This window comes from Hemitrygon akajei, chromosome 14 (genome assembly GCF_048418815.1).
Source record: "Hemitrygon akajei chromosome 14, sHemAka1.3, whole genome shotgun sequence".
NCBI classification, from domain to species: domain Eukaryota; kingdom Metazoa; phylum Chordata; class Chondrichthyes; order Myliobatiformes; family Dasyatidae; genus Hemitrygon; species Hemitrygon akajei.
The window spans coordinates 3,615,477-3,759,655 of NC_133137.1; the positions used below are offsets into that span (position 1 = coordinate 3,615,477).

General features: G+C 44.7%; 1 long non-coding RNA gene across 1 annotated transcript; it reads left to right on the forward strand.

Annotated features, from left to right (window-relative positions):
• Positions 1–16,513: 16,513 nt before the first annotated feature.
• Positions 16,514–74,885, forward strand: LOC140738953 (uncharacterized). Its single transcript, XR_012101484.1, has 3 exons — positions 16,514–17,152; positions 63,411–63,541; positions 74,675–74,885. It is a non-coding gene; the product is annotated as an uncharacterized lncRNA (long non-coding RNA).
• Positions 74,886–144,179: the final 69,294 nt, after the last annotated feature.

Sequence of the window (144,179 nt, forward strand, 5' to 3'; positions counted from 1 at the left end):
CGCACCGTGTAGAAGCAGGCCCATTACTAAATAATCGTCATCATGGCTATCCCTCGCGGTCGAGAATGATGGTCTTCATTCCGTCGATCCATTTATGGGCTCTCAAGTGAATTATGAGTCCAATCTTAGCTTTGAAAGTTCTTCCGCATTCAGGACAGGTAATTCCAGATGGCAGATCGAGCTTTGGTTGTTGCTGCCTCTGTTTCCATTTTCTTCTAATTCTGCACATCTGTTGGCTTCGAAAGTTGCTGTTCCGTCTTGGAAGGTGGTTTGCCAGAGTTTCCTGTCCTTAGCATTGGTTTCCCAATTGTTGATGTTGATGTTACATTTCTTCATGTTGGCTTTTAAGACATCTTTGAATCTCTTCTGTTGTCCGCCTCTTTTACGTTTGCCTTCTTTAAGCTGGGAGTAGAAGATTTGTTTCAGCAGATGTTCGTCTTTCATCCAAACAACATGACCACTCCATCTTAGTCAGTTCTTGATGAGGTAGGCTTCAGTGCTTGTTGTTTTTGCTTCATTTAGCACGCTGACGTTGGTTCTTCTATCATCCCAGCTGGTATTTAAGGTCTTTTGAAGACAGCATGCTAAATAATACGCAACGATGTACGGCCAGCAATGACTATCTGCAGTGTGCGGTGTGTAACATTATTAACCTATATTTGGGAGACAGCAAAAGAATGGCTTGTTATCAAGCCAGCCTCCATGTGTTGGTCTGGCCACCACTGACAAGCCTCTTTCATAGGTATCTGACACCCTCCAGCTCATATCCACTGTCACCTTTCAGATGTTTCAAAAGTTCAAAGTTTAACGTAAGTTTACCAAAGTATGTACAGTACTTGCTACCATATACTACACTGAGATTCATTTTCTCACAGGCATTCATAGTAGAACCAAGAAATACGATAAAGTCATTGAAAGACTACACACAAAGACTGACGAACAACCAATGTGCAAAAGAAAGCAAAGTATGCAAATATAAAATAAGTAAGTAAATAATACTGTGAACACAAGTCGCAGATTCCATAGGTTGTAGAATCAGCTCAGAGTTGAGATGAGTGGAGTTATCCATACTGGTTCAGGACACTGACAGTCGAAGGGTGATTGCTGTTCCTGAACCTGGAGGTGTGGGACCTAATGGTCCTATAGCTCTTTCCCACTGGCAGCGGTGAGAAGAGAGCATGGCCTGGATGGTGGAACCTGCTTCCTTGTGGCATTGCTCCTTATAGATGTGCTCAGTGACGGGGAGGGCTTTGCCTGTGATGGACGGGACTGTATCCACTGCTTTTTGTAGGTTTTTCTGATCTTGGGCATTGGTATTTCCATGCCAAACCATGATACAACCAGTCAGGGCATAGTGCCATGACAAGAACTTTTCGCTCAGTGTTAATAAAACAAAAGAGTTGGTCACTGTGCATCTATGGAAGTCTGTCCAAAACTTAAATAACATACTGAATCCAGTCGGCAGCGACGAACTCAGAAAAAGCTAAGGTATTAAGGGGAGAATAAATCGTTGGAAAAATTATTCTCTGATCCATTCAGGTGCCTAAAAGTAGTCAATTGCAACACTTAAGAGAGATTGGCATGGACTAGATGGGCTGAAGGGCCTGTTCCTGTGCTGTGGTGTTCTGAGAGCTCCCATGTACGTGTTGCCTGCAGAGATGGTTTAGGTCAAGCAGTGCACGTGTCAGGTCCGAGCCAGTCCAGCTCCCGCTTGGAAACAATATTGAGTTCGCACTAACTGCTCAGCCAGCAGGCCCGTCAAGGTACTCAACCTTCTCTGAATATTCAACAGCTACAAAGCAGCTAATCGTCTATGTTCGACTATTGTTCATTGACTACAGCTCTGCTTCAGTACTATAGTTCCAAGCAAACTCATCTCCAAACATCAACATCTGGGACCCTACACCTCCCCTCACAACTGTATCCCTGAACAGAGTGCTATCAGTAAGGGCAGGTAGCGACACCTCCACCACCATTATCCTCAACACAGATATCTCACAAGGCTGCATCCTCAGCCCCCTACTCTACTCCCTGTGCAGTCACAACTGTGTGGCAAGATTTGCCTCTAGCTCGATCTACAAGTTTGCAGATGATACTACCACAGTGTGCTGTATCTAAATAATGATGAGCTAGAGTAGAGAGTTTAGTGACATGGTGTCATGACAAGAACCTTTCGCTCAACATCAATGAAACAAGAGTCAGTCATTCACTTTGGGGGGGGGGGGGGTTGGTGTATATGCTCCTGTCAACATCAACGGTGTTGAGGTTGAGAGGATTAAGAAGTTCATTCAACATCTCCAGTAGCCTGTCCTCATCCAAACAGCTCACTACAGCCTCTGCTTCCTCAGGAGACAAAAGACGTTTGGCCTGTTCCCTTTGACGCATCATAGGAAGCATCCCACCCAGATGCAGCAGGCTCGGTACGGCAGCTGCTCTGCCCAAGACCAGAAGAAAGTGCAGAGCTGTGGACACAGCTCAGCACCTCGCCAGAACCAGCCTCCCCTGCATCTCGCTGCCTCGGTAAAGCAGCCGGTGTGAAGTGTCAACCCATCCCAGACAGTCTCTCTTCTCCTTCCTCCCATCTGGCATAAAAGCCTGCTTTTATAGGACTACTGAATGGTTCATTACACCTCCCTGTCTCTTGCACCTTATTGTCTGTCTACACTGCACTTCCTCTATAACTGTAATACCTTATTCTGCCTTGTTTTACCTTGTGTTACCTCAAAGCATTACGTAATGAAGAAAGTGAACGCAGGAGGCACGGGTAGGGATGCGAGTTGTAATGCCTGGAGTCTGAGACCCCGTCACTGGATAGTCTCAGGGTCGATACCAAAGATCAAAGCCCAAAGGTCGACTGAAAGCTCATTAATCAAAGCCTGGAGACTGGAGGACTTTCTGTGTATGTAGGTGGGTGGAAAGGAGGTGAGGGATTGTATTGGCTTTTCACACAAATGACTCATTTCACTGTACATGGGATAAATAAATCTCAATCTGAAGAAAGGGACTTGTATGCTGCACTTTTACACCTCTTTCAGAATGTTGAATGCACTTTCCAGCCAATAAATTACCCCAAAATCCAGTCATATCTGTATTCAACTCACTTCTCACTTTTTGGACACATCAGTTTTATAAAATATCTTAAATTCTTTTCACTTTTCTCCTGACCTTTGCAAGCAGCAGAAACTGTGGAAAACCTGCTCTAGGATTGCAAGGTTTGGCAAGTTAGTAAAGCACATCTTGAAACTGTAAGGCTTCCCCTGTCAAGGCTGTGGGGAGGGAGAGGTGTGGTCAACAATGAAGGCAGGGAGGGAGATGTGATTCGACAGTGAGGGAGGTGGCATAGCAAGATGGGGAAGATCAATCCAATAGCAGGAGAGCAGAGGTCGCTTTCAGAGTGAAGTGACAGTGGGAAAGGGAGAGATGGAAAAATCACTACAAAAGGAGAGAGGGGAGTTCAGTGTGGCATGTTGGGGGGAGAGCAGGGATCCATCTGACAGTGGCTGGTCTGAGAAGGAGAGTGGGATACCTACTACGTATCTGAAGCAACATAAAGAGTCATGTTCCGAAATCATAGACCCCAGTCTGAGCCCAGATGCTGCATACCAGAGTAGAGATCAGACAGGTTACTGCCTTGCTCCCTTTTTGACCCCTTCGAAATATTCATGCAGTAGATTTTACGCTATTACCAAGCGTTGGTCATATTTAAGTGTCTAAAACAGTCCAAGACAAAATATAATGATGCACCCAGTCACTTATGGGCACAGATGTCCCACCATTGACAGTAGGCATTGTGTCAAGAAGGTGGCATCCATCATAAAGGATCCCCACTGTCTGGGTCTTGCCCTCTTCTCCCTGCTACCATCCGAAAGGAGGTACAGAATCCTGGAGTCCCACAACAGCTATATTTCATATAGTTGTGGGGCTATATTTCATATAGGTGTGGGGCAATATTTCATATAGGTGTGGGGCTATATTTCATATAGGTGCAGGGCAATATTTCATATAGGTGTGGGGCAATATTTCATATAGGTGTGGGGCTATATTTCATATAGGTGCAGGGCAATATTTCATATAGGTGTGGGGCCATATTTCATATAGGTGTGGGGCCATATTTCATATAGGTGTGGGGCAATATTTCATATAGGTGTGGGGCTATATTTCATATAGGTGCAGGGCAATATTTCATATAGGTGTGGGGCCATATTTCATATAGGTGTGGGGCAATATTTCATATAGGTGCAGGGCCATATTTCATATAGGTGTGGGGCAATATTTCATATAGGTGTGGGGCAATATTTCATATAGGTGTGGGGCCATATTTCATATAGGTGTGGGGCAATATTTCATATAGGTGTGGGGCTATATTTCATATAGGTGTGGGGCAATATTTCATATAGGTGTGGGGCTATATTTCATATAGGTGTGGGGCAATATTTCATATAGGTGTGGGGCTATATTTCATATAGGTGCAGGGCAATATTTCATATAGGTGTGGGGCCATATTTCATATAGGTGTGGGGCAATATTTCATATAGGTGTGGGGCAATATTTCATATAGGTGCAGGGCCATATTTCATATAGGTGTGGGGCAATATTTCATATAGGTGCAGGGCAATATTTCATATAGGTGTGGGGCTATATTTCATATAGGTGTGGGGCAATATTTCATATAGGTGCAGGGCCATATTTCATATAGGTGTGGGGCAATATTTCATATAGGTGCAGGGCAATATTTCATATAGGTGTGGGGCTATATTTCATATAGGTGTGGGGCAATATTTCATATAGGTGCAGGGCCATATTTCATATAGGTGTGGGGCAATATTTCATATAGGTGCAGGGCCATATTTCATATAGGTGTGGGGCAATATTTCATATAGGTGTGGGGCTATATTTCATATAGGTGCGGGGCAATATTTCATATAGGTGTGGGGCTATATTTCATATAGGTGCAGGGCCATATTTCATATAGGTGTGGGGCAATATTTCATATAGGTGCAGGGCCATATTTCATATAGGTGTGGGGCAATATTTCATATAGGTGCAGGGCCATATTTCATATAGGTGTGGGGCAATATTTCATATAGGTGCAGGGCCATATTTCATATAGGTGTGGGGCAATATTTCATATAGGTGCAGGGCCATATTTCATATAGGTGTGGGGCAATATTTCATATAGGTGCAGGGCCATATTTCATATAGGTGTGGGGCAATATTTCATATAGGTGCAGGGCCATATTTCATATAGGTGTGGGGCAATATTTCATATAGGTGCAGGGCCATATTTCATATAGGTGTGGGGCAATATTTCATATAGGTGCAGGGCCATATTTCATATAGGTGTGGGGCAATATTTCATATAGGTGCAGGGCCATATTTCATATAGGTGTGGGGCAATATTTCATATAGGTGCAGGGCCATATTTCATATAGGTGTGGGGCAATATTTCATATAGGTGTGGGGCTATATTTCATATAGGTGCAGGGCAATATTTCATATAGGTGTGGGGCTATATTTCATATAGGTGTGGGGCAATATTTCATATAGGTGCAGGGCCATATTTCATATAGGTGTGGGGCAATATTTCATATAGGTGCAGGGCAATATTTCATATAGGTGCAGGGCCATATTTCATATAGGTGTGGGGCAATATTTCATATACATGTAGGGCCATATCTCATATATGTGTGGGCCATATTTCATATAGGTGTGGGCCATATTTCGTATAGGTGCAGGGCTATATTTCATATAGGTGTGGGGCAATATTTCATATAGGTGCAGGGCCATATTTCATATAGGTGTGGGGCAATATTTCATATAGGTGCAGGGCAATATCTCATATAGGTGCAGGGCCATATTTCATATAGGTGTGGGCCATATTTCATATAGGTGTGGGGCAATATTTCATATAGGTGCAGGGCCATATTTCATATAGGTGTGGGGCAATATTTCATATAGGTGTGGGGCTATATTTCATATAGGTGTGGGGCAATATTTCATATAGGTGTGGGGCTATATTTCATATAGGTGCAGGGCAATATTTCATATAGGTGTGGGGCTATATTTCATATAGGTGTGGGGCTATATTTCATATAGGTGCAGGGCAATATTTCATATAGGTGTGGGGCAATATTTCATATAGGTGCAGGACCATATTTCATATAGGTGTGGGGCAATATTTCATATAGGTGTGGGGCAATATTTCATATAGGTGTGGGGCAATATTTCATATAGGTGCAGGACCATATTTCATATAGGTGTGGGGCAATATTTCATATAGGTGTGGGGCTATATTTCATTTAGGTGTGGGGCAATATTTCATATAGGTGTGGGCCATATTTCATATAGGTGTGGGGCAATATTTCATATAGGTGCAGGACCATATTTCATATAGGTGTGGGGCAATATTTCATATAGGTGTGGGGCAATATTTCATATAGGTGTGGGGCAATATTTCATATAGGTGCAGGACCATATTTCATATAGGTGTGGGGCAATATTTCATATAGGTGTGGGGCTATATTTCATTTAGGTGTGGGGCAATATTTCATATAGGTGTGGGGCAATATTTCATATAGGTGCAGGACCATATTTCATATAGGTGTGGGGCAATATTTCATATAGGTGTGGGGCTATATTTCATTTAGGTGTGGGGCAATATTTCATATAGGTGTGGGGCTATATTTCATATAGGTGTGGGGCTATATTTCATATAGGTGTGGGCCATATTTCATTAGGAGTTGAGGAGATTTGGTATGCCACCAAAAAATACTCGCAAATGCCTACAGATATACCGTGGAGACCATCTGGTGTAGGGGGAAAGGAGGTACGGAAGGCTGAAGACACACACTCAGCGATTCAGGAACAGCTTCTTCCCCTCTGCCATCTGATTTTTGAATGGATGTTGAACCCATGAACTCTACCTCATTACTTTTTTTATTTTCTGTTTTTGCACTACTTAATATATATTAATATATATTGCATTGTACTGCTGCCATCATGTTAACAAATGACCCGGCATATCCTGGTGATGTTAGACCTGATTCTGATTCACTAGGCTCAGGAACAGCATTGCTTCCTACAACCATCAGGTACCTGAACTGACCTGAACAACCCTAACCCTACCTCAGCATCCGAACACTATGGACCATCTCTTGCACTACTTGTCTCTGATCGCAAGTTTTCTTGTACTTGTCTGGACAGACCTCTTTTTTCTTCATTGCCTTGTATAATTTATGTTTCCTGTTGTTACCTGAATCTATGTGCTTGTGATGCTGCTGCAAGCAAGTTTTTCTTCGTGCACATGACAATCAACTCGACTTTTGAATCTTGGTTAAATTTTGTTGAAACAGCGTTTCGTTGAATGGATTGGAGAACAAACATAAGACCACAAGACATAGGAGCAGAATTAGGTCATTCAACCCATCAGATCTGCTCTGCTGTTTAATCATGCTCCATTAACCCTCTCAACCCCATTCTCCTGCCTTCTCCCTGTAACCGTTCATGCCCTTACTAATTAAGAACATATCAATCTCTGCTGTAAATATAGCCAATGATTTGGAGTTACAAAGTTGCCAATCTTTCTACACCTTGAATAGTATCAATTATTATTTGGTGGATGTGTGACTCTATTCAGAGTCAAAAATCCCAGTAGAATTGTTTCTTCAAGTGTTGTGGTAGACTTGCACTTCTAATGGACAATTATGATGGCCAATCTGTTTCTCCTGAGCCCTACCTAACTTCTTTTTTCCCAGAACATACAGCATTTGGGTGGTCACAAATTCATGTGTCGGAACTTCTCTTTGGACCAGCAGAGAAAAGGAAATGAAAGGGGTCCGTGACATCAGCTGGAAATTCTGCTCATGAACAGGACGGCTTGCAGAAGTGATTTCATGTAGTTTTCTGCAGACAAGGAACTATTTCAATAAGGTGGCTTTTGACAATGTATTTGAACTACTCAGCTCACATGAAGAATTGGTTCTGCAAATGCCTCATCACCAGTCTACAATTGTAAGAACCACAGTACACACATTTCATATGTTTATACTTCAAGCTTAACTGTAATGCAGCAACTGCACATGACATATGACTGGAGTCTTTGCAATCAGCAAAGCAAAATCCCAGTCTACATTTGGTCTCCCTTGATGTAGAGCAAGACATATTATTGGCATCACACCAATATACTAAATTGAATGAACCATACTTCTTTGGCTATCCCTTGGGATTGAGAATGACCTGCCATGGGCTGATGAGGTTGTTGTAGAAACCACAGGTGGGGGGACAGGTAGGGTTTGACAAGACAGGCAGAGCAATGGTTTCAGATGCTCTGTGCTGCTTCCATCATTTACATAGTTCCCAGTTGTCCTTCTCCACTCTGAGGAGTCATAGGCCACCGATTCCCTTGAGTTAGTGGGGATGGCGTATGTTCTCAAGAAATCTTTCAGGACATCCTAGTACTACTTCCTCGAACAGTGTGATCATTTCTCCCAACAACAGTGTCTGTTTTGGGATTCTGATGTGGGACATGCACACGTTATGTGGACTGTCTATTGGAGCTAACTTAGCTCCAACAGCTGCTGATTTGGAGGAAGATAATGATTTTCTTTTGCTTTGCTAGTAGATTTGGAGGATTTGTGGAGGCAGTGTTGATACTATGAGATGGAGGTCTGCACCTCAGAAACATATGTGAGGGCAGAGATCTCATCTGCCCAGCAGACCGGGAACTTTATGCCAGGTATGAGGTCTTGACCTTCAAGCACTCTTTTCCTCGGATAAGCACTGCGTAGGAGCACTGAACCTAATATGAATTTGATTATTGGGTTCCACCGTTGTTGCAAGGCTTGGCCCTCAATATATAAGAACCAGCCCTGATGAAGGGCTTTGGTCAGAACTGTGACTGTTTATTCATTCCATAGATTCTGTCTGACATGCTGAGTTCCACCAGCATTTTATGTGTGTTATGTAAGAAACGGTGCAAGTTTTCTATGGACTTTATTGAGGGCAAGCAGAAGGGGGACCTTTGTGCAAATGTTAAATGTAACATTCACTCCCTTGTGTGCTACTTTAAATGAGTGGACAGTGGTTTAAAATTGTCCTCCAAACACGTTCAAAGTTCAAAGTACATTTATTATCAAAGTACATATGTTATCCTGAAATTCATTTTTTTCCTGTGGAGATTCAAAGTAGGAAAAAATAAATACAATAAAATCAATGAAAAACTCGACACAAAACCTGACAACCTACGTGCAGAAGAAGACAAGCCATGCAAATACTAAAAATAATAATAATACGTGAATAAGAGCATAAATAAAAAAAATTGAGAGCATGAGTTGTAGAGCCCTTGAGAGTGAGTCCATAGTATATGGAATCAGTTCAGTGTTGAGGTGAGTAAAGTTATCCACACTGGTTCAGGTGCAAATCTATTCTCTGCACTGCATCCTAATGACAGTCGTCGGGGGTGACCTGGCATATGTATAGAAGTAAATTGCTGACTCATAAGGAAGGAATGTTTTCCGGTATGGGGTGGTGAGAAAAGAAGAGCTAAAATGGCAGGTGTTGTATTTCTAAGCTTTTGAGTCTTTTAATATCCTTGTGTGTATTTGAATGGCTGAGGTTCTTACAGCTTCCCCATGGATCAGTTCCAACATCAAAAAGTGTGGAAGAATCAAAGGATCAAAACTGTTCTCCCATCTGCTGTTAAAACAATGACTACTGTCAAAATTATGATTGTTAATTTATACTCAGTGTTTCAATTAATAACCCCCTCCATCTTGCTAATTGTTGTTCACCACGGCTATAAACATTTATGATAAATGTCATTCAATCTCTTTCAGAATTATCCCCTGTAAATTATACACACATACTTACTACACTCCAACATTGCTTTTAGATTATTAATGAAGGGTAGGGGCCAGGACCTGTCCTTGGGATACACATCTATTTCCATATCTCTAAACTAATCCTCATCTACTAGTTACCATGATCTACTTCTGGGTTTGGATTCCTCAGCCAGTTTTTCGCATTTCTACTCATATCACAAAACTTCACTTGGAGAACAAACTTAATACATGGACACACGAGATTGTGCAGACGTTGGAAATCCAGAGCAACCCATACAAAATGCTGGAGGAACTCAGCAGGACAGACAGCATCTGTGGAAATGAATAACCAGTCACCTTTCAGGACGAGACCCTTCTTCAGGACTGGAAAGGAAAGGGGGAGATACCAGAATAAAAAGGTGAATGGAGGGAAAGGAGGACTAGTCAGAAGGTGATAAGTGAGGCCAGGTGGGTGGGAAAGGTAAAGGGCTGGAGGAGAAGGAATCTGATAGGAAAGCATAGTGGACCATTGTAGGAGGGGCACCAGGGGGAGGTGATAGGCAAATGGGAAGAAGAGGTATGATGCCAGAGTGGAGAATAGATGAAGAGGGAAGAGGGAGGGACTTTTATTTCTAACAGAAGGAGAAGTCAATGTTTATGCCATCAGGTTTGAGGTTACCTAGACTGAATATGAGATGTTGCTCCTCTACCCTGAGAGTGGCCCCATTGTGGCAAAAGAGGAGGGCAATGAACCAACATGTCGAAATGGGAATGGGGATAGGAATTAAAATGACTGGCCTCCGGGAACTTCTGCTTTTGGCAGATATAGCGGAGGAGCTTGACAAAGCAGTCCCCCAGTTTATATCAGGTAGAGAAGGTCTATCAGATTTTATTCATCACTGACTCTGTTAATTTTTCCAAAGGTCTACTTTTTGGAGCTGTCTGTGAATTTCTGAAAAGAACACAAGACAACACAGCATGTATAAGCCAGTTTAGCTCCTTCAGCAATCGCTGCATTAAAAAATCTTGGCCTCATCATCACTTTCTCAATCTATATCTAGACTCATCAAATAACGCACATCTGCCTTGAACACACTCAATGACAGTGCCTCCATTCCATCTGCAGTGGAGAAATCCAAAGATTCTCAACCATCTGAGTGATGAAATTCGTCCTCACTCCATCTAAAATGGATGACCACTTACTCTGAAATGATGCCCTCTGGTGAAATACGCCCAATAGGGAAACATCCGCTCTGTCCTAAGAATCTCACCAACACTGCAACTCATTCTTCTACATCCCAGTGAATGCAGGACCAATGTGCTCAAAGTCTTTTCAATCATCATCCCAGGAATCCATCAGGTGAACCTTCTCTGCACTATTTGCAGTGCAAGCAGATCCTTAATTAAGCACTAAGGTCAAAACTGCACACAGGACTCTCGATGCAGTCTTACCAGCTCCCCGTAAAGTCCTGTTGAAACTTCCCAACTTGTACATACTGTACCTTGCAATAATGAGCAACATCACCTTAGCCTTGCTAATTACTTACTCCTTAGATCCCTTCATACAGCAACATTGTGTAGTCTTACTCCATTTAAATAGATTTACTTTTACATTCCTCCTTCCAAATTGGACAACTTTACATTTTGCCACATTATACTTTCTCTGCCAATGTCTGTCCTATTTGTATCCCTTTGTGGGTTCAATTTGTTAATCACACCTATTTTTAAAATGACCCCTTCTTATCTCCGTGGTGCAAAAGAGCTTCCCTTATAATTCTTTCTCAAAGTTCAAAGTAAACATATCAAAGTACATATTGTATATGTCACCATGTGCTACCTTGAGATTAATGTTCTTACAGTACATATAAATAAATATGTACTCACAGTAGATATAAATAAATACAATTAAATCAATAAAAAACTACAAACAAGCAAAGACAGGCAATCAACCAATGGTCATGAGAAGACACACTGTGCAATTACATATAGATAGATAGATAGATAGATCCTGCACTGTGCTGTAATGTTCTGTGTTCTATTACCATCACCATCACACCTTCGGTTCACCAATGACCAGAAATTCAACTCACCAGTTGCATTAAGCACTGTGCAAGTCAGAGACCATGCCTTCCAAGGCCGTTGACTCATTTCCTGACACCCCAATTCCATTCTACAAGGCACAAGTCAGAACTGTGATCAAATACTCTATGCTCATCTGCAGCTCCAACAGCATTCAAAAAACGTGACTCCAGCTGGGGCAAAGCAGCCCATCTACCTGCCTAAATCATCATTCTCTTGACCAGCTGTGAACAATGGCCACGAGGCGTACCACCTACGAAATACATTGCATGAACTCACCATCGGGAGCCTTAGGTCCCACACCACTAGGTTCAGGAAAAGTCATTACCCTTCAAGCGCCAGGCTCGGGAATCAGCGTGGATAACTTCACTTGCCTCAGCACTGAACTGATTACACAACCTACAGGCTCACTTTCAGGGACTCTAGAACTTATGTTCTCAGTATTATTTATTTGTTTTATTTGCACTTTAGTTGTTTGCCAATCTTTGTAACATATAGTTTTTTGATAAATTCTCATTTTTTAAACATTTTCCTGTATATGCCTGCAAGAAAATGAATCTCATGGTGACATATATGTACTTTGGTAATACATTTACCTGGACTTTTATTACCCTAGTCACTAAGCATCTCTCAAACTTGGGAACACTGTCACCAGTAAGGACAATGGCTGCAGTTGCTTGGTAACCCCAGCAAGTATGGATCGTCCTCCAGGTCACATATGCACTGATTTGAAAATATATCATTATTCCTTTATCTTATCTGGGTCCAAACCCTGGAACTCGCTTGCCAACAGTATGTGTACCTTCACCAGAAGAGCAGAAGCAGTCCATGAGTATGCCCCACTGCCACATTCTCCAAGGCACTTAGGAACAGTAACAAAACTGGAGTTTGCTGGTCAAAGACCCTAAGTAATCATTTTATACTGTTGAGTCAAAAAGTCATCAAGCACTACAGTAAGGAAACTCAGAACAGGCCCTTCAGTGCTGAACTATTATCATGCTCCTCCTCCCATCAACCTGCACCTGCACCAAAGCTCTCCACACCTCTCCCATTCATTACCTTCTACAAATTTCTCTTACTGTTGAAATCGAACCTGCATCTGCTACTTATGCTGACTCATTTCACACTGGCAACACCCACTGAGTGAAGAAGTTCCTCCTCACATTCCCCTTAAATATTTCACCTTTCACCCTTAAACTATGACCTCTAATTCTAGTGTCACCCACCTTTTGTGGAAAAACCTGAATTGCATTTACCCTATCTATAACTTCATAATTTTGTATTCCTCTATTAACTCTCCCCTCATTCTCCTAACCTACTCAACCCTTCCCTCTATCTCAGGTCTTCAAGTTCTGGCAACATTCCTGCTGATTATCTTTGCACTCTTTCAATCTACAGTTTTAACGTAAGATGCGGCCTTTTGGGTTTTGGACAGTATAACAATAAAGGAGCTGCTGCAGATTTCCAAGCCGTAATGTTCCAAGACTTGGAGAGGATCCGGAACTGGTGGTGTTGGCGGGTGGATGCCATTCCTATCCTTTGTGCTCGTGGAATAACATTGGCGTATTTGCTGTAGCTAATGCTGGAGGGAAGGAATGTTTAAGGTGATGTTTGGGATACAGTCAAGTGAGTTGCTTTATCCTTAGGTCCCACACCACCAGGTTCAGAAACAGTTGTTGCCTGTCAACCCCGGATGCCCGAACCAGCGTGGACAACTTCACTCACCTCAACTCTGAACGGATTCCGTAACCTCGGACTCACTCTCAAGGTGCAATGCATGTTCTTGGTACTATGTATTTCTTATTGTTTGCTATTTTTATTTTTGCATTTGGACAGTTTGTCTATCTTTGTGTGTACTCTTTCATTAATCCTATTGTATTTCTTTGTACCTATTGTGAATGCCTGCAGGAAAATTAATCTCAGGGTGACGTACAGCATAGGTATAATAAATTTACTTTGAACTTTGATCAATGCTGAGCACTTTTCACCAAGAAAACAAAGATGATTTGAGCAAGATCACAGACTAATGCAACATAAGCATTCATCTGCTCAGATAAGCATGATACAGCCTGGCCTGCTGAGTTCCTCCAGCGTTTTGTGTATGCTGCATCTGCAGATCTTCTCTTGTTAGTGATTCATCTGCTCTACCATAACCTGAGAATCTGCCTGAGAACTGGCATCCTTTGGTGTCCCTCACTGATCTCTTTCTGGATTTTAACTGCAATCACATCTGTAAAAAGTTTTTGCAATTACTGCCACCATTTTACTGCCCCTCTTTGCCAATATTACCGTTACTTTAATTCACTACTTCTTATTTCTGGTATTTTGAACTACCTATTTAAAATAAACAATGTAATAGACATATATATACTAACGTTACTTAGTTTTTTCTTTATATTTATTTATCATGTATTGCATTGTACTGCTGCCGTTAACAAATTTCACGACATGTGCCGATGATATTAATTCTGATTCTCAACACTTCTCCCTGTTGCTTTGAGAGTTAAATCCCCTGTATCACCAAGTTCCTACAAATGGTATATATGAGACAATGAAACGCTACCCAGAGTAGCAGTTACTCACTGTAAACTCTTAAATTCTATACAGAGTCACTCTATATATTGTACAACGAGAGATGAATGTTACAGGGAGTCAGTCTCTTTCTACCTACTGTGAATGCAGGATGAAATCCTCACCAGGGAATCACTCTCTCCATTAGCGTGCAACGCAAGGTGAATGTCCACTGGCAGTGCGACTAGAGGCGTCAACACGTTGCAATCCATTGAAATAACCTAATCTTGATCCTGCAAACCAACAGTTTGGACACGACAAAGATGTTCAACATCTGATGTTTGAATCTCTCTTTAACCAATGGTCTTGCTATCTCTGACTTTGTTTAATTTGGAGGCTGGATTCCTGTTACTTACAATCAGTTGTTAGGCTTTTTGTAACAGTATTGCAGGTTTGCACTGATCAACAATTGTGGGGACACATCAAAGATTACAACTTCAGAACAAAATCCCACAACTTTCTTCTTTGCCTCAGAGCTATTCAGCGACATACTTGCTGAAACCTTGCACCGCTCCAGCGTCGAAGGTATTTCATTTTTTGTTAAACGGAGAGTTTTGTTTTAAATCGAGTTCTTAAAGCGGCGACATGTTTAATTGTATCGGGGGCAATCTGTTGAATTTCGCCCCCCCCCAGCACAATAAATTGAGATCCAAGGGGATGGAATGTCGAAATCGCGTTGGGAAATAGGCTCCTCCACGAAGGAAAATAAACGTTCTGTTGACTCTCTTAAAAAGTTATCTGAATTGGCCCAATGGCCTGAGATGGTAAACGAAACTTCTTTTAACGTAGAATCCAGCTGTCTCGTCACAAATACTCCGGTCACCTCACAAGGTTGTGTTAAACACAAGACTCGTGAAAGAAATGTGAAAACACGGCGGGCGCACGTGGTGTAGGAAAATGCACCCAAGCAAACTGGTGTTTTTTGTGTATCTTTTTAGAATTTACTTTCTTACTCAATTGACTCCTGCGACGTTTAAAAACGATTGAAAATCTTGACTTTTGTGGGGAACTTTTTTGAATTTAGTTTTAACCACAGTAATTCGAGACGTTACTTTACAAACCCCTATTTTCCCCTCTACAAATGCGGAAATGATTTTTAATCATTGCAGAAATATTCATTTTAAAGGGTAAATTTCGAAGACAAATCAATTCCCTTGGCATTAACTAAGGGGAGTAAATTTCGTTTTAGAGAAAAAATCGACAGTGAATTGTCATTTTCATCTTGCACTGAAATATTCTGAGTACAAATTTTGATAAGTCGTGTAAAATGCATCATTTGAAGTGTTGAGGAAAAATTCGTTTTATAGGTTAATTCACGTTTTTCCTAATCAGTTCAAATAAATGTAAATAAACATGCAAGGGTTCTATGCAACCGAGAATTCCATTTGGTAGCTTTACAAAGATAAGGAGTGGAAACTGCAAGTGGGGGGGGGGGGGGTGGGGGTGGGGAGGAGAGCAACCTGGGCTCAGAGATTGAGACACGAAGTGAGGAAAGAGAGTGCAAGATTAAAAGGAGGAAGAAAGAATATAGAGATATTTTAAAAAATGCGGGTCCTTTTTCTGTTCTACAACACCATTAATTCAGCTCCATCGGACAGGAATGCTGGATTTCACAGCTCACTGGTTCTTCTCCTGCTTCAGAAAGGGAGCAAGGGAATGGGGAGCTGCATCCTCCTCCCCGAGCTGCTAAATTTTAAGAAAAAGTCGGGGATGGGGGGGGGGGTGGAATCACAGGAAGAAATGCGAGCGAAAAAAAACAAAAGAGGCTGGAGGAGGGGAGGGAGAGCGCGTCCTGGGATTTTTTTGTGAATGGACGGCTCTCCCCCAGTTACTGTGCGTGGAACGTTTGCGGGCAACTCGCGCCGTGTACCTGGAATGTGGAACCCAGACCCCAGCCAATCGGCGATACGCCGCTGACATCGACGTCCCCGGCAGCCAGCCAATAGGGAGAGGGGTCAGGTGGGCGGGCGGTAGCGGCAACCAATGGAGTGACCGGGATGGCGCAGGGGAGGGGGCGGGGCGCCGGACGGAAGGTGCTGAAGATGGAGGCGGCGGAGCTGCGGCGGCAGCACGCGCGCGCGCCGTCCGACCGAGCCGACTTCTCGCCTCCTTCCTCCCCTCTGGTCTTCCCCCTCCTCTGCAAAGGGGAGCCGTCGGCAGCACGCTCTTCCCGTCCGCCCGGGAGGATGCAGCGGGCGGAGTCGGCCGAGCAAAGTTTGGGAATATGTTGCAACGACTGCCTCCATTTTTTTGCAACTTTGAGCTGCGTTTATTTATTTGATTTTTGTGTTTTTAAGATTTGTGCTTGCAGGTACCATTCAGCATTTTTGTTGGGGGTTTGTGAGTATCATCCGGGTGATTGCATGGAAATGGCGGGAGCTTAGGGCTACAGAGAAAAAAAGAAAGGAAAGAGAAGGGGGGCTTTAAACGGACCCCGAGCCTCTCAACAGAGCTGGGAGAGAGACGAGGAGGGGGAGGGGACGTTATGCAATGGCTTGTCTTTTAAAAAAAACGTTTCAAAGTACTCCGCCCCTCACACTGGGAATATTAGTCGTTTTAAAATAGATGAACGTACGGATAAGTAGAGTAGGGTTCACCTCCGCAACCGGGAGTGTCACCAGCTGCGCTGACAACTTGGCTGGACAAGGCGATATAACTGCACACGGGGCGATCTTATTTTCAGAGTGAGTCAAATTTTAAATGCTTTTGTTTTGGATTGCATTTATTTTATTGAGGCTGGCAGCCGAGTGTAAGGCGCCCAGGCCACCCGCTGTGGCTTTTAACCCTCGCTATAAAGAGGGCGCCGCTTTTATTTTTAAAGGGACGGCAAGCCGTTGCTTCCATCGAAGCCTCGGGCTGCGAAAGAGTGACAAGAGCCGTTTCCCGGATTGGACTGCGATCTCCGAGCCATCGAGGCTGCAAATCCGGGGGTCCACGTGTTTTTCAACAAGTTATTGGTGATTTTTTTTCTCTTTCCACCGCCAACACCCTATTTACAGTTCCTGCTTTTATAGTTTCGTGAATGGTTGTTTACGGCGTGAGTTACAGAGGCATTGGTAACGTTAAGTAATCAGATTTCGCAACTTTTGTGCGGCGCAGTAAAGGGACTGCTTAGGACGTTTTCAGTAGACCAGGAGGCTGTTGTGATTTCACCGTGCTAAGCTGTTTATATTTCATTTCTATTGATTAACTTGTATTAAACTATTGATTGTATCAGGGTTTAATTTAAAACCTAAATCGGTAAGAACTTGTGGTTTATCTGATGTGATTATCTGTTTCAGGTTGCTTTGCTTTTTTTTCTCTCCTGAAAGTCGGGGTGCCAGGCAAACCCCCTTGTTCCTCCTTCCGGGCATGTTATGAGCTTTTCTGTTGGTGTTGGCTGGAGAGCCCCGCTTCTATTTTTGTTGTTGGCGGATTTTTGACGTTGTTCGTTGAGGTCTGTTGTCCGGGGCCCTTTTCATGTTGTACTACTGAGATGAGATAGCAGTGCAATATTAAAAGGGCATTGGCTTGCAGGATATCCTCCAGAAAGAATGAAACATTCCTACGACGAGCACGCGAAGTGTACAACTAAATCTCTTGTGCGTTTTCTTTTTGGCCAAACTTCTTGATCAGTTTGGGATACAATTTCTCGCCTGTAATACAAATATGTCGTCAGAATTAGCCTGCCTGAGGATTTTGTATGAAATATTACCATTTTGACACTTGCTGTGTAAATTTGTTTTGCTGGAAGCTACCGCAGATCAGACCTCTTCCCTGGCAGTCGCATAGTTTGTTGATGCAGGGATTGGAGTTGGGTTTAACCCACAGTGCATTTAGCCCTGGGTCAGGATTGACTGCTGTCGGGCGCTCTGACCATATTGCACTACTGTTCGCACAGTTAAGCAGTGCAATAGTATTGTCAAAGCGTCAGGCACCAGAGAGCGATCTCCCACGTCCGCGGAAATCCCGAGACACAATGGAGGAATAAGGATCGCTGAATGGTCACAGTATGGCTTCCTATGACTAAATATGGGGCTACTAAATACTGGAAGGTGCAACGGCACTCCCGGTTGAGATTCACGATCATCTTGTGTATGTCTTGTTTAATTGCATGTATTGAATGGTTGTAAACTTGTTAAGTATTCCGTTATTTCTATTCCGATTATTTATTTCATTTTGCAAAGTTGAATGAAATGGGATGTTTATGCACAACAGGTTGAACTTCCCTCGTGCTATTTGATATAATTAGCGCCATTCGAACTTTTCTCAAGTGCCCTTTCATCGCTTTTGTATCACCCAGCCACAGGAATTATCAGTGATTTCAACCCCAAATGTGTCCATACTCGGAACTCGCGCTGCCCTTTCTATTTATTTTCTATCACAACTGCCCATATTAATGATATTGAAACATACCATTGTTGAATCGTATTCTAATAATTGGGTTTTAACTAATGGTTGGATTTGCTACTCTTGACCCATACATGAATAATGGAAACCAGCGGTAGGGATAATCGAAAGCCTTGCGTGTGACGTGACAAGTGGAATTCATCCATCTGTGTGGATGCTGAACAAAAATATACGTCGTTAAAACAAAGTCAGAAGCTTTGTTTTAGACAGCTGCCATTTAAAAACGGATTTGTTGCACTTTGTTTTCGTGTAGCGATAGGTTCATCCTGGATCCCCGTTAAAATGTTTGGTATGCCTACCGTGTGGATTTCCCAAGGTGGCGGCGGGGGGGGGGGGGGGGGGAACAATACTGGGCCTGGGTGAGCTGGTGCTGGAGGGTGCAGCGATCCAGTTATTTTTCTGTAGACCTAATTGGGGTTGAATTCTCTCGAGAGCCCCTCTTCGCTGCTGCTGTTCGGTGTTGGTCGAGTTGGTGGGGGTAGATTAATACAGACCGAAACTGCCGTTTTGGTGGGGCCTCGTGGCCCTCTCTGGGAGTGGGTGGAAAATGGTTCTGAGGAAGGGGGGAGGGGTTATTTTTAAAGTGTATCGGATGGCAGGTCACGCTGTTTGTCGGGCGGGGGAGGGTAAGCTCTTGTGGTGGAGATGATTAAAAACAAATACGATTTCTTCTTAAGGCAAATCCTGGTCAGAATTGTCCCGGGATGTTTGTACCAGGACGGACAAGTAATGTGCCTGGCCGCGGTGAGCTGGCAGCTTGCTGGCGGTCGGTCTGTATGTCTGCTTCAGTGAGACAGAAACATACGTAGTTCCCTGCCGTCCGTTTACAGGTCGCAGCTCGCCTGCTGAGTGTTTTTTTTAAAAAAAAAGTTGCATGTTGAAGATTTCGTGTAAGAGCTTGCTTGAGTGTTTTTGAAGTGGATGGTTTGGAATGCACCGCACAGCCCCGCGGCGAGCACGGAGTCGCTCTCAGTACAGTACTGGCTTGTACGCATCAGCTCGGCCCCGCGCGACGCATTTGGGCTTGTAGCTATTTGATCTCATTTTTGAAATGATCTTTCTTTCCTATCTCTCTTCTCCCCCCCCCCCCCCACCCCAACCCCGAAAAAAAAAACCCACTGGAATCTGTCGTGGTTGTAAACGAGCGCCAGCCGCAGGTTTTGTTTAAATCGGTTGGCCCTCTCTTGTAGTCAGTACATAATATACTTTATTCGCTGACAGGTTTTGAGTTTTACTTTGGGGTTAGGGAGCGCAGAGAGATCTAAACGATCTCTAACTTTTAAGTTTTGGTCAGATTATTTAAACGTGCAGTTTAGAAACCCTAGGTGTGGGGGAATTATCCCGGGATTCCATGCTCACTGCACGCGAGGTAAAACATACGTGCAGGTATGTTTGAAAACATTTAACTTGTATATTCTGCTACAGCTGCGGTGAACTACTTCTGATGCAGCCGTTAGCAAAATCTAAAAGTCATCGAAGCTGTTTTGTAAAGTTCGGAGACGGATTTTCCCCTGTTGTGCTACCAAAGAATAATCGCAGGAAAGGAGACGTTCCCTTGGCTCTGCTTTTGGCCTGAACTCTTGGTTGCATTTGACTGTACTGTATGGTGGAACTGCCTTGCTCTACAGTGGTGAGGTGTTTACCTTCAACTTGGCGGCAATCTGATGCCATTTCAAACCGTAACTGTGTTAGAATTGGGCATATCGTTGATAGAACTCTTAACCTAATTTTACGAGTTAGTGCGATGCTAACTTTTTTGTTACACGCATTTGTGGGTGACAGAGGTAAAGGCTATGATGTAAAAGGTCAAACGGGGCATCTAGTAGTGGTGTTATGTGAAGGTATTGTTTGTAAACAGCCAGGTGTAAATTCTGCACTGCTGTGTTGAGGAAACGTAACATTGGGTTGACGCTTTTTCTTGTTCAAACCACGCCCGCTTACGTCTAAGAGCCACACAATTTCCCACAAAAATTGTGGCCAGGAAGTGATACGGGGGTACACCAGTATTTGAACATGAGAATGTAGTAAACTGAGCCAAGTGGAAGGTAGGTTCCAGTGATTGGATACCACGTCGTTTCATGCCAACGGGCTTTGGGGCCTCTCCGTTCTAAACAGCAGTTGCTACTCAGACCCTCGCTCCAGTCGGTTAAACATTTTGCTCATTCCGATCCTGTGACGAACCCATTTGCCACATCATCTGATTCTTCCCTGGAACAACTTTCACGCAAACAGTCACCAGTTCTTGGTTTTTTTGGCCTCAGTTTTACTTTTGAGTGTTAAGTGCTCATTTGGTGTTTGGGGATATTTCTGTATTTTGTCGAGTGGCACAGACCGCGCTGGTCTTTCCAGACCCTGTGTCGTTTCCGGTGTGTACTGCCGAATTCCGACGGCAGATGACTAAATACAGCGAGAGACGGGATATGTTCAATGTTCGACACTCGCCAGGGCCACCGCCTCCATCTTCTCGCAGTTCAGAACTCGATTTCCCGTGCTTCTCGGGTTTGTGTAGGCCGCGGTCAGACTTTGATTTGGAAGCACTCTGTTCTGCACCTAGCTGGGGTTCGCTGCACCGACTGGAGCAGGCTGTGCGAGGTTTTAAAATTGCCGCAGGCATGCTGGCCTTGGGAGCAGCGGCTCAGCGAGCCGTTATTCTCCTCGCCTTGGCTCACCAAGTAAAATGGCAACTTGAGTTTGCCTCTTTAACGCGGTCAAATTGAAACATTTTTTATGGTATATTCGCGATTTAATAGCTCACTGCACTTGGATAATGATTGGCTGGTGTGGGTGTCAGTCATCGGGTTTGGGACGGGGCCGGCTCCGTGCGCGCTACGCTCCTGCCCTTGTCGCTTGTCCGCCAGGACTTTTGTCCTCTCTGCCACTTCCTAATTCACTGGGTTTGACAAAAGGAGCCAGTTCAAACACCCCGAAACTAGGTAATTGTTTCCATTCCCCTGTACTAGTAATAGTAAAACTGGCCCCTGGAGTAGGTAGTTATTTGCCTTAATTGGACCCCCGCTTTTCTCGACGCTGTAACTGATTTCAATTCATACTGAAGGTAGATTTCTGAAGTTCAGCGCTGAGAGACGCTGTAAAGCAAACCTTTCCCACTTTTGGACGTTTTAGAACTTGTTACCATTGTTCCCCCAATTCCATCACGTACAAGCGCCGAGATTTTTCCCTCCTGTTTGCGTCTAACACTGGGAACACCTGTCCATTCTAATGATAAATGAAGTTTTAAAAAAAACATTTGTTCAGCATACCAATCGTTCAGCAGAAATCGTTTGTAGATGAAATTGCCCCCCCCCCCCCCCCATCATCTACGTTTCGTTGCGAGGGGTTTTGTGTACCTCACTCCATAGATCCCAATGTCTCAGCATCTAAATCAATTGAGTCCTGGACGCATTAGGATTTTTAACAAAAAAGATTTCTTGTCGCACCCAATGATCCATTTTTAGAGCTTTAACACAGCATTAATACCCGTGGGTTTGGGCTCTGTGTAGTCAAACTATGTCGATTTTCGAAGGAAATGATCAGGGGATGGACATGTGCGGGGGGCGGGGGGCGGCGGGGGAGAGATCCAGTTCTGCGCAGGTAACCCGCCCTAATCCCCTACATAAGGGTAGTCCCCATTTGGGAGATTAGAAGTGCCATGGAATGCTTTCTAACTCGAACCGTTGTCTATCTACAGTGAAATGCTTCCACTAGGTCCAATCTGTTAGATGAGCCCATCTCACCTGAACAAACCAGTGGGGGAAGCCGCTCTGTACTTCATGTTGCCTTTGGCTGAGGTCTGAATGGCGGGATCCTCCCGACGGGAGTCGATCTTGTGTGTTCCCGCTTAAAATCAGAAGGCATTGGCGAGCGCAAATTGGTCAAATGATCTAAGAATTGTTCATTAAAATGAATGAGCTCCCTACTGCCATCTTGCTCGCTGTACTTGGGTGCATAATAAGCGCACATTCTCCATTAGATTTCGCCGAGTGGACTCTGCAATCTTGGTTTCGCTGATAATGATCAAAGTAAAGGCGCCTTTTGACAGTGCCTTGTGGAACGTGAGGAATCTTTATGACCCATGAATGTAAAGCACAGGGAGGGCCCTGGGAGACCCCATGAATCACTCGGGCATCCTTGAATTAAAGGCGCCCCCCCCCCGGCCACTCGACCTACCCCAACTCTAATCTGGCATAATGTATCAAGTTAACAATTGATATCAGGCGTAAGGAAAACATTTCAGCTTGGGGGCTATCGCGGAAGATGAAAGTATTGCGATAAACAGCCCATTTAGGCCGTCAGTAGTTTTATTAAAGATGCGCTTGGAATGGGAAGGAATTAGGCTGTTTAATAAACCTGGGATGTTGCTTTTGTGTTGGAAGGTCCTCTTTGTACTGAAGGTAGACGCCCCAAGTGAGACGCATTCGATGCGGAAGGAGAGATGAGAAGAATCGGTTCTCGGAGCCGGGACCCTATCTATATTGCGTCTGCTTTGAATTTCTCGCTTAAGTAGTGCAATATCGCTTATAGGGTTTCGGCTCTGTGTTCTATCGCCACCCACCAGCATTAAACACAAACACGAAACCCGGACTGAGTAACCTCACACGTGACGCTTCGCGCCGTTTGCGTTCTGTATCACTTGCTGTGGAACAGAGCCTGCGATAGGTTAAATCTCCCGCGCTGCAATGTGGTATCTACGGCCAGTAGGGGGCAGGTTAGAGCCTCGCGTTTGCCGGAGTGGGACTCGGAGTCGGAGCGGGGGCTGGCTGGGTGGGTGGGCTCGGCTCTTGATTTGAGGTGGTCTGCTGCTTCTGTTCGACTCGGAGGCCCCGCTGGGCTGGTGCGGGAGGGACTGGATTTTTAACATTCCCCGAGTTTCATTGAAGTCATTCGCTAATCTAGACTTTTACCACCCCCTTTCTTACCCACCCCCACGTTAAGCGTGCTTGAATGAACACCGCATCGAGTGAGTGTGCACTTTAACCCCCTTTCTCCCCCCCTCCCGTACGCGAAAGCGAAAAATGACCGGAAAAGCTTTGGGCTCGGCAGCAGCTAAAACTTCCGAGTCCGCAGTGAGGGCGAATATAATTATTCCGATAATGTGGGTGGTGGACAAATTGAGAGCGTAAATACACGGACTGTGAGTGAACCTAAGGGTTTCTGTTTCTAGTTTCGACTTTTTTTTTTTAAAAAAAGCCTATGGTCATGTTTAGTAACGAATCGCTAGGGCGTGGACAAACTGGGTAACCGGGACTGGTTGCCTGCCCAGGCGCCTGCGGCTCTGTCAGTATTGCGCTACTGTGTACCTGGCGCAAGCAGTGCAATATTGAAAGAGCGGCAGTCGCTTGATGCAAGCCCCGCTCGCCGGATTAAAGGTCACCAGCGAAACGGGGCCGGTCTACGTGAAAAGCCGAGCGGCAGCTGAATCCCCCCATGAGGGGTTAGGTGACCTGGTAACGGTTTGAAGTGACGGAGCAGAAGGATATTTGATAGGAGCCATCATTTTTGCTCCGCTCGTATCTCATTGTACGAATGTTCTGGTTGCTAGTGCTTCAATGAAACGCCCTACATTCACAGCAGCTGTTTAATCGATGCCTCTTCCCCCCCCCCCCCCCGGGTTTTCGGGCCTGCTCACGTCTTGTCCAGAAGCGGCTAAGCCGCTTTTGAGGCCGTGAGCACATGCTTTAAATTTCGCGGCAAACCGGCCGCGCCCTCCTGATGTGCTCCCCCGCGAGTCTTTGGGGCGTGTAGCGGTGCAATAAATATAGCTGCTGCACGGTAGCCCGAAGACGCGGGGTCAATCCCGATCCCCAGTACCGCCTGGTGTTTGCGCTCCAAAGGAAAGGGTTATGGCGTTTGGTGGTGACAGATGTGGCAGCAACAGCGAATGGTCGCCGCTGCCGGGCGACCGGATCAGTTACAATCCGGGCTCTGCTGGTGCCACCCCCACCCCCTACCTGACGGATCGTGCGCTTGGAGTTGCCGAGGGTCCGCGGAAGGCTATGCAACGGGCTCCGGGCAAGTGGGAGAGCGGCAGTGGCACAAGAAGGCGCGTTTGGGGGGAGGGTGAAGTTAAGGAAAAGGGACTATGGCTTTTTTTTAAATAAATAGCCTCCCGGGAGTTAGTGGTCAGCCAGCTGCCGGAATGTGGTAGCGGCTTTTGAAATTCGGGCGGGGTCAGGACCCGGAGTCCTGGGAGCAGCGCGGGGGCCGGCCCTCTATCCTCAACGGGCAATCACACCCCGTGGCCGGCTCACAATGTGGGCTTTGCAATGGCTCGTTTTTTTTTTCATTTTCAGAATTGGAGAGGGTTGGGATGGCCAATCAGGCGTAAAGTAATAGCCAAGAATTTACGGTGCTGCTTTTTTTTGGGGGGGGGGGGGTAGAGAAAGGGGACCGTGATCGCCCCATGATCCATTTAAACCCATTCTGTTCACTCGCTCTGCGAGTGGCTTTACCCTTGCAGCCAGTGAGCAGGTTAGTGGGGTGCATTGTGCCAACTGTGTGTGTGTGTGTGAGAGAGAGACGATGCCCATTGAAGCCGGGAAGCTATCACGTTACAACACCGCAAATGGGGAGTCCTTCCCGAGAAGGACAGTACTTGGCATCGGTCTAGCCGGTTCACTGAGGGACCCCCTTCTTTGTCTCCGATAATTGTTGCGCTTCGTTTCGGCGAGAAGGAGCAGGCTCTGGAAGTAGAGCTGCAGAGCCTCGCACAGTCTCCTCGACGCCCCTCAACCTGCGCGGGCTCCACCATTCCCAATCCATCACTTTCAGCCACCCCACCCCCCTCCCCCAGCTGGCTGCGGGCCGGTTCGACACCCCACTCTCAAATCCGTCCCCCGCAGTCCTAAACTCACAACGGGTAGATAATTCTAGGGGGTGTTGGGGCAAGGCGCATACAACTCACTCCCCCCCAGCCAAAACACGAGGTAGGAATAGATCGAGCCCTTGGGGATGCTGTGCGCAAGGCGACAGGATGTTGGCTGAACAAAGTTTGTCAATCGTTTCCGAAATTCTCAATACCCATCCAGCCAAGTTGTAAGTCTCAATCTCATTCCTTGCAGTGTAGGCCCCACCCCCTCAACCATGGGAGCCTATTCGGTCCGTCTCTCACCTGCCTCGGCTACTTGAAGGAACCTCGCGAGTTAACTTAAATCAATACTCATCCATACTAGCCCCAGACGCAGTACATGAAACCGGCTCTGAAAGACACTTCTGGGTCATGACCGAATGTGATTACTAGCCACCCTCACTTACTGAATAGCCGCCTTGATTTCGTATCAAATTCAAGAAAACTGGCCAATTGGGCAATGTACTCGGGGCGGTCTGATCTTTCGCACCCGATTTGAAAAATTACGTTCCATTTCCTTCAAAGCTTTCTAAAATAAGGCACCCAGTGCAAAATGCATTTATTAATCAAGTTCATATATCTCGCAAACATTCATGTAGAACTGTGAAATACAACAGAACCAATAAAAATCTACACACAAAGGCTCGCCGGCAAATCAGCGTTCAAAAGGCGATAAAATGGGAATAATACAAAAATAAGTCAATCAATAATAGAGAACGCGAGTCCATAAGTTGCGGAATCAGTTCAGCGTTGCAGTGGGTGACGTTATGCGGGCTGCTGGTCCTCTCCAAAGAGAGCAAGCCCCCTTTAACGGCCACTCTCGTTGGGGGCTGACCAAAGACATGTAAATACAGCATTAGTGGGAGCGCGCGCGCGCTAATTAATAAACATGTTTTAAGCAGATTTGCAATGCTGTCTTCTAACGTTTGCACGGTCTCCCGAAATGCACATTAAAGGAAGTGATTGTGCTCCTGGAAACTTTGACAGCTCTAAATCCCTTTTGTTCTGACCATCAATCAGGACCAGAAAATGGACCTCGGACATTGAACAATGCGCATTAGGGACGAGCCATTCGACCTCTCAATCTTGTTCAGCCATTCGAGGCTGATCCTGCCCAACATCAGCTCCGCTTTCCCGCCCACCGGCTGTAACCTTTCACCCCAGTACTTAAACCGTTAGCTACATCTGCTTCAAAATACTCAGCCGCATTTTCGGAAAGGAGAATTCCAAAGAACGCGACCATGAGGTAAAAACAACTCTGCCCTTCTCTGACTTTATTTTTTTGTGAGCAGAATCATCGGCCAATTCAAGTCACTCAGTCACTCGCGTTATACGTGTGATGGCCACGTAAATTCCAGGCGTCCTAGGCCACGTTGTACAGAACTCTTATACCCACGAATATCGACATTAAATTGAATGTAGTTGGTATCAAGCACACATTGTATTTTTTTTGCTTTATCTGGACCTTCCATCTGCGCAGTTAATTTGCATTGTTTGCTGCGCTTTTTCACGTTGCTTTTGGTTTTTATTATACTTGGGTATTAACTTGGAACCCTGGACAGTCTCTGCACAGCTGATGTCCGATTTCTTGCTGAATGTTACCACCTGGAAAGGGGGGGGGGGGTAACATCGACCCAAGTCAAGAAGACGTTGTGACATTTCGTTATGTCTCCAGTATTTGGTCAGCAGTGCTGGGAACCACTCGCAGCAATACAAATAAAAGGATAAATATCGCAGTTTTCTATCATTTTGCTAATTCCTTTGAGAAACCGCACGGAAGAGCTACATTGAGGTGGTACAGGACGCGTTCTCATCATTACACTACGCAGTTTCCCCATTAAAGAGAGTACAGTACCAGTAGATTAAAAAGCACGTTCTCAGTACAGATCACAACACTGGCAGTCCCCGTAACTTGTTTGTTGGCCACCTGGGTGGGAGGCGAGGCGAAACTTTAAATTGCATCGAGAAGGATGACGCTTGGGATTGATTCTTTCTCGCCCGTCGAAGAACATTTGATTCACACTGATTTCGGCCAGCTCCGCAGTAAGGTTTTAAACTTAATTTCAAATGAAGCCTTCCCCAATCAGGAGGGCAAACTGAGCGGGCCTGATCTCCAGGCTGAATTTTTGACTGACGGGAACTAGGAATACAAGCATTCCGATTAAATAAAATTACAAGTGTTACCTTTCTAAATTGGCTAGATTGTATACGCTCGAGAACTCAACGATAGCGGATTTCCCCATCTTGGTAACGCCACCCACCATGATCTTCAAATGTAAAGGGGGGGGGGGGTTAAAGGAGGTAATATGGTCACAGTTACATAGCAGACCCCAGCCAAGCCGCGGAGATAATCTGAAAGGGTTCAGCAGCTTTCTTTGTGTCGGTCTGGATTAGGGCCGTAGTGTGGGTGATGCTGCCGTGCGTTTTTGAAAGGTTTAACCACGAGGCCGAGTTACTTGATGTAGATCACAAGCAAGACAAAATCTGCAGATGCTGGAAATCCAAGCACACACGAAATGCTGGGGGATCTCAGCAGGCCAGGCAGCATCTATGGAAAAGAGTACAGTTGACGTTTCGGGCCGAGACCTTTCATCAGGACTGGTCTCGGGCCGAAACGTCGACTTTAATCTTTTACATAGATGCTGCCTGGCCTGCTGAGTTACTCCAGCATTTTGTGTGTGCTACTTGATGTAGATTATGTCTTTGCAACGCTGCCCTTTAAAGTATGCCATCTTTCGCTTTTCTCTTCACGACGTAGGCCTATCCTGTGCATTACCATCAATTGGTAAATTCTTTAGCTGAATAAGACCTGATTTTAATTGGTGACACCCGTTAGACCCCAAAGCATCGACCGCGGTAACCGTTGTATGTAGAAATCAAAGCGACCATAAATAAAAATCACTATTTTAATTGGCACCTAATTTCATAAGGTAATCGAACCACACTTGTCAGGATGATATGATTTTATCACGGATTATCTTTATTGGCCATATGCATCTACATATATCAGGAATTTGCTGTGGTATACTGGCGCGACAAACAACATTCAACAATTATAAGAACAAAGCATTATATAAAACCTTAGCGATTAAAGTTGGTAAATGGAGTAAATATTCATATATTTACAATGTAAACCAGCATTATAAAGTAGAGCAGTGGCTAAGGTAATAGGGGCGGGGACGACGACGACGATATTACCTTATTCTGTTGTACATTTTGTATTATCCTGGATCTCCAATGTATCTTACAATAATGTAGTTTTCTCTATAACAATGAAATGACAACAAACAACATAAAACTGTTTCAGTGTGATTATTGGATAGTGCGGCACTTTAGCAACGGGGGTCAACAGAAGTTATTTGGATTGTGGTTATGCAGAACCTGGGATGTTGCTTAAATTCCACTCTGACCGTCAGGAAACAGGTCAAAACAATTAAATGCAGGTAAAACATTTTTAAAGCTAGCATTAGAAACTACTGGATAGTGAAAACAAAATATGTTTCATTAATTCCCTCGGGAAGAAAGTCCGCTAACTTGCCCGGACTGGACAATATTTGATTCCATTATGCTTTTCTGTCGGATGCCACTGAAAACCTTCAGAAACTGGTCCACGAATTGGCTGAGTGAACGACTTAATTCACAGGACGAATAAACGCGATAGTTTGACAGAGCCAAATATGCTTAAAGAACAAAATACAGTTTAATGATCGGAAACCAGAACTGCAGGTACTAAAAATCCGAAATTAAAAAAAAACTAAACGCGGGAAACACTCAAATGGTCGGGCAGCATATGTGGAGAGATAAAAATGTCAGAGGTCGCTAGACCTTTCTGTGCTATGTAGCTGCCAAGGTTCTGTAGGTCCCCTTTGGAGAACAATTTTAGCAATTTATTGAGCTTATTTCAAACTTAGGCAATTACACGTTGAAATATACAACGTGACTGCCAGTTCCACGCAAAACAAATTTGATTGGTTTTAAAATCTGGAAAATTAAAAATGATGTAATTTTAAAAGCGCGAAGCCATGGGCTGTAAAACAAGAGTTGATTGATTGACACCCGAGAGGAAAGTAAACTAGCTGTTCCTACCTATCCTGCCCCATGTCTGACCCCAATCCCACACACTGATTGACAGGAACCCCTTCTTTCATGTGGCCGATCTTAAAACGGAACGGCGATGAATGGGCAGTTAAACGACGATCAGCAGACACCACTTCCTCAGTAATGAATCTAAAAACACACCTCTAGATGATTTCAGCCTGACTCTAGAGACACCGGAGATAATTATCGGCCCGTAACCCGATCTGCAGCTCAAACGTTAACAGCCAATGAAAATAAAGTACTTCAACGTCAACGTGTCTTTAATTTGTCTAAATATCGCCCAATAACTTTGCTCTAGCTGTCAGGCTTCAAACGGATTGTCAGGAGATGCACGTTTGTGGAAGGAGGGGACCACACGAAGCCCCACTTCTCAAGTTACACGCCGGATCTTGTCAATTTTAGACCCCCGAGTTAGTCACGGGCATCTGCAGTTGCTGGAATCCGGAGCAACACACAAAGAGCTGGGCCACGCAGCATGTGCGGACGTAAATGGCTCTCCCGAAACGTCGGTTGCCCCTTTCCCCTCCTTAGATGGTGACTGACCTGCCGAGTTCCTCCAGCGTTTTGTTTTGCTGGAACCCAGGACGCCAGTCGTTTTCCCTCCTCCGGGAAGTAGCAGGGAGAGTGGATCATTCAACCGCTCAGCCTCCAAACACCACCATAGCTGATCTTCCATCTCGGCGTTACTAAACCCTTTAACGCATCTGCACTTGTTCCTTTCTGTCACTTCCACAGCCTTTAGCCCCCGTCCATCTAGTGTATCCCGCCCGCAGCGGCGCCTGACTGATTCTTAACCCGGGCCGGTCCGCGCACAAAGCAAATCCGCCCGGTTTCACTGGAGGAGGAAAACACGTCAATGTTTCCCGACTTATTACACCTGGGAGAGAAATTATTATTTTTAAAATTTTCGTCTAAAATCTAGCGACGGTTTCCAGCCGCGAATTGCACATTACCGCGGCTGGTTTCTCATTACAACATGTGCATTATCACGTGGACCCAGCGAGCTTCTGTCTTTGCGAATAAAAAGTACACTGGAAGACCGCTACATTTTAAAATGCAGATTGTATATCAGTGCCGCAGAGAACGAACTCCAAGGGGAGAGAAAGGGAAGTTGCGTGCTCTCCGGGAGAAACGTGCCGACAACAACGGACTCATTACCACACCTCATCGGCTGCCATCGCTTTTAAAGAGCGGAGTCTGCCGGGATTCGTTATGAATTATGAATCAGAGGGTTGGAGGGAAATTGCAAAGCGGAAATTTCGCACGCTAATGGACTTGGTATGTGGTGATGTCATGTTCATTGCTGCTTTCTCAGTTCCAGTCACTCTTCAACAATGTTGTTTTGCCTGATGAGAGTTGTGTAAAGTACAGTCCGTTTTCCTCTCGCACTCATCTGTGTGTTCTCTTGTTTTCGTTTCGTTTACTTTTGGAGCCTTAAGCGAAGCTTGGGTTACTATCACCAGTGCTAGCTAAAACGAGACGTGGGCATGAAGAAAATGGGCTCAGCTGAGATAGGCAGGTTAATTGAGCATTGTAACAGTGCAAGAACATGCACTGTTGTATGTTGCTGAGACTGGAGAGAGTCTGAGGGCATACACTATTCCATGTTGGTCATAGAATCATAGAACACTACAGCACAGAAACAGGCCATTCAGCCCATCTAGTCTCTGCTGTCTAGTTTCGTCGGCCTGCACCTGCACTATAGCCCCCCACAGACTCCTCTCATCCAAGTACTTAATCAAATTCCTCTTAAATGTTGAAATCAGACCCACATCCACCACTTCTGCTGGGAGCTCTTTCCATACTCTCACCAGCCTCTGAGTGAATAAGTTCCTCATCAGGCGCCCCTTAAACATTTCATATTGCACCCTTAACTCATGACCTCTAGTTCTCGACTTACCTACTTTTAGTGGGAAAAGCCTGCTTGTATTTACCCTATCTGTACCCCTCACAATTTTGTACTCCTCTATCAAATCTCCGCTCATTCTCCTACACTCCAGGGAATAAACTACAAACCAATTCAACCTTTCCCTACAATTCAGGTCCTCAAGTCCTAGCAACATCCTTGTAAATTTCCTCTGCACTCTTTCAATCTTCTCCTGTAGGTAGGTGATGTTGAATTTAGACCCTCGTGATGAAACTTTGAACAGCAGGAAGTTAAAGCGGGGCAAGGTTATTCTTGTACAGCAAAACTTGTCTCCTTGCTCAGTGAGTCCAATGTGTTTCATTAATGTTCCATGAATGGGTTCTCGTTAAGCACATCTTCAATTTGGATGCAGTTCACACTGCTCTCATCAAAAGTGCATTCATTGAACCTCAGATGCTGTCAGATCTGCTACAAAAACACATCCAGTGTTTAGTGTGTGTTGCTCTGGATTTCCATCATCTGAAAAATCTCTTGTGTTAATTGTACAAGGTCTGACACATGGCTCTTTGCACCATCCGTGAAACGTATCACAGCAACTCATCCTCAACACCTACCAAATCCTTAAATGAGGAAGATGAGGGGTGCAGAGGCAAGGAAGTAACACAGTTTCCAAGTTACAAACAATGTTGATTTGAAAAACAGTTCTTCAGTTCATGAACTTGCTGCACTACAACTCTGTAGAAGTGGCCCCCACTATACATTTCAGAAGAGAGCTCACCACCAGCACCTCGAGGAGTATAAAGAATACACTTTAAACACAGGCTTTTCCATCAGTCCCCTGATCCCACAAATAAATGAAAAATAAATTGAAATACATTCACCAAATTTTAATACTTTTGGACATTGGAATAAGGACACACACAATATGAGCAAACACCTTCCAAAGACAAACTAACTCAGTAAGGGCATTCAGAATAAGATAAGGCACACTAATATTGGATATGCTCATCAAACTATAGATACTGAGTCAGGACCCTCAACCAAGTGTCATCACAGTTGCTGAGAAAAAGATACAGACTAAGTAACATTATACCAACTGTCTGTGTTGAGGTTACACACTCTCAACAAGGGGATATTCATTCAATACTGCCATACTCACTAAATGAAGGGGTACTGGTTAATATAGTGAGGTATGACTGAAGTATAGATATTAAGTTAATATTAATTCACTAAGCAAGGATATAAATTATGTTAGGAAACACACATTGACACATTGAACAAATCACATTTACTAATCAGGAGAGCCAAACTGATCTAGAAATCTAAATGAACAAGAATGAGAAACCATGGGCACCCTCACCCAAATAAGGATACAGTATGTTAATAGATATATTGATCTTGGACACAGCAGTTGCTAAGATGAACTAGACTAGAGCACATACACAGAGCCAGGCCCCACACACATACAGTCTCACACACACGCACACACAGAGTTAAAACACAGACACACACACACAGTCTCACACACACGCACACAGAGTTAAAACACACAGTCTCACACACACGCACACACAGAGTTAAAACACAGACACACACAGACACACACAGTCTCACACACACGCACACACAGAGTTAAAACACAGACACACACACACAACATTAGGACTTCCTGAGCAAAGGCAGACTCGGTGAACAAAGAATGTTTCTCTGAATTCAGAGAAATTCTGTGAGTATTGAAAAGAAAAATCTCTGTCAAAAACAGTGGGCCAGCAACACTGAACTAGGTAGACGTATTTAACACAAGGTAAGAAACACAAGCAGAAACAGTTTGCTCTGCCGTTGCTAATCTCAGCACCACTTCCCTTAACCAGCAACGTGTACCTTGATTCCCCAAATATCAAGAACTCTATCAATCTCTGTCTTCAACAAGTTCAGCGGAGGATCCTCCAGAACCCTTCCCGCTAGAGAATTCCAAACTCACTACCTTTAGGTGAGCACATTTCTTTTCATCTCAGCCCTGAATAGCTGACACTTTATTTTGCAACCATGACCTGGTCCATAGGGATCCCGGCTAAGGGAAACACCACTGGTGCACCCTCCCAGTGAAGCTCTGTAAGAATTGTTTTCTATTTCAAAGACATCACCTCTCATTCTTCTAAACTCCGCTCCGCAGAGCTATGATCTTTCTGATTTTTTCTACTGAGGTCAACTGGCAAGAAAGTTTCAACATCAGAGCCACATTAACCATTAATTTAACACATTCTATACAATACTATTCCTTATTGTAATTTTACAGATCCACTAATATAAATATAAATAGTATAATGAAATAATACTCCTCAATAAAAAATGGAAAATATGTACAATTAAATAGGAAATGACACATTAATTATTTTAGGAATAATGTTAATGTATTTGCTAAACATTATGCCACTCTCTAGGCTAAAGCACATTCACCTACAGTCTTTTACTTTATCTCTCTCTCTCTCTCACACATGCACAGAGACAGACACACACTCAGACAGACACACACACACACACTCAGACAGACACACACACACACACACACTCAGACACACACACACACACTCAGACAGACAGACACACACACTCAGACACACACACACACTCAGACAGACAGACAGACACACACACTCAGACAGACACACACACTCAGACAGACACACACACACACACCCACACTCAGACAGACAGACAGACAGACACACACACACACACTCAGACAGACACACACACACTCAGACACAGACACACACTCAGACAGACACACACACACACTCAGACAGACACACACACTCAGACAGACAGACACACACACACACACACACACTCAGACAGACAGACACACACACACTCAGACAGACACACACACACACTCACTCACTCAGACACAGACACACACACACTCAGACACACACACACTCAGACAGACAGACACACACACACTCAGACAGACACACACACACTCAGACAGACAGACACACACACACACTCAGACAGACAGACACACACACTCAGACAGACACACACACACACACACACACACACACTCAGACAGACAGACACACACACACTCAGACAGACACACACACACACAGTCAGACAGACACACACACACACTCTCAGACAGACAGACAGACACACACTCAGACAGACACACACACTCAGACACACACACACTCAGACACAGATGCTCTTGCTCACTGCCTTTCCCCTCACTTCCCACCACCTTTGCTCTCTCTCCCCTTGTGGAACTTGTAGTCCTCTTTGTCCCTGAACTTACGAGTTTTCTTCTCCTACCACTGACTCTGCCTCGGATCTCTTTACTGACCATCTCCTATCCCACTCTTTTTCTGAGCATACCTGCCCCTATTTCCGGCCAAGCTCTGACCCCTGCTGCCAGCTCCCACTTTCTGGCCACATCGCCCCAGATTCCTTTACACTAGAATGGACTTTGTCTTTCTTTGTGCTAATTGTGCTTTTTCTTGTAAACAAATGTGATAATTTATGTTTATTTTATCTTTCTCTTGTAATTTCTGCTTCCGCGATGCTGCTGCAAGTAGAACTTTATTGTACCTGTGCTTACGTGCACTTGTGACCATGGCAATAAACTCAATATATTACACAACTAGATTAGAGAGTCAGAGAGTGGAACAGGAGAGAAACAGGTCCTTTTGCGCACTGAGTCCAAGTCATTTACATTAACCCTAGCTTAATCCTACATTCCCATCAACTACCCCCAGGTTCCATCACTCACCTAAACTAAGGGCAATGCACAGTGGCTGATTAAGTTACTAATCTGCATGTCTTTGGGATGGAGTAAGGCACTCAGACATTGGAAGGAAACGCACATGGTCGCAGGGAGGAGATGCAAACTCCACACAGACAGTGCCTGGCATCAGGATTGAACCTGGGTTCTGGCACTGTTAGGCGACAGCTCTACTAGCTCACCCAACTTATTGGTAAAGATGCAGAACATCTGGGACCCCACCACTGATCCCTGCAGCAGTTCATTGCCAAGTTTTCTGACCCAGAAACAACTTGTTCACTCCTACTGTTCCCTCTCCATTAACTCACCCTCATTTTGACATCGGCACATAGCCCCAGTCCTATGTGATTTCATTTTATTTAATAACCTCAAGTAAGCCACTTTATTCAAGGGCTTCCAAAAGTTAATTCCCTGGTATGCAAGACAGAATTTGCACTGTAACTTGGTACATGTGACAATAATAAACCAACCAATAGGAGAAAATCTGCAGATGCTGGAAATCCAAGCAACACACACAAAATGCTGGAGGAGCTCAGCAGGTCAGGCAGCGTCTACAGAAAAGAGTAAACAGTTGACGTTTCTGGCCGAGTCCCTTCATCAGGACCAATACCAATATAACTAGTTTTCTGTTTTCTATTCTGCAAGTTACAGTCACAAAAACCCCAACAGATTTGACAAAGGTAATCCATGTTGTCTCAGTCTAGTCCTATGTTGCTTTCTAAGTGCAAGGGCAGCCTTGCTGAAAAACTGTCCTTGTGAGCGTTGACCAGGAGTAAGACTGGACAGTGTACATACAGTGAGCTGGGGCAATGTCATTGAACAAGGTCACTCTCAGTGAGATCCATTGTCAGACTGGTCGGAACAAATAGATGCCCGTGAGATCCTAGAGGACAGAACTCAATGACAGAGAGCAACTTTTAAAGGTTGACAGGCACTTTTGTGATTGGTTGGCTGACACCAGAGAGGTCCAACCAGCAGGGTTCTATAGTGCTCAATACATACTTTGTATAATTTATATGCATGGTTTAAAGCTAATTGTAGAAGGCATGATAATGAAGATTTCAGATGATATAAAAATTGTCTCATTGTTTGACTGTAAAGACTGCAGGTACATTGAATTGTGCAGGTCAGTAAACAGAAACGTGATGAATGGAACTCAGCTCGGAGAGGTTCAGGGTGGCATTCGGAGTTGCCGGTCCAGCCACTGGCTTTCAGAACCAGAAGCCTGATCTCAGGTGTGTGAGGAACTTGCACATTCCCCCTGTGACCACACGGGTTTCTCCGAGATGCTCCGGTTTCCTCCCACACCGGGAAGACGTGTGGAGGATTTGCAGAGAGTTGTACTCATAGCTCAGTCCATCAAGAAAGCCATCCTCCACTCTGCGGATTCTGTCTGTAGCTCTTGCTGTTTGGGGAAGTAGGCAACACCACCAAGGACCCGTCTCACTCCAGTCATTCTCTCTGAGCTTGAGAACACGAACCAGCTTCTGTCCCATTGTTATTAGACTCTTGAATGGATCTCTTACAATAAAGATGAACTCTTGATCTCTCGATCTACTTCATCAAGGCTCTAGCACTTTAGCTGACTACCTGTGGCTGACAAGGGAAATTAGCACCCGTGGCTGACAAGGGAAATTAGGGATAGTATCAAGTCCAAAGAAGAAATATATAAATTAGCAAAAAAAAAGCGGCACACCTGAGGACTGGGAGACATTCAGAGACCAGCAGAGGAGGACAAAGGGCTTAATTAGGAAAGGGAAAAAAGATTATGAGAGAAACCTGGCAGGGAACATAAAAACTGACTGTAAAAGCTTTTATAGATACGTGAAAAGAAAAAGATTGGTCAAGACAAATGTAGGTCCTTTACAGTCAGAAACAGGTGAATTGATCATAGGGAACAAAGACATGGCAGACCAATTGAATAACTACTTTGGTTCTGTCTTCACTAAGGAGGACATAAATAATCTTCCGGAAATAGTAAGGGACCGAGGGTCTAGTGAGATGGAGGAACTGAGGGAAATACATGTTAGTAGGGAAGTGGTGTTAGGTAAATTGAAGGGATTAAAGGCAGATACATCCCCAGGGCCAGATGGTCTGCATCCCAGAGTGCTTAAGGAAGTAGCCTAAGAAATAGTGGATGCATTAGTGATAATTTTTTAGAACTCCTTAGATTCTGGATTAGTTCCTGAGGATTGGAGGGTGGCTAATGTAACCCCACTTTTTAAAAAAGGAGGGAGAGAGAAACCGGGGAATTATAGACCAGTTAGTCTGACATCGGTGGTGGGGAAAATGCTCGAGTCAGTTATCAAAGATGTGATAACAGCACGTTTGGAAAGAGGTGAAATCATCGGATAAAGTCAGCATGAATTTGTGAAAGGAAAATCATGTCTGACGAATCTTATAGAATTTTTTGAAGATGTAACTAGTAGAGTGGATGGGGAGAGCCAGTGGATGTGGCATATTTAGATTTTCAAAAGGCTTTTGACAAGGTCCCACACAAGAGATTAGTGTGCAAACTTAAAGTACACAGTATTGGGGGTATGGTACTGATGTGGATAGAGAATTGGTTGGCAGACAGGAAGCAAAGAGTGGGAGTAAACGGGACCTTTTCAGAATGGCAGGCAGTGACTAGTGGGATACTGCAAGGCTCAGTGCTGGGACCCCAGTTGTTTACAATATATATTAATGATTTAGATGAGGGAATTAAATGCAGCATCTCCAAGTCTGCGGATGACACGAAGCTGGATGGTGGTGTTAGCTGTGAGGAGGATGCTAAGAGGATGCAGGGTGACTTGGATAGGTTAGGTGAGTGGGCAAATTCATGGTAGATGCAATTTAATGTGGATAAATGTGAGGTTATCCACTTTGGTTGCAAGAACAGGAAAACAGATTATTATCTGAACTGTGGCCAATTAGGAAAAGAAGAGGTGCAACGAGACCTGGGTGTCATTGTACACCAGTCATTGAAGGTGGGCATGCAGGTACAGCAGGCGGTGAAAAAGGCAAATGGTATGTTGGCATTCATAGCAAAAGGATTTGAGTACAGGAGCAGGGAGGTTCTACTGCAGTTGTACAAGGCCTTGGTGAGACCGCACCTAGAATATTGTGTGCAGTTTTGGTCCCCTAATCTGAGCAAAGACATTCTTGCCATAGAGGGAGTACAGAGAAGGTTCACCAGATTGATTCCTGGGATGGCAGGACTTTCATATGAAGAAAGACTGGATCGACTAGGCTTATACTCACTGGAATTTAGAAGATTGAGGGGGGATCTTATTGAAATGTATAAAATTCTAAAGGGATTGGACAGGCTAGATGCAGGAAGATTGTTTCCGATGTTGGGGAAGTCCAGAACGAGGGGTCACAGTTTAAGGATAAAGGGGAAGCCTTTTAGGACTGAGATGAGGAAAAACTTCTTCACAGAGAGAGTGGTGAATCTGTGGAATTCTCTGCCACAGGAAACTGTTGAGGCCGGTTCATTGGCTATATTTAAGAGGAAGTTAGATATGGCCCTTGTGGCTAAAGGGATCGGGGGTATGGAGAGAAAGCAGGTACAGGGTTCTGAGTTGGATGATCAGCCATGATCATACTGAATGGCGGTGCAGGCTCGAAGGGCCGAATGGCCTACTCCTGCACCTATTTTCTATGTTTCTACCTGCACTGCACTTCCTCTGTAACTTACAATATTTTGCATGCTCTTTTTTTCTTTTGTACAACCTCAGTGTACTACTGTATAGCTGTTCAGAAGTTTATCTCAATACATGGGACATTAATAAATCAGTTATCAGTTACTACGTGTATGTTACTGCCCATTATGCTGCTGGCATCTAGAGCAGCAGTGAAGGTCCTCCATCTCTGGTGGTGTTCAGGGATTCCTAAATCATGTCAGTAGGTTCCTCTCAGTTTTTACCACTGTCAGTCCTGCAAGTCCCGCGTGGAGACTCAGGAATGCCATCGCACTCAAATGTAGAAGGATTCTCCATTGCTGTTTCGATAACAGTTTTGTTTTACCGGTCAGGGTTGTTAGCCCTGAGCTGAACCCTGAACCTGGAGGACAGGTGGACCACTCTTAGTCTGGCCTCGACCCTTGGACCTGTTTGGCGTGGGTGACGCTACCAAGAGCCAAGGCATAAAGCCCTGACTCCAGCCAACATAGCTCTCTGGATCATTGAGGCACGCAAGCCTCCAAACCACAACAAGGTTGTGGTCCTCCTGGAGGAGTGTGTGTATGTTGGGGGACTATGTGCCCCTAATGTACAGATGAGTGGTGGAATCTAAGGGGGACTTGATGGGATGTGGAGAAGATAATATAGGATTAATGCAGGAGGAGTGTAAATGGGATGTTGTCGGTCAGTGTGAATTTGGTAGGCTGAAGGGACTGTTTTGGTGTTGTGTTCCTCTGTGATTCTGTGACTAAGTGTGAGGTATTTCATTTGGGAAGTTGTAACATGGAAAGAGAATACAGAGTAAACGGGAGAACAGTGAGAGGAGGGGAGCATTTTTATTCACAGATCCATAAAGGTCGTAGGACAGGTGCATAAAATGGTTAAGAAGGTTTATAGATGGCTCCACTTTATAGACAAAGGCAAAGATTATAACAGCAGTGACATGTGAGAAAAATATAAAACCTTACACAACAGCTTAAGTACAGGATATAGTTCTGGTCAGCACAATACAAGAAAAATATAATTTTACAGGGGAGGCTGCAGAGGAGCTTTATGAGGCTGCTGCTTGAACTGGAAAACTTTAACTATGATGGATGATTGGATAACCTAGTTGCTTTCTCTAGAAGAGGGAAGGCTGAGAGAAGACATAGGGAGGTGTATGAATGTATGAGAGGTTCTGTTAGAGTAGTTAGGAGGGACTGATTTCACTCAGGCAAAGGGTAAAGACACAGGGGGTGCAGATCTATGGTAATTGTTAGAATGATTGAAGGTAAGATGAGGAAAAAGATTTCACTCACAGGAAGATGCCTGGAAGGCTGTGAGAGGCAGAAACCCTCACAGTACAGAACCTGGACTTCGATGTTTATTTAAGGAGCCGTGATCTGCTGAGAGCTGGAAAGTGGAATTAGTAAAGCTGGCTCTCACTGGACCAGAACAGACATAATAGGCCGAATGGCCCACTTCCAGATTTTCTGAGGGAGTATATGCAAAGCAGGAGCAAACAGCAGGTAAGGGCACAATGTACACTGAGCAATGCATGTTAAAAGGTTACTCTTTAACCTATTGTGTCTGTAACAACTCTTTGGAAGAATGAAAAAATCAGTTCTATCATTTTTTTATTAAAGTATTTCTCAGTTCTCTGTTGAATGTGACCAGCAAAAACACTTCTATCATTTTTGTAATTCATGACATCAACAACTCTTGTGTACAAAAATACTCTACAATGTAACTGATATCCTTTCATCTTGCACCATCTTCTAAACCTTCCCATGTATCCTAAGGTGCAGTACCTAGAATTTAATATTCCTCAGAAGGCTGTCTGCATTTTAGAAATATTCAGTATAACAGCCTTGCCTCTTTACTCCATGCATTTGTTAATAAAATCATGAGACACTAATAGCATTTTAGCAGACCTCTTGCTTCCGAGCAATGTCCTCTCTAATTTGTAATGACCAGTGTGCACAAAAATCTTCTGCTGTGCATTTTTTTAACCCAGTGACAACACCATGTGCGCTCTGAATTTTATATATAGAGGTATTCACTTTAACAGCTAGCAAAACATTATCAAAAGAACGTTGATCTCCTCTGGGTTTGATCATTTTCGCTCTTGTTTGTCTGCACTCTCACAAAACACATGTAGCTAGCCTGTAGTGGGTAATGAAGGAATTTTTTCGCCAGAGCTTCTGCATGCCATCCATATGTGATTTGCTTGCTAAATGATGCTTTAAAAAGTCAAGTTTCCAAATATCACTCCACTTCTTCCCACTTGCAAATTCTCCAGCAACTTTAGCATCGTGACAAACATGCAGGTAACACCATTTTCTGTATTGTACATAAGTATTTCTTGTAGCTGCACGCTCCTGACCTCGTGAACTTCCAGTGTAGCAGTTTCTATTGTTTCTTTAATCCACTCCGCTTTAAATGAACCAGCAGTTCTTTTGCGCTTCACGCCCTTTGCTTCTTTGGAATTCAACATAGTGAATCAATAATTTCAATAAAAGTATTAATAAGCCATTTCTAAAATCTGCAGACAAATCATTGCCAACTCCACATTGTCAACACCATTTGCAACAGAAACCAGAAAAGGAAATGTGATTGTGTACGATCGTGAAATATACTTACCAGGCCAATGAGGGAGAGGCTGACAATCTTTTGTGCACAGTTTAAATTCTTTCCTAGTGTCCACATGCACATGTGCACCCCTGAGAGGGAACATTGCTTCCAAGGTCTCTGAGTTGCTGCAATCCTTTTAACATAATACCATTTAGTTCTCAATGCCTCTCCTCTCTCTTTGCACCTATGCATCATCATCATCCAGCTCCTCAAATTTCATTCATCGCACATGATTGCATCGTTTTCTCATTTACAACTTTCTAACATAGACTACTACTTTCTTTCCTGTTTGTAACATTCAGGAGTTTCTTTCACCTGAAGAGTTTGAGATAATGTCCTTCTTGGCCCAAATTCTAGTCAATAATCTACATCAAAAGAAATGGTGGTCCCTGGTGCTGACCGAAAGGGAATGGCATTTACCCACTTTGGAAAACAACTATTCAGTTCCCTCCATGTCTATTCTTAAATCATTGTTTTATTATTGAGATTGAATTTTGCTATGTATTGTTTGGAAGTCTATATACAAAATCAGCTGCTTCCGTTGCTTAATTCATCAATAGTCTGATCATTCAATCAAACCCTTGCATGAATGATTTTATGCTAATTTTCATTTATTGACTCATATTTTTCCAAATACTTATTGTCTTATTTTCGTTGACTGTCTGTACATCCTTATGATGTGAGCTGTTTGGCTTTAAACTGCTCTGTCTCACTCTCCAGTAAGGATTGGAATACCATGACCTGAGCTTCTGTTAGCGAGTCAGCTCTGCAGGATCTCAGGAAGGAGGTGCAGGAATGTTAGGTCCCACACCACCAGGTTCAGGAACAGTTATTACCCTTCAACCATCAGATTCTTGAACCAGTGTGGATAACTTCACTCACTTCAACACTCTACAACCCATGGACTTTCTTCCAAGGACTCTACAAATCTTGTTCTCAGTATTATTTACTTATTTATTATTATTTGATAGTCTGTCTTTGCACATTTAATCTTCTTTTGCACATTGGTTTAGTCCATCTTTGTGTGCAGCTTTTAAATGATTATATTGTGTTTCTTTTAATCTATTGTGAATGCCTGCAGGAGAATGAATCTCAGGATAGTATATAGTGAGTTATATGTACTTTGTTAATACATTTCCTTTGAACTTTAAACATACAGAAAAACACTCAGTGGCTGCTTTATTAAGTTCTGTATGTTCACTCACTTACCCATTGACTATTCTTCTTATGCTCATCCCAGAGGTATTCAGATCATTAGCATTTTTGTGGGCTTCTATCCTATTAGTAGAAGTACCAGCATTAAGTAAGTGTCCTGTTTATTTTTTTTATCCCATCCAATACCACCACACCTTCTTATACTGCTTCACTGGCAAAGAATCCTTTTCTCCAGCATAGCTAAGTCTCTGCTGAAAGTGTCAGTCCTGATCTCCGACTGTGCAGGAACATTTTTCTTTGGCTCCGAATTAGCTCCAACCTTCCCTTGACTACCCATTCACTATTTCTGAGCATATTAAAATGCCATAGCTTTATTAATAAACAAATGGAGTACAAAAACAAGGAAATTATGCTAAAATGCAGATGAGATCTTCCAAGGAATGTTAAATTGTGGGTCAGCATCACTTTAGGGTGTACACGTTGGACCATGGTGCCAAATAAATGGACCAGGATGAAGTTACACCAATTAAAGGAAGATACTTTTTTGTACAGAGATGTTGATCCTTGGAATTCACAGATGAGGAAAAGGGATGGAAGCATGTTTGCTCGTTACATTGAGTGGATGGATTGTTGGTACAGACTTGGGCTGAGGGGCCCGTTTCCAATCTCCCTCTCTCTCACACACACACTCTCTCTCTCTGTAACTCTATATCTCTCATTATCTCTCTCACTCTCCCTCTATCCCTCTCTCACACTCTCTCTCTGTAACTCTCTATCTCCCTATATCTCTCTCACACTCTCTCTGTGTAACTGTCTGTCTCTCTATATCTCTCACTCTCTCTTTCTCTCTGTAACTCTCTATCTCTCTCTGTAACTCTATCTCTCATTATCTCTCTCTCACTCTATATCTAACTCTCTCACTTTCTCTATTTCTCTCACACACACTCTGTGTAACTCTCTCTCACTCTCTATCTCTCTCTCTAACTATCTCTCATTATCTCTCTCTCACTTCTCTATTTCTCTCTCACACACTCTGTCTCTCTCTCCCTCTCTGACACTATGACTCTTGGGTCCCTTTTATTTCTGTCCCAAATTCATTGTCATGTTTCCCTTTGTGAATTCAGCACAAACTTTCCATAATCAGCGATTTTCTACTGTATTGCAAACTTTTAATTGTCAATAACCCGCTTTGTATAATTTAAACCTCTATCTTCAGTCATCTTGAGAGCTCCAGCTTTGCTTGTCCCTCTGTTCTTGCTGAGAGTAATTAGTTATCTATTCAAAGATCTTTAAATGGTAAGAGAAAACAGTATCTCTTTAAAGGTACCATTCCCCTTCCCATTTCACCTACATCAAACCCCTGAGATCGATTCTCCTTCAACTAAGTATTTTTCATCCTTAAGTATTGTATGTAATTAGTTTTGCTACAACAAGTGTATGGGACTTTGGAAAAAAAGTTGAATTTCCCCATGGGGATGAATAAAGTATCTATCTATCTATCTATCTTTAAATGACAACAAACTGCTAACTCTTCCCCGTGTATCCTTCCACACAATGTATGTCCGCTTTTCTACACTAGATCCATCACTTTGACCTCATGAACCAGGAACATTATTGACCGAGGAAATTTTCCAGCCCAGATTTCAGAAACTTCTTCCCTTCTTTGTACATTACATTTCAACTGGAAAATGTCTGAAAACTTGTTCTCACTAAATTCTGTTCTGGCAACCAACCCAGTTCATTTGTTAAGTTTTCTGGGTGTGAGGATGCACAGAGATGGGAGAGGTGAACAGAGTAATGACACATACAATAGGTCAGGCGTAAATACATATACCAAGAAAAGAGAGAGAGAGAGAGAGAGAGAGAGAGTGTGTGTGTGTGTCCAGCTCAGCATGGTTGTCCCATCTCAACTGCTGTGCCTTCCTCAGCGCCATGCTCCAGCTCAGTGTGTCCCAGCTCTGTGTCTGCACTCCTGCTTCATGAGTGTTCTTAACTATTATTTGCTTGTACTGCATTTGCATTTGTGTCTGTGTGTGCACATGCATCTGCTGAAATGTTTAGCAATGTTCTAGCATCAGCTTTCTCCCCTCCACCGTCAGATTTCTGAACAATGAACCCATGAACACGATTTTTGCACGACATAGTTGTGTGTGTGTATTTATTTATTATTGTAGTTTATAGAACTTTAGTATTTTTTATGTATTACACTTCTGTTTGTGTTTGCATTTTTGTATAAACACGAGAGAAACTGCAGATGCTGGAAATTTGGAGCAATACACACAAAATGCAGGAGGAACTCAGCAGGTCAGGCAGCATCGATGGAGTTGATGTTTCAGGCTGAGACCCTTCTTCAGGGCTGGAAAGAAAGGGGGGGAGACATCAGAATAAAACGGTGGGGGGGGGATGGGAGGACTAGCTAGAAGATGATAGGTGAAGCCAGTTGTGTGGGAAATAAAGGTCTGGAGAAGGAGGGATCTAATAGGAGGAGAGTGTGGGCCATGGGAGAAAAAGGAGAAGAGGCACCTGCTGGAGGTGATAAGCAGGTGAGAAGAGGAGGTAGAGGCCAGAGTGGGAATTGGAAGAGACGGAAAGGGGAGGTAAATTTTTAGCGGAAGGAGAATTTGATGTTCATGCCATTAGATTGGAGGCAACACAAAGGAAATATGAAGTGTTGCTCTCCACCCTGACAGTGGCCTCATCACGTATGGCAAAAGAGGAGGGTATGGGCCGACATCTCAGAATGGGAGGGGGGGATGGGAATTAAAATGTTGTCAGCGGGAAATTCCACTCTTGAAAGATGGAGCAGAGGTGCTTGACAAAGCGGTTCCCCATTTAATGTTGGGATTCACCAACGTAGAGGAGGTCACAACTGGATACAGTAGATTACCCCAACAAATTTGGAGGTGAAGCGTTGCCTCTCCGATACCAAAGATCAGAGCTGTGAGGTTGATTGGAAGTCCAGAGGTTGAAGCCCGATGGCAGATGCCGGCAGACTGGACACAGGATGCCTATCCTGGGGTTGGAGGACTTTCTGTGTGTGTGGGAGGAAAGGAGCTGGTTTTGGTGCTGGCTGTGTTCTGTGTTGTTTTGCATTTTGGCACCAGAATGTGTGATAACAATTGTGGGCACATCCTTAGATTCATGTTAGTGCGAATGGCAGTGAGTGAACCAGCCCTGAGCATGTGTTCGAACACTGTTCACGTACACCTATCACGTGCAAACACAGATCTGTGAGCTCTGTGAGAGTGCACCTGACACCGAGAGTGCAAACAAACTCTGTGGGTCTTTCACAGCTCAGAGATTTTGTTCACACATTTGTCAGTGTCTTCCAGACCTATGAGTGTGTCCGACACACTGAGTGTGCAATTTGTCTGTATATAACCCAGCTCTGTAAGTGTGTCCATATTCTGTCAGTGTGTCCCCATTCTCTGAGTGTGCCCCTGTTCTGTAAGTGTGTCCATATTCTGTGAGTGTGTACCCGTTCTGTTACTGGGTCCAAACTCTGTGAAGGTTTCCATATTCTGTAAGTGTGTCCACATTCTGTCAGTGTGTTCCTGTTCTGTGAGTGTGTCCCCAAGTTGTGTGTGTTTCCCAGTTTCTGTGAGTTTGTCCCCGTTCTGTGAGTGTGTCCCAATTTTGTGTTTCTCCGTTTCTTTAGTGTGTCCATATTCTGTAAGTGTGTCTCATTCTGTGAGTGTGACCCATTTGGTGAGTGTGTCAATATTCTGTCAGTGGGTCCCCATTCTCTGAGTGTGCCCACATTTTGAGAGTGTGTCCCCATTCTGTAAGTGTGTCCATATTCTGTGTGTCCCCATTCTGTGTGTCCCTGTTCTGTGCTTGTGTCCATATTCTGTGCATGCATCCCCATTCTCTGAGTGTGTTCCCATTTTGTGAGTGTGCCTATATTCTAAGAGTGTGTCCATATTCTGTGAGTGTGCTTATATTCTGTGTGTGTCTCATTCTGTGAGTGTGTCCCATTCTGTGAGTATTTCCATTATCTCTGAGAATGTTTGTATTCTGTATCTGGGTCCAAATTCTGTGTATGTGTCCATTTTCTGTGAGTGTGTCCCCATTCTGTGAGTGTGTCTCTGTTCTGTGAGTGTGTTCCAGTTCACTGAATGTGTCTATATTGTGTGTTCCCGTGCCTATATTCTGTAAGTGTGTCCATATTCTGTGATTGTGTCCAGTTCTGTAAGTGTGTCCATAATCTGTGAGTGTGTTCATATTTTGTGAGTGCATCCTCAGTCTGTGAGTATGTCCCCGTTCAGTGTGCCCGTATTCTCTGAGTGTCCCCGTTCTGTGAGCATGTCCCCATTTAGTAAGTGTGTCCATATTCTCTCAGTGTGACTCTGTTCTCTGAGTGTGTCCCCGTTCTGTAAATGGGTCCAAATTCTGTTTGTGTCCATATTCTGTGTGTCCATTTTCTCTGAGTGTCCCTATTCTGTGTGTGTGTCCATATTCTGAGTGTGTATCCGTTCTGTGAGTGTGTCAATATTCTGTGAGTGTGTCCCCCTTCTGTGAGTGTGTCCCCAATAATTGGGTGTGTCCATATTCATTGAGTGTGTCCCGGTTCTGTGAGTGAATCCATATTGTCACAACCGCAGTTCCTGCAGTGCAGCAGATACGGCAATTGCGTTCGTGCATATGCACGTGTCAACTAATTATTTTGTTGTGATAATATTTAACTCCACTCTTCCCGTCATATTGCTTGTTGAGACTTGAGCCCAGTACAGCAACGCTTCCCTGCCTGTTTGCATTCAGCCTTGCCTGAGAAATTGGACTGTCGAGTCACTGACTCTGCAGACTAGCAGTGTTCGTTTTATTCTTTGTGATGGCTTTCAGCCGCAGCGTAGACTTCGTTTTCCATTTGAGAGTTTTAGTTAAATGGCCCTGTTTGGCTGAGCGTTTATTGTTTTCTTTTTCCTTTAACACTGTTCGCATTAAAGTCTGTGAACTATCAACTTGCTTCAGTGTCTCGCGTTCTGTACTTGGACCATATCTGAACCCGGTGACAGCAGGTCTCAACCACACAACGATGGACAAGAGAGAAGGTGGGGGGGGGGAGAATGAGAATCTGTTCTGAGTGAGGTTACGGAGGCAATGAGGCAGATAACCTCATCCCGACAAGCCCAATCTCATTGGAGGAACAGGTATCGTCCCTAGCCGCAGACAATCGGACAGGTGTCTGCGATTTCTACACTCACCGCCGCCGTCCACGAACTTGCTGTGAACAACTAGTGTCAGCTGACAGTCGTTAACGTTCCCGCCAGCGCAATTCAGCAGCCTCTGGCCGCCTCAGTCCCACTCCCAGAATCACGCAGGTCCTCCTTTTCTGCTGCCCCGACAATCTCTGCTACTAATGTCCCGCGCCCGGACCAGAGCTGACTCCCGCCTTCGGACCCCCAGAGACACCCACGTCCGTACACAAACTGTGTTTTGCACCTGTAGGCAGATATTCACATGGTCCCGGTGGCCGCAGGAATTCTATTACCCAATGCGAGCTGACATTCTGAGCCCAGCCTTGTCATTTTGGTGATGATGCGCGAAAACTGGAGTACATGGTCAATCTTCTGGGTGGACCTCCACTCAGCTTGTTCAATGCATTACGGGAGCAACCCCGCAGCCCAGTCGTTCCGACATTTCGTGGTGGAGTTAAGAAGGGTTTTGATCTTCCAGTACGGGGTCAGGAGGGTGCCCACCGACTCTTGGACCTGCATCAAGGCGAGAGCCTACACAGTCAAATTCCGTACGCTTGCAGTAGAAACAGGTTGAAATGAGAGATCTCTCATTACTGCCTTCCAGCGTGGACTAAACGCAGGGGTCGGGCATGAGATCGCTGTCCGGGAGAGCAGGATAGTCTGGATGACCTGATTAATCTGGCTGTTCGAGTTGACGACCGAGTAACTGAGTGGCGCAGGGGAAGAATGCTCCAAGCTTCCTACGTGCTGTCTAATCGGCGTCTTTCCTTGCCCTCTCTCCCCCTCTCATCACCCAGCACCCAGCCCACGGAGGAGCCTAAACAAGTAGGACGCATGCGCCTGTCTCAGGAGGAACGAGAACTGAGCAGAACAGGTTCCTGACTCTATTGTGGTGATCCAGGACACTTCCAAGCATCCAGGAAAAGAGAATACCCATCAGCAGGGAGTCGGGTCAGTTCTCTCTTCAGTTAGCTTCCCCTATTTGTGCAATGCTCGCAGCTTCCTTGTGCAGCTGGGAATGTCATGGGCATCTCTCTAGATGGGGAGTTCCAACTTGGGAACTGAGAGAAAAGATCAACGTCAAGGCACTGGACGGTCGACCTCTGGGAACCGCCCAGATCCGCCTTTCCACCCAACCCCTCCAACTGGTGCTCGAAGGCAACCACCATGAGAAATATCTTTCTATCTGGTTGATTCACCTGAACTGCCACTGGTACTTAGTCTCCCCTGGTTATCCCGACATAACCCATGGATCAATTGGTCTCTGAAGGTACTCCATGCCAGTCCACCTGTCTGGGTCCAGCTCAAGCTCTGTTCCATGAATCCCCTCCTGTGTCAGCTAAGGATGTGGACCTGTCTGGGATTCCGGCTGAAAATGTGGATCTCCTTGAGGTTTTCGGTAAAAGAAAGGTCACCACCCTGTCCCCACACCCACCATACTTCCTGGCACTAGTCCTCCCCAGGGCCGGCACTCTCCCCATCTCATCCTGAAATGGTGGCCATGGAGGAAGCACTGAGGAGGCATTGAGCATGGGGTTTATCCGTCCGCCACCCTCGCCGGCAGGAGCGGGCTTCTTTTGCGAGCAAGAAAGATGGCAAGCTCCATCCCTGCATCGATTAACGGCCCCTGAACAACATCACTGCGAAGAACCACTACCCTCTTCCCTTGCTGGCGTCTGCGTTTGAACATCTCCAGGGAGCAAAAATATTTTCCCAAATAAGAGAAGGGGATGAGTGGAAAACGGCTTTCAACACCTCTAATGGCCACTATGAGTACCTGGTGATGCCTTTCGGTATTCCAGGCCTTGGTTAATGATGTGCTCAGGTTCGTGTTGAACCAGTTTGTGTTTGTGTATTTAGATGACATCCTTATCTATTCCCACTCTCATCAGGAGCACATCCTGGAGAACACCTGGAGAATAAAGACGCATATGTAAGGTTCCTTTTCATCGACTACAGCTCTGCCTTTAAAACCATCATTCCAAATAAACTGATTCCTAAGCTCCAGAACCTGGGTCTTAGCACTCAGATCTGCAGCTGGATCTTCAACTTCCTCACAGACAGAACCCAGGCTGTAAAAACAGGGGACAAGCTCTCCTCTACAATCACTCTGAGCACTGGTGCCTCACAAGGCTGTGTACTCAGCCCCCTGCTGTACTCACTGTACACCCATGACCGTGTAGCCAAGTTTCCATCAAATTCAATATATAAGTTTGCTGATGACACCACACTTGTAGGCCGTATCTTGGGTAATGATGAGTCTGAGTACAGAGAGGAAATTAAGAACCTGGTGGCATGGTGCGAAGACAATAACCTATCCCTCAACGTCAGCAAGACAAAGGAATTGGTTGTTGACTTCAGAAGGAGTAGCGGACCACACAACCCCATCTACATTGGTGGTGCGCAGGTGGAACAGGTTAAAAGCTTTAAGTTCCTCAGGGTGAATATCACAAATGACCTGACTTGGTCTAACCAAGCAGAATCCACTGCCAAGAAGGCCCACCAGCACCTTTACTTCCTGAGAAAGCTGAAGAAATTTGGCCTGTCCCCTAAAACCCTCACTAAATTTTATAGGTGCACTGTAGAAAGCATTCTTCTAGGGTGCATCACAACCTGGTATGGAAGTTGTCCTGTCCAAGACTGGAAGAAGCTGCAGAAGATCGTGAACATAGCCCAGCACATCACACAAACCAATCTTCCATCCTTGGACTCACTTTACACCACATGCTGTCGGAGCAGTGCTGCCAGGATAATCAAGGGCAAGACCCACCCAGCCAACACACTTTTTGTCCCACTTCCCTCTGGGAGAAGGTTCAGGAGCATGAAGATACGTACAGCCAGATTTGGGAACAGCTTCTTTCCAACTGTGATAAGACTGCTGAACAGATCCTGACCTGGATCTGGGCCGTACCTTCAAAATATCCGAACCTGACTTGCACTACCTTACTTTCCCTTTTCCAATTATGATTTGTAATTTAAATTTTTTATTATATTTACTTTGATTTGTACTTCAGGGAGCGCGAAGTGCAGAATCAAGTATCGCTGTGATGATTGTATGCTCTAGTATCAATTGTTTGGTGACAATAAAAGTAAAGTCCAGCATGTCCGGAGAGTACTCAATGTTTCTTGAAAATAGCCTGTACGCCAAGCCCGAAAAATGAGAGTTCCATAAAGACCAGGTGTCATTTTTGGCCTATATACTTACCCCATCCGGTGTTCAAATGGACCCGAGTGAAGTTCAGGCAGTTGCAGAGTGACCCAAACCGTCTACAGTCAAACAGATACGGCGCTTTATGGGGTTTGCAAACTTTTATCGTTGCTTCATCCGGAATTTCGGCTCTATTGCGGCTCCAATTAACGCACTCACTGAGAAGACCTCAGCAGGATCCATTGGACAGACAGTACCGAACAAGCATTTTCCGAGCTAAAGTGATATTTCACCACTTCCCCACTGCTGCAACACCCAGACCCATCTCAGCCATTCATTGTCGAGTTTGATGCATCAGACTGTCCTCTCTCAGCACTCATCTGCAGATAGCCAGTTGCACCCTTGTGCCGTTCTTTCCCGTTGCTTGGCTCTGGCCGAGAGGAATTATGTCGTTGAGAACCGGGAGCTTCTGGCCGTCAAGGAGGCCCCGGAGGAATGGCGACACTGGCTGGAGGGGGCAGAACATCCATTCTTGGTCTAGACAGACCACAAGAACCTCCCCTATATTCAGGATACTAAGAGACTCAACTCTCATCAAGCCTGGTTAGCTCTCTTCTTCACACGGTTCAATTTCAGTGCTGGATGGGGGACCTCCCAACCGACTCTTTGTTCCTGCTGTGGTGCATTCCGAAGTGCTGGAATGGGGTCACTCCTCCCATCTGGCTGGGCATCTGGGAATTCAACGGACCCAGGAGTTTACAGACACAATTTTTTGGTGGCCATCTATGTCCCAGGATGTCCACGACTTTGTATCTGCCTGTCCGACCTGTACTCGGAACAAGACATCACGCCAGCATCTTGTGGGTCTGTTATGTCCACTGCCTGTGCCCCACCGCCCCTGGTTCCACCTCTCAGTAGATTTCATCACTGGTCTTCCCCCATCTAATGGAAACACCACCACTTTAGTCATTGGGGATCGATTTTCCAAAGCTGCCCTCTTCAAGCTCCCATCACCTGCCACACTCATGGTTCAACATGTGTTCAGGCTCCATGGTTTTCCTCAAGACATAGTGTCAAGTCGTGGACCACAGTTCAATTCCCACTTTTGGAAGGCTTTCTGCTACCTTGTAGGAGCCTTAGCTAGCCTCTTGACTGGTTTCCACCCCCAATTGAATGACCAGACTGAGAGAGTGAACCAGGAGTTGGAGACAATCCTGCGCTGCCTTGCCTCTTCCAAATCCATGTCCTGGAGCTCCCAATTGGTTTGGACAGAGATTGCCCACAATAATCTCTGGTCGTCTTCCACAGATGTCTCCCTTTGAATTTCAGAGCAATTTCAGGAGATTGATCCAGCACTACAAAGGCACCTGAAGATGAGCCAGTGCTTCTCTGCTGCGCGTCCAGAAACAACAGTTCTGGCAGACTGATTGGCTCTGACAGGTAAGGCTATTCAAGCCAGGAGAGAAGGTCAAGGGATCTTCCCCTGAATGTCGAGAGCAGCAAATTGGCACCGCGCTCCTGGGACCGTTTGTAGTGCAAAAGGCTGTCAACAAGGTGTTGAGAGGGGGGCCCGTCAATTCAAGGATTCGGCAGCGCAGTAGATATGGCAATTGTGTTCGTGAATATGCACGTGTCAGCTAATTATTATTTCATAATGATAGTACTTAACTCCATTCTTTCCGTCTTAGTGCTTGTCGAGACTTGAACCCGTCACAGCAGCGCTGCTGGCTTGCATTCAGCCTTGTCTGAGAAATTAGACTGTCGAGTCAACCGACTCTGAAGACTAGCAGTATTCCTTTCACATTTAGCTATTCATTTCAGCCGCAGTGTTGGATTCATTTTCCATTTGAGAGTTTTGGTTAATAGCCCTGTTTGGCCCAGTGTTTATTGTTTTCTTTTCCCTCTAACTCTGTTCACCTTAAAGTCTGAATTATTGACATGCTTCAGTGTTTCTCCCTCCGCACTTGGGCCCTATCCGAACCCGGTGACGCATTGTCTGTGAGTGTGTCCCCGTTCTGATCAACACAGGCACTGGGTGATGCATATTGTGTTCTGAGCTCCGTGCCATCCTGAACCCATTTGGTAAACATCTGGCATTCAAAGTGCAGAAAACAAGCGTTTTCTATTGACTGCATGACCCAGTGTACAGAGAAACGGGAGGGATTCTCGAAAACTGTGAACCTCTTTCCATACATTATCAGGCAGTTCTCAGCAAATGCAGATTTACCTGTGCCTTCTCCATCCTATTGTGACCTCTTGCTCACTGAATAAGAATGCTGGAAGAGCAGCCCCTCACAGTGCAGTGGCAACCTGGGCAACTGCATTTGGACAGTACTGGAGAGGAATGTACTCCAGATACAGTGGAAGGCCTTGCAAACCGATGTGCAAAGAAAATTTATTATAAATGTGCATATGTCACCATTTTCTCCCTTGAGATTCATTTTCTTACCAGCATTCACAAGGAAAAATAATTTTTTGCCATTATTTATATATTTTTTGTTATTTATCTTAATTTTATGGCTTTGCACTGCGCAGCTGCCATTACACAAATTTCATGTGAAATACCATAAGTCAGTGATAATATACCTGATTCTGATCTGACGCTTCTGATCAGCAAAGTCATTTAAGACCAAAGACCAGGCTCCCTGTGACTGCTCAAATACGAAAGGCACAGTGTAATCTAAACAGAATCTGAGCAGGAGACGGGCCGTGTGGCCAGTTAACACTCAGCTAATGTCAAGCCCTCTTGCATGCATGAATATAGTAACCCAGATCAATCAATGGTCGCCATCACCTCCTGCTCTTCTCCAGTGGAACTGTCCCTCTATAAAAATGTTACTCAGTGGCTCAGCAACCTCAGAATCAATTTAGGATTCAAAATTTAAATTTATTTATCATGTGCACGTTGAAACGTACAGTGAAGTACGGCATTTGCATTCACATTCACAGAGTGTGCTGGGGGCAGCCCGCATTCTGGTGTCACCATACCATGCCCAAAATGCTTGGAAGAACACAGTACACTACAAGCAATGAAAGAGCAACAGCAAAACAAGCCCCTTTCCTCTCCCCCCAGCTACCGACGTACACAGTTCTTGAACCCGAATGCAGGCCATCTCCTTCAGCAGCAATCTTAACAGAAGTTGCAGCTTGGCCCCATTTTGAAAGCATTTATAAATGTCACCATAGCCATTTGCAAGAAGAAAGCTGTGCCCTTGTTGCCAGAGGAGTGTACTTCTCTGATTACTTCCAGAACTTCTCAGCATCCTATATTAAGACTACCAAGCATGAGTCCTATTGCTGTGAGAGTGAGTTCATTTGAAGAGTGGTTTGGTTCTATGTCTCCTTACAGTGTCAGCAGCTCTTCTTTCTGTGTGTGTATGTTCCAGCTCTGTGTTTGGGTTCCGGATCTACCTTGATGTTTTCAGGGCAAGGTTGAGCAGTCAAAATTCTTGGTGCATATTGGCACCAGTGCCATAGGTAGAGGATGCCCTGCAGAGTGATTTTAGGGAGCCAGGTAGAACGCTGAAAGATAGGACTTCAAGGACCTCAGAAAGGTGGTGTCCATCATTAAGGACCCCCATCACCTAGGATGTGCCCTCTTCTCATTGTTACCATCAGGAAGGAGATACAGAAGCCTGAAGGCTACTAGAGAATCAACTCTTCTGGATTGGGTGTTGTGCAATGAACTAGAAATGATTAGAGGGCTTAAGGTAAAAGAACCACTAGAAGCAAGTGAGCATAATATGATCAAACTCACCCTGAAATTTGAGAAGGAGAAGCTAAAGTCAGATGTGGAGTAAAGGGAATTACAGAGGTATGAAAGAGGAAATGGCCAAAATTGATTGGAAAAATACACTGGCAGGGGTGATGGCAGAGCAGCAATGGCTGGAATTTCTGGAAGCAATTCTGAAGGCAGAGGATATATACATCTCAAAGAGGAGAAGTATTCTTAAGGAAAGATGACACAGCAAGAGAAGTCAAGGCCAACATAAAAGTCAAAGTGGGAGCATATAAAAGAGAAAAAATTATTGAGAAGTTATAGGATTGGGAAACTTTTAAAAACAGCAGAAGGCAACTAAAAAGTCATTAAGGAAAAGATGGAATACAAATGTAAGCTAGCTAGTAATATTAAAGAGGATACCAAAAGTTTCTTCAGATACATAAAATGTAAAAGGGAGGTGAGAGTGGATATTGGGCCACTGGAAAACGATGCTGAAGAAGTAGTAATGGAGGACAAATAAATGGTGGATGAACTAAATAAGTATTTTGCATTAGTTTTCACTGTGGAAAACACTAGCAGTACAAAGGAAGTTCCATCATGTCAGAGGTCAGAAGTGTGTGAAGTTGCCATTACTAGGGAGAAGGTTCTTGGGAAACTGAAAGATCTGAAGGTAGAGAAGTCACCTAGACCAGATGGTGTACACCCAGGGTTATGAAAGAGGTGGCTGAAGAGATCATGGGTGCATTAGTAATGATCTTTCTAGAAGCACTAGATTCTGGAATGATTCCAGAAGACTGGAAAATTGCAGATGTCACTCCACTCTTCAAGAAGGGAGAGAGGCAGAAGAAAGTAAATTATAGGACAGTTAGTCTAAACTCTGTGGTTGGGAAAAAGTTGGAGTCTATTGTTAAGGATGTGGTTTCGGTGTAGTTGGAGGCATATGATAAAATAACCATAATCAGCATGGTTTCCTCAAGAGAAAAGCTTGCCAGACAAATCTCTTTGAATTCTTTGAAGAAATCACAAGTAGGATAGAAGGAGAATTGGTTGATGCAATGTACTTGGATTATCAGAGGGCCCTTGACAAGAAGCCACAAGATGCAGCTTAACGAACTATGAGCCCATGGTATTACAGGAAAGATTCTAGCATGGATAAAACAGTGGCTGATTGCAGGAGGCAAAAAGTGGGAATAAATGAAGCCTTTTCTGGCTGGCTGCTGGTGACTAGTGGTGTTCCACAGGGGTCTGCGTTGGGACCAATTCTTTTTCTGTTGTATGTCAATGATTTGGATGATGGAATTGATGGCTTTGTTTCAAAGTTTGCAGACGATATGAAGATAGGTGGAGGAGCAGGTAGCTTTGAGGAAGTAGAAAGTCTACAAAAGGACTTGGATCAGGAGAATGGACAAAGAAGTGGCAGGTGGAATATAGTGCTGTGAAGTGTATGGTCATGCACTTTGGTAGAAGAAATGAAAGAGTAGATTATTTTCTAAATTAAGAGAAAATTCAAAAACTGAGATGCAAAGGGACTTGTAAGTCTTTGTGCAGGATTCCCTAAAGGTTAATTTGCAGGTGGAGACTGTGGAGAGGAAGGCAAACACGAGGTTAACATTCATTTCACGAGGATGAGAATATAAAAGCAAGGATGTAATGTTGAGATTTTATAAAGCACTGGTGAGGTTTCACTTTGAGTATTGTGAGCAGTTTTGATAGATAGATAGATAGATAGATACTTTATTCATCCCCATGGGGAAATTCAACTTTTTTCCAATGTCCCATACACTTGTTGTAGCAAAACTAATTACATACAATACTTAACTCAGTAAAAAATATGATATGCATCTAAATCACTATCTCAAAAAGCATTAATAATAGCTTTTAAAAAGTTCTTAAGTCCTGGCGGTAGAATTGTAAAGCCTAATGGCATTGGGGAGTATTGACTTCATGCTGTCTGAGGAGCATTTGGGCCCTTTATCTTAGAAAGGATCTGCTGAAACTGGAGAGGGTTCAAAGGAGGTTCACGAAAATGATTCCGGGATTGAACAGCTTGGCATATGAAGAGCGTTTGATGGCTCTGGGCCAGTATTCACTAGAATTCAGAAGAATGAGGGGTGACCTCATTGAAACCTATCGAATGGTGAAAGGCCTTGATAGAGTGGATGTTAAGAACTGGCATCCACCTTGGAGTTTTACGTCTCGCACCTTCAGGTACCTTGCTCCAGGTGACCTGCTGAGTATTTTTTTCTGGCTTCAGTCTCTGGCTCCTGGTTGTTGTCCTCAGGTGACAGGTGGGCAGGGACACAACCTCAGTCTCTGGGCTGGGACACCACTGGACACAGATCCTCGACTGGGACACCTTCCGTGAGCAGTGGACATTCCAAGTGGAGTACACTAAAAGAACAAGGACATATTTTCTGGATTGGGAGGATTTTCCCAGATGGAAGTGGGAGCACAGTCTTGTTGCGACTGTCAGACTTTCTAAGCTGGGTTGGACCACACAGGCAACACGTACACACAGCAGTTACCACAGTTATGTTCACTGAGCCAGTGGTAAGTCACATTCCAGGCATTTGTGCAAACACTGTGTTTGAAAGCTGCTCCAAACAGATACTGTTTACTTCTATCTGAGAGCTCTAATCATACTTCTTAAGTGATTTTTACAAACCTTGTTCCAACCATTCAACAGTTTTCCCTTCATTATGTGAAAAATTAATTACATTCATTCTTCTGCTGGGCTTTTCCCTCAGTTATACTAATTTCCCTCCTATATGCTCTTGTACAATTAAAGCAGTGTTAGTTATTCTCTCATAATTGCCAGAAATGAACAAGTTTTGAGTGAGGCTGAATAATGAGTGTTGACAGGTTCTTTGATTAGCAGAGCATCTCAGGCTGATTGAAAATTGATCTTATTCAGGCACCTCAGCCGAGTGAGGCTATCAGTCAGCCTCTGATACAAACAGATCTACGAAGATAATAGATACTGAAACAGTACAGTACAGCTCAGGAACAGGCCCTTCAGCCCATCATGTCTGTGCTGACTATGATGCCAGTTTAAACAGTATATTAGAATCAGGTTTATTATCACTGATATATCACTGCCATGAAATTTGTTGTTTTGCGACAGTACAGTACAATACTTAAAATCTATAAATTATAATTTAAAAATGTATTACAAATAACTGGTGCAACAAAGAGAGGAAAAGAAGTGAGGTAGTGTTCATTGGTTCATGAAACATTCAGACATGGAGGGGAAGAAGATGCTCCTGAAATGTTCAGTGTGTGTCTTCAGGCTTCTGTACCCGACGATAGCAATGAGAAGAGGTCACGTCCTGGGTGGTGGGGTCCTCGATGGTGGATGCTGCCTGCTTGAAGATGTCCTCAATGGTGGGGAGGATAGCGCCCACAGTGGGGCTGGCGAGTTTACAGCCCTTTGCAGCTTTTTCCGATCCTATGTATTGGCCCCTCTGTTCCAGACATACGTAACCAATTTGTTGACCATATCCCTTACTACTGTTTGGAGTCTGTATATAACTCCCATTAGGGTCTTTTTAGGTTCCTTAGCTCTATCCACAATGATACAACACCTTCCAAACCTATGTCACCCCTTTCTTATGATTTGATTTCAGTTTTTACCAACAGAGCCATGTCATCCCCTCTGCCTTCCTGCCTGTCCTTTTGATACAATGTGTATCCCTGGGCATTAAGCTCCCAGCTATAATATTCTTTCAGCCACAATTCAGTGATGTCCACAACATTATACATGCCACTCTGTAACTGTGCTACAAGTTCATCTACCATATTCTGTATACTGCACACATTAAAATACAACACTTTCAGTCTTGTGTTCACCCTTTTTGATTTCATCCACATTTTACATTACAACTCACCATGTTGACTGCAATTTTGCCCTTTTATCAGCCTCTCTTTGCTAGGAGTCTCACTACACATTGCCTCTGTTTGTAAACCATCTATCTCATCTTCAGCACTTGTCACTCCAGTTCCCATCCCCCTGCTAAATTAGCTTAAACCCTCCTGAACAACTCTAGCCAACCTGCCCATGAGGATATTGGACCCATTGGTGTCCCTCCCCTGAAGAGATCTCAACGATCCATAAACTGACCCCTGCATCAGTTCCTCAGCCACACATTCATCTGCCAGATCATCCTACTCTTACCATCACTGGCACGTGGCACAGGCAGCAATCCAGAGATTACTATTTTAGAGATCCTGGTTTTTCCGCTTTTTTACCTAGCTCCCTAAAATCTCTCTTCAGGACCTCCTCACCTTGTCTATCTATGTCACTGGTGCCAATTTGTCCCCGAGACTTCTGGCTGCTCCCCCTCCTGCTTAAATTGTCATCGATCCAACCTGAGGCAACCCTGATCCTGGCACCTGGGAAGCAACAATACTGTACCATCTGGGTGTGTCTATTGCACCCACAGAATTTCATCTCTGTCCTCTGACTATGGAATCTCCTATCAACACTGCCGTCCTCTTCACCTCTCTGCTCTTCTGAGCCACACAACCAGGCAGTGCCAGCGAGCTGGTCACTGTGACTGCCCCCAGTAGGTCATCCCCCTCAACAGTATCTAAAGTTGTGTACTGTGGGGAACGGCCACAGGTTGTACTCTGCACTGGCAATGCATTTCCCCTCCTTCTCCAGTCACCCAAATACCTGTCTCCTGCAACCTTGGGATGACTACTCCCTCTAGCTCCAGTCTATCGCCTCCTGATTCTCCCATGTGAGTTTAAAGTCATCAAGCTGCAGCTCCAGTTCCTTAATACGTTCTCTCAGGAGCTGCAACTCAATGCATCTGGTGCAGATGTGCATATCTGGGAGACTGGAAGTCCCCAGACTTCCTAAATCTCACACACACTACAAACCACTGCCCCTGGAGCCATTCTCACAACAGTACTATTCCTTAACAGATGAGGAATGAACAAATAAGAACGAAAGAGAAACCTCTCAGATGCTTTACCTTGCCCAAGCCTGATGAACCAAAGCCACTCTAAACATTGATACACTCAAAAGAATGGCCGCTCCTTTGAATGTCTGTTCTTCAGTGTCGCTCCTTTGGTCCCTGGTTGATTACGGTATATCAAATTGTAACTCACAGAAATCTCTGAAAGTGCTGAGTTAAAATGTTTCTTTGAAGTTTTTACAACCTCCTCCCATGGTCCAGTGGTGGAAATGGTTTTGCAAAGGTCTCCTGTATCTCCAGCTGTAATTACAGTTGACATTGTTGCTGCCTTTTGGGGTATGGCCATATTACTCTGCTGTGTGCCTTCCATGGCACCTCATGGTCCACTCTCCTCTCCTCTCAGATTCCATCTTCTTCAGCCCTTTACCTTTTCCACCTATCACCTCCCAGCTTCTTGATTCACTCCCCCTCCCCCACCCACCTACCTTACCACTCACCTGGCTTCACCTATCACCTCCCAGCTTGTACTTTTTCCTCTCCCCCACATTCTTATTCTGGCTTTTTCCCCTTCCTTTCCAGTTCTGATGAAGAACCTTGGTCAGAAACGTTCCCTGTTTATTCGTCTCTGTAGATGCTATCTGACCTACTGAGTTCCTCCAGCATTTTCTGTGTGTTGCTCTGGACTTCCAGCATTTGCAGGGTCTCTTGTGGTTATGACCTCAATGATATTGTTTACTCTGAGGCCCCTTGTTCCATGGACTGGGTAAATGACTGAGATTGGCTGCATTTCTCGTGTTCACAAATGTATCCACACATGATCATTAACCTGATCCTCTCCGAAGCAGCAATATCCAATCCATGTTTACCAGCACAAATAACAGCAAAGGGGCCACTTATAAAACATTAACAGCTGAAGGTTATCAATTCCCAATTAACCCAGTGGCTGGTGTAAGCATCATGTGCTACACTGCTTTAAAAATATACCAACCATCATACATGATAGAAATTGATTCCTTTATCATTTAAAGCCTCAGTTAGACTGGCTTTTGAACCTCTAAACTCTGCTGAATAAGCATCTTTCCTGGCCTGACAGCATCAAGAGGGCAACACCTGTCATTAAGGATCCCTTCCAACTGGGTCATGCCCACTTCTCATTTCTACCATCAGACAGGGGGTACAGAAGCCTGGAGTCCCACAGCACCAGGTTCAGGAACAGCTCCTTTCCTACAACCATCAGATTCTTGAACTAACCTGTAGAATCCTAACCGTTACGTCAGCGGCGGGAGAGCAGTGAGCACCTCCTGCACTACCGTGGACCTGTCTCTGATTGTTTCCTCCTTTTTTTTTGCACAGTCTATTTTTACCTTCTTTGTCTTGTGCAAAGTATGTATAATTTAAAAATACCTTCTACCTGTTGTTGTCTGTGCCTGCAATGCTACAGCAAGCAAGCTTTGCATTTCACCTGTACCTCATCGTGAAGTTGGCAACTTGACTTGACTTTTCAAGGTAACTTTTAAGCCCTTGATGAAACTTTGCTACCCACTTTCCAAGATCATTCCCAAGGCTATGTCTCGAATTTTGACATGGGATTACAGATGGAGTGTTGCCAAGGTTGCATGCAACGTCCCCTTGCATTCTAGACTCTTTGACTTGAAGGTCAACATTCTGTTGCCCGTTTTGATTACCTTGTGTACCTACCCCCTTCGCCCCTTACTGATTTGTTAATACAATCCTCTACCCTTGGAGAAATTCCATAGTCCTGAAAGGCTTTTTTTTTAATACAACCTTGCACTGAGAATATCATATGTCGACTGAAAGAACTGATGTCAATATCCACACACCAGCAAGTGTTGGAAATGAACCCACTTTCAACCGTAAACTTAGTACCTGAGGTTTCCAAGGAAAACGACCAATTATATCAAGATAATGGATAAAATGCTGAGAACGTTGTGAAATTAATCTCGTTGTTCCAGTGTGCAGTAAACAGCTCAGAAAGATTCTGAAATGCTTACTCCACTTGCAAACCCCAACTTTTGTTGTGACTGCCCAGCCCATATCCTGAGACTTGATCTGGCTGGTCTGTTGACTTCTGGGTGAGATGTTTATCGAGGCCTCACATGTAGATGAAACTTAACTGAAGAAGAGGAGGGGACTTTTCCATGGACTCCTGCCCTGGTGGTTGCTGCTTTGCTGTTTATGGAGGCTTGCTGATCGCAAACATATTTGCGATTTCTGTGTTATAAATACTGAACTGGGGTGAATACTGAATGCTGAACATTGTTTTATCAATAAAAGATCTCTCTCTTGAACATGCCAACTCATTGCAAACTGCTCTCTGCAGATCTACTCATTTCTTTTATTATGATCGCTCTAACTTTTTAAATCGGAATTCTATGATGATAAGAATGACTAAATTACCAATAATTATAAGATTGACATCTTCTAAAGGCGATGCCTCAAAAGGTGGCAACCATCGTTAAGGACCCGTCACCCAGGACATGCCCTCTTCTCATTGCTACCATCAGGGAGGAAGTACAGGAGCCTGAAGGAACACACTCATTATTTTAAGAACAGCTTCTTTTCCACCATCAGATTTCTGAATGGACAATGAACACTACCTCACTATTTTTGCACCAGTTATTTATCATTTTTAGATGTATTTCTTATGGTGATGGGCGAGTCCTACTCACTTGGGGAAGGTGAAGCGTCTCCCATAGCCTCTCCTTTCCAGGTGTTGTGATCGCCGCAGGACCACTGTTTGGCTTGCCTTGCAGGAGGTCACTCGCATATGACCTCTCCTACACCACTGTGCCCATATCAACTTCACATGATGTCCCTGTTCTTACTGAACTTGCTGTACCTTGGCGTGACCGAGTGTTCAGTGGTATAACTGGGCAGGCAGGCTGGGCTCATCAGCCTTGGTTGGCAGCCAGCCTAGGAGAAGGACAACTCCAATTCCAAACCCAGGTAGTCAGGACTCGTTACTCTTGCCAGGCAGCTTGTCTAGAAGGATAACTCCTATACTCAACCTACAGCCTTGCGGTCACTACAGTCATTGCAGCTCACTGTGCCATTGTGGAACATCCCCTGGTCTAAATAGTGGAATCAGTCTGCGCACCGATTCTCACTATGAACCTATGCAGTGCAGGAGGGACAAAAAGTCCTACAGTGATGGAGTTCCCTCCTGATCTTTGCAAGAAAAGAAGCAGCCACCATCATCATATATTTCTCTTTATAATTTATAGTATATTTTATGTATTGCTCTGCCAGAAAACAACAAATTATATGTCATATGTTAGTGATAGTCTCTGACTCTGATAATAACAGACTTGCATGTCTGCTGACCTTCCACTACAACATGTTATTGTTTTCCTCTTGTAGCAGCTCACCCCAATGTGATAAAATGATCTGTATGGATATCATGCTGATCAAAGTTTTCTACTGGACCTCTATGCCTGTGACAATAATGAACCAATTTACCAGTTACTGGTTCAACCGCTGTTAATAATCTCTTTTCTAACAATCACCATTCCAGTTAATCGTCTGTTGTGAACTGACTTTCCAAAGTTGGCAACGTTACCCGATTCCGAGACTCTCCCAACATTTAAGAAGCGTCTGGACAAGTACCTGAATTGCCAAGCATAGAAGGTTACTGAGCTAATGTAGGTAAGTAGGATTAGGATAGGCATGAAGAGCTTACTGGTAATAGAAACTTTGTGATGTAAACTAAAACAATGTATATTTCTCCACTTTTGCTACTAAGTCATTTTCGTCCCATCTTGTCATTGAAAAAATGTTTTTAAAAAAATTTACCAGTGGTGTTCAAATAGTTATCCAGAAACAAATTCAGCCAGTTTTGCATAACACATTGATGTATATTATGTAATCCAGCTCATTGTGAACCATAATAACTAATAAATAACATGAATCCTGACTGGCTATTGTTAATTTCTTAATTAAGCTCAACTAGTTTAGCTGCTCTGGACTCGTGCATTAAATCCCAGCTGATAGTCATAGCCTGCAACATTGCAATGTTCCCCAGCGTTGCAACACTATGTCAAGTGTTCCGCTGTCTAAAATTAACTAACCAAAGTTCCTTTGAAAACGTAAACATTTTGGAAGATGAACTATTTATTATCTATCACTTTTCTTGGGATGAAACATAGTACAGGGGATGTGCATAGTGTATTGAGAATGGCTCCAGGGGCAGTGTTCTGTACTGTATGTGGGAGGTGGGAAATCTGGGAGACCTCCAGTCTCCCAGATAAACACATCTGCACCAGGCGCACCGAGATGCAGCTCTCCAGCGAATATATTAAAGAGCTGGAGCTGTAGTTCGATGAACTAGGGCTGAAATGGTTGCCACAAGAGGACACAGGTTTAAGGTGCTGGGGAGTAGGTACAGAGGAGATGTCAGGGGTAGGTTTTTTACTCAGAGTGGTGAGTGCGTGGAATGGGCTGCCGGCAACGGTGGTGGAGGCGGATATGATAGGGTCTTTTAAGAGACTTTTGGATAGGTACATGGAGCTTGGTAAAATAGAGGACTATGGGTAAGCCTAGTAATTTCTAAGGTAGGGACATGTTTGGCACAATCGAAGGGCCTGTATTGTGTTGTAGGTTTTCTATGTTTCTAACTTTGATTCATACAGGAGAATGAGGAGGTGATAGATAGGAACTATAGGGAGGTAGTTACCCCTAGCTTGCAGTGGACAGGTGACTGTCAGGAGAAGGGGGGGAAATGCACAGGCAGTGAGAGTATAACTTTCCCCTCAATGATAAGTATACAACTTTAGATACTATTGAGGGGGCAACCTAACAGTGACTGGGTCTCTGGCATTGAGTCTGGTGCTGTACCACAGGAGAACAGAGAGGGGAAGAGAACTGCAGTGTTGATAGGAGATTCCACAGTCAGAGGAACAGAGACGAGGTTCTGTGGGTGCGATAGGGACACCCAGATGGTATGTTGCCTCAACGGGGCAAGGATCAGGGATGACTCGGATTGTGTCCGAGACACAAGACACAAGGCATTCTCAAGGGTGAGCGCGAGAGGCCAGAAGTCTCGGGTACATATTGGCACCGGTGACATAGGTAGACAGAGTGAGGAGGTCCTGAAGAGAGATTTTAGGGAACTAGGTAGAAAGCGGAAAACCAGTTCTTCCAGGATAGTAATCTCTGGATTGTTGCCTGTGCCATGTGCCAGTGAGGGTTAGAATAGAAAGATCTGGCAGGTGAATGCATGGCTTAGGAACTGGTGCAGAGGGCAGGGGTTCAGATTTGTGGATCATTGATTGGGATCTCTTCTGGGGAAGGTATGACCTGTACAAAAGGGGCGGATTACACTTGAACTCATGGAGGTCCAATATCCTTGTGGGCAGGTTGGCTAGAGTTGTTCAGTGGGTTTAAACTAATTTGGCAGGGGAATGGGAACTGGAGTGATAGTGCAGAAGGTGAGATAGTTGGTTTACAAACAGAGACAGTGTGTACTGAGACTCCTAGCAAGGATAGGTTGATGATAGGGTAAAATTGCATTCAACAGGATGAGTTGCAATGTAAAAGGTGGACAAAATCAAAAATGCTGAATACCTGACTGAAGGTGTTGTATTTGAAAGCACGCAGTATATGAAATAATGTAGATGAACTTGTAGCACAGTTATAGATTGGCATGTATGATGTTGTAGGCATCACTGAATCATGGCTGAAAGATGATTATAGCTGAGAGTTTAATGTTCAACAACATTGTATCAAAGGATGGGCAGGAAGGCAGAGGGGGTGGTGTGGCTCTGTTGGTAAAAAATGAAATTGTTATTAGAAAGAGGTGACATAGGGTTGGAGGGTGTTGAATTGTTGTGGATAGAGCTAAGGAACTGCAAGGGTAAAAAATACCCTGATGGTAGTTGTATACAGACCCCCAAACAGGAGTAAGGATGTGGTTTACAAATTGGTACGGGAGATAGAAAATGCTTGCCAAAAGGGCAATGATACAATAGTAATGGGGGATTTCAATATGCAGGTAGATTGGGGAAAATCAGGTTGGGATTCCAAGAGGGGGTATTTCTAGTATGCCTCTGAGATGGCTTTTTAGAGAAGCTCATGGTTGAGCCCACTAGAGGATCACTTACTCTCGATTGGGTGTTGTGCAATGATCCAGAATTGATTAGAGAGTTTAAGGTAAAAGAACACTTAGGGGAAGATGATCATAATATGATCAAAATCACCCTGAAATCTGAGGAGAAGCTAAAGTCCAATGTATCAGTATTACAGTGGAGTAAAGGAAATTATAGAGGCATGAGAGAGGAGTTGCCCAAAATTGAATGAAAGAGAACACTAGTAGGGATGACAGCAGAATAGCAATGGCTGGAATTTCTGGAAGCAATTCGGAAGGCTGAGGATATATTCATCCAAAAGGGGAAGAAGTATTCTAAAGGCAAGATGACAGAACCGTGGCTAAAAAAAGTCAAAGACAACATAACAGAGGGCATACAATAGAACAAAAATTAGAGAAAGTTAGAAGATTGGGAAGCTTTTAAAAACCAACAGAAAGCAACTAAAAAAGTCATTAAGAAGAAAAAGATGGACTACAAAATTAAGCTAGCCAATAATATTAAAGAGGAACCAAAGTTTCTTCAGACACATTTAGTGTAAAAGAGAGGGGAGAGTGGATATTGGATCACTGGAAAACGATACAGAAAACGAGAGGTAGTAATGAGGGACAAGGAAGTCGTGGACAAAGTGAATAAGTATTTTGCATCAATCTTCACCGTGGAAAACACTAGCAGTTTGGTGGAAGTTCCAGGTGTCAGAGTTCATGAAGAGTGTGAAGTTACCATTACTAGAGAGAAAGTTCTTAGGAAACTGAAAGATCTGAAGGTAGATAAGTCACCTGGACCAGATGTTCTGAAAGAGGTGGCTGAAGAGTTTGTGGAGACAGTACTGGTCTTTCAGGAAGCACTAGATTCTGAAATGGTTCTGGAAAAATGGAAAATTGTAGATGTCACTCCACTCTTTAAGAAGGGAGAGAGGTAGAAGAAAATATAGGTGAGTTCATCTAAGCTCTGTGGTTGCAAAGATGTTGGAATTGATTGTTGAGGATGTGTTTTTGGGGTACTAAGAGGCACATGATAATGTAGGCCAGAGACAGCATGGTTTCCTCAAGGGAAAATCTTGCCTAACAAATCTGTTGGAAATCTTTGAAGAAATAACAAGCAGCATAGACAAAGGAGAATCAGTTGATGTGAGTGTTTGGATTTTCAGAAGGCATTTGACAGAAACTGCTTAACAAGCTATGACATGGCATTACAGGAAAGATTCTAGCATGGATAAAGCATGGATGGCAGGAGGCAAAGAGTGGAAATAAAGGGTTGGTTGCTGGTGACTAGTGGTATTCCAATGGGGGTTTGTGTTGGGACTGATTCTTTTTACATAATATGGCAATGATCTAGATGGTGGAATTGATGGCTTCCTTGCAAAGTTTACAGACAATATGAAGATAGGTGAAGGGAGGCTACAGTAGGACTTAGACAGATTTGGAGAATAGGAAGTGACAGATGGAATACAGTTTTGGGAAGTGTATGATCATATAGTTTGGTAGAAGAAATGAAAGGCTTGACTATTTTCTGAATGGAGAGAAAATACAAAATTCTCAGGCACAAAAGGATTTGGAAGTCCTTGTGCAGGATTCCCTGAAGGTTAATTTGCAGGTTGGGTCTGTGATGAGGAAGGCAAATGTGATGTTGGCGTTCATTTCAAGAGCACCAGAACATAAAAAGCAATGATGAAATATTGAAACTTTATAAAGCACTTGTAAAGTGTCACTTGAAGTATTGTGAGCAAGTTTGAAACATAGAAAATCTACAGCACAATACAGACCCTTCAGCTCACAAAGCTGTGCCAAACATGTCCATACCTTAAAAATTACCTCGGGTTACCCATAGCCCTCTATTTTTCTAAGCTCCACGTACCTATCCAGGAGTCTCTTAAAAGACCCTATCGTATCCACCTCCACCATCGTTGCTGGCAGTCCATTCCATGCACTCACCACTCTCTGAAAAACTTACCCCTGAGATCTCCTCTGTACCTACTTCCAAGCACCTTAAAATTGTGCCCTCTCACGCTAGCCATTTCAGCTCTGGGAAAAAGCCTCTGACTATCCACATCATCAATGTCTCTCATCATCTTATACACCTCTATCAGGCCAATGCACTGTATGCCTTCTTAACCACAGAGTCAACCTGCGCAGCAGCTTTGAGTGTCCCATGGACTCTGACCCCAAAATCCCTCTGATCATCCACACAGCCAAGAGTCTGACCATTAATACTATATTCTGCCATCATACTTGACCTACCAAAATGAACCACTTCACACTTATCTGGATTGAACTCCATTTGCCACTTCTCAGCCCAGTATTGCTTTCTATCAATGTCCTGCTGTAATCACAAAGAGTAGGGTTCCCAGAACAGATCCCTGAGACACACAACTGGTCACCGAACTCCATGCAGAATATGACCTGTCTACAACCACTCTTTGCCTTCTGAGGGCAAGCTGGTTCTGGATCCACAAAGCAATGTCCCCTTGGATCCCATGCCTCCTTACTTTCTCAATAAGCCTTGCATGGGGTACCTTATCAAATGCCTTGCTGAAATCCATATACACTACATCTACTGCTCTACCTTCATCAATCTGTTTAGTCACATCCTCAAAAAATTTAATCAGGCTTGTAAAGCACAACCTGCCTTTCACAAAGCCATGCTGACTATTCCTAGTCATATTATGCCTCTCCAAATGTTCATAAATCCTGCCTCTCAGGATCTTCTCCATCAACTTACCAATCACTGAAGTAAGACTCACCAGTCTATAATTTCCTGGGCTATCTCTACTCCCTTTCTTGAATAGGGGAACAACATCTGCAACCCTCCAATCCTCCGGAACCTCTCCTGTCCCCACTGATGATGCAAAGATTATCACCAGAGGCTCAGCAATCTCCTCCCTCACCTCTCACAGTAGCCTGGGGTACATCTCGTTTGGTCCCAGTGACTTATCCAACTTGATGCTTTCCAAAAGCTCCAGCACATCCTCTTCCTTAATATCTACATGCTCAAGCTTTTCAGTCTGTTATAAATCATCCCTATGCCAAGATCCTTTTCCATAGTGAATACTGAAGCAAAATATTCATTAAGTACCTCTGCTATCTCCTCCGGTTCCATACACACTTTTCCACCGTCACACTTGATTGGTCCTATTCTCTCACGTCTTATCCTCTTGCTCTTCATGTACTTGTAGAATGCCTTGGGGTTTTCCTTAATCCAATCCACCAAGGCCTTTTCATGGCCCCTTCTGGCTCTCCTGCTAGCCTTATAATCTTCCTGATCTCTATCATTACTTAGATTTTTGAACCTTTCGTAAGTTCTTCTTTTCTACTTGATCACTATCTTCAAAATGGTTTCCCACTGAGAGATCTGACACCTGACCAGGTTCATTTCCCAATACCAAATCAAGTACAGTCTCTCTTGTAGGCTTATCTACATATTGTGTCAAGAAACCTAACAAACTCCACCCTATCTAAACCACTCATTGTAGGGACATGCTAATCGATATTTGGGAAATTAAAATCTCCCTTGACAACCCTGTTATTATTACATCTTTCCAGAATCTGTCTCCCTCCCTTGATGTCCCTGTTACTATTGAGTGGTCTATAAAAAACATCCAGTAGAGTTATTGACCCCTTCCTGTTCCACCCACAGAGACTCCATGAACAATCCATCCGTGACTTCCTCCTTTTCTGCAGCCGTAACACTCTCTGATCAATAGTGCCACGCCCCCTCCTCTTTTGCCTCCCTTCCTGTCCTTTCTGAAACATCTAAAGCCTGGCACTTGAGGTAACCATTCCTGCCCCTGAACCATGCAAGTCTCTGTAATGGCCACCATATCATAGCTTCAAGTACTGATCCACACTCTAAGCTCATCCGCTTTGTTCATAATACTCTTTGTATTAAAATAGACACATCTCAAACCATCGGTCTGAGCGCGTCCCTTCTCTATCACCTGCCTATCCTCCCTCTCACACTGTCTCCAAGCTTTCTCTATTTGTGAGCCAACTGCCTCTTCTTCCGTCTCTTCAGTTTGGTTCCCAACCCCCAGCAATTCTAGTTTAAACTCTCCTCAATAGCCTTAGCAAACCTCCCCGCCAGGATATTAGTCCCCCTGGGATTCAAGTGCAACCCGTCCTTTTTGTGCAGGTCACACCTGCCCCAAAAGAAGTCCCAATGATTCAGAAATCTGAATCCCTGCCCCCGCTCCAATCCCTCAGCCACGCATTTATCCTCCACCTCATTCTATTCCTATACTCACTGTCACGTGGCACAGGCAGTAATCCCGAGATTACTACCTTTGTTGTCCTGCTTCTCGACTTCCTTCCTAACTCCCTGTAGTCTGCTTTCAGGACCTCCTCTCCTTTCCTACCTATGTCGTTGGTAACAATATGCATCACAAATCCTGGCTATTCTCCTTCCCACTTCAGGATATCATGGACTCGTCAGAAACATCACAGACCCTGGCACCTGGGAGGCAAACTACCATCCGTGCTTCTTTCCTGCATCCACAGAATCGCCTGTCTGACCCCCTATCTATAAAGTCCCCTATCATTGCTTCCATCCTCTTCCTTTCACTACCCTTCTGAGCCACAGGGCCAGATTCTGTGCCAGAGGCGTGGCCACTGTTGCTTCCCCCAGTTAGGCCGCCCCCCCCCCCCCCCCAACAGTACACAAACAGGAGTAGTTATTGTTAAGGGGGACAGCCACAGGCGTGCTCTCTAGCCTCTGACTCCTACCCTTCCCTCTCCTGACTGTCACCGACTTAGCTGTCTTGCAAGGCCCCGGTGGGACTACTTGCCTATAGCTCCTCTCTATCACCCACTCTCCCTGACCAGACAAAGGTCATTGAGCTGCATCTCCAGTTCTCTAACACGGTCCCTAAGGAGCTGCAGCTCGATGCACCTGGCGCAGATGTAGCCGTCCAGGAGGCTGGGAGTCTCCCGGACTTCCCACATCTGACATCGAGCACAGAACACCGGCCTCACACACATACTTCCTGTCTGTATTCTACACAGGCAACCTACCTCACCTCGACCTGTTATCTTTCAAAAGGTTTCTTTCGGAAGTCCTGCTGATATGCAGTCTCCCAGCAGTAATTTCCAGTCACTTGTCCACGACCATGGCAAGTTCGGTTCTCATCTTCTCTGGATTATGTCAGAGGACAAATGGTAATCTCATCCAAACCTTTTGCTCAGCAGTCCACATTAAGAACCCCCACCTTCTTGGCCATGCTCTCTTCTTGCTGCAGATGTCGGGCAGGAGCCTCTACAATCAGCAGGTTCCTGAACCAGTATGGATAACTTTACTCACCTGAACACGGAACTATTCCACAACATATGAACTCACTTTCAAGGACTTTACAATCATTGTTGTTCTAAATGCTATCTATCTACCTATCTATTTAATTATTATCTTTTTAATTGCACTGTTTGTCTTCTTTTACCCATTGGTTGTCAGTCTTTGTGTGTAGGTTTTCACTTATTCTATTGTGTTTCTTTGTATCTACTGTGAATGCCTGCAAGAAAATGAATCTCAGGGTAGTATGTGGTGACATATTTGATAATAAATTTAATTTGATCTTTGAAGCCCAGCCACGCTATGTGAAGCATGTGTGCCATTAGTGGTGGGGGATACAGTGGAGCCTTCAGTCATCCTTTTAATCTGTGTAACTCCATTTGCAATGGCATTGATTCCCAGAACAAGGAGACATCAGAGGCTGTGGAAATGGTTTTGAAGTTTGTTATCATGTATACAATGATGCCGTCCTGCGAGTTGATGTCATGCATAGGTAGTTTGCAATGGTAAAAGAAAACAATGCAGAATATAGTGTTGTAACTACAGAGAATGTACAATGTAGACAGTCATATAAAGAGTAAGGGTCACATTGATGTAGACTGGAAGAACAAGTAGTTCTCTTTAGCATGCAAGATGGTCATTCAAGCATCTGATAACCGTGGCACGGAAACTGTCCGTGAGCCTGTTGCTAAGTGTTCTCAAGTGAGGGCATCTTCTGTTGGTGGTGTCTCAAAAATAGCATCCATCATTAAGGACCCTCACCATCAAGGACACATCTACATCTCATTTCTACCGCCAGGGAGGAGGTACAGCAGCCCGAAGCCACATGCTCAATGTTTTAGGAACAGCTTCTTCCCTTCCACCATCAGATTTCTGAACAGTCCAATCACTGACCCCATGAACACTAACTCGCTGTTCTGCTTCCACACTATGTATGTATGTATGTATGTATTTATTTATTTATTGTAGATTATAGTAATTTTTATGTCTTACACTGTACTGCTTCCACAAAAACAACACATTTCATGTAATGCAGTATGTCAGTGATAATTAAGCCTGAGTTCTGATGAAGGGTCTTGGCCTGAAACATTGACTGTTTATTCCCTTCTATTGATTTGCTGAGTTCTTCCAACATTTCGTGTGCATTGCTCAGGATTTGCTGCATCTGCAGAATCTCCTGTGCTTATAATAAACCTGATTCTGATTCAGTATCTTCTGTCTAATGTGAGGGAGGAGAAGAGAGGAAGACTGGGGCGGCAGGGGTTGTTGATAACATCAGGTGCTTTCCCAAGGCAGCGGGAAGTGTTTGCAGAGTCCATGAAAGGGAGGTTGGTTTGTGCAATAGACTGGGCTTGCGTTCACCACTTCCTGCATTTTGTTGTGGTCTTGGGCAGAGCAGTTACCTACACCAAGCTGTGATGCATCTGGACTGGATGCTTTCTTATAAAAATTCCTGCAACTGTAAAAAATTGGTACTTTGTGAAATGCTGCAGTGGACTGAACAACCAACAACGTACAAAATAAAGTGAAAAAAAAACTTCTTTCCATGATCCCTGACTCCTCCTCAGCTGGGCATCAAAGTGAGGTTGGACACTCTGCAACCCATTTCAGTGGAAATCCAGTACAGTAACACTCCTTCACTCACTGATGTCTCACTGGCAGGTTTGACCCCAGGTGGGCTCACCTCAGCTAACCTGTCCAGATCCGACAATGCCGCCCCCTCCCACCCCCCACCCATCCTGGAAGCAAAGGCTCTCATCAGGATCGGTACCAAGTTCTTTCCATCCAATGCTTTCCAAGCCCGGAAACCTGGCCAGTGATTTAGGTGGCTTGGCTTATGACTGTGTCCCTGTGTTGAAACGTGGGCATAGCTCTAAATTCCATTGCTGCTAATTAGCTTGGAGCTATGTGGGAACAGAGATAACCATTAGCGCTGGTCTTGGTGCTCTTGGAATGTTAGCAGAGAGTAAGAGAAAATAAATATTTGTCTTTAATGCAATCCAACCCATTGACACCAGCATGACAGTGCTATAATAGTAGGGCAAGCAAAAACTATTGCTGTCCCTAGTAGGAAAGGCACGGGAGTGGTGATTGAAATCACCATGTCAAAGTCCTCACTCAGCACACGGATAACCCCGTTTCAAGGGTCAGAGGCTTGAAAGGTGAAAGCACAATGGACCTTAGGCCAGCAGCCACTGGAGATAAGAGTGGATTCTTCTGAAGTTCAACAAAGATCCAGTAGAACGGGGGTATAATGGTGTTAGCGACAAACTGTTGACAGGAACATTTGCTTGGCTGAGACTGCATGGAGAAATTTTGAGAACCTGATATTTGCCCCCTTTCCACGTTGCAATAATCTGCATGTTCAACGTCTTTTCTTCGCTAGTCTGGGGTGCATCCCATGATCTTCTAACAGCAGGATAGAAGCTGTCCTTGAGCCTGGTGGTACATACGTGCAGTCTTTTGTATCTTCTGTCTGATGAGAGGTGGGTAGAGGAGTCACTGTCTGGGGTTTTCTACCTTTGTCTGTTCTCTGTTGGACAGATTTTCACACGGCATTGATCAAGCTATATCTGTCCTTACCTTTCAGTATGGACTCCTCAGCCTGAAAAGTCAACTGTTTATTCCCCTCCAGAGATTCTGCCTAACTTGCTGAGTTATTCCACCATCTCTCGTGTGGATCATTTCATCACATCCGTGCATTAAAGTTGAAAAATGGAAAAGCAATAACAGAATAAAGTTTTAAAATTTACTGAGAAAGTAAAGTGCAGGAAGACAATAAAGTTCAAGATCATAATGAGGTAAATTGTGAGATCAGGAGTCCATTGCAGAGTACTATGGAAGCATTCCATAGTCTTCTAACAGTGGGGCAGAAGCTGTCCTTGAGCCTGGTGGTACACGCTTTCAGTCCTTTGAATCTTCTGCCTGACGGGAGGGGTGTAGAGGAGAGACTGTCTGGAGAGAGTGTGGTCTTTGATTATATTGACTGCATTACTGAGGCAGTGAGAAACGTAGAGAGGGTCCATGGATGGGATGCTGGTTTCTATGATGTGCTGAGCTGTGGAAATGACACTTTTCAGTTTCTTGTGGTCACAGCAGCAGCCGTGGTGCAGGATGCTTTCTACGGTGCACCTGTAAAAACTAGTCTCCGTAGGAAGTAGAGACACTAGTGAGCTTTCCTGGTGCTAAATCAAAAGTAGAGAGCACTTCACCCTAAACTCCTTATAGGATGCAAGCCCCTTTTATGGGCCTAGGCAGCTGTAGACACTGATCTGGTAATGGGGCAAAGGTAACTAGGGTGTGTAAGAGGAGAAATGGAGAAGTTCGGGGACTGGTAAATTTCAAAAGTTCAAAATAGATTTATTATCAAAGTACATATATGTCATTGTATACTAACCTGAGATTCATTTTCATGCAGGCATTCACAGTAAATGCAAAGAAACACAATAGAATTAATGAACATTTGTACACGCTAAGATGAACAACCAATGTGCAGAAGACAACTCTGTAACTCTGTAAAACAGAAGAAAAAACAAACAAAATAATAAGAATAAACAAATAAGCAATAAATATTGAGAACATGAGATGAAAATGCTTGAAAATCTTGTATATATGTTGTGGGAACAGATCAGTATTGGGGTAAGTGAAACTGAGTGAAGTTGTCCCCTCTGATTCAAGAGCCTGATGGTTGAGAGGTAGTAACTATTTCTAAACCTGGTGGTGTGGGTCCTGAGGCTCCTGTGCCTCCTTCCTGATGGTTGTGTGGTAATAACTGTTTCTGAATCTGGTGGTGTGGGTCCTGAGGCTCCTGTGCCTCCTTCCTGATGGCATCAATGAGAAGACCACCAGGAACACCGGGAAAGACACGAAGCTGGGGGAAGGAATGTAACCAATTTCTCCAACCAAGGCACAGATGAAATTAGACACAAAGCAAAGTATTTCCAAAAGAATTTTGAGATAATTCTAACCCAGAAATTTATGTGCTCCTGAAAAGGAATGTGAAATATAGTGCAGGACTTGCCCAGTGGGGTTTGAGAAGTCATCAGACGATCTTCAATCAGAATCAGGTTTAATATATCACTGGCATATGCTGTGAAATTTGTTAACTTAGTGGCAGCTGTACAATGCAATACATGATAATAAAGAGAAAAATAAATAAGTCAATTACAGAAAGTATATATGTATATTAACTTGTTAAATTTAAATTAGCACAAAAACAGAAATAATAAAAACGAGGTAGTGTTCATGGGTTCAATGTCCATTCAGGAATCAGATGGCAGAGAGGAAGTTGTTCCTGATTCGGTGAGTGTGTGCCTTCAGGCTTCTGTACCTCCTACTTGATGGTAACAATGAGAAGAGGGCATGTGCTGGGTGATTGTGATACTTAATGATGGACTCCACCTTTCTGAGACACTGCTCCCTGAAGATGTCTTGGATACTACAGAGACTCGTACCCAAGATGGAGATGACTAATTTTACAACTTTCTGTTCTAAATATATAGATATATATATAAATATTATATATATTATATTTTATATATATATATATATTATATTATATATTATATTATATATATATAAATATATATCTATATATTTAGATATGTATGCACGCGAGCGCGCATGCACACACACACACACAGAGAAATGCATGTACAAGCACAGGCACACATGAGGCACATACACACATACATACACCTATACATATGCAAGTGCACACATGTGCACACACACATTCAGTCACAAGTATGTGTGTACACAAAAACACAGACAATACACACAGACACTTTCAGAAAGAGGTTGATGGTGAGAGGTTGCTGGGGGTAGATTCACCAGGAGGTTGCCTGTATTGGAGCATTTCATTTACAAGAAGAGACTGGATGGGTGGGGACTGTTTTCCTTGGAGGAGAGGAGACTGAGGGGTGACCTGGTGAGGTATATAAAATTCTGTGGTATAGATGGTAAGGATATGTTCCTATGGTGGTGGTGGTTCTGTATTTAATACTTAAGTAATGTTTGAATAATCTTGTATATACTGTATATTGGTTGATTAAGCATTCTTATATCAATAATTCATTACAGGTTATATGTATAACTATGTGAATTGCATACGTCATCACGCTACCACGGGATATGTGCTTGCCTCGCTTAAAGTAAACCTAAAGTTAGACCTGAATTTTGGACTCCCATGTCTTCATTTTAATTAGTTTAAAGTTTTGAAGTTACATATCATAACATTAGTAACAAGGTACTTTTCAAAACAAACCCGAGATGGCTACCGACCCATTCAAGTGCAGTGAGATGTTCGAGTTCACAGCAAAGAACAGTCAAATTTTAAAAAAACGCAGCCAGCACATGCAGAGATGTTGAGTTAAACAGAAAAATTCAGGGTTCATAAAGAGAGTGTACCAGGTGATAATAATCATATAAAAATATCAGTAATGGCTAGCTGCATTGGAAAGATTGACGAGTTCGATTACACAGCGGATAATTGGCTCATGTATGGTGAGGTATTGGAACAGTATTTTGAAGCAAATGAAATAGCCAATAAGAAACAAGTGCGAATTTTGCTCAATGAATTGGGTTTAAAGGCATACAATTTGCTTTGGTCTAACTGTTCCAACTAAACCATCTGAAATGAGCTTTGCTGATATTGTCAAAGTAATGCAGGATCACTTAAAATCAAAGCCATTACTGATTGCAGAACACTTTAGGTTTCATAAATGGATCAAAAGGAAGGGGAGCCCATTTCAGCTGATGTGGCTGAATCAAAGAGATTGTCAGAGCATTGTCAGTTGGGTAGTGGGCTTAACAATGAACTGAGAAATTGTTTAGCTTGTGAAATCTTACAAGAAAGCATTCAAAAATGACTCCTAACTGAAGCACAGCTTACATTTAGAAGAGCAATTAAAAACATTGTTTCAATGGAAACCACAGACAGAGCCAAATTAAGTTGCAGTCAGCAATGAAAATGAGCATGAACAAAACTGAAATGTCTAAAGAGGAACTGGCCTGGCTGAACAAATTGTGTTATTAAACACAAAATACACTGCAGATGCTGGGCTCAAAGCAACACGTACAACAAGATGGAGGAACTCAGCAGGTCGGGCAGCATCCATGGAAACGTTGACTGCTCGTTTCCATGGATACTGCTCAAATTGTGTTACTGTTGCGGCAGGAGCTCACATTCATAAAAAAAAAATCAAATGGCGGTTTAAGGGCATGAGCTGCTGGAAGGATGTTCAATGATGTCCTGCTGCCTTAGGGGGCTCCACTTCACTGCTGTCTGGGTTTACTCATGTAGCCTTCATCTCTCCCGAGGCTGCCCACAGGCAGTGGGGCTATTTACCCATAGCTGAGGATCTGGTTCACGAGCACCAGGGCACGACCACACACCATTGGGCCTGTACAGGTGCTACGTGTGCAGGGGCCAGACCTTCTCCCCGTCCTCTGTAGATCAGCCTGAGTCCGAAAGGAGTTCAGTTTCCCTTTGTGGCCGGCGAGAAGGCACACATGAGGCTTGCTGTTGGAGAAGTTATATACTAACAGGGAGAGACTTACACATTCAGCTCTCCTTTTTGCAGGGCTGCTAGCCAGCGGTGGAAGCTGAGAGTGAGAGTGACAAGCACTACCCACAACACTAACACACTAGACGCGTCACAACAATCATTTTGATGCCATTACAACAGTACCTACACAGCAAAATGGCCTTTTCCAAAAACTCTCTTCTGGAAAGCTTTATAGGACTATAAAAGCAAAAACTTCACACCATTTAAAAAATTTCTTCCTCCAGTGAGTTAATCTGATTAAATATTCTAGTTAGCCCCCCCCCATCTATTACCCCATCACTGCACTGCTCTGTAAACACTTTAAACCACATTTTATCATGCTGTTTACATTGTAAATACATGCTGTTATTGATGTACTTGCGCACATTTAATTCCATATCCATACTTCAACCTTTAACTTATATATATAATCTTTCTTGTGTATAATTGTTGAATGTTGTTTTTGTTGTATGTTGTATGAACACACATGACAAGTTCCTAATACATGTAAATATACATGACAAATAAAGCTGATCCTCAACACTTGGCAACAAGTGGGCCAGGACATCAGCTTTGCGTCTCAGCAAAGCAGGAGCTTCGACTGGGATGAGGCTCAGATCTGAGCAGTAGGTTAGAGATTTTTCTGTAATTATGAACTCATCTGGACACAGACATTAATTAAAGTGAGAACCAGTCTTCAGGAAATAACGTTTCATTATTTAACTTTCACTGACATCTTAAAATCATCAAGACCAACGCCAGGTGTGGGTCATTCTGATCTGTACCATTGCAATGACACAGGGGAGTGTCTCTGTTAATTGACACTCATTGAAACCTTCATGATGAATGGGATCGGGGAAGTGGGCATCACCTGATTAAAGGTATATCCCTGCCACTTTATGCACAGTTCAGGACAGATCTGCTTTGACTCTGCTTTGTATATTCAGGGATCCATCCCCCAACGCACTAGCAAAACAAGTATAATTTGGGCACCTGGAGTTTGTGCCCAGAAACTCTCAGACCAGCCACCAGTATTTGAACATTTACAGAGGTCCTCCACTTGGGAAGTACTCCCACTGAAAATATGTAATTCTGCCAAAGTTATCTATGCACATTCAAAAGATTAAAGTTCCTCTGTTTTAGAAATGATCGAGCATGAGATATTAAAGGTCGAGCACTGGCATTATCATAGCAGAGCCCAGCAGGACAGGCCTGCTGAGGTTCTGTGGGTGGAAGTGAGGAATAAGATAGGGATAATTCAGGTGTGGGTTGATGGGAATAATAATTCAGCATGGACTAGATGGGCTGAAGGGCCTGTTTCTGGGCTGTAGTGCTCTATGACTCTACTAAGTAGGGTAATTATAACAACTGAACCTGCAGACAATTTATTGTTGTCTTTGTATTTAAAAAGGCATAAAACATCACTTCGCTGTACAGTTAAGAGTCAGGAGAAATAGATTCTCCAGAATGTATTGAATAAAGACCTTGGATATCTCTCTACTACCGTCTCTGTGTGAGTTACTTCAGCAGTCACCACACACTGCTACCTGGGTGATCTCCAGTGTGAGTGGCTTGCCTCACTGGAGGAGGCAGCAGCTGTCAGGGGCCAGGCAGCTGTTATCCAGGAGCTGACTGTCGAGACTGCCAAGGCTCCAGAGGATTTTGTGACAATGGTGAAGATTGGGTCGCAGCGTAGCCACCCTCTGCCGTGGGAATCCGAGACTTTTTGGGGAGATTGTTAATCTAGACCGCCCCGCTCTTCCCCTGCAGGCTTTCTTGCTGATATCTCGTGGATGGCTTTTCCAGACTGCAACCACACAGCAGCTAGATACTGCATGCAAATGGGAACTTTGGCTTAGACATTGCTACCATCATCTACTCACTTACACTAATCCTGCATTAATCCCACATTCCTGAAAGCTGGCAGGAGGTCCTCCCAATGGCGTCCAATATGAAATCCCACCTTCCTCACCTTCCAATAGAGGGGGAGGTGGGAAGGAGCTCCGGTAGTCTGGAGCAAGCAGCATTCTCAGAGATTTTTGTAGCAGGGCTGTGAAACCTCAGAGCAAAGGAGAGGTATGAGTTTTCTGAGCAGATGATCAGTTTTTAAATTAAATTTATGTGCCTATTATCACTTTGTTAATGCTTTACAGCACCAGTTGTAAGATCGGGGGTTCGATTCCCGCTCCTGTCTGTAAGGAGATTGTACACTCAGTGGCCACTTGATTAGGAACCTCCTGCATCTAATAAAATGGCCACAGACTGTATGTTTGCGGTCTTCTACTGCTGTATCCTATCCACCTCAGGGTTTCAACATGTTGTACTTACAGAGATGCTCTTCTGCACACCACTGTTGTAACGTGTGGTTATTTGAGTTACTGCCACCTTCCTGTCAGTTTGAACCAGTCTGGTATTCTCCTCCGAGCTCTTCAATAACAAGGCATTTTTGCTCACAGAACTGTCAATGACTGGATGTTTTGTTTTGTTTTTTCACACTATTCTCTGTAAACTCTAAAGACTGACGTGTATGAAAATCCAAGGATATCATCAGTTTCTGAGATACTCCAAACACTCCATCTGACACCACCAATCATTTGATGGTTAAAGTCACTTAGATCACATTTCTTCCCCAGCCTGATGTTTGGTCCGAACAACAGCTGAACCTCTTGACCATGTCTGCATGCTTTTATGCATTGAGGTGCTGCTATATGATTGGAAATGATTAGATATTTATATTAATGAGCAGACATACAGGTATACCTAATAAAGTGGCCACTGAGCGTATGTTATCCCTGTGACCCCGTGGGATTCCTTCGGGCAACATGGTTTCCTCCTACATTCCAAAGTGGTTAAGTGTTTCAGTTAAAACTATTGTAGGTTTCTCTTCATTTCTCTACTGGATAATACTCAGTCTATTTAAATGTGATACCAGTAGCTGTGTAACCATTTCCATAGAGATGTTATGGGGCAAAGCACAGCTCAGTGGGAAGAGGCCTATCATATTTCAAGAGCGACACAGAATGAACCACAAGTCACTTTTCATTCCAGGACAAGTCAATTCTCATTCACTTGAAATAGTGGAGTTGCAAATCCGTGAACAATCAGAGGATATGCAGACATCACAATGAAGGTTATAGTTTTCTTTATCTCAGAACTATTTTCAGCAACACATGTGGAAGTCACTTCTCCATGATAAAACTACTGGGATAACTTAAACCTAAATGAAAGTAAAATGTGAGAGTGCTGTGTTTGACCCAGCCTCACACACTCAGATGTATGGCGAAATTGAAAGAACCCTTTAAGTGAGGCTGGTAGGGGCGATGAATATTCCATCAGCAGCTACCTATGTAATAACTCGTTCATCAAATGTATACCTGATGCCTGAAGTGATGTGCTTAGTTCAAAAGGGACCAATCAACTGATGGAGACAAGCTGTGAATCTTGGTCCAATCGCCGACTTGAAAGGGAGTAGGTTCAGAGAGCCAGCGAAGCAGCAACTTGGAGCTTAGTCAGCTCTCAAACGTGTCAAGAATCTGGAATTCTCCTGAATGTCTCCTGCACTCACTAACATTCAAAACACGATAAAATTAGCAATTATAGAAAATATCAATGAAGAAATATTTCTAAATGTACCATATACAAAAACATTTATATTCTCTATATTGTGTTGTGGTTGGCCTGGAGTTTGTTTTGCTGTGGGGCTTGGGGAGGATACTAACTTTACATGACTTCAATTTGGGTGCTTTCTCAATTATCTTTTTTGTATTATATTATTATTGTATGTTTATTTTTGCACTGTATTAATTTTTTTATTTTGGTTTGGGGTTTTTTCTTATCTGTAGTGTTGTAGAAAATGCATTAAAAAACCAATTAAAAAAAACAAAAAAAAATTAAGATATAAACTCACTGAAGAACAATTAAATGCAGTTAAAACAACACACACAAAATGCTGGTGGAACACAGCAGGCCAGGCAGCATCTATAGGGAGAAGCACTGTCGACGTTTTGGGCCGAGACCCCTCGTCAGGACTAATTGAAAGGAAAGATAGTAAGAGATTTGAAACTAGGAGGGAAAGGGGGAAATGCGAAATGATAGGAGAAGACCGGAGGGGGGTGGGGGATGAGGCTAAGAGCTGGAAAGGTGATTGGCAAAAGTGATACAGAGCTGGAGAAGGGAAAGGATCATGGGACAGGAGGCGTAGGGAGAAAGAAAGGGGGAGGGAGGAGCACCAGAGGGAGATGCAGAACAGGCAGAGTGATGGGCAGAGAGAGAGAAAAAAAACCAAACAACTAAATATGTCAGGGATGGGGTAAGAAGGGGAGGAGGGGCATTAACGGGAGTTAGAGAAGTCAATGTTCATGCCATCAGGTTGGAGGCTACCCAGCCGGTATATAAGGTGTTGTTCCTCCAACCTGAGTGTGGCTTCATCCGATCCTTTCACTTCTCCAGCTCCGTATCACTTTTGCCAATCACCTTCCCAGCTCTTAGCTTCATCCACCCCACCCCCCACCCGGTCTTCTCCTATCATTTCGCATTTCCTCCTCCCCCTCCTACTTTCAAATCTCTTAGTATCTTTCCTTTCAGTTAGTCCTGACGAAGGGTCTCGGCCCGAACCGTCGACAGTGCTTCTCCCTATAGATGCTGCCTGGCCTGCTGTGTTCCACCAGCATTTTGTGTGTGTTGTTTGAATTTCCAGCATCTGCAGATTTCCTCATGTTTGCTCTTTAAATGCAGTTAAAGTCTGTTACAGTGATTAGCATTTGGAGAGTCTCAATGGACAAAGGGAGGTACTGGGGGGATGTAGTGTAGGGTCAGAGACTGACAAGTACTGGGGGGTGTAGTGTAGGGACAGAGACTGACAGGTACTGGGGGGTGTAGTGTAGGGACAGAGACTGACAAGTACTGGGGGGTGTAGTGTAGGGTCAGAGACTGACAGGTACTTGGGGGTTGTAGTGTAGGGTCAGAGACTGACAAGTACTGGGGGGTGTAGTGTAGGGACAGAGACTGACAAGTACTTGGGGGGTGTAGTGTAGGGTCAGAGACTGACAAGTACTGGGGGGTGTAGTGTAGGGTCAGAGACTGACAAGTACTTGGGGGGGGTGTAGTTTAGGGTCAGAGACTGACAGGTACTTGGGGGGTGTAGTGTAGGGTCAGAGACTGACAAGTACTGGGGGGTGTAGTGTAGGGTCAGAGACTGACAAGTACTTGGGGGGGGTGTAGTGTAGGGACAGAGACTGACAAGTACTGGGGGGGTGTAGTGTAGGGTCAGAGACTGACAGGTACTTGGGGGGTGTAGTGTAGGGACAGAGACTGACAGGTACTTGGGGGGTGTAGTGTAGGGTCAGAGACTGACAGGTACTTGGGGGGTGTAGTGTAGGGACAGAGACTGACAGGTACTTGGGGGGTGTAGTGTAGGGACAGAGACTGACAGGTACTTGGGGGGTGTAATGTCATGTCAGTGACCAATGTCTGTGTCGGACTGCCGGAGTCCTTGCTATGAGGAGTGGCTGCAGATGGAATACAGGAACTGGTTCTCAGCTTGCTGTTGTTTAATATGTACAGAAATAATTGAATAGATAATCAATAATATTTTGTTTTCCTGGGCAGGTAAATCTAATCCTTCCCCGTGCATAGCCCTCCATCTTTCTGAATATCATGTGCCTATCCCGGAGTATCTAAAATGTCTCTGTTGTATCTGCCTCAATCACCATCTCTGGCAGCGTTTTCCACATGTCCATCACTCTGTGCAAATGACCTACCTCTGATATTACCCTTTACTTTCAAACGTTCTAAGGTACATTTATTATCAAAGTATGCGATTCTAAAATTCTTCAATTCTCCAGGTAGCCATGAAACCAAGAAAGAAGAGAAAGGCAGCACGGTCATCAGCCCCCAAATCCACCCCCCCCCCCGCAAAAAGAAAAACAGACAAAAGTGGAACTGGCATATCAACCCAGAAATCCCTCCTCCCACACAAAAAAAAATGGATTAGGCACTTTGATCCCTAAATCCCTCCCTCGCACAAAAAAATGATCAAAGCACATCAGGCACTTTGACACCCCACCAAATCCCTCCACCTGAACTGATTAGGCACATCAACCCCCAAATACCCTCTCCACATAAATAAGAACTGAGAAGATCGAGTGAATGAGCACATAATTTAAAAACTGCAAAGATGGAACAAGAGACCAATCTATAGTCCAATCCAAAACACTAAAAAAGCCTGGGCGACACTCTCCGTGCACAGTGGCAGGTTCTCTCCTCTCCGGCACAGAGCAGTAGATCAAAAGACAAGCAGCCTCACTCACCCTCTGCTCTCGCTTCGATGTTTCAATCTCCCTCGTTGCTTTAATTGGTGAACAATGGAAGCTTTAAATAGCAAACGGGGTCAAACCTCCCATTTCATTAAAATTATGCTGTCTTGTATTAGCATTCCGTCCCTGGGAATAAGGTGCTAGCTGTTGATTCCATCAATGCCTCTTATGATCTTGACGCACCTCTATCAAGTCAACTCTCATGTTCCTTTGCTGCAAAGAGAAAAGCCCCTAGCTCTCTCAGTCTTTTCTCATAAGACATGGGCTCTGGTGCTGGTAGAGACAGAGACATTAAGGACTTTTACAAGACTTTTAGACAGGTGCATGTCTAAAATGGAGAAGGGGATCATTGTGAAGTACTCAGACTCATTGACGATGTCAACAGGTTTTATACATCATGGTTGTGAAAAGCTGAATGACTAGAGTTTGATACAGGATATCTGATGTTGTTCTGTTCCACAGAGACTGAGGAAAACCTTTGGAAGGGACTACCCAGGAAGGAGATAGAACAGACCAACTTCAGTGATGTTAAGAGACAATTGACTGGCACCCAAAAAAAAAATTGAACCATCAGGAAATGAACTACTTTCTGCCTTTGATCTCTAGAGCCAGCCAGATGAGTTAAAGTGATCTTTTCCTGTCTTGTTCCCATTTGATTAGCGCAGGAAGGCTTTGAAAGGGTCTTGAGAGTGATGGCAGACTTGTTGCTTGTTGATGTTTGAATAGATAGATAGATAGATAGATAGATACTTTATTCATCCCCATGGGGAAATTCAACTTTTTTTTCCCAATGTCCCATACACTTGTTGTAGCAAAACTAATTACATACAATACTTAACTCAGTAAAAAAATATGATATGCATCTAAATCACCGTCTCAAAAAGCATTAATAATAGCTTTTAAAAAGTTCTTAAGTCCTGGCGGTAGAATTGTAAAGCCTAATGGCATTGGGGAGTATTGACCTCTTCATTCTGTCTGAGGAGCATTGCATCGATAGTAACCTGTCACTGAAACTGCTTCTCTGTCTCCGGATGATGCTATGTAGAGGATGTTCAGAGTTATCCATAATTGACCGTAGCCTACTCAGCGCCCTTCGCTCAGCTACCGATGTTAAACTCTCCAGTACTTTGCCCACGACAGAGCCCGCCTTCCTTACCAGCTTATTAAGACGTGAGGCGTCCCTCTTCTTAATGCTTCCTCCCCAACACGCCACCACAAAGAAGAGGGCGCTCTCCACAACTGACCTATAGAACATCTTCAGCATCTCACTACAGACATTGAATGACACCAACCTTCTTAGGAAGTACATTCGACTCTGTGCCTTCCTGCACAAGGCATCTGTGTTGGCAGTCCAGTCAAGCTTCTCGTCTAACTGTACTCCCAGATACTTGTAGGTCTTAACCTGCTCCACACGTTCTCCATTAATGATCACTGGCTCCATATGGGGCCTAGATCTCCTAGTGTGGAGAAGCAGTCCGTCTATTTAATAATCAGTGTGCATCAGTATATTCACCTGTAATACCTATTCTCGAGGTGTACCACACTCTAATGGACGTGTTTGGTGTTAAAGACAGCAAATTATTTAATGTGCTGCAGCAAAGGTATGAATGTGTGATTGTATGATTTGGTCATTAGAGCCTTACAAACTACCCCAAACACTTGCTGATTTTTATTTTAAGCATCACTATTTTAGAGATACACACAGTAACAGGCCCTTGTGACCCAATGAAACTCACTCCACCCAGTTGCACCTTTATAGAGTCATAGAAAAGTACAGCACAGAAACAGGCCTTTCAGCCCATCTAGTCCATGTGGAAACCATTTAAACTACCTCCTCCCATTGACCTGCACAGGGACCATAACCCTCCACACCCCTAACATCCATGCACCTATCCAAATTTTGCTTAATATTGAAATCGAGTTCGCATACACCAGTTGTGCGGGCAGCTTGTTCCACACTTTCACGACTCTCTGAGTGAAGAAGTTTCCCCTCATGATCCCCTTAAAATTTTCACCTTTTATCCTTAACCCATGACCTCTGATTGTAGTCCCACCCAACCTCAGTGGAAGAAGCCTGCTTGCATTTACCTTATTTATATCCCTCAAAATTTTGTACACCTCTATCAAATCTCCTCTCAAACTTCTACATTCTGAGGAATAAAGTCCTAATCTATTCAATTTTTCCATATAACTCAGGTCCTTCAGACCCAGCAACATCCTTGTAAACTTTCTCTGAGCTCTTTCAAACTTATTGACATCTTTCCTGTAATTCAGTGACCAAAACTGCACGCAATACTGCAAATTAGGCCTCACCAATGTCTTATACATCTTCAACATGACATCCCATCTCCTGTACTCAATACTTTGATTTATGAAGACCAATGTGCCAAAAGCTTTCTTTACAACCCTACTTACCTGTGACACCATGTTCAAAGAATTATGTATCCGTATTCCCAGATACCATTGTTCTACCACATTCCTCAGTGCCCGACCATTCACTGTGTAAGACCTACGCTGGTTGGTCCTCCAGAGTGCAACACCTCGTACTTGTCTGCATTAAATTCCACCTGTCATTTTTCAGTCCATTTTTCAAGCTGATGCAACCATGCTGACTACCCTTAATCAGTCCATGTCTATACAAATATTTTTATATCCAGTCCCTTAGAATACCTTCCAATAACCTTTCAGCTGCTGATGTCAGGCTCACACTGGAGGTCTCCCTGCAAGAGAAGCATTCCAGTACCCTGCTTGGCATCTCTACCGTTCTAACCGAGGAAATGTAAAGAAGGGGAAAAAACTCTACCTCCAGCTGATTTTGCCTTCTCTGACTGAAGCCTCTCCTTGCTGTAGCCTCAAAATCTCCAGTCTAATTCTGGCCATCCAACAATGGCCAGTCCGCTTGCCCCGCCTTACTTTAATTTGTTCTTGCTAATCAATCCTGAATGCTGATTGGCTGCAGCTCAAAGCTCCAAAACTGCTGTGAGTTGCTGCCCTCTCTAGTTGATCAGCCAACCTGAGTGAATTATGTCTTCTCTGGCTTCAGATCTCTTTGATTTGCCACTGCTCAAAGCTCCAAAACTTCCTACTCGATTGGCGAACCTTGTGACCCATTATTCTACTAACCTGTACACCTTTGGGACGTGGGAGGAATGGGAGCACCCAGAGGAAACTCATGTGGTCACGGGGAGAATGTACAAACATCTTAGTGACAGAATTGAACCCAAATCAGTGGTGCTGTAAAGCAATTCACTAGAATTACTCCACCATGGCACACTTACTTTTCCAACCTAGAACATATTGGAAATGCTCAGAAGGTCAGGCAGCATCTGTGGGGGAGAAAACCAAGCTACAGTAACAGCTTGATCTACTTTTATCAGAACTGTCCAACTCTGACACAATCTGGAGAGATTCAATTCAGCTTATTTATCACACCTCAGAGATGGTCAATTTATTCAAGGTTGACAGTCTTATCCCCTCCCTACCATTTCTCTGCACCCCTACAACCTCCTCTCCACACATCTGCCCATGAACTCCCTGTGGCTTCTCCTTGCCTGTGGGTCAGACTCAGCAAATAACATCCTGACACCATGCTGCCCAAATCTGTCATCTGAATCCAGATTCACCCTTGTATGTTAATTGATTTTGGTTTTTATCGTCACATTACAGTGAAAAGCTGCATGACATCCAGGCCACTCATTCCGTATGCAAGTACATAGGTAGTTAAAAGGAAAACTGAATATAGGATGCAGTATTACAGAGATTGCGCAGTACTAGGAGACAAATCACTTCAAAAACTGTAGTTTGAAATATCAGAGCAATTGGCATATGAGATCAGAACTTTAGCGCGAGGTTTTGCTCAGCAATAATTTTGGCTTGTTACAGGAGGGTCATTGAAGGAGACAGGCAGGGCTGGATCATGGCCTGGTTACAGCACAGTAGAAGGGTTTTGGGTCTATCTAAGAACAGTCCAGCTTCTTCCACACTCTCACCCTTAATCCTTTTGAGTGCTTCTCTTGGATTTGACCTCAGTATGATCCCTGGCAGTGCATTTTGGACCATAACCGTTCGCTCTGTAAAGGAAATCTCTCATGATATTTTTGTTAAATACTTCATTCTACATCCCCTGGTCCTTGATACATGCTCACAGGTATGCACATCTAGAGGCACACACACTTGTGCGCACTTGCTTACTTCCTCTCTATTCAGTTCAATGACGTCTTGTCTCGGCCACCTTAACTGTGATGGATGGCCCTCGTCATCTATTTTGTGTGGTTTCACAAAGCTAAACTATTGAAGGTCGGGATATCAAATCGGAGGCAATGGTGCTATGTAAATAAAAAGACATTAACACTGCTGAAGGTTTTGGCCAAATCAGATGAAGAGTTTTTACTTTGTGATAGACAGAGCGAGGAGGGAAGAGTGGAAATAGTGACAGAGGCTGGGAGCTGATTGGTAGGTGGAGACAACAAAGGACTGCAGAGGGTAGAGACTGGTAGGAAAGGAAAGAAGGTGGAGCAAAGAACCAAATAAGGGAGATGGGGAGGAGGAGGGGAAAGAAACTGGGTGATAGGAAGCTGGGGGTGTTAGAGGTAGAATAAGAGGAGAAAGAAAGGGAGAGAGGGCGCTAGGTTATTTGAAACTGGAGGTTTTAGAGTTCACAGCATCAGGTTGGTGATTGGTTAATCACGTGTACCAAGAGGCTTTCTTTGCTACCATGCAGGATCATGCCATACACAAGTGCCATGAGGTGGTACAAACGGAAAAACGGAATATACTGAGTTACAAAGTGCAATGCAGGCAGATAATAAGGTGCAAGGGCCATGACAAGGTAGATTGAGAGATCACCTTTATAGTGTAAGAGGTCTGTTCAAAAGTCTAACAGCAGGATAGAAGCTGTCCATGTGCCTAGTGTTACAGGCTCTCAAGCTTTTGTTTGTTCTGACAGAGGGGAAGTGGGTAGTAGTCAGAGATAGCCAAGATGGTGTTGAGCTCAGTCTTTGTCGAGGTCCCAGCTCAGATTTAGTTGTTTTTTAAGTTTGTAGAGATGGTTTTGGGTACAGAGAGGGGAGCCAGAGGTCAGATTAGGGTTTAGGGACAAGGATGGGTCAGAGACCTAAACAGCCAATAACAGAAAGGTAAGGTCAAGTTTTCTATCTTCCTGTCTTTGATATCTCTTTTTTTCCTTTTCCAGGTTCTTTTGACTCTGACCTGGAGTTACACTCTGACTGCGGCTCTTTACGGGAATGGGACCCGCTCTCAGGGCCTCACGACCGGCCGTTTTTTAATATTCCAAGGACGCGACCTGGAAGACTAGCGCACCTTCAGGGTGCCTGATTTTCATGGCTCTGGAAACAGGCTGATTGAAGGCTGGTGCCCCTGACTGAGGCATCGCGGGAGAACACGGAACATGGGAGCAGCGGGTTAGCTGCCATGGGCTGTGTGTCCCGAGATCTCCACCGTTCTGGGGCTGACTCTCTGGGCGCAGAGCTCTGAAAAAACAATGCAACAGACTTCTAACATCATAAATCAGCGAGTTGTTTGTTATGTCTCCCCTCTCACGGTGAAACGGGGACACCTCTTTTTCCCTTATTAGGGAGAGAGCGAGCCTGTGGTATGTCGAATACCAGCAGAAAGAGTAGTTTTTGGGGGACTGCAAGTCTTTATTGATGCTTTGCTGCATGCTTGAGTGTCAGTGGGGAGCGCTGGTGCTTTTTTTGCTGGTGGGGAAGGAGGCTTGTTGTTTTGCTGCTGCTTGTGCGTGGGAGTGGGGAGCTGGGGTTCTAACGTTGAACTGTCATTTATTCTTTGGGGCACTCCTCTGTTTTCATGGATGTTTGTGAAGAACAAGAATTTCAGCATGTACATTGTATACCTTTCTCTGACATTAAATGTACCTATTGAAGTGGAGTGACCATTGTTGGAGAGTGCCAGTGATAGAGTTGGAAGGCTTTGGCTTAACAGGCTTCGATGAGGACAGGCAGAGGCACAGAGAAGAGGTAAGCTTTTTTTTCAGTACAGAGTAGTCAGGATGGAATGCTCCTCCCGTCAGATGTGGGAATTCAGGACACCTGATGGTTTCCCTGATTACTGCTTCTGCAGGAAGTGCACTCAACTTCAGCTCTTGACTGACTGGGTCAGGGAGTTGGAGCTGGAGTTGGATGTACTCAGGATCATTCAGGAGGCTGAAGTCATTTGAAGAAGTGGTCATACCCAGAATATAGGCTTTGACAGTAGATGGGTGACCACCAGGAGAGATAAGGAGAATAAGAATTCAGTGCAGGGTTCCCTGTGGCCATTCCCCTCAGCAAAGGTGGATACTGCCGGGGAGGATGACCCATCAGGACACAACAACAGTAGTCAGGCTAGTGGCACCATGGCCAGCTCTGAGATTCAGCAGAGAAGGACAAAGTCAGGCAGAGTGGTGGTAATAGTCTTGAGAGTAAGGGTGACGGACAGGAGATTCTGTGGCCATAAAAGAGACACCCGGATGGTGTGTTGCCTCCCGGGTGCTGGGGTCCATGATGTATTGGAGCAGCTGCAGGATATTCTTGGGGGGGGGGGGGGCTGGTGAACAGCCAGAGGTCATGGTGCATATCAGCATCAATGACATAGGCAGAAAAGGGGAAGAGGTCCTACGCAGTGAGTATATAGAGTTAGGAAAGAGGCTGAAAAGAAGGACCTCCAAGGTAGTAATCTCCGGATTACTCCTGGTGCCAAGGGCAAGTGCAGGTAGGAATGGGATGACAGCACAGATGAAAGAGTGGCTGAGGAGATGGTGCAGGCGGCAGGTTTCAGGTCCTTGGATCATTGGAAACTTTTCTGGGGAAGGGCGACCTGTACGAGAGGAACAGGTTGCACCTGAACTGGAGGAAACCAATATCCTGGCTGGGAGGTTTGCTAATGCTACTCGGGAGGGTTTTGCAGGGGACCGGGATCTGGAATGCCATGTCAGTAAGTGAAGAGTCGGATAGTCAGGGGAAGTATTGAAAGGGAAAACTGAAATAACAGGCATGATGGGTCAGATAGTTTGAAGTGTGTGTATTTTAATGCTAGGAGTATTATGGGTAAAGGCGATGAACTGAGATCATGGATCAGTACATGGAACTATAATGTTGCGGCCATTGCAGAAACTTGGTGAAGAGAGGGGCAGGAATGGGTGACTAATGTACCGGGTTTTCAAACTTTTAGAAAAGATAGAGAAGGAAGTAAGGGAGGGGCTGGGGTAGTTGTACTACTAATCAGGGACAATATCACAGCTGCACTCGGGAGACAAAATGGTTCAGACACCGAGTCCATTTGGGTGGAACTCAGGAAGAGGAAGGGGGCAATCACATTGATGGGGTTGTACTGCAGACCACCCGATAGAAACCGGGATATTGAGGCACAGGTAAGTAAACAGATTAAGGAAATGTGTAAAAATAATAGGGTGGCTGTCATGGGGAGATTTCAACTTCCCTAATATAAACTGGACTTTCTTGGGGATTTAGAGTGTATCCAGGAGGATTTATTAAATCATAAGAACATAAGAAATATGAGCAGGTGTAGGCCATCTGGCCCATCAAGCCTGCCCCGCCATTCAATAAGATCATGGCTGATCTGTCCATAAACTTAGCTCTATCTACCTGCCCCCTTAATTCCCTTACTATGTAAAAACCTATCTAACTGTATGTTAAATATATTTAGTGAGGAAGCCTCAACTGCTTCCCTGGGCCGAGAATTCCACAGATTCACCACTCTCTGGGAAAAACAGTTTCTCCTCATCTCTGTCCTAAAACTTCTCCCCTGAATCTTGAGGCAATGTCCCCTAGTTCTAGTCTCACCTACCAATGGAAATAACTTTCCTACTTCTATCTTATCTATCCCTTTCAAAATTCTGTATGTTTCTATAAGATCCCCTCTCATTCTTCTGAACTCCAGAGAGTATAGTCCCAGACAACTCAATCACTCCTCATAGATTAACCCCTTCATCCCTGGAATCAACCTGGTCAACCTCCTCTGCACTGCCTCCAAAGCTAGTATATCCTTCCTCTAGTATAGAGACCAGAACTGCACACAGTACTCCAGGTGCGGCCTCACCAGTACCCTGTATAGTTGCAGCATGACCTCCCTGCTCTTGAATTCAATCCCTCTAGCAATGAAGGCCAACATTCTGTTTGCCTTCTTAATAACCTGTTGTACCTGCAAGCCAACTTATTGCGATTCATGCACAAGCACTCCCAAGTCCCTCTGCACAACAGCATGCTGCAATCTTTCACCATTTAAATAATAATCTGCTCTTCTATTATTCCTTCCAAAGTGGATGATCTCACATTTACCAACCTTGTATTCCATTTGCCAGACCTTGGCCCACTCACTTAACCTATCTATATCCCTCTGCAGACTCTCCACATCCTCTGTACAATTTGTTTTCCACTCAGTTTAGTGTCATCAGCAAATTTTGTTATGCTACACTCAGTCCCCTCTTCCAAATCATCAATGTAAATGATAAACAGCCGCGGGCCCAGCACCGACCCCTGCGGCACCCCACTCACCACTGACTACCAACTGGAGAAACACCTGTTTATACCAACTCTCTGCCTTCTATTGGTTAACCAATCCACTATCCATGCCAATACACATCCTCCGACTCCATGGATCTGCATCTTACTTATTTATGTCTATTGTGCGGCACCTTATTGAACGCCTTCTGGAAATCCTAGTATACGACATCCACCTGTTTTCCTCTATCCACTGCACTCATTATGTCCTCAAAGATCTCCAGTTTATTAAACAGGACCTGCCCTTTCTGAATCCATGCTGTGACTGTCTAATGGAACCACTCCTTTCTAAATGTTTTGCTATTTCTTCCTTAATGACAGCTTCAAGCATTTTCCCGACTACAGATGTTAAGCTAACTGGCCTATAGTTGCCCTTTTGCCAACATCCTTTTTTAAAAAGTGGTGTGACATTTGCTGTCTTCCAATCTGCCGGGACCTTCCCAGCGTCTAGAGAGTTTTGATAAATGATTACCAACACATCTACTATAACCTCCGCCAATTCCTTCAGCACCCTGGGATGCATCCCATCAGGACCAGGGGACTTATCTACCTTCAGGCCCTCCAGTTTGCTCATCACTATCTCTTTAGTGACAGTGATTTTATCGAGGTCCTCACCTCCCATTTCGTCCATAACATCCTCATTTGGCATATTAGACACGTCCTCCACCCTGAACACTGACACAAAATAGTTGTTCAATGCCTCAACCATTTCCTTATCACCCAGTATCAATTTCCCCTTCTGGTCTTCCAAGGGACCTATGTTGACCTTAGCCACCCTCTTCCGCTTTATATATTCACAAAAACTTTTGCTATCGGTTTTTATATTTTGTACTAATTTACTTTCATACTCTATCTTCCCTTTCCTTATTTCTTGTTTAGTTGTTCTCTGTTGCTCTTTAATGTTTTCCCAATCCTCCAGTTTCCCACTACTCTTTGCGACTTTGTACACATGAGCTTTTAATTTGATACTATCTTTTATTTCTTTAGTTATCCAAGGCTGGCTCTCCCCACATGTACTGTCCTTACTTTTGACTGGAATATACTTTTGCTGAGCACTGTGAAAAATCTCTTTGAAAGTATTCCACTGTTCCTCAACTGTCCTACCAAATAGCCTGTGCTCCCAATCCACATTAGCCAACTCCTCCCTCATCCCGTTGTAGTCTCCCTTGTTCAAGAATAATACACTAGTTTTAGATCTAACTATTTCATCCTCCATCAGAATGTGAAATTCAGTCATACTATGATCGCTTTTTCCAAGAGGATCTCTGACTACAAGATCGTTAATCTTACCTGTCTCATTGCACAGGACTAGATCTAAGATAGTATTTTCAATATAAGACCATAAGATTTAGGAGCAGAAGTGGGCTGCTTGGCCCATCGACTCTTCTCTGCAATTCAATCATGGGTTGATCCACTTCATCCAGTCATCCCTACTCCCCTGCTTTCACCCCATACCCTTTGATGCCCTGGCTAATCAAGAACCTATCTATCTCTGCCTTAAATACACACAATGACTTGGCCTCCACAGCTGTTCGTGGCAACAAATTCCACAGATTTACCACCCTCTGACTAAAGTAATTTCTCCACATCTCAGTTCTAAAAGGACATCCTTCAATCTTGAAGTCGTGCCCTCTTGTCCTAGAATCCCCTACCATGGGAAATAAGTTTGCAATATTTAATCTGTTCAGGCCTCTTAACATTTGGAATGTTTCTATGATATCCCCCATAATTCTCCTGAACTCCAGGGAATACAGCCCAAGAGCTGCCAAGAATTCCTCATATGGTAACCCTCTCATTCCTCAAAAAACTCTCTAAGATTGGTTAGACATGACCTATCATGCACAAAGCCATGCTGACTGTCCCTAATCATTCCATGTCCATCCAAATACTTACATATCCGGTCCCATAGAATACCTTCCAATAACTTTCCCACCACTGATGTCAGACTCACTAGCCTATAACCTCCTGGTTTCTGTTTAGAGTCTTTTTTAAACAGTGGAACAACACTGGCTATCCTCCAATCCTCTGGTCCCTCTCCTGTTGCTAAGGATGTTTTAAATATCTCTGTTAGAGCCCTGGTAATTTCTGCATTCTTCCCGTGGAGCCTGAGGGAACACTTAGTACATAGGTAAACACCCTGATTTGCCTCAGGGTAGCAAACCCCTCTTTCTCTGTAATCTGTACAGGGTCCATGAAGTTGATGCTGCTTTGCCTCACTTCTATAGACTTTTCATCTCTCACTTTCCATCTCCTGAGCAAATACAGAGGCAACAAATGCATTTAAGATCTCCCCCAGCTGCATTGGCTCCACACATGGATGACCATTCTGATCTTCCAGAGGATCAATTTTGTCCCTTGCAATCCTTTTGCTTTTTACATATAGATAGATAGATACTTTATTCATCCCCATGGGGAAATTCAACATTTTTCCAATGTCCCATACACTTATTGTATCAAAAACTAATTACATACAATACTTAACTCAGTATAAATATGCATCTAAAATCACCCTCTCAAAAAAAGCATTAATAAATAGCTTTTAAAAAGTTCTTAAATAGTTTACTAAAATACATTGAATGGTAACTTAAGCTCAGTCATAACCCCGGCACTTTAACATATCTTTCCCCTGGCGGTTGAATTGTAAAGCCGAATGGCATTGGGGAGTAATGATCTCTTCATCCTGTCTGAGGAGCATTGCATCGATAGCAACCTGCCGCTGAAGCTGCTTCTCTGTCTCTGGATGGTGCTATGCAGTGGATGTTCAGGGTTTTCCATGATTGACCGTAGCCTACTCAGTGCCCTTCGCTTTGCTACCGATGTCATACTCTCCAGTTCTGTGCCCACGACAGAGCCCGCCTTCCTTACCAGCTTATTAAGACGTGAGGCGTCCCTCTTCTTAATGCTGCCTCCCCAACACGCCACCACAAAGAAGAGGGCGCTGTCCACAACTGACCTATAGAACATCTTCAGCATCTCACTACAAACATTGAATGACGCCAACCTTCTAAGGAAGTATATATGTAGCATCCCTTAGGATCCTCCTTCACTTTGTCTTTGGAGCAGCTTCACGCCTTCTTTTAGCCCTCCTGATTTCTTTCTTAATTGTTCTCTTGTATTTCTTATGCTCCATAAGCACCTCATTTATTCCTGCTTGCCTATACATGCATCTCTGCTTTTCTCTTGACCACGACCTTAATATCTCTTGAAAACCAAGTCCCCTACACTTGTTATCTTTACCTTTTATTCTGACAGGCACATATGAGCTTTGTAATCTCAAAATTTCATTTTTGAAGGCCTCCCACTTACCAAGTATACGTTTGCCAGAAAACAGCCTCTCCTAATCCACAATCGCCAGATCATTTCTGATACCATCAAAATTGGCCTTTCTCCAGTATAGAATCTCATCCTGCAGACCAGACCTATCTTTTTGCATATTTACTTTGAAACTAATGGCATTGTGGTCACTGGATGCACAATGTTCCTCTACACAAACTTCTGATGCCTGCCCTGTCTCATTCCCTAATAGCAGATCCAGTAAAATACACACTCTCATTGAGAATTCTAGGTACTGATGAAGGAAACTTTCCTGAACACATTTGACCATCTCTATCACATCTCGTCTTTTTACAATATGGGGTTCCTGGTCAATATGTGGAAAGTTAAAATCACTACTATAACAACCTTATGTTTCTTACAGAAGTCTGTGATTTCTTTACAAATTTGTTCCTGTAAATCCCTAGGAATGTTGGGTGGTCTGTAATATATAATAGCCCCATTAACATGGTTGCATCTTTCTTATTTCTCTGTTCTACCCATAATGCCCCAGTCATTGTGTTCTCCAGTCTGTCCTGACTGAGCACTGCTGTGACATTTTTCCTGACTAGCAACACCACCCCTCCACCTGTAATACCTCCTGCTCTGTCATGTCTAAAACAACGGAACCCCAGAATACTGAGCTGCCAGTTTTGCCCTTCCTGCAACCAAGTCTCATTAATGGCCACAATGTCATAATTTCAAGTGTTGATCCATGCCCTGAACTCATCTGCCTTTCCTATGATACTTCTGGCATTGAAATATTTACAGTTCAGGACACTAGTCGCACCTTGCTCAACTTTTTGATTCCTGACTTTGTCTGAGGTCTTACCAACATTTTCTCCACAGCCTCTCCACTAAATGTTCTGGCACTCTGGTTCCCATCCTCTTGAAACTCTAATTTAAACTCCACTGTGCAGCATTAGCAAACCTTCCTGCTGGGATATTAGTCTTCCTCCAGTTCAGGTGCAAACCATTCCTTCTTTACAGGTCCCATCTTCCCTGGAAGAGAGCCCAATGGTCCAAAAATCTTATACCCTCCCTCCTACACCAATACCTTAGCTATGTGTTAAATTGCATAATCTTCCTTGTTCTAGCCTCACTAGCACATGGCATGGGTAGCAATCCTGAGATCACAACCCTGGAGGTCCTGACCGTTAACTTAGCACCTAGCTCCCTGAACTCCCTATACAGAACCTTGTCACTCGTCCTACCCATGTCATTGGTATCTACATTGTCCACGACTGCTGGCTGTTCACCCTCCCACTTTAGAATACTGAGGACTCGATCTGAGATATCCTGGACCCTGACACCTGGGAGGCAACATACCATCCAGGAATCTCTTTATCGCCACAGAATCTCCTGTCCAATGCCCTATCACTGCAGTACACCTCTACTCCCCCCTCCCCTTCTAAGTCATAGAGGCAGACTCAGAGCCAGAGATCTGACCACTATGACCTTCTTCTGTTAGATGATCCCCTCACCCCAAAAGTATCCAAATTGGTTTACCTGTTTTTGAGGGGACTGGCCACAGGGGTACTCTGCAGTGGTTCGTTAAACCTTTTCCCCTTCCTGTGTCCCAGTTTTCTGTATCCTGCATGTTGCATGTAATTATCTCTCTATATGTCCTGTCTATCACCCCTCCAGCCTTCCGAGTGATCGGGAGTTCATCCAGTTCGATGCACCATCAATAACTCTCGGAGACGTGAGGCGAGATATAGGCTTTTATTGGCTGGAAGAAAGAACAAGCAGCAAGTGACCACCACACAACATCCTGGAGAGTGAGGCTGGGGCTGTGCCTCCAATCGCCTTTATACCGGGGTCCATGGGAGGAGCCACAGGAGCAGTCAGCAGGGGGGGCATGTCCAGACAAGTATATGTAGTTCACCACACAGTTCCAGCTCCAGCTCCTTAAGGCGGAGTATTAGAAGCTGCAGCTGGATGCACTTCTCGCAGTTGTAGTGTTCAGGGACACTGGAGGTCTCCCCACCTTCCCAGATCCCACAAGATCCACTATCCTGCCTGGCTTCTCTACTGTCCTAACTGAGCAGATGTAAAGAAAGGGGGGAAAGAAAACTTTACCTTGAGCTTTTCTTTTTTTCCTTCTCTGACTGAAGCCTCGAAGAGCTAAAGCCTCACCATTCTATCTCTGTCCACTCTGATGAAGATCACTACAACAATGGCCACAGCACTTGCCCCTACCTTCCTTTAACTTGCTCTTGCTAATCAATCCCAAATGTTGATTGGTCACTGGTCAGAGCTCAAACAAGCTGCTGTGACCCGACACTGCCTTTCTCTATTCGGGCATTGGACCTGAATCCCCTCCTCGCAAACTTCTGTTAGCCCAACTCTGGAGTTTACATAGAATGGTGCCAAAAACAAAAAAAAAAAATCCAGCGAGTGGCTGTTCTGTGAGTGAAAACATCTTGTTAAATCCACAAGATGTTTTTTTTCGCTTTTGGCACCATTCTTTGTAAACTCCAGAGTCTGTTGTGCGTAAAAATCCCAGGAGATCAGCAGTTTCTGAGATCCAATTGGCCATGGTGATCTCTGCAACTGCTCAGAAGAACAGAGTTGAGCTGAAGACCTGTGTACCCAACAGTGCCTCCACTTTGGGGGGGATTGGTGTTGGGCGGAGTAAAGTTACAGTAGCGAATACAATAATCGAGCTGTTCATCTGACCACATCAGATACCAAAAAACTAAATGAAGAAACCTGAAGACCTTTGTGATTCATCTGATAATTTAAATTACAATTGACTTCTTGACATTAAAACCTGTTCTTAATGCTATTCATCAAGAGGAAAGAACTTCCAAGATCTGTCTTGCAGTTTTACTTGAAAACAATTCTCAGGCATCATTTAACATAACAAATTTTTAATCCATCTCACTTTTCTAAAGTTTTAGATTTCCTTGAGACGCTTCAAGGTTCAGAAAGCTAGGATTCTCAGAGGAATTGGCAGGACAAACGGAATTATTTTCAGGGAGACTTACGAGGATGTAAGCTGTTGAGGGATGGTTGAGGTTAAGCAGGTAGGGACTCTTTTTTTGAGGGGTGATTGAGGAGTGATCATATTGACGTGTGGTATAACCATGAGGAGCATTGACAGATTTAATACTCAGCATTTTCCCCAGGGTTGGAGAATCAAGAACTCGAGAGCACAGGCTTAAGCTGGAAGTGGATAGATTTAATAAGAACCTGAGGGGCAACTTTTTTATCCAAGAGTTGTCAGTATATGGAATGAGCTGCCAGAGGTAATGGCTGAGGCAGGTATGTTAACAACATGTAAAAGCTACTTGGACAGGTGGATGAATAGGAAATGTTTAGATATGGGCTAAATATAGGCAATCGGACCAGCTTAGGATAAAAGTCTTCTCGGCATGGACCATTGAGCTGAAGGGCCTGTTCTCAACTCTACAGTAGGAGGTGGATTTGGAAGAATTTCCAACAGGAACCACTAACCACACCCCTAACCTGAACATCAAATTTTGGCCCAAATTTTCAGCCTTACTCTTATGTGTTGATAAAGGCTTATTTCCACTCCAATTCTGAAGGTTCTGAGACTGATAAAGCCAACGTGGGACGCTCAGAATCCACCACAGTTAGGACAGAAGGTTACAGATGGGATGGAGGAATAGACATCTAAACAGGACGCCTGTTCCCTTTATGCTCGAACCTTATGTTCTTAACAACTGGAATGCTCCAAGTTATCATGGGGCAGAGTTTCCCAGAGACTGTGGCAATGCTATATTTCTTCAAGAGACTTCGAGCCCATCTTTGAATAATTTTCTTTGCCCACCTGCTTTCCTTTTCCCAGGACAGTACACTCTTGTGTGTGTGTGTGTGTGTGTGTGTGTGTGTGTGTGTGTGTGTGTGTGTGTGTGTGTGTGTGTGTGTGTGTGTGTGTGTGTGTGTGTGTGTGTGTGTGTGTGTGTGTGTGTGTGTGTGTGTATGTGTGTGTGTGTGTGTGTGGACACTGGCCTGGGAGAGGCACTGACTTTGAATTCCTTACCCATTACCAGTGAATTTGGAAGATTTTACAGAAGGTTGATCTTACTTCTCTAAATGCTTGAGCTGCCTGTTCTGGGTAATCCTGGTCTCTTAAGTTTACAGAAGGGAAAGTGTAAGGTATGCATCTATTTCTTTTAGTGTGTTGACTTGCCTTAGCACTACTTATTGACAGCTAATTTACCTATGCAGGTTGATCTGTGGTTTGCTTTCTCTCTGCAAAGTGAATTTACCAGTTACCTCACCTCCGTGTGCATGCTTTTATTTAATTGATATGTAGTTGTACAGACACAACAAATTGGCGTTGAATATGAACCTGAATGTCAGCAGGTATCACCAACTACACCGGCAGTTATGACATGACAGAATTTGGAGGAAGGGAGTGAGACAGCGAGAGGAAAAAGTGAATCAGTATGGAGAAGGTCATCAGGGATGCATGAGTAATTGTGCACAGTACACAGTGAGAGACGCACAATGAGCAAAGTTAAAGTGAAAATAACGTGATGATGGCCTTAAGCGGGAAGGTTGATGAATTTGATAGGGCTAACATGGACTGGGAATCATATATCAAGACGGTTGAACTGTATTGTAATGTGAATGATGTGGATGAGGAAAAGAAAGTCTCCATGCTTCTTTGCCAAATGGGTGATAAAACTTATAGGCTCTCCCGTAACTTAGTAACTGCTGAAAAGCCAGCAGGCAAGATGTTTGATGAAATTGTTGCAATTTTACGCAATGTCTTGAGCCCAAAACTGCTAGTAATAGCTGAGAGATTTAGATTTCACAAAGGAGCCAGTCAAAGGATTAATGCATTTCTAAATGCATTGCAGGACCGCACAAACTTTCCCAGTGCTGTGACTTTAGAGATGGACTTTCTGATGCATTAAGGGACTGGCTTGTATGTGACATGTATAGTCAAAGCCCTCGAAAAAGACTACTGTCAGAAAGACACCTAACCTTAGAACGGGCATTGACCATTGCAGTATTGTTGGAGACAGCAGAAAAAGATGAGCCAGAGCTACAGAAGAAGAGTTTAGAATGTGAAATGCACAAGAATGAAATCTTGTATTGTGGACATGTCAGTGACAAGCATGGCTTCCATAAGTAACAAGAGAAGACTGAAGCAGTGCTACAGGCACCCAAACTGGAAAATGCATCACAACTCAGGTCATACTTGGACCTTGTAAACTACTACCACCGGTTTCTTCTAAATCTTGCTACAGTGCTAAACCCATTGAACACATTGTTGCAGACAAGAGCTAAGTGCGAGAGGTCAGAAAGATGTGAAAGAACATTCCAGGAAATAAAGAGACTATTAACATCAGATGAAGTGCTCACCCGTTATGACCCATCCCTGCCCATCAGACTGGTGTGTGATGCATCCCCTTATCGGATTGTACTTGCTTTGTCACACACTATGAAAGCTGGATCTGAATGTATGATTGTATTTACTTCAAGATCACTGACAAGCATAGAACACAACTATTTGCAGATTGACTGTATAGGTAATAAAGAAGTTCCACTATTACCTCTATGGACTCAAGTTTATTCAAGTGACAGACCATCACCCCCTTGTGTCCATTTTCAATCCCAAAAATGTAATCACAGTGATGTCTGTAACCTGGTTGCAAAGCTGGGCACTTTTCCTAGGAGCCCACTCTTCTGATGTAGAGTTCAAGGGTACCAAACAACACAGCAACACTGACAGCTTGTCACATCTTTCACCACTGGCAAAGCCTTCATTCTGTGACCAAGCAGAAGTGTTTCACACCGCATTGGTAGACTAGTTGCTGGTAAATTCTGAAATACAAAGAGAAACGAGGAATGGCCCAACATTGTCAAAAGTCTATGCAAGGACGGCCAGCTCATGGTAATCCTGTGCTTCCAGAGTTTTCAGTGAGATGAGACCAACTGTCTGTATGTCAATAAACGCTATTGTGTGGATCTTGTGTTTTGGTTCCCTCTAAACTGCACACTAGAGTGTTAGAGAATCTGCATGGAGGACACATGGGTACAGTCAAGATGAAGACTCTTGTCCAGAGCTATGTGTGCGGTCAGAAATAGATAGGCAGATTGAGGACTTGGCCAACAGCTGTTTGGGATGTTACAAGATTCAAAATGCAATCCCATAAGCGCCATTGCACCCGTGGAAGTAGCCGTTTTCACCATGGCAATGAGTACATATTGACTTTGCTGGGCATTCATGGACTCTATGTTTCTGAGTGCTGTGGATCGTTACGTACCCGTGGGTATCTTGTACCTGTCATGTGACCATGATGTAACTGAAGCTATGCTGGAAATGAGGTAATTGTCTTGTGATGGGGGAGTGACGTCATTTTCCTGCCAGTGAGAGATCATGTGATAGTTTTTTTCAACTGGGTATAAAAAAACGGATGTGGGCAGTCCGTGGTTGAATTTGGGTAGTGACTCCATGCTGCTGCGTATTCTGATGTTATGACGCAGTTTCATTTAAAAGTGGAGTTTTACTTTCTGCCTTAAGTCAAAGGTTATTGCTGACAGTTTTGCAATAATACTGCCAGTCCAGTCATTGGAGAGTGAAGATTTGAAGTTCGGGAAGTTAATGATTGAGGAAAGTTGATTTCAACTGTAAAGCAGGTTCAACCTTGTTTGATTCTCATTCGGAAGGAATTCGTCAGCTATGCCCATGATAACTCCTGTTCTGCCAGAAGAATAGAGGGTTGGGCAAAGTTTCGCCAAAGAAAGGTCAGTGCCTTTAAGCCGTCTCATTTTTCTTCATCGTAAATCCTTTGATCGAAGCATACTTCGACTGGGCTCAGCAGTAACGCCACGAAAGAGAATTTATTATCAAGGAAAGCCTCTCCTTTAATGGACTGTAAATCATTTTGGACTTTCGCATTACTACTTCTAAGAACTGTTTTTGCATTCTCGCTTTAAGAACTGTTTGAGCTGCTGTATCACAGCTGACTTCCGGTTGTTAGTCATTTGTTTACTTTTTGTTTTTTTTTTAGCAGTGTTTAATATATGTTTTATTTGTTATAAAAACCCTGTCTCCATCATATATTCATTGTTGCTGGATTGTAACAGGATGCTCATTTGAAGTGGCCGGAGCTTATACCAATGAAGTCAATCACATCAGAAAAGACTGTCTCTGCTTTGAGGGCTATCTTCGGCAGAAATGGCTCACCTGAACAAATTATGAGCGACAACGGACCACAATACATGTCAGAAGAATTCTGACTGTTCATTAAGAAAATGGCGTCAGACATTTCAAGTCAGGTCCTCACCACCCAGCAATGAATGGGTTAACTGTAAGATTTGTCCAAACCATCAAGAAGTCTATTAAAGCTATGGACAAGGAGGACATTTCTCTTCAGCACAAGGTGGACAACTTCCTTTTTGTGCATTGGAACTCTGTTCATGTGACGACAAAGCAATCATCTGAAATGCTGTTCATGAGCAGGAATCTGAGATCTTCAATAGACCTCCTGAAACCAGATCTATAGAGGGAAGTGCAGAATGAACAGTTCAGCCAGTTGCCAATTACATCAGCAAGGGGCTTCGAGGTTGCACAGAAAATCCTAGTGAGTGATTACTGAGAACACAAGTGGACATTTGGTAAGATAGCTACAAGAACGGGACTACTGATGTACACAGTGGATGTTGGAGATCACACACGGAGATGTCATGTGAACCAGGTACAGAATGCTCAGCCAAAGACACTTGAGTCGATTGCATCCAACAAGATGGACACATTGCATCCACAGGATGTATCTCTGAGTGATGATCATGTCACCTGCATAGAGAAAACTGTTTTTGACAAGACATCTACCAAACCTGATGCCACTCCACAGGTCCAAAGGCGCTATCTTGAAAGTAACAGAGTGCCACCAAAAGAATGAATTTTTGGTATAGTGAAGTTAGTTAAGGACTGTTATTTGGAAAGCATGTCTCTTTGAATATGGTTTGTTAAAGGGAAATTGAATGTTTTGTTACATCTATAGCTTTATGTTAAATTAATCTAAAGGGGGAGGAATATGTGGATCTATTTCTTTTAGCATAATGACTCCCCTTAGCACTAATTACTGTCTGATAACATATCCATACAGAATGATCTGTTGTTTGTACTCTCTCTCTGGAAAGTGAATATACCCGTCACCTCACCTCTGTGTGCATGCTTTTAATTAATATCTACAGACACAACAGAAGGCATCATTGCTGTCCAGTTGACCATGAGCTCTGTATTAGGTTTGAGGTCTTGATCTTCAAACAAACTTTTTTCCTCAGAGGCCAACACTGGTGAATTTCACCAGCAATATCTCCCTTCCAAGATGCACACCACTATAACCTCTAACTTTGACCCAGGTATTCCATAACACCTTAAGTCCCAACCTAATTCAATTCCTGTATTAAAGATAAAGATTAGCTTTATTTGTCACGTGTACATTAAAACATACAGTGAACTGCATCTTCTGTATCAAATCAAGTCAGCAAGGATTGTACTGAGCAGCTCTCAAGTGTCACCATGCTTCTGGCACCAGCTGGAGAAAACTCATGCAGTCATGGGGAGAATGTACAATCTCACTCCAGACAATGGTGGGAATCGAACCCTGATCTTACTGTACATGCTGTAAAGTGATGCTCTAACTGCTACCCTACTGTGCCGTCCCAAAAATGAAAATTAGCGCCTGAACAGCAACTCTCTACTCTATCTAATACACACAATCTCACCATGTCCTCTAACGGCCTTACCACCTATTCTAAATTTAAAGATTAACCTACACACACTTTAACTTCTCAAACTAACTGAGTGATGAGTTGAAATACAGAATGCAGACAGATCACCACAACAGTTTGGTCTGGTTTTGAACAGAACAAAGAGGATTGTACATTTATTTGGTGACTAAATCTCCTGATGGCAGTGTGATTCTCAGCTGAGTGCTGGACCCCTGACCCAGGCAGCCGCTTAGAGGTCCCATCTGCTGACTGGTCCCATTGGGACTGAGTGACATCTGACAACTTTGGGCAGTGCCTGTAGGAACTGACAGCAGGCTAAGGTCAGGCTGAGAGAGTTATTACTCAGAAACAGATCTCCATCAGCACCTCTTCCCTGGAGACTGGATGATACTTTTTTATGCATATGTTGTCATATGAAGCTGTTGCCCATTTGGTCTCTGCACAATGTACCAGGTGTCAGAAAAGGTGCCCAGAAGTGCATGTGTTGGTATTGTATCTGTGTGATGCCTCAGTCAACTTAGCAGAACCTCTGGCTGCTTCCCAGGCACTGATTAGTGAGGGCCATCAGTCCTCATGGGGACCCTTCGCATTGTTATTGGACCCACCAACTCTCACAAGGACTGGTGCAGGAAGGAAGAGGGGAGGGGGCCTTGTTGAAAGAGAACTCAATCACTCCATGGTTTCACAAAGCAACTCCTGGTGCAACAGAAATCATCCTACCTGGATGCATCACAGCTCAGTATCGCAACTTCTCAGTCCAAGACTGCAAGAGCTTGTAGGGAGTTGTGAACACAAGCCCAGTCCATCAGACAAAGCAGCCTCCCCTCCACTGACTCCGTCAACACTTCCCACTGCCTTGGGAAAACTCCCAATATAATTCAGAGCCCTTCCCAGTTCAGTCATTCGCTTACCTCTTCCCTTCCACTGAGCAATGGATACAAAAGCTTGTGAACAGGTACCACCAGGCTCAAGGACAACTTCTTTCCTGCTGTTATCAGACCTTTGAACAGACACTATAAGCTGATTTCTTGATCTCCCAACCGACAGTACCTCATTATGGCCCTTGAACATTATTTACCAACTTGCACTGCACTTTCTTTGTAGCTGTCACACTACAAACGGCAAATCATAAACTCAGGAGATTCAGCAGATGCTGGAAATACAAAGGAACAACACAAAATGCTGGAGGAACTCAGCAGGCCAGGCAGGATCTATGGAACAAAATGAACAGATGACATTTCTGCCTGGATAGAACATAGCGAAAAGCTTCTTGCTATATATATAATAAACCAATTCCAATTTCCCTTACACACCAGGCGGAGGTCCTGTGCACTGGGCCAGGGTACCTAGGGATCACCAGGGCTGTATTATGAGGATGGGAGGATCTCCACCCCCATCAAGCAAAGCAGAAATAAATTTCCCATCTTCACATGCCATGTCAACCTTGCCATGAGGTGCTTTCCGGTGGAGATCAGAGGCCTGCTCCATGTAACCAGTACATGTGGCCCTGCAGTGGAGGGCACTGTTTCTGGGTAATAACTCTCTCAGCCTGAGAGTCCGCATGCTCTGTTTGGCTCTTCCAGTGGATCACAGTTGAACTGTGAAGGTTGTGGAGAGTCGGAGTGTGAGGATGGTTATTTATCCAGCCTCTTCATCAAGACCAGACAAAATAAGGAAGGGGAAAGGAATGAGTTCAAGCTGACAGGTGCTAGGTGAAACCAGGTGAGGGGAGGGTGGGCAGATGGGTGAAGTAAGAAGCTGGGAGGTTTCAGGTGAAAACAGGTGAGGAGGAGGGTGGGCAGGTGGGTGAAGAAGCTGGGAGCAGATAGGTAGAACATAGAACAGTACAGCACATTACAGGCCCTTCGGCCCACAATGTTGTGCCGACCCTTAAACCCTGCCTCCCATATAACCCCCCACCTTAAATTCCTCCATATACCTGTCTAATAGTCTCTTAAACTTCACTAGTGTATCTGCCTCCACCACTGACTCAGGCAGTGCATTCCACACACCAACCACTCTCTGAGTGAAAAACCTTCCTTTAATATCCCCTTTGAACTTCCCTCTCCTTATCTTAAAGCCATGTCCTCTTGTACTGAGCAGTGGTGCCCTGGGGAAGAGGCGCTGGCTGTCCACTCTGTCTATTCCTCTTAATATCTTGTATACCTCTATCATGTCTCCTCTCATCCTCCTTCTCTCCAAAGAGTAAAGCCCTAGCTCCCTTAATCTCTGATCATAATCCATACTCTCTAAACCAGGCAGCATCCTGGTCAATCTCCTCTGTACCCTTTCCAATGCTTCCACATCCTTCCTATACTGAGGCGACCAGAACTGGACACAGTACTCCAAGTGTGGCCTAACTAGAGTTTTATAGAGCTGCATCATTACCTCGCGACTCTTAAACTCTGTCCCTCGACTTATGAAAGCTAACACCCCATAAGCTTTCTTAACTACCCTATCTACCTGTGAGGCAACTTTCAGGGATCTGTGGACATGTACCCCCAGATTCCTCTGCTCCTCCACACTACCAAGTATCCTGCCATTTACTTTATACTCTGCCTTGGAGTTTGTCCTTCCAAAGTGTACCACTTCACACTTCTCCAGGTTGAACTCCATCTGCAAATTCGCAGCCCACTTCTGCATCCTATCAATGTCTCTCTGCAATCTTCAACAATCCTCTACACTACCTACAACACCACCAACCTTTGTGTCGTCTGCAAACTTGCCAACCCACCCTTCTAACCCCACATCCAGGTCGTTAATAAAAATCACAAAAACTAGAGGTCCCAGAACAGATCCTTGTGGGACACCACTAGTCACAACCCTCCAATCTGAATGTACGCCCTCCACCATGACCCTCTGCCTTCCGCAGGCAAGCCAATTCTGAATCCACCTGGCCAAACTTCCCTGGATCCCATGCCTTCTGACTTTCTGAATAAGCCTACCGTGTGGAACCTTGTCAAATGCCTTACTAAAATCTATGTAGGTCACATCCACTGCACTACCCTCATCTATATGCCTGGTCACCTCCTCAAAGAACTCTATCAGGCTTGTTAGGCATGATCTGCCCTTCACAAAACCATGCTGAATATCCCTGATCAGACCATGATTCTCTAAATGCCCATAGATCCTATCTCTAAGAATCTTTTCCAACAGCTTTCCCACCACAGACATAAGGCTCACCGGTCTATAATTACCTGGACTATCCCTACTACCTTTTTTGAACAAAGGGACAACATTCGCCTCCCTCCAATCCTCTGGTACCATTCCCGTGGACAACGAGGACATAAAGATCCTAGCCAGAGGTTCAGCAATCTCTTCCCTTGCCTCGTGGAGCAGCCTGGGGATTATTCCTTCAGGCCCCGGGGACTGATCCGTCCTAATGTATTTTAACAACTCCAACACCTCCTCTACCTTAATATCAACATGCTCCAGAACATCAACCTCACTCATATTGTCCTCACCGTCATCAATTTCCCTCTCAGTGGTGAATACCGAAGAGAAGTATTCATTGAGGACCTCGCTCACTTCCACAACCTCCAGGCACACCTTCCCACTTTTATCTCTAATCGGTCCTACCTTCACTCCTGTCATCCTTCTGTTCTTCACCTAATTGAAGAATGCTTTGGGGTTTTCCTTTACCCTACTCGCCAAGGCCTTCTCATGCCCCCTTCTTGCTCTTCTCAGCCCCTTCTTAAGCTCCTTTCTTGCTATCCTATATTCCTCAATAGACCCATCTGATCCTTGCTTCCTAAACCTCATGTATGCTGTCTTCTTCCACCTGACTAGATTTTCCACTTCACTTGTCACCCATAGTTCCTTCACCCTGCCATTCTTTATCTTCCTCACCGGGACAAATTTATCCCTAACATCCTGCAAGAGATCCTTAAACATCGACCACATGTCCATAGTACATTTCCCTGCAAAAACATCATCTCAATTCACACCCGCAAGTTCTAGCCTTATAGCCTCATAACTTGCCCTTCCCCAATTAAAAATTTTCCTGTCCTCTCTGATTCTATCCTTTTCCATGATAATGCTAAAGGTCAGGGAGCAGTGATCACTGTCCCCCAGATGCTCACCCACTGACAGATCTGTGACCTAACCCGGTTCATTACCTAATACTAGATCTAGTATGGCATTCCCCCTAGTCGGTCTGTCAACATACTGTGACAGGAATCCATCCTGGACACACTTAACAAACTCTGCCCCATCTAAACCCTTGGAACTAATCAAGTGCCAATCAATATTAGGGAAGTTAAAGTCACCCATGATAAGAACCCTGTTATTTTTGCAGCTTTCCAAAATTTGCCTCCCAATCTGCTCCTCGGTATCTCTGCTGCTATCAGGGGGCCTATAGAATACCCACAGTAGGGTAACTGCTCCCTTCCTGTTCCTGACTTCCACCCATACTGACTCAAAAGAGGATCCTGCTACATTACCCACCCTTTCTGCAGCTGTAATAGTATCCCTGACCAGTAATGCCTCCCCTCCTCCCCTTTTTCCCCCTTCTCTATCCCTTTTAAAGCACTGAAATCCAGGAATATTGAGAATCCATTCCTGCCCTGGTGCCAGCCAAGTCTCCGTAATGGCTACTACATCATAATTCCATGTATGCATCCAAGCTCTCAGTTCATCACCTTTGTTCCTGATGCTTCTTGCATTGAAGTACACACACTTTAGCCCTTCTACCTTACTACCTTTATACCCTTTATTCTGCTGCTCTTTCCTCAAAGCCTCTCTATATGTTAGATCTGGCTTTACTCCATGCACTTCTTTCACTGCTCTATCGCTCTGGGTCCCATCCCCCTTGCAAATTAGTTTAAACCCTCCCGAACCATGCTAGCAAACCTACCAGCAAGGATATTGCTCCCCCTTGAGTTCAGGTGCAACCCATCCAATCTGTACAGGTCCCACCTTCCCCAGAAGAGATCCCAATGATCCAAAAATCTAAAACCCTGCCCCCTGCACCAACTCCTCAGCCACGCATTCAACTGCCATCTCCTCCAATTCTTACCATCACTATCACGTAGTACTGGCAGCAATCCTGAGAACGCCACCCTTGAGGTCCTGTTCTTCAGCCTTCTGCCTAGTTCCCGAAACTCACACTTCAGGACCTCATCCCTCTTCCTGCCTATGTCGTTGGTCCCAACATGTATCACAACTTCTGGTTGCTTTCCCTCTCGTACCAGAATGTCATGCACCCGGTCAGAGACATCCCAGACCTTGGCACCCGTGAGGCAACAAACCATGTGGGTTTCCTTCTCACGTCCACAAAATCTCCTGTCTGCTCCCCTGACTATAGTTTCCAATGATGACAGTTCTCCTCTTCTCCGTCCCATCCTTCTGCACCACAGGGTCAGACTCAGTGCCAGAGGCCCTGCCACCGTGGCTCACACCTGGTCGGTCGTCCTCACCAACAGCATCCAGGACGGTAAACTTATTATTCAGGGGAATGGCTACAGGGGTGCTCTGCACTACCTGTCTACTCTCCTTCGCTTTCCCCCCTCAGACTGTCACCCTACGACCTGCTTCCGGCAGCCTAGGTGTGACTACCTCCCTGTAGCTCTCATCTATGACTGCCTCATTCTCCCTTATGAGTTGAAGGTCATCCAGCTGCTGCTCCAGATTCCTCACACAGTCGTCCAGATCGCCCAGCCGCATGCACTTCTGGCAGATGTGACTCTGCGGGAGAGGGGAGTTCCCCCAAGACTGCCACATCTCACAGGAGAGGCACATCACCATCTCAGGAGGCATTGCAAAGACTAACTGGGAACAAACTCATCCTCCGCCTCTTCTCATCGAAGCCTCTTGAGTCAAAGCCTCAAATCTCCACTCCTTCACTGGCCCACTCACTCACTCACTCACTGGCCACTTTCCTCTCGAGTCAAAGCCTCAAATCTCCACTCCTTCACTGGCCCACTCACTCACTGGCCGCTTTCCACCGGCCACTCCGCTTGAGGTAACCCTCTATTTATTTGTTTGAGCTTTTCAAACTGCTTGGTCACCTGACCTCGATTGCCCAATCAGCTGCTTTCTGCTGAGTCTGAGCTATTCAAATCTTGATTGTCTAATCAATGGCTTTCTGCTGAGCTATTCAAATCTTGATTGACTTGATTGCACAGTCCAACTGCCAAAACTGCCAAAATCTCTCGAGTCAAAGCCTCAAATCTCCACTCCTTCACTGGCCCACTCACTCACTGGCCGCTTTCCAGAAGAGGCAATAGGCTGATGAAGGAAGAAAGAAAGGCAAGGAGGAAGGGAACTGGAGGTAGGTGATGGGCAGGTAAGGGTGAGAGAAGAGTTGAGAAGGAAACCTGAATGGGGAATGAAAAATCAAAGAAGGGAAGGGGTGAAATCACCAGAAGTTAGAGAAGTTGGTCTTAGTGTCATTGGACTAAGGGATACCCACATGGAATATAAGGTGCTGCACCTGCAAGTTTGAGTTTGGCCTAATAATGTCAGCAGAGAAGGCCATGGACAGAAATGTCAGAATGGGAATGGGAAGTCGAAATGAAATGGGTGGTCACAGGAGAACCTGCCTGAGTCAGTTATGGCCAGCGTTGTCAGGCAGCCTGCAGTATTATCATTCAGTGATGAATGAGTGAGGCCACAGCTCCACCTAATGGTGTAGTGGAGTAAGGACCAGTCCGACGATGTAACTGTGTGTTACAGCCAATCCTAGAATGGGGGTCTGTGTGTAACAGCCAGTCTCAGGACGTGGTCTGTGTGTAGAGCCAGGGTCAGGATGGGTCTGTGTGTAGAGCCAGGGTCAGGACGTGGTCTGTGTGTAGAGCCAGGGTCAGGATGGGTCTGTGTGTAACAGCCAGGGTCAGGACAGAGTCTGTGTGTAGAGCCGGTCTCAGGACGGGGTCTGTGTGTAACAGCCAGGGTCAGGACGGGGTCTGTGTGTAAAACCCAGTCTCAGGACGGGGTCTGTGTGTAACAGCCAGGGTCAGGACGGGGTCTGTGTGTAAAACCCAGTCTCAGGACCGGATCTGTGCGCAGAGCCGGTCTCAGGACGGGGTCTGTGTGTAACAGCCAGGGTCAGGACGGGGTCTGTGTGTAAAACCCAGTCTCAGGACCGGATCTGTGCGCAGAGCCGGTCTCAGGACGGGGTCTGTGTGTAACAGCCAGGGTCAGGACGGGGTCTGTGTGTAAAACCCAGTCTCAGCACGGGGTCTGTGTGTAACAGCCAGGGTCAGGACGGGGTCTGTGTGTAAAACCCAGTCTCAGGACCGGGTCTGTGGGTAGAGCTGGTCTCAGGACGGGGACTTTGTGTAACACAACCAGTCTCAGGATGGGGTCTGTGTGTAAAACCCAGTCTCAGGATGGGGCTCTGTGTGTAACAGCCAGGGTCAGGACGGGGTCTGTGTGTAACAGCCAGGGTCAGGACGGGGTCTGTGTGTAAAACCCAGTCTCAGGACGGGGTCTGTGTGTAAAACCCAGTCTCAGGATGGGGCTCTGTGTGTAACAGCCAGGGTCAGGATGGGGTCTGCGTGTTCTGCATGTGGTCTCACCAAGACTCATTCTAATTGGAATAGAGCGTCTCTGCTGTTGTACTCAATGAATTCCTTCAGTTGGAAGGTGGTGAATCTGTGCAATTCATTACCAGAGACAGTGGTGGAGGCCAAGTCAACGGGTGTATTTAAGGCAGAGATTGATAGGTTCTTCATTGGTAAGGGGATTAAGGAATACAGTGGGAGAAAGAGGGCAGAAAATAAATCAGCTGCCATCAAATGGTGCAGCAGGTGATGGGCCAAATGGCCTAATTCCTCTCTTATATCTTATAGTCTTATAATGTAGAACACAATAAAATGGAAGGCGTATTCGGGCACTCAGCCCCTCAGTTTGGTGGCTCTGCTCCAAGCCCCAACTCCTCCACTGTGCCAGTTCCACACAGCTCTACGTTTACTCTTCTGTCACAGGTATAACTAGATAGATAGATAGATACTTTATTCATCCCCATGGGGAAATTCAACTTTTTTTCCAATGTCCCATACACTTGTTGTAGCAAAACTAATTACATACAATACCTAACTCAGTAAAAAATATGATATGCATCTAAATCACTATCTCAAAAAGCATTAATAATAGCTTTTAAAAAGTTCTTAAGTCCTGGCGGTAGAATTGTAAAGCCTAATGGCATTGGGGAGTATTGACCTCTTCATCCTGTCTGAGGAGCATTGCATCGATAGTAACCTGTCGCTGAAACTGCTTCTCTGTCTCTGGATGGTGCTATGTAGAGGATGTTCAGAGTTATCCATAATTGACCGTAGCCTACTCAGCGCCCTTCGCTCAGCTACCGATGTTAAACTCTCCAGTACTTTGCCCACGACAGAGCCTCCTCTTTAAAAAAACTCCAGTGTTCCACAAGCCTCTGGAGTAAAGGACTCTAGAGATTTTCCATACTCAACAAGACAAAATTCCCATACACCTCAAAAGATTTTAGAGATTAGCTTTATTTGTCAGATGTACATCGAAAGCATCCAGTGAAATGCATTACCTTTGCGTCAATGACTAACACAGTCCCGGGTGTGCTGCGGGCTGCCTGCAAGTTCACCATGATTCTGCACCGACATACCTTACTAACCCTAGCTTGTATGTCTATGCAATGTGAGAGGAATCTGGAAGCCCCAAAGGAAACCTACAAGGTCACGGGGAGAACATACAGACACCGGTGGGAATTAAACCTGAATCTTACAGCTAACTGCTACACTACTGCAGCAGTTTTGAAGACTGTCCCACAAGCTGTCTGCTGGAGGAACTCAGTGGGTTGAGCAGCATCTTGAGGGGAGGTGGGGGGATGGAAATGTCAAAACTGCCCTCCTCGTAGAGTAACACAGCCTTCAGCTCAAATCGTCCATGGTCCCATTTGCTTCAATGTGTCCCATATCCCTCTAAACCCTTCTTATCCTATCCAAATATCTTTTACAACCAACTCTACAAGCTTTCTGTGACAGCTTGTTTCATCTAAGCAGCACTCTGTGTGAAGAAATTGTCCATTATGTCTCTTTTAAATTTTCTCTTCCCACCTTAAACTTTCTCCTGTCTCACCACTTCCCTTCTCCTCTCCATTCTTGGTCTTGATGCAGGGTTTCGACCCGAAACATCAACAATGTCAGATGCTGCTCAACCCACTGAGTTCTTCCATCAGATTGGTTCAAAGTTCAAAGTAATTTTTTATATCAAAATAAGCATATGTCACCATATTCTACCCTGAGATTCATTTTCTTGCAGGTTTTCACAGAACAAAGAAATACAATAGAATCAATGAAAAACTACACACAAAGGAAGACTAACAGTCAATGTACAAAAGACAAACTACAAATACAAAAAAAACAAATAATGAGTAAATAACTAAACACTGAGAACATGAGTTGCTGAGTCCTTGAAAGTGAATCCATGGGTTGTGGAACCAGTTCAGAGTCGAAGTGAGTGAAGTTATCCATGCTGGTTCAGGAGCCTGCTGGCTGAAGGGTACTAACTGTTCCTAACCTGTTGTTGCAGACTCTAGGGGCCCTGCACCTCCTTTCTGATGGTGACAGTGAGAAGAAAACGTGGTCTGGATGATGTGGGTCCTTAATGATGGATTACTTCCTTGTGTCACTGCTCTTTGCAGACATGCCCATTGGTGGGGAGAACTTTTCCTGTGATGGACTGTGAAACTCCAGATTCCAGCCTGTACAGTCCCTTGTGACCTTTTCTCTTCTAACCGTGCATATGCTCCTGTTCGGACTCTCCCTCAGTACACATACTGAAAGGAAGCACTTGCCTTTCTCACTGCTGTGTGTTGATTTTAAAACTCCTCCAAACTCCAAGACCTTTCAGTCTCTGTGACATAGGGTTAGCAATCTGATCAGAGGGAGAATGTGCAGGGGTCACGACTAAGCCTGAGTCCCTGGTCATCATGAGGCAGTGTCTCTACCAGCTACCACACTGTGCTCAGCTCTCATCATGCTAGGTAGCAATCCCTTCGTGTTTAAGCTTTCCACAGGTTGCTGTGGCTAACATACAGTTTCTGCACACTCTTATGCAGAGTATTCACAACACTTTTACACAATGCTTTGTGTGTTGTACCCATTAGAAAGTCAGCCCCTTCGGGCTTCATTTCAGGATTCCCATTGTAACAGATGTTCAAGCACATGGGGAACTCCAGCCCAGTTTACTTTAACAGTACTTTAATTTTAACTGTGTGCACTACCACTTACTGGATATTAATCTTTAATTCCCAAAAGCCCCAAAAAAGATTGGCATCTCTGTTGCTACCAACCCACAGCGTGCTCCTGCCTTAGCCAACCTTAAAGTTGTTGATTTAAGCAAAGAAAGCACAAGCTAACACACCAACTCAAACTCAGTAACAAAATATGGTGAAGCACAAGACATTGGGTTCAGTGGAACTTTTAGAACATCAGCGATATGGCTCAGAACATGAATGGTTTCACATCACAGAAGCAAAGAGTCCCTTAGAGAATTCTCTAATCATTTCAATAAAACAAGTTTAGCAATAATATAATCAGCAGTCAGTGAGAACCAGAGCAGCCTCTGATATGTCTAACAACATTAGGTTGTTTAATTTTCGCTAAAGACATGAATCTAATCAAAAGTCATCTAATTATTTCTATTCATGGGGTGGTTTGAAACAATATGCTGAAGAGTTGTGGGGAATAGGAGCTTGACTCTTCATCCGGTAGATCTTACTCTGAAATATTTAAAAGAGCACATAATAAAGCAAAGGTCAAGTGAATCAAGGTGTGGCTTATTAACATTACCTAACCTCCAAGACCTTGCTGATTTTATCTGCTGACGTACACAGCTCCCCATCCCCCGACCACATGCCATCAATTTACATTTAGCTGCTTGCTTTTTCAAAGAGGCAAAGACCAAAAGAGTTTCCTCTTCGTTGCTCTTGACACGCAAGCCTTGAGCAAAAAGGGCAAACTCTGCCCTCCAGTTATCCCCGACACAGATGAATCCAGATAAACATAGACCTAACAATCCAAGAAAATTTCCAAAATCACTCCGACTGGGCAGAACTTGCAGTTGCCCCAACTTCAACTCCCTTCTGCAAGTTTCAGGATTATTTCTGCCCTCACAGTCCACTCTTACAGTGACCCTCTCCTGTCCTGCTGCTGTGTAAAGATCCCTTGTATAGCAACCCTTTTCCATTCACTTAAACACAGCTCTGACTCCTCCCTGATGACAGAGCATCAGCTTCCTTCTCTCAGCCACTTCCATATCCCATTTATTTCCTTTGAAATACACATTTGCGCTCCTGTTTTTTAAAATTGCTAAATGAATGAATGAAGGAACAGGACTGGGACAAAAGATTTATTGTTTCCTGAAGCTGAGAGGAATTCTGATTGCAGCGCAACATTTGGTGGCAGCCCTGCTGTGGGTCTGACTGCCCCTACAGACATTTGTTGGTGATTAGCTGCTGCTGTGCATGAGGCAGTTTGATTCATGCACTGGCAACCTTGCTGCATTCCTGCGTGAAACTGCAGAGCTTCCTCATTCCCTTCTTGCCTGCCCCTTGCCCCCATCAAAATACTCAAGATTCAAGAATGTTTAATATCATTTCCTGTATTCAGGTATAAAGAGAAGAAAATAATTTTTCCTCCAGATCTGATGCAGTACAAAACACAAAAGATGAAGAACACAGTAATAGTAATACAACTCAAATAGTTTAAAATACATTAACTGAGCCTATGTCCATAAAATGAGGCTAGGCTGTACATGAGCTGACTGACAGGAAATAATAGAGTGGGTGGAGGTGTTTGTTGATCAGCCTTACTGCTTGGGGAAAGTAACTGTTTTTCAGTCTGGTGGTACATAGCCCCCTACCCTGATGGGAGTAGGACAAGCAGTCCATGAGCAGGGTGGGTGGGATCTTTCATGATGTTACTGCCCCAACATGCACATCACCTGCTGGACACACACATACAAACACATACACATGCATGCACACGCACGCACATGCACAAAACTCAATCACGTGCACATATATGCAGAAACAGAGACCTATAGTATGTGCTCCCACACAAAGAATGCATCTCCAAGTACAAAGAGTAACACCCACACTCACACAACCACAAGTTGCCATGTACACAATACAATAACAAACTCAATAGGGCACGAGACAATAGATGCTGTGTATATAATACAATAACACACTCCATTATACAGGGGATAACAGCTAATGTGTATACAATATCACACTCTATACGACGGGACAACAGATACAGTGCATACAATAACACTATTATACAGGGGATAACAGATACTGTGTATTCAATACGATTACACTCTATAATAGTGGTCAGCAGATACTGTGTACACAATACAATGACACACTCCATAAAACAGGGTACATAGATACTGTGTATATTATAAAATAACACACTCCATTACACAGGGAATGACAGATACCATGTAAACAATACAATCACACACTATTATACAGGGGACAATATATACTGTGTATACAATACAATAACACCATCATTATACAGCAGACAACATATAATGTGTATACAATTACACACTCCATTATAGAGGGGCAACAGATACAGTGTACACAGTGTAATTACACACTCCATACAACAGGGAACCTCAGATACTGTGTACACAATACAATAACACACTCTATTATACAGGGGATGACAGATACTGTGTACAAAGCACAATAACACACTCCATTATACAGGGGACGACAGATACTGTGTACACAACACGATAACACACTCCATTATACAGGGGACTACAGATACTGTGTATATAATAAAACAGCAAGGACAGCAGGCTCTGTTCTTAGCAGTAATATAACCCCGAAGGCCACTTTATTCAGTACCTCCTGTACATAATACAGTAACTAGTGAGTGTATATTTGAGGTCTTCTGCTGCTGCAGCCCATCCACCTCAAGATTCGATGTGATGTGTATTCAAAAATGCTCTTCTGCACACCATCGTTGTAACGGCTAGTTACTCGAGTCACTTTCCCCTTCTGGCATTCTCCTCTGATCTCTCTCATTAACAAGGTGTTTTCACCCTCAGAATTGCCACCCACTGGATGTTTTTTTTTGTTTTTTGAACCATTCTCCATGAGCTCCAGAGACTGTTTTGTGTGAAAAGTCCCGAGATCAACAGTTCCTGAGATATTCAAACCAAGCCTCCTGGCAATCATTCCACATTCAAGGTCACAGATGACATTTCTTCCCCATTCTGACATTTGGCCTGAACAACAACTGAACCTCTTGACCATGTCTGCATGCTTTTATGCATTGCACTGATTAGATATTTGCATTAATGAGCAGGTGTACAGGTGCACCTATTAAAGTGGCCACTGAGTTTATAATTTCCTATAAGTCTGTTGCAAGGGAATTATCAGATCCCGTGTATTCAATCACATCAACTACAGTAGAGAGAACAACAGCTCTAGAATCTGAATCAGAATCAGGTTTAATATCACCTGAACGTAGTGAAATTTGCTGCTTTACAGCAGCAGTACAATGCAGTACATAGTAATAAAAGTTATAAATTACAGTCAGAAGTATACTGGATATAAAAAATAAATAAGTAGTACAAAGAGAGAGAAAGCATACTGAGGAACTGTTGATGGGTTCATTGTCTCATGGTGAAGGGGAAGAAGCTGTTCCTGAAAAGTTGAGTGTTTGTTTGCAGGCTCCTGTACCCTCTCATTGATGGTAGCAATGAGAAGAGCGTATGCCTTTGATGATGGTCCTTGATGATGTTGCCTTTTGGAGGCATCACTTCTTGAAAGTATCCCAGATGCCTGCGCCCATGATGGAGCTGGGTAAGTTTACAACTTTTTGCAGCTTTTCCCGATCCTGTACATTGGCTCCTTTGTGGTGATTTAATATTTGAAAATATTTTAAATATATTGTTTGATTAGGTATGTTTTGTTGTTTAAATACTTCATTACAGGTTATATGTAAAAGTATGTGAATGGCATACATCATTACATCACCAGGTAATATGCAGCATGCCTCACTAAAATAAAAATGAAGTAGACACGTTATTCCCGCCTCCATGTTTTTCTTTCAAATAACTTTATGTTTTGGAGTGACAAAACATAACAGTAGCAATGAGAACACAAAATGCCGGCAGAACTCAGCAGGCCAGACAGCATCTATGGGAGGAGGTAGTGACGATGTTTCGGGCCGAAACCCTTCATCAGGAGGGTTTCGGCCCGACTCCTGATGAAGGGTTTTGGCCTGAAACGTCGTCACCACCTCCTCCCATAGATGCTGTCTGGCCTGCTGAGTTCTGCCAGCATTTTGTGTTTTTATTTATTTCCAGCATCTGCAGATTCACTTGTGTTGACAGTAGCAATGAGGAAGTTTCAAGTTATCCAATATGACTACCTACCTATTGAAGCGAAGTGAGACATTCAAGTTAAAAAGAAAGCACAGCTTGAGCTTCTTCAGGAAGTGACAGAAGTGGTCAAGTTAAAACAAGGCAGAAAATGGACAAAATTCATGGGTCCATAAATAGTGAGTGCCAGTGAGTACCATAAATTTAAAAAAACCCAGAAATGGCTGGTTACAATGGAAAGACAGATGCGTTTGACTGCACAAGAAATACCTGGATATTGTGTATGGAGTGAATTGAGCAGTATTTTAAAGCAAATAAAACAACCAATGAAAACTGAGTGCCAGTTTTGCTGAGTGCATTGGGTGGAAGGGCATGCAGCTTATCTGAAGCTTGACTGTTCCAATCAAATCTGCTGAAATGAGCTTTGCTGATAACATGAAAATAATGCAGGAACATTTAGAGCTGAAAGAGCTGTTGATTGCAGAACACTTTAGGTTTCATGAGCAGAATTGAAAGGAAGGGGAACCTATTTCAGCGTACTTGGCTGAATTGAAGAGATTGTCTGAACATTATCATTTCAGTGATGGGCTTAATGATGCACCGAGAGGTAACTTTAGTTTGTGGAATCTTACAAGAAAGCATTCAAAGACAACTCCTAACTGAAGCAAAACATGTTTAAAAGAGCATTTGAAATTACTGTATCAATGGAAACAGCAGACAGAGATGCAATTGAGTTGCAAATTGGGCGTGAACAAAATTGCAATGTCTAAACAGAAACCTGCCTGGTTGAACAAATTGTGCTACGGTTATGGCAGGGGCTCACAAACACCGCACCAATGCAGGTTTGAAGGCAAAAAATTTCAGAAAATGCAACAACGTAGAACAGATACAAAGAGCATGTTGGGCAGACAAAAATAAATGAGTCTGGCTTGGTGTGTAAAACATTTCAACTACTATCTGTATGGGAGAGAGTTTACCCTCATTACTGAGCATCAACTACTAGTGTCCATTTTCAATCCACATAAGTTTGTTCCACAAAAATCAGCAGCAGGAATGCAGAGATGGACTTTGTTTCTTGGAGGACACAATTAAAATTGATTCAAGAGGATGACTAATCATGGATTGTCCCAAAATGCCTGAAAAATTTACCAAAGAGAACTCTCCTCTTGACATATTCTCCCTAATGCAAATTGCCAATCTCCCTATTATGGCAGAGATGCTCTAAAGGGAGACCAGAAAAGACCCAACAGTGTCTCAGGACTATGTGGCAATTCAAAATGGCTGGAATGTACAGCAGAAATTCCCATTCCCGCATTTTTACCAGCACAGGATGAACTTGCTTTTGACGGTGGGTTATGTGGGGAATTGAGAGTTGTTGTACCATCCAAACTGAGAGCTTGAAGTGTTAGAGGAGCTACATGCCGGCCATCTAGGCAAATGAAAGCATTGACTCGAAGCTTTGTCTGGTGACCTGGGATAGATCAGCAGGTCAAGCAGCTTGCCATGCTCTGTATGGGATGTCAACATGTCCAGAAGATGCCCAGAGCAACACCTCTCCAAACCTGGGAATGGCCTGCACTGCCCTGGCAGAGGGTTCATGTGGATTTTTACTGGACCATTCATGGGCTCAAATTTCTTGGTAGTAGTGGGTGCAGCAACAAACAGGCCAGAAGTGTTCCCACTACAGGCTCGCACACTGTGATGTTTTGAGATGACTCTTCTCAAGGACTGATGTTCTGCAACACTTAGTCAGTGACAATGGACCACAGTTGTGGAACAGTTTCAGTCATTCCTGAAAATGAATGGAATAAGTCTCACTATTCCAGCACCAGACCATCCAGGTAGAAGTGGTTCGGCGAAAATGAATCTCAGGGTTGTATATGGTGCCAAATATGTACTTTGATAATAACTTTACACTTTGAACTTTGTGCAGAGTCTAAAGAAGGCTCTGCGAGTAATGTCAGCAGAACACACTACACTAACACCGAACCAGAAGCTCACCAATTTTCTCCTTACATGTAGCAATGCAGCGCACTCCACAACCAAGAACTCACCCGCTAGACTGTTCCTGGGTTGTCCCTTGCGCTCAAGCTTGGATCTCCTCACACCCAAACTCAGAAGGAGCATGCCAGACAAACAGCTGAGACAAATTGAGGGCTCCTCAAACCAGGAAGTTCGATGTTTCACTCCTGGACAAGCAGTCCTGGCGAGGGACTACAAAGGTGATCAAACGTGTGAACTTGGAAAGATTAAGGTCAGAACTGGACCACTTTCCTGCACAATGGAGATTGGGTCTGATGTCATCTCAAAATGACATGTTGATCAGTTGAGAACAGATTCAATTGTTCAAGAATAAAGGTGTCCAGTGTTGTTAGAACTACTTCCTGCAGTCCCAGAGTCAATGCCTACAACAACCATGGAAGAAGCCCCTGAACCTGAGATTGTTTCACAGCCACAAGTCTCACTTGCCAAGCAGAGTTACACCCTTGTCAGGGAAGACGTTATTCCACAAGAGTAAGAATCATCCAGAGTGATTAAATCATTAGGCCTAAATGGGACAGTTTAAAATTTACTATGTTGTGGATGTCTATATAGTTGTTGTATAGTATACAGTGTACAGTATATATGTGTGTGTGTGTATATATCTATATCTATATATATGTAAATATACACACACACACATAGTTACGTACCTGTGGGTATCTCGTACCTATCACGTGACCATGATGTAATTAAAGCTATGCTGGACATGAGGTAATGGTCTTGTGATGGTGGAGTGACGTCATTTTTCCGCCAGTGAGAGGTCATGTGATAGTTTTTTTCAACCGGGTATAAAAGGAAAACCCCTCCCTGTGAGGTGGGCCAGTTCGTGGCTGAATTCACCACTGACTCCATGATGCTGCGTATTTCGATGTTATGACGCAGTTTTATTTTAAAGTGGAGTTTTACTTTCTGCCTTAAGCCAAAAGTTATTGCCGGCAGTTTTGCTACAATACTGCCAGTTAAAATCAAGTCGGAGAGTGAAGATTCATCGAAGTTCGGGAAGCTGAAAGATCGAAGTTGATTTTGGCTGTAAAGCAGGTTTGACCTTTATTTAATCTTCGCATGAGGAATTAGTAACCTGTGTCCGTGTTAACTCCTGTTTTGCCAAAAAAAGAGCAGAGAGTTAGATGCAGAGTTTCGCCAAGGAAAGGTCAGTGCCTTTAAGCCGTTTTATTTTCTTCAATCGTAAATACCTCGGCAAAGCATACTTCGGCTGGGATCAGCAGTAACATCGTGAAAGAGGATTTAATTCAAGGAAAGTCTCTCCTTTGACTGTAAATCATTTTGGACTCTTTGCAATACTATTTTAAAGAATTGAGTTCGCATTTCTCACTTTAAGAACTGTTCGAGCTGCCATATCACAGCTGACTTCCGGTTAAGGTAGTCGTTTGTTTACTTTTGGGTTTTTTTTTAGCAGTGTATAATAAATGTTTTATTTGTTATAAAAAACCTGTCTCGGTTATATATTCATTGTTGCTGGACCATAACAATATATATATATAGAGAGAGATGCATTCTATAAAGAGTTGGAGTTTATAGCTAAGTAGGGAGGAGTGATGTGTATTTAATATTTTAGTCATACTTGAGTAATACTGTTAATACATTTTTTGATTAAGTTTCCTTTTTGTTTAAACTGTTCATTATGAGTTATATGTAAAAGTACTGAATGACATACGTCATTACATCACCATATCATATGTGGCGTGCCTCACTGCAGTAAAAGCGAAGTAGACACGTTATTTCCTGGAACCATGGTTATACCAATGAGTTTTACATCCCTCATCCCAGACAGTGATGTAACCGGTTAGAATGCTCTCAAATATAATTCTGCAAGTGTTTTTGGTGACACAGCAATTCTCCTCAAATTGGCCAATGAACTAAAGCCCCTACCTGCCTTCTTTATAATTGCAACATCATGATGGGGTGAAGAACTTGAAAGTACACGCCCTTTCCACTTCTGATCCCTCAATGAGGACTGGTGTCTGATCCCTTGATGAGGACTGGTCCGTGATCATTCGATGAGGACTGGAATATGAACCCTTGATGAGGACTGGTCTGTGATCCCTTGATGAGGACTGGTGTGTGATCTCGCGATAAGGACTGGTGTGTGATCTCGCGATAAGGACTGGTCTGTGATCCCTCAATAAGCACTAGCCGGTGATCCTTCGATGAGGTCCGGTGTGTCATCCCTCGATGAGGAATGGTCTGTGATCCCTTGATGATAAATGGTGTGTGATTCCTCAATGAGGACTGGTCTGTGATCTCTCGATGAGGACTGGTCCGTGATCCTTCAATGAGGACTGGTTTATGATGCCTCACTGAGGACTGGTGTGTGATCCCTCGATCAGGACTGGTCTGTGATCCCTCGATGAGGACGGGTTGGTGATATCTCAATGAGAACTGGTTTGTGATCTCTCGATGAGGACTGGTGCGTGATCCTTTGACGACATCTGGTCTCTGATCCCTCGATGAGCACTGCTGTGTTATCCCTTGATGAGGACTGGTGTGTGGCCCCGCGATGACATCCCTTGTGTGGTCCCTCGATGAGGTCCGGTGTGTGATCCTTCGATGAGGTCCAGTGTGTGATCCCTTGATGACGACTGGTGTTTGATCCCTCAATGACGACTGGTGTTTGATCCCTCGATGAGAACTGGTCTGTGACTGGATTGTGATCCCTTGATGAGGACTGGTGTGTTATCCCTCGATGAGGACAGGACTGTGATCCCTCAATGAGGACAGAACTGAAATCCCACGATGTGAACTTGTTTGTGATCTCTCATTGAAGACTGGTCTGTGATCCCTGGATGAGGACGGGTGCGTGATCCCTCGATGTGAATGGTGGGTGATCCCTCATTGAGGACTGGTCTGACATCCCTCAATGATTACTGGTCTGTGATCCCTTGATGAGACTGGTCCGTGATCCCTCGATCAGAACTGGTCTGTGATCCCTCGATGAGAACTGGTGCGTGATCCCTCATTGAGGACTGGTCTGTCATCCCTCGATGATTACTGGTTTGTCATTCCTCGATGAGGACTGGTTTGTGATCCCTCGATAAGCAACAGTCCGTGACCCCTCGATGAGCACCAGTCTGTGATCCCTCGATGAGGACTGGTGTGAACACTGGTTGAGGACTGGTCTCTGATCACTCGATGAGGACTGGTTTGTGAACACTCGATGTGAATGGTGGGTGATCCCTTGATGTGAACTGCTTTGTCATTCCTCGATGACGACTGGTCTGTGATCCCTCGATGAGGACTGGTTTGTGGGCCCTCAACACAGTCCTGTGTGTGATCTCTCGATGAGGTCTGCTGTGTGATCCGTCGATGAGAACTGGTTTGTGATCTCTCCATGAGGACTGGTTTGTGATCCCTCGATCAGGACTGGTCTGTGATCCCTCGATGAGGACGGGTTGGTGATATCTCAATGAGAACTGGTTTGTGATCTCTCGATGAGGACTGGTGCGTGATCCTTTGACGACATCTGGTCTCTGATCCCTCGATGAGCACTGCTGTGTTATCCCTTGATGAGGACTGGTGTGTGACCCCGCGATGACATCCCTTGTGTGGTCCCTCGATGAGTTCCAGTGTGTGATCCCTCGATGATGACTGGTGTTTGATCCCTCAATGACAACTGGTGTTTGATCCCTCGATGATGATTGGTGTCTGATCCCTCGATGAGAACTGGTAGGTGTTCCCTCGATATGAACTGGCTTGTTATGATATGAACCGGCATGTCTCTCTTTGTCTCCTCTCCTCGCCAAACCTCCAGGCCTCGGACCCCCCTGCTCAGGTTCCGTACATCGCCCAGCTTACAGCATCGCGTCCTCTCTCTCACCCCTCGCGCCGACCCCTAAAAGCCCGCCAATAATAGCTTACGGACTCAGAAGAGAGAGAATAACATTATTCCAATTGGTTCAAAAAGAAATACAATTCACGGTATCAGTAAATTCTAAACCCAAATAAACTGCAAGAGAAAGCACTTATCATAACAAAGAAGCATTCCTACTTTTAACAAAACAAATAAGCCATTTTGATTAACATACGCAGTAACAAAAGAACCCCCTTACACAAAAAAACCCCACAAAAGAAGAAACCCCCTTAAACCTCCATGAGGAGTGGTGTTTGATGCATTGATGTGGACTGGTCTGTGATCCCCCAATTAGGACAGCTGCGTGATCCCTCGACGAAGACAGGTGTGTGAACCCTTGATGAGGACTGTACTGTGAATCCTCGATGAAGACTGCTCTGTGAACCCTCGTTGACGACTGGCGTGTGATCCCTCGATGAGTTCCGGTGTGTGATCTTTCAATGAGGTTGGTGTGTGATCCCTCGATGACAACTGGTGTTTGATCCCTTGAAGACGACTTTGAGTGATCCCTCGAAGTGAACTGGCTTGTGATTCCTCGATGAGAACAAGTCTCGAATCCCTTGATGAGGACTGAATTGTGATCTCTCAATGAGTACTTGTTTCTGATCCCTCAATGAGGACTGATCTCTGATCCCTCGATGAGGACTGATCTCTGATCCCTCGATGAGGTCGAGTTTGTGATCCATCGATGACAACTGGTTTGTGATTCCTCGATGATGACTGGGACTTGATCTCTAGATGAGGGTTGGTCTGTGATCCCTCGATGACAACTGGTTTTTGGTCTCTCGACGAGGACTGGTCTGTGGTCCCTCGATGACGGGTGGTGTCTGATCCCTCGATGACGACTGGTGTCTGATCCCTCGATGACGACTGGTGTCTGATCCCTCGATGAGGACTGGTAGGTGTTCCCTTGATATGAACTGGCTTGTTATGATATGAACCGGCACATCTGTCTTTGTCTCCTCTCCTCGCTGAACCTCCAGGCCTCGGACCCCCCTGCTCAGGTTCCGTACATCGCCCAGCTTACAGCATCGCGTCCTCTCTCTCACCCCTCGCGCCGACCCCTAAAAGCCCGCCAACAATAGCTTACAGACTCAGAAGAGAGAGAATAACATTAATTCCAATTGGTTCAAAAAGAAATACAATTCACATTATCAGTAAATTCTAAACCCAAACTGCGAGAGAAAGCACTTATCAAAACAAAGAGGCATTCCTACTTTTAACAAAACAAAGAAGCCATTTTGATTAACATACGCAGTAACAAAAGAACCCCCTTACACAAAAAAAACCGACACAAGAAGAAACCCCTTTACTCCTCGATGAGGACTGGTGTGTGATGCATTGATGTGAACTGGTCTGTGATCCCTTAATGAGGACTGGTGCGTGATTCCTTGATGAGGACTATTCTGTGATCCCTCGATTTGGACTGGTATGTGGTCCCTCGATCATGTCCGGTGTGTGATCCTTCAATGAGGACTGGTGAATGAACCGTCGATGAGGACTGGTCTATGATCCGTCAATGAGGACTGGTGTGTGATCATTCGATGAGAACAAGTCCCCAATCTTTCGATGAGGACTGGTGTGTGATCTCTCGATGAGGACTGATTTGTGGTCCCTCGATGAGGTCTGGTGTGTAATCCCTCGATGAGGTCCGGAGTGTAGTCCCTCGATGTGGTCTGGTGTCTTATCCCTCGATGAGGTCCAGTGTGTGAACCCTCGATGATGACTGGTGTTCCCGCGATGTGAACTGGCTTGTTATGCTTCGATGAGAAGACGTCTGCGATCCCTCTGTAGCCCCCCGGCTAACCTCAAGCTCGCTCAGCTCACTTCCGTCTTGGGGGTGCAGCCTTCAGCCCCGCCAAACTGGATAATCAGTTTGTGTGGATGCTGTGTGATGTCCCCCTCCTCGCCAAATAACAGGCAGTACACTCCATGCGATTAAATGCTTACACTTTATAGAGATTACTAGAACTACATGATTAATAATATTACGGTATATAAGTAGGAAAAGAAAATAAAGCAAAGGTGCGAAACTTATCAAGGTCCAAACCACTTCATGCACAACCGTTGGAGCTCAATTAACAATGTCTTCTGGCCACCATTCAATCCCCTCAGACCTCTTCGAATCGCAGCTCAGGACCACCCGAAGTGATCAACCAAGCACCCCGGCACATCTGTCTACGTCTCCTCTCCTCGTCGAACCTCCTGGCCTTGGACCACCCCCCCCACTCGGGGCCCGTTCCATCGCCCAGCATACAGCATCGCGCCCTCTCCCTCTCACCCCCTTGCGCTGACCCCCATAAGCCCGCTGACAATAGCTTACAGACTCAGAATAGAGAGAATAACATTAATTCCAATTGGTTCACAAAGGAATACAATTCTCGTAATCAGTAAATTCTAAACCCAAACAAACTGCGAGAGAAAGCACTTATCATAACAAAGAAGCATTCCTACTTTTAACAAAACAAAGAAGCCATTTTGATTAACATACGCAGTAACAAAAGAACCCCCTTCAACAAAAAAAATCCAGAAAAGAAGAAACCCCCTTACACCTCGATGAGGACTGGTGTTTGATGCATTGATGTGAACTGGATTGTGATCCCTCGATGAGGACTGGTCTGTGATCCCTCAATGAGGTCTGGTATGAGATCCCTCGATGAGGTCTGGTGTTTGGTCCCTTGAAGACGACTGGTGTTTGATCCTTCGAAGGCGACTGGTGAGTGATCCCTCGAAGTGAACTTGCTTGTGATTCCTCGATGAGAACAGTTCCCTAAACCCTCGAAGACGACTGGTGTGTGATCCCTCGATGACGACTGGCGTGTGATCGCTAGATGAGGACTGGTTATGATCCCTCGATAAGCAACAGTCCATGACCCCTCGATGAGCACAAGTCTGTGATCGCTTGATGAGGACTGTTCTGTGATCCCTCGATGAGGACTGGTATGTGGTCCTTCGATCATGTCTGGTGTGTGATCCTTCAATGAGGACTGGTGAGTGAACCATCAATGAGGACTGGTGAGTGAACCATCAATGAGGACTGGTCTATGATCCGTCGATGAGGACTGGTGTGTGATCATTCGATGAGAACAAGCCCCTAATCCTTCGATGAGGACTGGTGTGTGATCTCTCGATGAGGCTTGTTCTGTGATCCCTCGATGAAAACTTGTGTTTGGTCTCTTGACGAGGACGGGTGTGTGGTCCGTCGATGATGAGTGGTGGGTGATCCTTTGATGAGGACTGGTTTGTGGTCCCTCGATGTCGTCTGGTGTGTGGTCCTTTGATGACGTCCGGTGTGTGATCCCTCGATGAGGTCCAGTGTTTGGTCCCTTGAAGACGACTGGTGTTTGATCCCTCGAAGGCGACTGGTGAGTGATCCCTCGAAGTGAACTGCCTTGTAATTCCTCGTTGAGAACAAGTCGCTAATTCCTTGATGAAGAATGGTGAGTGATCCCTCGATGCAGACTGGTTTGTGGTCCCTCAATGTCATCCGGTGTGTGGTCCCTCGATGAGGTCCGGTGTGTGATCCCTCGATGAGTTCCAGAGTGTGATCCCTCGCTGACGACTGGTGCTCCCTCGATGTGAACTGGCTTGTTATCCCTCGACGAGAAGACATCTGTGATCCCTCTGTAGCCCCCGGCTAACCTCAGGCTCACTTCCGTCTTGGGGGTGCAGCCTTCAGCCCCACCAAACTGGATAATTAGTCTGTGTGGATGCTGTGTGATGTCCCCCACCTCGCCAAATAACAGGCAGTACACTCCATGCGATTAAATGATTACACTTTACAGAGATTACTAGAACTACGTGATTAGTATTGATACGGTACATAAGAAGGAAATGAAAATAAAGAAAAGGTGCCAAACTTATCAAAGTCCAAACCACTTCATGCACAACCGTTGGAGATCAATTATCGATGTCTTCTGGCCACCATTCGATCCCCTCAGACCTCCTCGACTCTGCACCTGGGACCACCCAAAGTGATCAACCAAGCACCCCTAGCACGTCTGTCTTCGACTCCGCTCCTTGCCGAACCTCCAGGCCTCGGACACCCCGGCTCGGGTTCCGTTCCATCACCCAGCTTCCAGCATCTCATCCTCTCTCTCTCATCCCCTCGCGCCGACGCCCAAAAGCCCACCAACAATAGCTTACAGACTCAGAAGAGAGAATAACATTAATTCCAATTGGTTCACAAAGGAATACAATTCTCGTTATCAGTAAATTCTAAACCCAAACAAACTGCGAGAGAAAGCACTTATCATAACAAAGAAGCATTCCTACTTTTAACAAAACAAAGAAGCCATTTTGATTAACATATGCAGTAACAAAAGAACCCCCTTACACAATAAAAACCCACAAAAGAAGAAACTCCCTTACACCTCAATGAGGACTGGTGTGTGATGCATTGATGTAAACTGGAGTGTGATCCCTTGATGAGGACTGGTGTGTGAACACTGGTTGAGGACTCATCTCTGATCACTCAATGAGGACTTGTTTGTGATCCCTCAAAGAGGCATGGTGTGTGATCATTCGATGAGGACTGGTCTCTGATCCTTCCATGAGGTCTAGTTTGTGATCGTTCGATGACAACTGGTTTGTGATCCCTCGATGAGAACTGGTATGCACTCCCTCGTTGACGACTGGTTTGAGATCCCTTGTTGCCGACCGGTTTGTGATTCCTCAATAACGACTGGTGTTTGATCTCTCGATGAGGACTGGTGTGTGCTCACTCTATGAGGACTGGTTTCTGGTCCCTCTATGTCGTGCAGTATATGGTCCATCGCTGAGGTCCGGAGTGTGATCTTTCGATGAGGTCCGCTATGTGATCCCTCAATGAGTTCCAGTGTGTGATCCCTCGATGACGACTGGTGTCTGATCCCATGATGAGGACTGGTAGGTGATCCCTCGTTGTTAACTGGCTTGTTGAGAAGAGATGAGAAAATGAGGAGATGAGAAGATGTCTGTGATCCCTCTGTAGCCCCCTGGCTAACCTCAGGCTCGCTCAGCTCACTTCCGTCTAGGGGCTGCAGCCTTCAGCCCCGCCAAACTGGATAATCAGTTTGTGTGGATGCTGTGTGATGTCAACCAGCTCGCCAAATAACAGACAGTACATCCTATGCGATTAAATGATTACACTTTATAGAGATTACTAGAACTACGTGATTAATAATGATACAGTACACATGACGGAAATGAAAATAAAGACAAAGCGCCAAACTTATCGAAGTCCAAACCACGTCATGCACAGCCGTTGGAGATCAATTATCGATGTCTTCTGGCTACCATTTGATCCCCTCAGACCTCCTCGACTCGCAGCTCAGGACCACCTGAAGTGATCAACCAAGCACCCCCTGCACGTCTGTCTTCGTCTCCTCTCCTCGCCGAACCTCCAGGCCTCGGACCACCCCCTTGCTCGGGGCCCGTTCCATCGCCCAGCTTACAGCATCGCGCCCTCTCTCTCTTACACCCTCGCGCCGACCCCCATAAGCCCGCTGACAATAGCTTACAGACTCAGAAGAGAGAGAATAACATTAATTCCAATTGGTTCACAAAGGAATGCAATTCTCGTTATCCGTAAATTCTAAACCCAAACAAACTGCAAGAGAAAGCACTTATCATAACAAAGAAGCATTCCTACTTTTAACGAAACAAAGAAGCCATTTTGATTAACATACGCAGTAACAATAGAATCCCCTTACACAAAAAAAACCGACAAAAGAAGAAACTCCTTTACACCTTGATGAGGACTGGTGTGTGATGCATTGATGTGAACCGGATTGTGATCCCTCGATGAGGACTTGTCAGTGATACCTCAAAGAGCACTGGTGTGTGAACCCTCGATGAGGACAGGTATGTTTTCCCTCGTAAACGTCCGGTGTGTGATATCTCAATGAGGACTGGTGAGTGAACCATCGATGAGGACTGGTGTATGATCCGTCGATGAGGACTGGTGTGTGATCCTTCCATGAGGTCTAGTTTGTGATCGTTTGATGACAACTGGTTTGTGATCCCTCGATGAAAACCGGTATGCACTCCCTCGATGACGACTGGTTTGAGATCCCTTGTTGACGACTGGTTTGAGATCCCTCGTTGCCGACCGGTTTGTGATTCCTCAATAACGACTGGTGTTTGATCTCTCGCTGACGACTGGTGTCTGATCCCATGATGACGACTGGTAGGTGTTCCCTCGATGTGAACTGGCTTGTTGAGAAGAGATGAGAAAACGAGAAGATGAGAAGATGTCTATGATCCCTCTGTAGCCCCCTGGCTAACCTCAGGCTCGCTCAGCACACTTCCGTCTAGGGGCTGCAGCCTTCAGCCCCGCCATACCGGATAATCAGTTTGTGTGGATGCTGTGTGATGTCCTCCACCTCGCCAAATAACAGGCAGTACACCCTCTGCGATTAAATGATTACACTTTCCAGAGATTACTAGAACTACGTGATTAATAATTATACGGTATATTAGCAGGAAAAGAAAATAAAGCAAAGGCGCAAAACTTATCGAAGTCCAAACCACTTCATGCACAACCGTTGGAGATCAATTATCGATGTCTTCTGGCCACCATTCGATCCCCTCAGACCTCCTCGACTCGCAGCTCAGGACCACCTGTAGTGATCAACCAAGTACCCCCGGCACGTCTGTCTTCATCTACTCTGCTCGCCGAACCTCTAGGCCTCGGACCCCTCCCCCGCTCAGGGCCCATTCCATCGCCCAGCGTACATCATCGCGCGCTCTCTCTCTCACCCCCTAGCACCGACCCCCATAAGCCCACCAACAATAGCTTACAGACTCAGGAGAGATTAACATTAATTCCAATTGGTTCACAAAGGAATACAATTCCCGTTATCAGTAAATTCTAAACACAAACAAGCTCCAAGAGAAAGCACTTATCATAACAACGAAGCATTCCTACTTTTAACAAAACAAATAAGCCATTTTGATTAACATACGCAGTAACAAAAGAACCCCCTTACAAAAAAAATCCACAAAAGAAGGAACCCCCTTATACCTCGTTGAGGACTGGTGTGTGATGCATTGATGTGAATTGGAGTGTGATCCCTCGATGAGGAGTGGTCTGTGATCCCTCCATGAGGACTGGTGCGTGATGCCTCGTGAAGGACCTGTCTGTGGTCCCTCGATGAGGACTGGTGTGTGGTCCGTCGATGAGAACTGGTTTGTGATCACTCGATGAGGATTGATTTGTGATCCCTCAGTGAGTACTTGTTTCTGATCCCTTGATGACGACTGGTGCTTGATCCCTTGATGACGACTGTTGTGTGATTCCTAAATGTTGTCCGGTGTGTGGTCCCTCCATGAGGTCCGATGTGTGATCCCTCGATGAGTTCCAATGTGTGATCCTTCGATGATGACTGGTGTTTGATCCCTCAATGAGGACTGGTAGGTGTTCCCTCAATGTGAATTGGCATGTCATCCCTCGATGAAAAGAGGTCTGTGAACCCTCTGTAGCCCCCGGCTAACCTCAGGCTCGCTCAGCTCACTTCCATCAAGGGAGTGCAGTCTTCAGCTCCGACAAACTGGATAATCAGTCTGTGTGGATGCTGTGTGATGTCAACCAGCTCGCCAAATAACAGACAGTACATCCTATGCGATTAAATGATTACACTTTATAGAGATTACTAGAACTACGTGATTAATAATGATACAGTACACATGAAGGAAATGAAAATAAAGACAAAGCTCCAAACTTATCAAAGTCCAAACTACGTCATGCACAACCGTTGGGAGATCAATTATCGATGTCTTCTGGCTACCATTTGATCCCCTCAGACCTCCTCGACTCGCAGCTCAGGACCACCTGAAGTGATCAGCCAAGCACCCCCTGCACGTCTGTCTTCGTCTACACTCCTCGCCGAACCTCCAGGCCTCGGACCCCTCCCCCACCTGCTCAGGGCCCGTTCCATCGCCCAGCTTACAGCATCGCGCTCTCTCTCTCTCTCACCCCCTAGCACCGACCCCGATAAGCCCACCAACAATAGCTTACAGACTCAGAAGAGAGAGATTAACATTAATTCCAATTGGTTCACAAAGGAATACAATTCTCGTTATCAGTAAATTCTAAACACAAACAAGTTCCAAGAGAAAGCACTTATCATAACAATGAAGCATTCCTACTTTTAACAAAACAAAGAAGCCATTTTGATTACCATACGCAGCAACAGAAGAACCCACATACACAAAAAAAATCCAGAAAATAAGAAACCCCCTTACACCGGGAGAACTGGTGTGTGATGCATTGATGTGAACTGGAGTGTGATCCCTCGATGAGGACTGGTCTGTGATCCCTCAATGAGGACTGGTGCATGATCCCTCGATGAGGACTGGTCTGTGATCCCTCAATGAGGACTGGTGCATGATCCCTCGATGAGGACTGGTTTGTGGTCCCTTGATGTCGTCCTGTATGTGGTCGTTCGATGAGGTCTGGTGTGTGATCACTCGAGGACGACTGGCGTGCGATCCCTAGATGAGGTCCGGTGTGTGATCCCTCGATGACGACTGGCGTGCGATCTCTAGATGAGGACTGGTTTGTGCTCCCTCGATGTCGTCCGGTGTTTGATCCCTTGATGACGACTGGTGTTTGATCTCTCGAATACGACTGGTGAGTGATCCCTCGAAGTGAACTGCCTTGTAATTCCTCAATGAGGACAAGTCGCTAATTTCTCAATGAAGAACGGCGTGTGATCCTTCGATGCAGACTGGTTTGTGGTCCCTCGATGAGTACTGGTTTATGGTTCCCTCGATGTTGTTCGGTGTGTGGTCCCTCGATGTCGTCCGGTGTGTGGTCCCTCGATAAGGTCCGGAGTGTGGTCCCTCGATAAGGTCCGGAGTGTGGTCCCTCAATGAGGTCCGGTGTGTGATCCCTCGATGACCACTGGTGTTCCCTCGATGTGAACTGGCTTGTTATCCCTCGATGAGAAGACGTCTGTGATCCCTCTGTAGCCCCCGGCTAACCTCAAGCTCGCTCAGCTCACTTCTGTCTTGGGGGTGCAGCCTTCAGCCCCGCCAAACCGGATAATCAGTCTGTGTGGATGCTGTGTGATGTCCCCCACCTCGCCAAATAACAGGCAGTACACTCCATGCGATTAAATGATTACACTTTATAGAGATTACTAGAACTACATGATTAATAATGATACGGTATATAAGAAGGAAAAGAAAATTACGAAAAGGCGCGAAACTTATCAAAGTCCAAACCACTTCATGCACAACCGTTGGAGCTCAATTAACAATGTCTTCTGGCCACCATTCAATCCCCTCAGACCTCTTCGAATCGCAGCTCAGGACCACCTGAAGTGATAAACCAAGCACCCCGGCACATCTGTCTACGTCTCCTCTCCTCATCGAACCTCCTGGCCTTGGACCACCCACTCGCTCGGGGCCCGTTCCATCGCCCAGCGTACAGCATCACGCCCTCTCCCTCTCACCCCCTTGCGCCGACCCCCATAAGCCCGCTGACAATAGCTTACAGACTCAGAATAGAGAGTATAACATTAATTCCAATTGGTTCACAAAGGAATACAATTCTCGTAATCATTAAATTCTAAACCCAAACAAACTGCGAGAGAAAGCACTTATTGTAACAAAGAAGCATTCCTACTTTTAACAAAACAAAGAAGCCATTTTGATTAACATACGCAGTAACAAAAGAACCCCCTTACACAAAAAAAACCGACACAAGAAGAAACCCCTTTACACCTCGATGAGGACTGGTGTGTGAACACTGGTTGAAGACTGCTCTCTGATCACTCGATGAGGACTTGCTTGTGATCCCACAAAATGGCATGTGATCCCTTGATGAGGACAGGTATGTTTTCCCTCGTAGACGTCCGGTGTGTGATATCTCAATGAGGACTGGTGTATAATCCGTCGATGAGGACTGGTGTGTGATCATTCGATGACAACTGGTTTGTGATGGCTCGATGAGAACCGGTATGCACTCCCTTGATGACGACAGGTTTGAGATCCCTCGTTGATGACTGGTTTGAGATCCCTCATTGCCGACCGGTTTGTGATTCCTCAGTAACGACTGGTGTTTGATCTCTCAATGAGGACTGGTGTGTGGTCCCTCGATGACGACTGGTGTGTGATCCCTCAATGAGGACTGGTGTCTGGTCCCTCAATAACGACTGGTGTTTGATCCCTCGATGAGGACTGGTTTGTGGTCCCTTTATGTCGTCCAGTGTGTGGTCCCTCGCTGAGGTCCAGTGTGTGATCGTTCGATGAGGTGCAGTGTGTGATCCCTCGATAATGACTGCTATTTGATCCCTTGAAGATGACTGTGAGTGATCCCACGAAGTGAACTGGCTTGTGATTACTCGATGAGAACAAGTCTCGAATCCCTCAATGAGGACTGGTGTGTGGTCCCTCAATAACGACTGGTGTTTGATCCCTCGATGAGGTCTGGTATGTGCTCCTTCGATGAGGACTGCTTTGTGGTCCCTCTATGTTGTGCAGCATATGGTCCCTCGCTGAGGTCCAGTGTGAGATCTTTCGATGAGGTCCGCTGTGTGATCCCTTGATGATGACAGGTGTTTGATCCCTCGATGACGACTGGTGTCTGATCCCATGATGAGGACTGGTAGGTGTTCCCACGTTGTGAACTGGCTTGTTGAGACAGATGATAAAATGAGAAGATGGGAAGATAGCTGTGATCCCTCTATAGTCCCCTGTCTAACTTCAGGCTCGCTCAGCTCACTTCCGTCTAGGGGCTGTAGCCTTCAGCCCTGCCAAACTGGATAATCAGTCTGTGTGGATGCTCTGTAATGTCCCCCAGTTCGCCAAATAACAGGCAGTACACCCTCTACGATTAAATGATTACACTTTATAGAGATTACTAGAACTACATTATTAATAATGATACAGTATATAAGAAGGAAATGAAAGGGCTCCAAACTTATTAAAGTCCAAACCAATTCATGCACAACCATTGGAGATCAATTATCGATGTCTTCTGGCCACCATTCGATCCCCTCAGACCTCCTCGACTCGCAGCTCAGGACCACCTGTAGTGATCAACCAAGTACCCCCGGCACGTCTGTCTTCATCTACTCTGCTCGCCGAACCTCTAGGCCTCGGACCCCTCCCCCGCTCAGGGCCCATTCCATCGCCCAGCGTACATCATCGCGCGCTCTCTCTCTCACCCCCTAGCACCGACCCCCATAAGCCCACCAACAATAGCTTACAGACTCAGGAGAGATTAACATTAATTCCAATTGGTTCACAAAGGAATACAATTCCCGTTATCAGTAAATTCTAAACACAAACAAGCTCCAAGAGAAAGCACTTATCATAACAACGAAGCATTCCTACTTTTAACAAAACAAATAAGCCATTTTGATTAACATACGCAGTAACAAAAGAACCCCCTTACAAAAAAAATCCACAAAAGAAGGAACCCCCTTATACCTCGTTGAGGACTGGTGTGTGATGCATTGATGTGAATTGGAGTGTGATCCCTCGATGAGGAGTGGTCTGTGATCCCTCCATGAGGACTGGTGCGTGATGCCTCGTGAAGGACCGGTCTGTGGTCCCTCGATGAGGACTGGTGTGTGGTCCGTCGATGAGAACTGGTTTGTGATCACTCGATGAGGATTGATTTGTGATCCCTCAGTGAGTACTTGTTTCTGATCCCTTGATGACGACTGGTGCTTGATCCCTTGATGACGACTGTTGTGTGATTCCTAAATGTTGTCCGGTGTGTGGTCCCTCCATGAGGTCCGATGTGTGATCCCTCGATGAGTTCCAATGTGTGATCCTTCGATGATGACTGGTGTTTGATCCCTCAATGAGGACTGGTAGGTGTTCCCTCAATGTGAATTGGCATGTCATCCCTCGATGAAAAGAGGTCTGTGAACCCTCTGTAGCCCCCGGCTAACCTCAGGCTCGCTCAGCTCACTTCCATCAAGGGAGTGCAGTCTTCAGCTCCGACAAACTGGATAATCAGTCTGTGTGGATGCTGTGTGATGTCAACCAGCTCGCCAAATAACAGACAGTACATCCTATGCGATTAAATGATTACACTTTATAGAGATTACTAGAACTACGTGATTAATAATGATACAGTACACATGAAGGAAATGAAAATAAAGACAAAGCTCCAAACTTATCAAAGTCCAAACTACGTCATGCACAACCGTTGGGAGATCAATTATCGATGTCTTCTGGCTACCATTTGATCCCCTCAGACCTCCTCGACTCGCAGCTCAGGACCACCTGAAGTGATCAGCCAAGCACCCCCTGCACGTCTGTCTTCGTCTACACTCCTCGCCGAACCTCCAGGCCTCGGACCCCTCCCCCACCTGCTCAGGGCCCGTTCCATCGCCCAGCTTACAGCATCGCGCTCTCTCTCTCTCTCACCCCCTAGCACCGACCCCGATAAGCCCACCAACAATAGCTTACAGACTCAGAAGAGAGAGATTAACATTAATTCCAATTGGTTCACAAAGGAATACAATTCTCGTTATCAGTAAATTCTAAACACAAACAAGTTCCAAGAGAAAGCACTTATCATAACAATGAAGCATTCCTACTTTTAACAAAACAAAGAAGCCATTTTGATTACCATACGCAGCAACAGAAGAACCCACATACACAAAAAAAATCCAGAAAATAAGAAACCCCCTTACACCGGGAGAACTGGTGTGTGATGCATTGATGTGAACTGGAGTGTGATCCCTCGATGAGGACTGGTCTGTGATCCCTCAATGAGGACTGGTGCATGATCCCTCGATGAGGACTGGTCTGTGATCCCTCAATGAGGACTGGTGCATGATCCCTCGATGAGGACTGGTTTGTGGTCCCTTGATGTCGTCCTGTATGTGGTCGTTCGATGAGGTCTGGTGTGTGATCACTCGAGGACGACTGGCGTGCGATCCCTAGATGAGGTCCGGTGTGTGATCCCTCGATGACGACTGGCGTGCGATCTCTAGATGAGGACTGGTTTGTGCTCCCTCGATGTCGTCCGGTGTTTGATCCCTTGATGACGACTGGTGTTTGATCTCTCGAATACGACTGGTGAGTGATCCCTCGAAGTGAACTGCCTTGTAATTCCTCAATGAGGACAAGTCGCTAATTTCTCAATGAAGAACGGCGTGTGATCCTTCGATGCAGACTGGTTTGTGGTCCCTCGATGAGTACTGGTTTATGGTTCCCTCGATGTTGTTCGGTGTGTGGTCCCTCGATGTCGTCCGGTGTGTGGTCCCTCGATAAGGTCCGGAGTGTGGTCCCTCGATAAGGTCCGGAGTGTGGTCCCTCGATGAGGTCCGGTGTGTGATCCCTCGATGACCACTGGTGTTCCCTCGATGTGAACTGGCTTGTTATCCCTCGATGAGAAGACGTCTGTGATCCCTCTGTAGCCCCCGGCTAACCTCAAGCTCGCTCAGCTCACTTCTGTCTTGGGGGTGCAGCCTTCAGCCCCGCCAAACCGGATAATCAGTCTGTGTGGATGCTGTGTGATGTCCCCCACCTCGCCAAATAACAGGCAGTACACTCCATGCGATTAAATGATTACACTTTATAGAGATTACTAGAACTACATGATTAATAATGATACGGTATATAAGAAGGAAAAGAAAATTACGAAAAGGCGCGAAACTTATCAAAGTCCAAACCACTTCATGCACAACCGTTGGAGCTCAATTAACAATGTCTTCTGGCCACCATTCAATCCCCTCAGACCTCTTCGAATCGCAGCTCAGGACCACCTGAAGTGATAAACCAAGCACCCCGGCACATCTGTCTACGTCTCCTCTCCTCATCGAACCTCCTGGCCTTGGACCACCCACTCGCTCGGGGCCCGTTCCATCGCCCAGCGTACAGCATCACGCCCTCTCCCTCTCACCCCCTTGCGCCGACCCCCATAAGCCCGCTGACAATAGCTTACAGACTCAGAATAGAGAGTATAACATTAATTCCAATTGGTTCACAAAGGAATACAATTCTCGTAATCATTAAATTCTAAACCCAAACAAACTGCGAGAGAAAGCACTTATTGTAACAAAGAAGCATTCCTACTTTTAACAAAACAAAGAAGCCATTTTGATTAACATACGCAGTAACAAAAGAACCCCCTTACACAAAAAAAACCGACACAAGAAGAAACCCCTTTACACCTCGATGAGGACTGGTGTGTGAACACTGGTTGAAGACTGCTCTCTGATCACTCGATGAGGACTTGCTTGTGATCCCACAAAATGGCATGTGATCCCTTGATGAGGACAGGTATGTTTTCCCTCGTAGACGTCCGGTGTGTGATATCTCAATGAGGACTGGTGTATAATCCGTCGATGAGGACTGGTGTGTGATCATTCGATGACAACTGGTTTGTGATGGCTCGATGAGAACCGGTATGCACTCCCTTGATGACGACAGGTTTGAGATCCCTCGTTGATGACTGGTTTGAGATCCCTCATTGCCGACCGGTTTGTGATTCCTCAGTAACGACTGGTGTTTGATCTCTCAATGAGGACTGGTGTGTGGTCCCTCGATGACGACTGGTGTGTGATCCCTCAATGAGGACTGGTGTCTGGTCCCTCAATAACGACTGGTGTTTGATCCCTCGATGAGGACTGGTTTGTGGTCCCTTTATGTCGTCCAGTGTGTGGTCCCTCGCTGAGGTCCAGTGTGTGATCGTTCGATGAGGTGCAGTGTGTGATCCCTCGATAATGACTGCTATTTGATCCCTTGAAGATGACTGTGAGTGATCCCACGAAGTGAACTGGCTTGTGATTACTCGATGAGAACAAGTCTCGAATCCCTCAATGAGGACTGGTGTGTGGTCCCTCAATAACGACTGGTGTTTGATCCCTCGATGAGGACTGGTATGTGCTCCTTCGATGAGGACTGCTTTGTGGTCCCTCTATGTTGTGCAGCATATGGTCCCTCGCTGAGGTCCAGTGTGAGATCTTTCGATGAGGTCCGCTGTGTGATCCCTTGATGATGACAGGTGTTTGATCCCTCGATGACGACTGGTGTCTGATCCCATGATGAGGACTGGTAGGTGTTCCCACGTTGTGAACTGGCTTGTTGAGACAGATGATAAAATGAGAAGATGGGAAGATAGCTGTGATCCCTCTATAGTCCCCTGTCTAACTTCAGGCTCGCTCAGCTCACTTCCGTCTAGGGGCTGTAGCCTTCAGCCCTGCCAAACTGGATAATCAGTCTGTGTGGATGCTCTGTAATGTCCCCCAGTTCGCCAAATAACAGGCAGTACACCCTCTACGATTAAATGATTACACTTTATAGAGATTACTAGAACTACATTATTAATAATGATACAGTATATAAGAAGGAAATGAAAGGGCTCCAAACTTATTAAAGTCCAAACCAATTCATGCACAACCATTGGAGATCAATTATCGATGTCTTCTGGCCACCATTCGATCCCCTCAGACCTCCTCGACTCGCAGCTCAGGACCACCTGTAGTGATCAACCAAGTACCCCCGGCACGTCTGTCTTCATCTACTCTGCTCGCCGAACCTCTAGGCCTCGGACCCCTCCCCCGCTCAGGGCCCATTCCATCGCCCAGCGTACATCATCGCGCGCTCTCTCTCTCACCCCCTAGCACCGACCCCCATAAGCCCACCAACAATAGCTTACAGACTCAGGAGAGATTAACATTAATTCCAATTGGTTCACAAAGGAATACAATTCCCGTTATCAGTAAATTCTAAACACAAACAAGCTCCAAGAGAAAGCACTTATCATAACAACGAAGCATTCCTACTTTTAACAAAACAAATAAGCCATTTTGATTAACATACGCAGTAACAAAAGAACCCCCTTACAAAAAAAATCCACAAAAGAAGGAACCCCCTTATACCTCGTTGAGGACTGGTGTGTGATGCATTGATGTGAATTGGAGTGTGATCCCTCGATGAGGAGTGGTCTGTGATCCCTCCATGAGGACTGGTGCGTGATGCCTCGTGAAGGACCGGTCTGTGGTCCCTCGATGAGGACTGGTGTGTGGTCCGTCGATGAGAACTGGTTTGTGATCACTCGATGAGGATTGATTTGTGATCCCTCAGTGAGTACTTGTTTCTGATCCCTTGATGACGACTGGTGCTTGATCCCTTGATGACGACTGTTGTGTGATTCCTAAATGTTGTCCGGTGTGTGGTCCCTCCATGAGGTCCGATGTGTGATCCCTCGATGAGTTCCAATGTGTGATCCTTCGATGATGACTGGTGTTTGATCCCTCAATGAGGACTGGTAGGTGTTCCCTCAATGTGAATTGGCATGTCATCCCTCGATGAAAAGAGGTCTGTGAACCCTCTGTAGCCCCCGGCTAACCTCAGGCTCGCTCAGCTCACTTCCATCAAGGGAGTGCAGTCTTCAGCTCCGACAAACTGGATAATCAGTCTGTGTGGATGCTGTGTGATGTCAACCAGCTCGCCAAATAACAGACAGTACATCCTATGCGATTAAATGATTACACTTTATAGAGATTACTAGAACTACGTGATTAATAATGATACAGTACACATGAAGGAAATGAAAATAAAGACAAAGCTCCAAACTTATCAAAGTCCAAACTACGTCATGCACAACCGTTGGGAGATCAATTATCGATGTCTTCTGGCTACCATTTGATCCCCTCAGACCTCCTCGACTCGCAGCTCAGGACCACCTGAAGTGATCAGCCAAGCACCCCCTGCACGTCTGTCTTCGTCTACACTCCTCGCCGAACCTCCAGGCCTCGGACCCCTCCCCCACCTGCTCAGGGCCCGTTCCATCGCCCAGCTTACAGCATCGCGCTCTCTCTCTCTCTCACCCCCTAGCACCGACCCCGATAAGCCCACCAACAATAGCTTACAGACTCAGAAGAGAGAGATTAACATTAATTCCAATTGGTTCACAAAGGAATACAATTCTCGTTATCAGTAAATTCTAAACACAAACAAGTTCCAAGAGAAAGCACTTATCATAACAATGAAGCATTCCTACTTTTAACAAAACAAAGAAGCCATTTTGATTACCATACGCAGCAACAGAAGAACCCACATACACAAAAAAAATCCAGAAAATAAGAAACCCCCTTACACCGGGAGAACTGGTGTGTGATGCATTGATGTGAACTGGAGTGTGATCCCTCGATGAGGACTGGTCTGTGATCCCTCAATGAGGACTGGTGCATGATCCCTCGATGAGGACTGGTCTGTGATCCCTCAATGAGGACTGGTGCATGATCCCTCGATGAGGACTGGTTTGTGGTCCCTTGATGTCGTCCTGTATGTGGTCGTTCGATGAGGTCTGGTGTGTGATCACTCGAGGACGACTGGCGTGCGATCCCTAGATGAGGTCCGGTGTGTGATCCCTCGATGACGACTGGCGTGCGATCTCTAGATGAGGACTGGTTTGTGCTCCCTCGATGTCGTCCGGTGTTTGATCCCTTGATGACGACTGGTGTTTGATCTCTCGAATACGACTGGTGAGTGATCCCTCGAAGTGAACTGCCTTGTAATTCCTCAATGAGGACAAGTCGCTAATTTCTCAATGAAGAACGGCGTGTGATCCTTCGATGCAGACTGGTTTGTGGTCCCTCGATGAGTACTGGTTTATGGTTCCCTCGATGTTGTTCGGTGTGTGGTCCCTCGATGTCGTCCGGTGTGTGGTCCCTCGATAAGGTCCGGAGTGTGGTCCCTCGATAAGGTCCGGAGTGTGGTCCCTCGATGAGGTCCGGTGTGTGATCCCTCGATGACCACTGGTGTTCCCTCGATGTGAACTGGCTTGTTATCCCTCGATGAGAAGACGTCTGTGATCCCTCTGTAGCCCCCGGCTAACCTCAAGCTCGCTCAGCTCACTTCTGTCTTGGGGGTGCAGCCTTCAGCCCCGCCAAACCGGATAATCAGTCTGTGTGGATGCTGTGTGATGTCCCCCACCTCGCCAAATAACAGGCAGTACACTCCATGCGATTAAATGATTACACTTTATAGAGATTACTAGAACTACATGATTAATAATGATACGGTATATAAGAAGGAAAAGAAAATTACGAAAAGGCGCGAAACTTATCAAAGTCCAAACCACTTCATGCACAACCGTTGGAGCTCAATTAACAATGTCTTCTGGCCACCATTCAATCCCCTCAGACCTCTTCGAATCGCAGCTCAGGACCACCTGAAGTGATAAACCAAGCACCCCGGCACATCTGTCTACGTCTCCTCTCCTCATCGAACCTCCTGGCCTTGGACCACCCACTCGCTCGGGGCCCGTTCCATCGCCCAGCGTACAGCATCACGCCCTCTCCCTCTCACCCCCTTGCGCCGACCCCCATAAGCCCGCTGACAATAGCTTACAGACTCAGAATAGAGAGTATAACATTAATTCCAATTGGTTCACAAAGGAATACAATTCTCGTAATCATTAAATTCTAAACCCAAACAAACTGCGAGAGAAAGCACTTATTGTAACAAAGAAGCATTCCTACTTTTAACAAAACAAAGAAGCCATTTTGATTAACATACGCAGTAACAAAAGAACCCCCTTACACAAAAAAAACCGACACAAGAAGAAACCCCTTTACACCTCGATGAGGACTGGTGTGTGAACACTGGTTGAGGACTGCTCTCTGATCACTCGATGAGGACTTGCTTGTGATCCCACAAAATGGCATGTGATCCCTTGATGAGGACAGGTATGTTTTCCCTCGTAGACGTCCGGTGTGTGATATCTCAATGAGGACTGGTGTATAATCCGTCGATGAGGACTGGTGTGTGATCATTCGATGACAACTGGTTTGTGATGGCTCGATGAGAACCGGTATGCACTCCCTTGATGACGACAGGTTTGAGATCCCTCGTTGATGACTGGTTTGAGATCCCTCATTGCCGACCGGTTTGTGATTCCTCAGTAACGACTGGTGTTTGATCTCTCAATGAGGACTGGTGTGTGGTCCCTCGATGACGACTGGTGTGTGATCCCTCAATGAGGACTGGTGTCTGGTCCCTCAATAACGACTGGTGTTTGATCCCTCGATGAGGACTGGTTTGTGGTCCCTTTATGTCGTCCAGTGTGTGGTCCCTCGCTGAGGTCCAGTGTGTGATCGTTCGATGAGGTGCAGTGTGTGATCCCTCGATAATGACTGCTATTTGATCCCTTGAAGATGACTGTGAGTGATCCCACGAAGTGAACTGGCTTGTGATTACTCGATGAGAACAAGTCTCGAATCCCTCAATGAGGACTGGTGTGTGGTCCCTCAATAACGACTGGTGTTTGATCCCTCGATGA